The 144,179-nt window shown below is 45.0% G+C and overlaps 1 protein-coding gene across 2 annotated transcripts; it reads left to right on the forward strand.

The window, feature by feature from the left end:
* The first annotated feature begins 9,082 nt into the window (after positions 1 to 9,082).
* LOC147905319 (protease Do-like 10, mitochondrial) lies at positions 9,083 to 113,404 on the forward strand. Of its 2 annotated transcripts, none has more exons than XM_087400009.1 (8): positions 9,083 to 9,807; positions 9,923 to 10,168; positions 26,424 to 26,619; positions 26,748 to 27,007; positions 56,689 to 56,816; positions 110,347 to 110,550; positions 112,114 to 112,164; positions 112,511 to 113,404. In XM_087400009.1, exons 1-8 carry the CDS (start codon positions 9,201 to 9,203, stop codon positions 112,805 to 112,807), a joined length of 1,989 nt encoding a protein of 662 aa, XP_087256135.1. In that variant the 5' UTR covers positions 9,083 to 9,200; the 3' UTR covers positions 112,808 to 113,404. The 2 variants fall into 2 exon arrangements, with proteins under 2 accessions (XP_087256135.1, XP_087256209.1); XM_087400083.1 differs by having other exon boundaries at positions 110,347 to 110,452; positions 112,511 to 112,714.
* The last annotated feature ends 30,775 nt before the right edge of the window (positions 113,405 to 144,179 follow it).

Raw genomic sequence — 144,179 nt, forward strand, 5'->3', positions numbered from 1 at the left:
TCTAGAGCTCATTCACACGAACCTCTGCGGAAAGATGGAGACGGAAGCTTTGGGTGGTTCCTAGTACTTCATGACACTGATCGACGACTACAGTAGAAGGATATGGATATACTTCCTGAAGACTAAAGATGAGGCTTTTAGTAAGTTCAAGGAATGGCATGTAATGGTCGAGAAAGAAACGGGAAGAAGGTGAAGAAATTGAGATCAGATAGAGGTGGAGAGTTCACATCAACTGAATTCGAGAGTTATTGCAAAAGTCACGGGATCAAGAGGCAGAAACCCCCGCCACATACATCATAGCAAAATGTAGCAGAACGCAAGATGCGCGTCATTTGTGAAATGGGCAGGAGTATGTTGAAAGGGAAAGATTTGCCAAAGACTTTCTGGGCTGAAGCATGTAATACTGCAGTTTACATTTTGAATTGTAGCTACACGAAAGCTGTGAACGGGATGACTCCACTACAAGCCTTTTCTAGTGAGAAACCTTCAGCTGCACATTTCAAAATTTTTGGATGTGACTGTTTTGTGCATGTTCCTAATGCTAACAGGACCAAATGGGAACCAAAGAGCCGGAAGTGTATTTTCTTGGGCTACAGTGAAGAGGCGAAGGGTTACTGTCTCTATAACCCTGTTACCAAGAAGGTAATAGTAAGTCACGATGTGGTCTTCTCAGAACAGCCGCATCAATTGGAGGAGGATGCTTCCTTCCCAGACAACCAGGACCAAGATATCCACCCAGTAACACCACCAACAGTAGACCGAACTCCTCCAATGGTGCTTGGGAGGATTCAAGATAAAGAAGATGAAGAAGAGCCTATAGAACCACAATGGCAAAAGCCATTCCCGAAGTGGGTAAAGTAGCTTTTAGATGGTAGAGAACCTCCAACCATTGAGGAGGAACCATCCGAACACCACCAGTCCAAGAGATTAGAGGAGCAAAGAAGAGTGCAGGAACACTTGGTCAACTATGCTTTGATGATAGAAGTGATCCGTGCTGATGAACCCGTGTCTTGAATAGGCACAAGGTGATGATAGGTGGATGGAGGCTATGCAGTCGGAGTATGGCTCCATAATGAAGAACAACACTTGGGACCTTGTGGATCATCCACCAAAACACAAGGTAATCGGCACCAAGTGGGTGTACAAGACCAAGTACAAGTCAGACAGCACGTTGGATAAGTACAAGGCTCGGCTCATGGCAAAGGATTTGCACAGGTACATGGTTTTGATTATCAGGATACTTTTGCTCCCACAGCTCGACTAACCACAATTCACAGTGTTTTGGCTTTAGCTGCCTAGGGAAGTTGGCCCATGTTTTAGATGGATGTAAAATCCACCTTTCTAAATGGGGATCTCAAGGAGGAGGTATACGTGGAACAACCACCATTTTTTGTGATCCCCGGTTTAGAAGGTAAAGTCTGTAAACTAAAGAAGGCACTTTACGGGCTGAAACAGGCCCCACGAGCATGATACCAGCGAATTGATGCCTACTTTTTGCAAAACGGGTTCAGGAGGAGCCCATTAGATGCAAATTTGTATATCTTCAAAGAAGGAGGCAGGTGTATGATCGTGGTCCTTTATGTGAACGACCTTGTCATAATAAGGAACCATGAAGAGAAGATCTCGCAGACAAAGTATTTGCTAGGAAGAGAGTTTGAAATGATAGACCTCGGACTGATGCATTCCTGTTTGGGGATTGAAGTTTGGCAAGAGCCGAAAGAGATCTTCATTTCATAGCTAAAGTATGCTGGAGAGATATTGAAGGCATTTGGCATGGCTGAGTGCAAAACAGTTGGTACCCCTATGGAGGTTGACGTGAAGCTCTCAAACGTGGATTCATCACCACTGGTGTACTAAGCGAAGTACAAAAGGCTTGTGGGCAGCTTGATTTACTTGTGCAACACGCGGTCGGACATCAGCTTGGCGACTGGTGTACTAAGCAGGTTTTCCAATAAGCCCTGGGAGAACCATTGGAAGGCAGGGATGCGGGTGCTGAAATATATCAAAGGCACACTTGATTATGGCATCACCTATACCAAGGGCAACATCTTGATCGGATTTTGTGACTCAGATTGGGCAAGAGATGTGGACAGTAGGAGATCAGTGATAGGTTACTGTTTCTCACTTGGATTTGGAGATGTGTCATGGGTCAACAAGAAGCAACCCACACTTGCTCTTTCTTCTACCGAGGCTGAGTACAAATAAGCATGCTTTGCTTCTTGCAAGGCAGTGTGGTTGAGGAGGATCCGGGGGGACATGGGTGCAGTGCAGAACAAGCCTACGCAGTTATCATGTGACCATCAGAGTTGCATGGCGATTGCAAAGAACCCTGTGTTCCACGCTCGCACAAAACACATTGAGATTCAATATCACTTTGTACGCGAGCTCATCATGGATAGAGAGGTCGACTTGGTGTACTGTCCGACTATAGAGAATGCTGTGGACATCTTCACAAAGGCTCTTGGAAGAGACTTGCTGGAGAGGCATCTTGATCGACTTGGCATTGGACCGAAAAAGTAAGTTCACTTGTGGGTGGACATTGAGGGGTGGTGTTAGATATCAATGCTCCACTCTCATGTAACTATGCGGGAACCAGCTAACTCTACTTGTAAGCCCCCCATATGAGGAGAAGGCATTTGAGTAGCTCGGTTATCCGGTAGGTCCTGGTTTGGACACCAGATGGGGGCCATGTGTGGCTTGATGGCTGGACGGAGTTGGCACACTGCCAACTAGGCTACATGCAAGTGCGGGAAGGCATCCCATGACTGACTGCATTGATGGTAGACGGAGCATTTCTCAAGGCGGCCCACTCTCAGGTTGCGGGGCCCGTTTGGAGTCCCAAATGATCCCAGATGGCTGTGGGCTGAACGGTGTCCATAGGTCAGTTGCTCTATTTTGCGCACCGGTTCTATCGTGTGGTCGATGACCTATTTTCAGACCGACCCCAGTCGACCATTTTGGGCGGACTGGGTCGGTTACCCAATTGAGCCCAACCGACTACGACTGGTGGCTATATAAGAGCAAGCCCATGAAGCCCATTTCATCACTCGCTACAGCAACCCTAATTCCTTAGCATCCAGCCCCCTTTCCTCTACTATTTCTGGCATGCCATCGAAGCTTCTCTCACATGAGCGCACAGTTGGGAGGCAGCACCATCTATTGTATCAGTTCTACAGTAATCAAATTTTTGATTCTCCATACTATCTGTTTTCTCTCTTGCGTACGTGATCCTGTTATCTGTTAAGCACAGACGTTGTATTGTTTTCTTACAAAGGACGCTGGTGCACTGGCCTGACATCATCTAGCATGGGTATCATGTGTTGCACGAGAAGCGGGGGCACACCCTTCATGTCTGTGTACTTCCAGGCCATGTAGTCCTTGTACTCTTAAGCACCACAAGGCACCCATGTAATCGTGGGATACTTTGCCATAATCATCTCACCCGCAATCTTATATTTGAATGGGATGCGTCAATTTTACGAGCAAAAACCTATGAGCAAGTTTATCCGAGCGTGTTTTTCAAGAGATTTTTAAAAATGTTTTTCTTTAGGAAACATGGTTTTTACACTTTTATTTTCACTAGAACTAGATCCCTTTATCATAAAAATATACAGACTAGTCACTCATTCATTTTTACACAACATAATTTTCTTATTTAGAGACATCCCTTTGTACCCCTGTTATTATCTTAAAAAAGTGTTGATTCCTTTAAGAAACATTCCTCATAATCACTCTCAATGTAATAATACTATGCATATATAATTACTTATTAACACATTTATATCATATGGCAATATCTTTTTAGTGTTTTTATAGCATATTTATGGACATGTTTCTAAAGAAGTTTAAATTACTATAAATAAGTATTATCTTGGGCTTATATATCACTCTCATAAAATACATGTAATATTTAATACTATATATGAAAGATTTTCCAAAATATAACTCCATAGATGTGCTCAAATGGGGTGTTCCGATCAATTTGAGTGGTTGAATGACTATATTTGGACATTGGATATGAAAGTTATGTCACTTTTAAAAGTGCTGTCCAAGGTAGTTTCGCCAGCGAAACTACCTTGGGAGACTTGCTTCAAAGGGGTTTCACTAGCGAAACTACTTGGATGGCTTGCTTCAATGAGTTTTCTTTGAAGAAACTCTTTCATGAAGATAGGTTGAGAGAGGGTTTTCAATGTCACCCCCTATTAAGTAAAAGTTGTAAGAAGGATCATAAGGGAATTTTCATAGAGAAGTCTACTCTACATGTGGGTTTCTTCAAAAGCCATCCCATTATGCTCTCACCATTCCTACAGATTCACCTAAAGATTTTTGTATAAAATAGGCATAGCTATAATACTTTGCATATTTCTAAGTGAAACTATGTTTTCTTCTGATCGATTTTTGCCATATTTATGCATAGTTGGAAGCTTTTTTTTTCCTTCGCTCGGACGCTCGGAAGATTTCGCTCAGAAAATGCTCGTCCCCTATTTGAATGCATTATCTATTACTAATGCAATAACATTCTCACTGCCACCAATTTTGCCAATTGCGCTTTCATATATGTTAAAAATGTATGATGCAATCTTTTCTTTTAGAGAGGTGTTGATGCTCTTCAATAACATTGTTCCCTTGTTGGGGGTGATGCTCATCACATTTATCAATAGTCTGGCCTGCTTACTATTCCATCCATCAAAAGCAAGAGTGCACTTATATGTAGGAATACAATCCAATATTTTTTTCTTTAGACAATTTGCAATAGTCTTTTTAACTCTATTAAGATGATCTATTCTCATGTTGTTATAATCTGGCATAATAAATCCTAGTCCAGCACATGACTTCAAGAAGGCATACAGGATGTCGTGTCTCTCATGACATTGACGGGTATGCCAGTTTGTACAAATGCTTCCGTCCATCTCAAGTGCTCTTCGTGCACTTATTGTCGATGAAAACCATCCTTAATAGATGATTGATCTTTGCTTTTTCTCTTTCTTACTTGACTAATATTTATTGCATCAAAACTCACCTGCAATTCATTTGTTTGTAAATCTACATTCCCATTACTTGCTAAGGTGTCTCTTATATTTGATGGCTCTTGCAGCTCCTACTTGACTGACATTTATTGCATCAAAACTCACATGTGATTCATTTGTTTGTAAAACTACATTCCCATTACTTGCTGAGGTGGTGCTGAGGTGTCTCTTATATTTGACGGCTCTTTTGGCTCTTCTCCTTCAATAGTCTCATTGACCTCAGTGCTAACATTAGCACTTCTAGCATTCCTTATTGGATTAACCAATCTTTTCACTTTTTCTAAATATGATTTGCATAAAGGAATAACATTAGATGGAGTGCATGTATAATCTTCAACATCATTGCCAATTCCTAAGAAATGTTTCTTGATGCGAGTAGTACCACCCGTGAACTTGTGTCCCCACAATATTTACACTATAAGAAAGAAATTGAGGCATGCACTTTCCGTACCTTCGTCACATATGACCAATTTTTCCGTGCACCATGCTATCGAAGTAGCATGCAAAAGCATAAACGAAAACAAAATATTACTTGCATATGCAAGAAAGGAACATGATACAATAAATATTTTGTTGAAAGCAATCAATATACATCCAAACACACATTGAATAATGCAAGATTATAGATATATCCATTCAATCACAAGTATAAAAATATTTATCTTTCATCCATTCATTCACATTCTCTTGAAATATTTTTAATCCATTCATTCACATCCTCTTGAAAGAATATAAAATATTGATTAAAAAGAAAGTGCAAGAATGAATAGATACGAATTGTATTTCATTTATTCACATTCTTCAAAAAAGAATGTAATGTATTCATTCGAAAGAATGTGTATGAATGAGTGAATGTAAATTACAAATCATTCATTCACATTCTATTGAACAAATATTCAATATTCATTCAAAAGAAAGTGTAAGAATGAGTGAATGTAAACGCAAATCGTTCATTCACATTCTCCTGAAAGAATATAAAGTATTCTTTCAAAAGAAAGTGTAAGAATGAGTGAATGTTAATTACAAATCATTCATTCACATTCTATTGAAAGAATATTCAATATTCATTCAAAAGAAACTGTAAGGATGAGTGAATGTAAATGCAAATCATTCATTCATATTCTCTGAAAGGATATAAAGTATGCTTTCAAAAGAAAGTGTAAAAATGAGTGAATGTAAATTGCAAATCATTCATTCACATTCATACAAGAGAATATTAAGTTACAAATCATTCATTCACATTCTATTGAAAGAATATTCAATATTAATTCAAAAGAAACTATAAGGATGAGTGAATGTAAATGCAAATCATTCATTCATATTCTTTGAAAGGATATAAAGTATGCTTTCAAAAGAAAGCGTAAGATTGAGTGAATGTAAATTATAAATCATTCATTCACATTCTACCAAAAGAGTATTAAATATTCATTCGTTTACATTATATTGAAAGAAGATTAAATATTCATTCAAAAGAAAGTTTAACATAAGTGAAAATAAATTGTAAATCATTCATCCATATTCTATTAAAATAATATTATATATTCTTTCAAAAGGAAGTGTAAGAATGTTGTAAATTTCAATTAATTTAAACAAACAAATAACGCATTTAATTCATATACGATAACTTATGAGTTTCATTTTAAAAGATGAAACTCTAAGCACTCTACCAAGTAAAAAAAACAAAGCAACGAACATTAAGATCAATAAGACGAAGAACTATTATAAACAAAGGGCAAATCACATTTTACATTTCAAATAAGTTCAACAAAAAAGTAAGAAGAGAACTTATGGAGTCTCATTTTGAACAAGATGATTTTATTCATGTGGCTTGCCTAGAGAGAGAGAGAGAGAGAAAGAGAGAGAGAGAGAGAGAGAGAGAGAGAGAGAGAGGGAGGAGAAGGAGAAGAAGAAGAAGAGAGAGAGAGAGAGAGGGGGGGGGGGGGAAGATGGGAAGAGAGAGAGAGAGAGAGAGAGAGGGAGGGGGGGAGAAAAAGATGGGAAGAGAAAGGGAGAGAAGAAGAAAGAGAGAGAAAGGGGGAGAAAAATATGGGATGCAAATAGCAATAACAAGGATGACCAATAGCATATTTCCATGCAACAAGCACCAAAAATTCAAATAATTTATCATCTCTAAAGAAAATCGATGCTTCACTAAAGCCTTTCCCCCCTAGGGCAGGCAAAAAATGAGACACTAAGTACTCCACCAAGTAAAAACAAAAATATTAAGGCCCATAAGACTCTAGAAACTGTAACAAACAAACCCACAATCACAATTCTCATAAGAGATCTAAGGATCTCAACAAAGAGACCCTTGAACTCACTCATACAAACACAAATCCATCTTAGTTCAGACCTTTCAAATTGCTTTTGCAACCTCAGAGGGCCTTCTTTCTTTTCTTTTCCTTCTTTGATCTCTTCTGCTGGGCTAGAGAACCAAGCATGAGATAAACATAAAATGGTGTACTACGAGCTTAAATAGAAGAACTGAAGAAGGTATTTGTACTAATACATGTTTTTTGTACGAATACTTTGTTTATACAAATACATTTGGATGACGTGTCCTTTTATGAAAAAACGTGACGTGTCAGTGTTTTTTAGCTCGAATTTTTTTCCTATTGAACCATTTGTTTGAATTTCTCATATTTTTTGAATCACGAATTCAAATTTTTATACTTGGAGAGAGAGAGAGAGAGAGAGAGAGAGAGAGATGGATCTGGCCAACCTTGCTGTCTTTTCTGATCCTTTGAGACCAAGCAATCTGTGTATCCCCACCACCACAAGGCATGCTCTATCTAAAACACACAAACACGCACACATGCGCACGTGCACGCACACATTTTTGAGACTTGTGGTTGGTTTCTCCAAAACTCATAGGGCAATTACAAATCGGCGTCTAGGTAAGCTAGGTAAGGGGCGTCCCCTTATGTGGTGTCCACATGGAGAGGCCAAATTCGCCATGCAAAAAAAGGGAAGCATTGTCTATGATAAGAGGATCTGAACTCATGCCATCGAATCCGCCAGCGTAAACCACATAGGTGTTTTCACATGCTTGCAATAAAAATCTGGTTTGCTTGGTGTGCACTTTTCGCTTGGTGTGTAACCTCCCTTATTGTACTACAACCTTAAACCCTTGACTCTACATGGATGATGCTGTGGTGGCTAGAAGAAACTTTTGTTTTTTGGTGGTTTTTTTGTTAGCACTGCCTTCTAGGCAACGCTCTAGTTACATTTTTGTTATAAAGTATCCCACACACTTTGTTGCCAAGTGGCCCCCTTCTTTTTTGGTTCTCTCTCTCTCTCACACACACTCACTCACACACACGTTCTTTTTTAATCAGCATTGCCTTCTAAGCAATACTATAGTTACACCTTTGTTAAAAAAAGTGTCCCCTTTAGTTTCTTGCCAAGTGGCCCCCTTCCATTTTGGTTTAGGGTCTTGACACACCAAGTTGCTATTTTTCCCTCCATGGCGAGTGGGGATCATTACACATTGCCATGAAGATGTGGCAAGGCATGGGAGGTTCAAGCCCCACCAGCCCCTAAGCAATAAATGCTTTCAATAATGTAAACCCCTGCCCATGCTCTTGGGCGGGGGGTCTTGGCTGCCCAACTTTGTCCACCCTCTTTTTTTAAAGGATCCAATAAGCTTTTTGAATGTGGCAGCACGCCCCTGCAACAAAGGCTTGGCAGGCGGGGACTTGGGCGGTCTATAAAGACCCTTAATCTCTGTCTCTCTCTCTCTCTCTCACACACACACACACAGAGAGTTTGCAAATCATTCGGACTTTCCTATGCACGGGCTTCTATCACAGGTGTTGCAAATTAATCATCCAATCATCTTGACAATTGTTTTCCTTTGACAGAACCAACTTGAAGGCATTGCTCACGAGTACTTGTATTCACTTGTTTTGTTACAAAAGAAACTCACACGCAGCAAGGCTTGATCGCAGGGCGGGCGGTGGTGCGAGTAGGGGGGCACCCTACCACAACAGAGAGGGAAAAGAGCTGGGAAGTCGTAACGTGTGAGTTGTACGGTTGAGGGTTCCTCGGTTTAATTTTGTGAAAAGTTTGAAAAAAATTTGGTGGGTTTTTGTTGGGTTTTGGAAGACGGTGTTCATATCACCGCAATTGCAAATCCTTCCATGCGAACTGTGAGGGAGCTCGTCTCCTACCATGCCTGCTTCTCGCCTCCTTTGTGCCCGTCCTAGCTTGCTTTCCATCCTCAAAAGACCCCTGCCGCAAATTCAAATCGCTACGATCAACTCCTCTTGCATCGAGCGCTCAGTATCCTCTCAGTCTCTTTTAGAATCGCCTCCGTTGGTCACATACCTTGACAACGGCACCCAGCGGCTCGTCCATGCCGATTTTGCCACGAGTAGCTTCGCCTCAGCACCCTTAGCTAATCAAAGAGTAGCCATTGCTCATTTGCCCAATGGTAATCCCATTGGATGCGGCAGGGAAACTGATGATCAGCTACATTCGAGCTTATTAGCGAGCAGACAAAAATTTGTGCCGCCTGCTGCCAAAAGAAGCTGTAGTCAACATCTCATATTTGGCAGAAGCCAGTTGAGCTACTCTCGTCTATTCTCCTCGTTAGTCCGCGGGGGTTCTTCCAAAGAAGTTAAGACAGCCCCCGCCCTTGTGAGCGATCCAGTAACAGATTCTTTTGCTGCTATTGAACTTGCTTTGGATTCCGTCGTGAAGGTGTTTACTGTGTCGACTAGTCCTAATTATTTTCTTCCTTGGCAAAACAAGCCTCAGCGAGAAATTACTGGGTCAGGTAATTTGCCGTCGATAGACTCGAAATTTGCTCTCTCTGGTGTACACTCAGCATTATGATCATCCAAGGGGCCGTCTTTCTCAATTCCTTTGTTTCCTGCTGATTATGTTTACAGGTTTTGTCATTCATGGACAGCGAATCATAACTAATGCTCATGTAGTAGCCGACCAGACGTTTGTCAAGGTGAGGAAGCATGGATCCCCAGAAAAGTTCAAGGCAAAAGTGGAAGCTGTTGGGCACGAATGTGATCTTGCCCTGCTAAGTGTGGAAGAAAATGAGTTTTGGGAAGGAATGCAACCTTTGGAGCTTGGTGGTATCCCGTACTTACAAGAGGCAGTTGCAGTAGTCGGTTATCCGCAAGGTATGCTCTTAATAAATAGATAGCTTGGAGTATCTTCAACTGAGAAAGGGAACCTGTTGGACGCATTTTTCTATTCCAGCAGTAGGTCTGCTTTACATTGGGGCTTGAGTATTACTTGACTGCTTTCACATTCTCTTGAGAGTTGTGTAAGCTCGTATCAGAGTAAGCTGCTACATTGCAGCCTTAGGATTTAGGTTATCTCAAAGATGTTTTATTTTAATGGGCACAATGACACATTAGAGTTCTTGGCCACAACAAGAATTCGCATTGGTTTTGTTGGTTTCCTCATCTGTAACCTTGGAGGTTAGATATGAAGTAGGCGATGTGGAGGGACAATGCTATTTAATTTGTATTTCAAAGGTTTTTTCCTAGGGCCATTGTAATGCTATCTAGCAATTTTATGGCATTTACATTCATTTATAGATATCAGCGAATTTGTTTTAGTCAGTGCTGACTCTAGGTTGAGGATAACCCAATAGGCTAGGTTTTAACAAGGGTTTGAAGCTTAGATAGCTACGTGATTGCTAGGGAATGACCTGCAATAGGACCTGTTGTCTTTGTATTTTTGGTGCTTGCTAACTATACGAAAGGATGCGGTAAGCAGCTGGTCGGCATCCTTTGGCCATTTGAATCACGTGATGTCACCTTTCATGCCGCATTAGGGGATAGGTGGTTGCGGTGGTCCTATAAGAAACCCCAACCTATTCACCATTACCTTGTTGGAAAACAGACCTACACTTGTGTACAGCGTATAGCACAGCTAATACAACATGTAGATCACCAATGTCCTTGCAATCACCAATTGAGAACACGAGACATCTTGCGCTGAAGATGGACCAAGATGCAATACCACTATCTCACTTCAAACGTTTGCACACACAGGAAGATAGACTACACTTGCAGATCTGGGAGAGAGAACACCCAGAAGTACAGCCCAAAAAATCTCATAAACAGATATTGAAACACTACAAAAGGAGCTGCAGAACCGTTCGGTCACCTGCATCAAACTCTGCTGAGGTAAGGCATCACCATGAGTTATGCTGCACTCCTTGCTGAGGATCTCCTCTAGACTGCTGTGTTCCTCATCAGGCTTCAGTAGCTACGCAAGGGAGCCCTGCTACTCACTTATGCACACACGGAACTCTTTGTTGTTCTTTCACCGTGATAACGATGTGCACATAGAAGAACTCCAGAGTCCAACCAGTCACTCCCTGAGAATTGATAGACGTCTCTCCAAGGGGGCCATACTATAGGTTGCAGACTCCCATGTTTGGCCGACGAGATTGCTGTTGCAGACCAGAGAAATTAATGTGTGCGCATGCGCTTTTGTTTGCTCAGTGGGGACGCCCACAGAGACTAGAATTAGTCTAGAGATTATTTTTGCATGCAAAAGCTAACAGTTAATGGGTGCCATGGTGGTGTGCTTCATTAAAATGTTACAGGTGCCAAGAGGAGTCAAAATGCCCTATTCTTATGGAGCTAAGGAAGAACCTTACCAAAGCAAAGTAACCATGGGAGTTCGAAGGCATAGAAAGACCCAACCCACTCCCTTGGGAGTCTTGGAAAACGAAGCGTTACGACAAGTCCATGCCCTCTATAGTAAAGCCGTGATACCAGGGGAAAAGGAAAACCAGGTGTGGGCCAAGATAAATGGGGCTTTGCTTAACTAGTGTGTGGGTGGTTTCGAGTGAGCGAAGTTGGAGAAGGAAGACTCCTTGTCCATAGATGGTGACCTCTTGGATGTGGTCCCCTCTAGCACTAAATGCGCATGTAACCAATCCCGGATTTGGCTCATGAAAGGGGTGAGCCTTACTATTCGGTCCACTACTGATTCGTCCGTGAGAGACTGAACTGCTTTCTTAACCTGTTGCTTATCTTGAGGAGAGAGTATAACCTTGACAGCTGGGGGGATTGAAGGTGTTGCCATTGAGCCTTCTGGCCAGACAAGTGTCACTGCCAAGCTTTCTTTCTCCAAGGTGTAAGCAATTAATGTGACGCTGCGTGAGAAGGAAGAGGAGGGGTGGAAAAAGGGAAAAAAGGGAAAGAAAATAAGAAAGGCCTTCAAGAACAAGGGTAGAAGGCTGCCCAAGCGCTTGACAATCTCAAAAGACCTTTGATTGGTTGGGAATTGAAGTTGGGATAAAGCTGAGCTGCAAAAGGCATTGATGACAAGCTCCTGGTAGTCCAAAATTGGCTCCAAGGACTCGACAAGCTGTCCTATGCACAGGACTTGGGAGGACACCTCCTCGAGGTGCTCCCACAGCCTAGAACTAGGCGAGCAAAGCCTTAGCCTTAGCATTAGGCTGAGTTGGCCCAGCTGCGGTGGCCATCAGCCAGCACCTTGGAGGGGAACAAAGCAGGTCGGAAGGGACTAATTGCCCCCTAGGTCCACCGAGCCCCACAGGGGGCTGCACAGATTCAAGAAAAGAGCCCCACGTTGCTCACGGGAAGTCTAGCTTTGAGACGAGGCCAACAGAGGCAAAAATGGGGGCCAGCTTGAAACAGTCGTGACATGGAAGGAGGGAAGAAAACGGGGGGAAGGAGGAAAGAAGAGACGGCGGGGGGGAGAAGAAAGTGTGCGAGGGGGGAAGGAGCAAAGTCGGAGAGGGAGAAGGACATGGAAGGGAGCAAGGCGGGGGAAAGCACGAGGAGGAGGCTATGGCGGGGATGGTAGTCGAGAGCAGGGAAGCAATATTTACCTGTGAGATGTACTTTAACTACCATATTTGTGTCTTTTCTCAGTGTGTTTTTGCAGGTTAGATGGGGATTTAGCCAGGAGACGGCACAGTTAGGGCCTGGTTTGAGGCCAATCAAAGGCTGGTTAGGGACCTTGACCGGGGTCAGGTCAACCAACCAGACTAGGTCAAGTTAACCCAACGAGACCAAGTTGGGTCATCCGCCTATACCTAGTTAGCTCAGTCTGCCAGGTCAGCCCTATGTATAGAGTCGTTTGGCCCTGGGTCTCTACAGTTCTTGGAGTTGTTTTGGCAGGTGTTTGGCGCAGTCTCCAGCCTATTCTTGGCGAGTTGTAGGCACAATTTCCTGCCTACTCGTGGGGGTTGTGAGGTGCAGTTCTACCTCATCATCCAGTCACCAGTGGCGCAGTTTTACCTTGGAGCTGCACCAACTATGTGGAGGTTTTCTTAGCTATTGAGCATAGTCGTGCTATTTCCTCTATAATTCCATCCCTTTGCATTCACATTTCTTTGCTGTCTCAGTTCACATATGTGCTCATGCATATTCTGCTGCACTTTGACATCATTCCGTGGATGGTCTATAGTGCTCATGTTCAAAATAGTTCCTCCCCCATGAAAACAATCCTATAAAAATGATTGCTAAATTTTCTATCCCAGTCACTAACAATACTGGTTGGTAGCCCATACAATCTATAAATATACTCCACGTTAGCATTGCTGATTTAAAGGTTTTTACCTCTTCATTGGTTGGAATAAATTGACTCATTTTTGGTCAATTGATCCACAATAACCCACACAGTCGTCCCCCTCTCTGTGTCTTGGGTAATCCAACAATGATATCCACGGAGATGCTTTCCCATTTGCTAGACATGATCTTTAAAGGATGTAGCAGGGTTAGAAATCACAACAGAGGGTATACACAACGGAGAACTAATAGAGCCTAGGTGCTCAACATACATGTGCAAGCAAGTACATAGACAATGCTCATGAGAGATGTAAGACTAGCAGTATATATGTGTGTGTGTACTTCGCTCGTCAAGGCTGTCCACTTAGTGCATTACTTTATGCCATTGCCACACATCCCATGCTGCAATATATGGATCATTTAGTGGCTACAGACATGCTTCATGGATTGGAGATTTTGGGGAGTGGTGCTATGATTGCTCAGGCCTATGCTGATGATTCCTTTTTTACTCCTCGGAATAGTGAGCAGGATCTTTCATCTTTGATGCAGGCTCTATCTCTTTATGGTTTGGCTGCTAATCTTCATGTTAATTTTCAGAAATCTAAGCTCTTGCCTCTGCACTCAAAAGAATGGCATTCTCTTTTATGGCCTAGTGAAATTGTCTAACCTACTCAGCTGGTTCGTCACCTTGGTTATCCTCTTGGTTGGATGATTACTCGTCGCCAACACAATCGGATTGGGTCCTTGAAAAGCTAAGGAAGGAGCTTGAATACTGGAAACTTGCTACTTGGCCATTGCATGTCAGACTCCGGATTGTTCAATCCATTTTAATGGCATACGTTCAGTTCTATTTGTCAGGCTCCGGATTGTTCAATCCATTTTAATGGCATACGTTGAGTTCTATTTGCCTTTGATCATGTTCAGCAAAGGGGATCTGACAGTTTTCATGTCTATGGTTATGGAAACATTCTGGTGCTCCAAACATGGCAAGAAAAGCTTGCGTTTGCTTTCGATGCAGCATCTTTGTTCACCTAAGATGCATGGAGGTCTGAATATTCTTAACCTTCATGTACATATTCTTGCTCACAAAGGCAACATGATGCTGCAATTTATGCAGGGTTCTCAGCCATGGGCTGCCATGATGCGTCATTTGCTTTAGAACTTATCACCCTTACCTTTGGATATTGGCAGCCCACTCCTTGGGACTTCATTTTGGGTTCTATTGATGGAAAAATCAAAGGCTGTCCACTAGTTTCCAATATGTTGATGGATTGGAAACATATTCTTTCGCACTTGGAATGGCATGGCAGGGATGCTTTACAGGGTTATTCTTTATGGGCTGAAAGCATCCATTGGTCCAAAGTCTTCTCCCCTCCGTGGGCTTTGTAGGAGCCTCGACGTTCTAATTTTTTGAGTCTCAAGGGGATCCACTCGGTTGCAGATGTGATCCACGATGATGGGACTCCTCTTTCTTTTCCTTTGGCTGCTGCAAAGTATAGCCTCGGCATGCATTGTCGTCTGGTATGGTGTCACCTTATCTACATGATTCAGAATTTTATTCGAGTTCTTACTTTGGAGATAGAGGACCGGCTGCAAGACTGGACTATTCATTTGCTAGGGTCGACATGCCGTCCTTTGCGGCTGTCTTGTATTAGAGTTTCTTTGCTTTACAAAGTTCTTTTGCCCTTACCTGTCGGTTTTGTAGTGGGCAAATAACCTTTGGCATATGAATTGTCCTGCAAAGTGGTGGCGACGCAGATTACGTGGGATTTGGATCAAAACTTCCTCTTCGACAACATATGTTTTTGTGGAGAGTTTTATTGGGAGTTTTTCCATCTGGGCAGGTTCTGGCATGCGGACATATTGCTCCGGCTTTTTATCGCAGATGCTTAGCTCTGCGGGAAACGGCATCAAATGGTTCAGCATCATGCATGGATAAATCGAAACCAGGATCAACAAGGTGTAGAGACTGGTTTGCAGTCCTCAACATCCAACAGCCTACTCATACAGAGTGGCATCAACTGGCTCAACAGCATCCTGCATGGAGAAACCGAAACTTGTTTGCAGTCCTCAAACTGAAATCTCTGTAACACATCTCCAATGAACTTGAATTGTGGATTGACTCATGATAATATCCCCCTTGACACGAGTAAACTGAATGCCGAGATAGTAGTGCAGCAGGCCCAAATCTGGCATAGAAAATGACTGCTGCAAATCAGCCTTAAAGGCTGTAATATGCTGTGTAGAGAGTCCAGTCAAGACATATCATCCATATATAGAATAAGAATCAGCAAGTCAGCGTTGCGCTTGCATACATAGAGAGTCTTCTGTGTAGGGCTGTTCTAAAGGCTGTTCTAAAGAGCAAGGCTGGTCAGATGTACGAATCTTGGCATACTATGCCTGGGGTGTCTACTTCAAACCAACAATGCTTTGTGCAATCGGCATACCTTATTTTCAAACCCCTCTAACTTCAAAACCAAGAGGTTGAGACACATAGAGCTCTGCTTACAAATCTCCATTCTTGAAAGCAGTTTTATGTCAAGATGGTGCACTTGCCAATGATGATGGGCTAAGCTGTTGGATGCTTGATATATTTGTGGTGCACAGGTCACATCTTCAGTATGTTGTTTTCCAATTGAGCAGATTTATGCATAGTCCCAGTGCACAAGTGCAGGCTGTGAAGCGTGTCTTCACTCAAAGTTTGGGCCTTTTTTATGGCCCCGCTTCTTCACTTATGCTGCATGCTTTCATAGATATTGACTGGGTTGGATGCTATGACATACTAGTGTCGCACACTGGCGAGTGCTTTATGCTAAGTTCATGCTTTTCTTGGTACAGCAAAATGCAGCCTATAGTTGTTACTTCTAGTTGTGAAGTTGAGTATAGGGCAGATTTTACAGCCATGGTGTAATGTATATGGCTACAGAAGCTACTTGTAGGTCTGGGTGTTGGCTTGACATCTCCCACCTTTATCTACTTGTGATAGTCAGAGTGCCTTAGCCATTGCCTAGAACCCAATGTTTCTTTTTTTTTTTTTTTTTCAAAGAAAGGAACCTTGTATTAATGCTTGAAAGATTTCATATGAGACAACAGCCCCGAAGGTGCTGAGTATGAAAAAAAACCGGAAAAGGCTTAAAGAAAAAACTGGTCTGTTCCAGAGAAGCTCAGCTCACTGCCTAGGGGATCTCTGAAACTGTAATGTATATGGCTACAGAAGCTACTTGTAGGTCTGGGTGTTGGCTTGACATCTCCCACCTTTATCTACTTGTGATAGTCAGAGTGCCTTAGCCATTGCCCAGAACCCAATGTTTCTTTTCAAAGAAAGGAACCTTGTATTAATGCTTGAAAGATTTCATATGAGACAACAGCCCCGAAGGTGCTGAGTATGAAAAAAAACCGGAAAAGGCTTAAAGAAAAAACTGGTCTGTTCCAGAGAAGCTCAGCTCACTGCCTAGGGGATCTCTGGAACTGGGGCTAACATCCAAGTGGGGGGACTATACAGCTAGCGAATCCCTCGCGGAGTGAAGATGTAGAAGACACTTGCAGGCCAAGCCTTGCAGAAACGAGCATGCCTCTCAATAGTCGCCCTGGAGCGTGGAGTCCCACGCTCCCAAGTGGACTCTAGAGTGTAAATGATATCTTGCCAGATGGCAACCAAGGTAGCCGAGGGTGGAACCGGGTGCTCTCCCATCACAAGGCTGTACCAAGCCACCCAAATGTTCCAAGCCGTGATGCTAGCTACCACCTCCCAAACACTGTCCTCCCTAATAGGAGGAGCAGCTAGGATGTCAGGGGGGACTGCCTCGTGGAGTGCAATCCTCTGAATGCTCTGACCTTGTATTCGGTAGGCTGGGGAGATCTCATCAATCTGAAACGCGTGTCCTCCCTCTGTCGACCAAGCCACCATCCCCCAGGTGTAGTCTCTGTGTATACTCTGCATGTGTGTCATGATCCTGAGGGCTCTCATCCAGATCCTCGTTGTGCTACGACAGCTCCATAGGCAGTGCGGGATAGTATCCAGGACACCATCTGAGTAGCAGTGGCACTGCCCCTCTACTCGCATCTGCTCCAATCACGGGCCGATGGGCAAGCCTCCGTGGGCTGCCAGCCAGAAGAAGTATGAAATCTTCCTCGGTCGTAAGTTGGACCGCAACCGCGTCCAAAACTTGGAGCGAACATCCTGGGGGCTTTGGGTCACCCAGTGTCTCTCCCTCAAGGGGGTCCACCTCAATGAGTCCATCTAAAGTCTCCTGCCAATCTGTGTGGTGTAGGAAAAGAAAGGCACCTCATCTATCGTCTTAGCTAGGCTGCCCTTGAGGGCCAGAACCACTCCCCCGGGTCCCATTGGACCTCTCTCAGGTGTCTACCCTCCCATAGCCAGAGGCGCCATCAAGAGGCGTCGTGCTATGAGATAATGGGATCAATGTGCCACTCCTTCCTCAAGCGTCCTACCACTCTGATCATCTGCTAGTGTATCCCATCAAGACTCCCATCCATCTCAGGGTCACTCCCAGTGAGGGGTTGAAGCAGGCCTATAGGTCCTACACAGAAGAAGCCGGGGTGCATGCTGCCGCGCTGCATCAAGTGAACACCAGTACGGGAAAACTGCCCCAACCATCTGCTGTCTCTCCAAATGTGAAGTCCTTCCCACCAAAACTCATGAATGGCTAAGTCGATCTCGCCCATCCGCTGCCTTGTCCCTCTCAAATGTGCTAGGGCGTCAAACCTCGGCTCTGCCTCCATAGGTAGTCTTCTCCTGTGACCAAAAGACCCTGCTAGACCATTGTCCCACTGTGCCCAGCCAATGTGAGTCCGCTGCCCAAGCATACGTCCCTCTTGATCTTTGACCTTTGGGTGCCACATAAGGGGCTAGTGCTCAAACTCCTCTCTGCATCTGGGCGGAGCACGGATGAGACTCCCTGCTAGTCTCTGTCAAACCCTGTGAAGACTCCTCATCAGGGGGAGCCCTTTCCCGTAAGGGGGGCCTCTGAGAAGATCCATCTATGTGAAGGCTGCCACTGTCCCCCAGTGCGTGGGGTGTTCCTCAGAAGCCCTCTCTGTAAGAAGAGCTTCCAATGTTAGAAAATACCCAACAGAGGGTACACGCAGCGGAAGACTTAGAGTAATGTCCAGGAGCTCACACAGTGTGCAGTGTAGGTGTGGAATCACAGACTTCTTTACTTATGTGCATACAATAGGTGTGCAAACTCATCAATAGACAATGAACCAACCAGATAGAGAAACCACCAAAATATATATTTCCGTCCACAACTATGGACACAATACAAGAGAGACAGATCCAGAGTCCCACCAATGATGTGGTCCTCTGATCTTACCACAAGGTCCTTCTCCTATCTGCTGGCTATCTCTAGACTCGAGCCCGCGTGCTCCACCTCGAGCTTCTGTAGACTTTCTGTCCAGTGTGTTCTTCTCCACCTTACTGCCTGTGAATCAGCCTAGGTGGGCAGCCCCTGCCAAGCTTTGTCTGCAGCACACAGGTCCCCTTGGTCCTCCTGAATGTAGGCTCCAAGATAACTGTTCCACTGCTCCAACCTGCTTGTGAATGGCTGCTCCAGAAGGTATAGTGATCTCAGCACCTTGCTGCCCTAGATGACAGCCAAGGTCCCAGCCCTTTCCTGACTAAGTCTGCAGCCCTTCAAGCACCTCTCTATCCTCCTGAATGTAGGTCCAGAGGGTGGCTGCCTGCTGCTCCTTTCTGCCCTGGATCTGCTGGAAGCTGGATGATGAAATGAGGCCTGAGCCTCTCCTTTTATAGGCCCTGAGGCCTGGCAAAAATACCGACTGGTCAGCCCTATTCTGGCCGACTCAGTCTGGCTGAAAACCGACCTGGTTGGCTGTCCCTACCAGCCCAACCAGGGCCCTATATAAGGGACTTCACTAGGCCCTTTGCAGCCTTTGTTCCAGGCAGGGTCCAGGCCCTATTCCAGGCCCTTCTGCAGGTTGCAATCCTGCCCACAAGGCACACCTCTGCTCCTGCTATGCTGCGCCATGTGCCAGCTCTGCTTGCAGGTCGTGTCCCTGCCTGTAGACACCTGCCATGTTAGACGCCTGTACCCCGGGATATCCCGCCATCTTGTGCTGCTCCAGATATGTCTCTTCCAGGCCAGATCTATGCCATGTATGCATCGCCATCTGCCATGGTCTCGACGCCATGTGTTGCAGCCACTTTGATGCGTCCAGGTACTTTCCTTTTTCTCTCTGATCTCTGCCCCCATGGCAGCCATCTTGCTGCCCATGTGGCCATCCCTCAGAACCCAGGTCCACCTCCCCCATGCTCTTCTCATATGGGGGCTTACAGATGGGGAGGTGACCTTTCCAACAGGCTCGGCACTTAGGGTGGCCCGCTGCAACTTCTATCGGAGCATCAGGTGCTGTGGTGGCTACGAACATGGTCGTGGAGCCCGTGTACGTTCCAACTCACTATGGTCCAGCTCATGAGGATGGGGGAGTCGGGAACAAGGCTCTCTTGGGTGCCTGTCCTAGAAAGATCGACTTGTGTGATTTTGTCGGGGGTTTGGAGGGCGAGCAGTCAGTGTCTATGCGGCGTCGTACTAGGGTGGATACCAGCTCAATACCGATCTTCTGTGCCCACTTCATCATGGAGGAGGCTTCCACCCCAAACAAATCCGCACACGTCTGGAGGGGCCAGAAGTGTGCTTGCTCCACCTTTGTCTCCATCGGCAATCTGATAACTCCCGTTGCTAAACCACACACTGGCTCCTCGCGCGTGAAGCTCAACTGAAAGTTCACCTTCGCGCCATGGGCGTACCAAAGATCTAGTCCCTATGGTCCCATCCACTCGTCCATCATGAGCATAAGCTGATTACCCAAAATAGCATCAAACACCTCCGGGGACCACTTCTCCAATCTTGTGGAGGCAAACGGAAATCTCCAAACGGGGTGTGTCTGAGATCCCACTGCACTGTTCAAACCCCCCTTGCGGGGCTAAAGGTGTTGGGGTAAAGGCCAATGGCTCAGGATATACCCCTTTGTACCATACATACATAATAAGAGCTTACCTTGATTTGGGTGAGTTAGCACCCACAATTTTTGGTGTTCTCCCTTTTCTTTGTTGCTCTCCGATAAGACCTCTCCATCAACTGGTATCAGAGCTTACGGTGTATGGAGATCTTGGAAATGGAGAAGAGAATGCACTAGGTGGTTTGTCTGCTGTAACTGTTGCTTGTCAGGGGGGGAAAGAAGAACCTTGATGGCTGTGGGAGTCGAGGGTGGTGCCATAGAGCCCCTCTGGTCAGACCAAAGGTTGCCACCAAGATTTTGTTTCACCGTAACAAAAACGAATGCTCCCGCTACAGCGAGGCAAATGAAAAAGGAAAAGAAAGAACGACGAGGTGAGGCAAGGCGGAAAGGTGGAGGAGAAAGAATGGGAGGGTGGTAGGGAATGTAGAGGGGAGGAGAGGAAGGAGGGAGAGGAGAAGGAGGAATGAAGAGGAGGAAGGAGGGCGGGAGAGGCGGGAGAAGAGGAGAAGAAGGAGGGGGGTGCAATGGCGGGAGGGGGGCAGAAGGATGAGAGGAAGTGCGGGGCGGCAAGGAGGGGAGTGGGAGGCAAAGAGGCAGAAGGAGGGGGTGGAGCGGGGGAGAAGGCAGGGCGGGGGGTAGAGCAAGGGGAGGCAGCGCGGGGGAGAAGGTAGGGCGGGAGAGACGGCAGGGCAGGGGAGCAGCAAGGGGAGGGGGTGCGGGGTGGAGAAGGTAGGGCGGGGGGCGGAGGTGGAGCGGGGAGGGCAGGGCAGAGCGGAGAGGGAGGAGGGGCGAGGCGGAGCGAGGGCGAGGGCAAGGCAGGGAGGAGGGGCGACGAGGAGGGGGCCGCAGCAGACAGGAGCCGCGGGCAGCCTACAATCCACCGGAACCCAATGTTTCATGCGCTTACTTTGCACATTGAGGTTCATTATCACTATGCTAGAGAGAGTATGAACAGGGGATATTCACTTGTCTTATGTTCCGACACAAGGCAATGTGGCAGATACCTGCACCAAAGGGTCTTCCACGACCCAAGCTTAAAGCTTTTTGACAAGCTTTACACTTGATTCCATTTGTTATGCGCTTTTGCCATCCTTTTGCTATATCCTCTTGGATGAACATGTGCAACCATGGGTTGATAGGTATTTTAGTCCCTAGTATGGCCTTTTTTTTTTTCCTAGAGAAATGAACCTTCTATTAATTCTTGAAAAATACCATACAAGTCAGCTTCCAACGAGGGCTAAAGATGGTAAAAGCAATGAAAGAAAGAGGATTGGTTGTCAACCAGACCAGGTTCCGGAAAGACAAGCTCACTGCTTAGGTGCTCTGCGGAATAGGTGCTAGTAGCCAGGGTGGCGGTCTATACATCCAACGGATACCACTCAAGAGAAGAGTATAAAAGATGCCTGCAAGCCAAGCCTTGTAGAAATGCTCCCGCCTTTCAACGGTCGCTTAAGAATCCCGGGTGCAGCATTTCCAGATGGTGCGCAGTGTGATGATGATGTCCTGCCAGATGGCGACTTGGGTAGTCGTCGGTGGTGAGACCTACTGGCCTCCCATCACGCGACTACACTGGGCGGCCCATAGGTTCCAAGTAGTGATGTTGGATACTGTTTCCCATACACTGTCTTCTGGCGACAACATCGGTCATGCATGGGTTGGGATGTGCACGGTCTCTGAGCAAAAACCTACAAGCAAAGCAATCTGAGCGATGATTTTTGACACCAACCATGCTAGTATATTTCTCAAAGGAATATACAATTCTTAATTCCTCAAACAACATCTATATATGAACAAATAGTGAACACTTAAGAAACTCTTATAAATCCCTCCCTACATACTCTCTTGTGAGGATTATTGTAATTCAATGGATTTAGAAGAGTTTCCCTTAGCTCTAGCAATCCCATATTTGAAGTATTGAGATGCTCTCATGTAACAATGTATATCATATTCCTTGAATGAGTAGGAAAGAGATATTGAAAACCCTCATACTTGAAGCCGGTATAATCAATCATAAATTCACCTCTACGATATTATCGAATATGGTAAGGCAAGGGAGGGATTCTCAAAATACGGATGATCCACAGTCAGCCGTCAGCCCCACATAAGATATTTATGGCCGTGTTTTGAGAATCCCCACTACAGTTTGAGACAACATTCTAGGTTATCACATACCTTTACCAAGGCAGGGATTATGGCTCTTATACCTCAGATGTAGGTTACCATGGATGATGACCTCACGCTCTTGCGACAAGAGCACAGAAGAGAGGGAATGTTTCGAGTGTTGGCTGCAAGGTAGGAGGGAAAATGGGTGGTATATCGAGATGGTAAAGTAACCATTCGGGAGAGGGCAGATAGAGGAGGAAGAGCTGCAGATAGTGCACGACAGTGTCGGCCTCTGAGACAGAGACACGGAACAGATTGAGCATTGCTGTTTGGAATTGTAATGGTACTCTCTAGTCTCTGATCGAGGCGGCTCTTCAGAAACGTACATAGACAGAGATATTATTTTCTATACTAAGACACATGAGAGCCCAGTAAGAGGATTGCTCACTGTGACAGGGTACACCTAAGAGTCAGCTTATAGAAAGGAGATGAGGAGAGATACAGGGACACGAGGCTTTGGGGGCGTAGCTGTCCTCTTCAGATCACATTTGAGACCACTCATATTTGTTATGCAGAAGGAGTAGCATGCACAACACATGTGGATTCGGATTCAGCCACCTGATGCACAACTGATTTTCATTGCGGTGTGCTACTTTCCCCCTGACACATCATCCTATGCACGTGAAGTCATTGCAGAGGGCCACATCCCATATGAGACGATTTATGATGGCATCATGGAGTTCGCCAAACAAGGAGAGGTCCTTCTCTGGAGTTTGCCAAACAGATGACACTTGGGGATATCCTCTCTCTGTTTAGAGTCGGGGCTTGACCGTCAGGGGTCATTGTAGCCCTTGTTAGGCGCAAAGCTGTGACCAGAAGACGACACATGACCACGCTCGTGAACAGCCGACAACACTCTATCGCCGACTTCATGCTTTCGTTGTCTCATCCAAATGGATGACCTGATGATGATGATGATGATGATGATGATGATGATGTGTAGTCGATCACTCTGACATGACTATGTAGTACTTAGCACTAGCTTTTTGCATTCTACATTGATGTGGATGCTCGTTTAGTAGCTCCACCCTCACAGTTTGTTTGTATTAGGATTCTCACAATCTCATAGACCCATCGGTCTTCCGAAGACTTTAATAAACTCTCTTTCTTTCTTTCTCTTGGGTGACTTCAACGTACGCATAGGGAATAGATAGGTGGGGTTGCTAGACTTTGAGACCTACCCTCTTAGAGTACCAGAGAGGGACCCAGTTGATCTCGGGATAGCGAGATCTTCAGATGATGCACATGTGACAGGATATGGGAGACACCTACTCGAGATGGGAGATATACACGACTTGATTATATATAATTGCCTCCACAAATGGCCGTTATTAAGAGGGCTTACTTGCTTTCCACATGGAGGGGGCAGTAGCATAGTGGACTACCTGTTGGGCTCCCCATTTGTGACACGGGTACATGATTTCATACTGGCGCCAACCACACATGTTTATCCTTCAGTATCTTGACTGCACTGCTAGATATAGGATGTGATCTCCTTGGCCCCATCCAGATCAGAGGACACTTTGACCATGCTCTTGATGCGGTATACATGAGCCACTTGTCCCAGGGGTTAGCGACCCCCTTTGGAGATGATGCAGACCTCACTTACGCCCCAGGTACACTTGTCTCACTAGTTCATGATGTGGCCATAAGATCATTCCCCACCACCCGCAATCTTCCACTAGGAAGGTGCCACAAAACCCATGGTATGATGATGAGTGCCGAGAGCTGAGATTCCACCTTGTACAGGAGTAGGCTTTGGGACCCTTGACGAGATGAGCATTTCCTCTCACACAGGATGACCGAGGTAATTCACTTTGTTCGGGGAGGCGATCCATTGCATGGGGGCTTATAACTGAGGGGAAACCACCGATTCGCATTAGAGATCCAAGCATATGGCACACCTACGTGACATCACTGTATGATGCTACCAAGTGAGACCCCACCTGATATGTCTTCCATCCCCAAGCCTACCACTTGCACTCTGTTCACCACCTACAATGTGCAGGCTGCACTACGTCGGCTTCACAACTGACGAGCTTAGGATCATGAGGGACTACGGACTAAGCACTTTGCCCATGGGATGGAGGTCATGCCTCCAGTCCTAGCGCAATTGTTCAACCAGCGTGTTTCACGGATTCCCCCTTGCTTGGAGCAGTGCCACCATTGTACTGATACACAAGTCAGGAGACCCCATGGATATTGGGAATTACCGCACACTCATGATTGGCCACACATTGGCCAAGATATAAGAGCAATGCTGGAGAGAGATATCAGAACTTCACAGACACACATGGGCAGTGAGCCTTAGAACAGGCTGGGTTCAGGAGATAACACCTTTCCTCTGGATCACATCTTCACTCTATGGGCCATCATTGAGGAGGCGAGGTTGAGGAAGCAGAAAGTATACACTTGTTTCACTGAGTTTCGGAAGGCCTTTGACACTGTCCCAAGGGCTCACATGTTTAGGAGGCTTCAAGAGATGCAGATCCCGGGAGTCATGATACGGGGGGTGATGAGCCTATATGAGACAGTCGGAGGTAGAGTGCACGCCACAAGAGGTCTATCAGATTGGGTTGAGAGTGCCATTGGAGTGAAGCAGGGATGCCCCCTCTCACGGACACTGTTTGGACTTTATATTGAATGAGATGACTACCTTCATTGATAGTCTAGGAGGTGAGGGATCATTGCTCGCTGACTTGATGGTACAGATACAGCTATATGCTGATGACATAGTCCTTATATTCTCCTCTGCGGGCGGGTCTCCAGAATGGCCTAGAGACCCTAGAGGTGTTTTGTAGGAAGAGGGACCCGGCAGTCAACCTTGGCAAGACCAAGGTTGTGATTTTCAACACCTCTCGGGTAGTGCGTCATCGACATAGTTTCACCTACCGAAGTGAGCCCGTATAGATTGTGCAGTCCTACACATACGTTAGAGCAGATTTCTCGTGTCCAGCCTCATAGTTCTACACATACGTTAGAGCACGACTCTCATGGTCGGCCAGTTTGAGGGCTCCAAGCCCTCCTATAAAAAGCCCCCCACTCTCCCCTCATTTCTCATCACCTGCACTGACAAGCCTTGCACCGGCAAGCACGCAGGGAGAGGAGTAGACTCAGGGTCTGGTCCAGCATCTCTTTGCTGGTTGTATGCTCATCTCTCGAGCTTTTGTCAGCCCACCGTTGTGGAAGAATATATCTGAGTTTTGCTATCCATCTCTGTCTATTTCTTTGAGTGTTGTTTGAGCTGCGATTGGGAGCGTGAGTAGTGAGTGATTCTATCCTCTACTTTCCAACATGGTATTAGCAAGGTTTCCAGCTCTAGAATGGAGTTCCTCAGCAAGAAGGCGACTCCAATCAACACTCAGGTTTACTGCGTGGTCAAGTTCTCTACTGCAAATTCATTTTTCAGTTTGCTGTTCGCTATTACAGCAAGGATGGAGGACAAGGATTCAACTGTTGTCTCTTCAGCCCTTTCTCTTCCTTTCTCCTCCTCTAGATTTCTCTCAGGCAGCTCACTAACAACAGGGAAACTGTCTAGATTGATGGACTGGCTGAGGATTTCCACGTGTTTTTGGGAGGGCGTTTTATTTATTATGATCTTTAAACAGTTGTCTCAGTTTTAACCATATCCCCAATTTGAATTTTAGTGGCCTGGGTAAGGTATTTAGGGGTGTCAATGATCTCATCTCTGATATTATCATGTGTACAGGTGGGGATAATATATCTGTCACTGGTGGGGTGGTTTCAAGGGTAGAACCCACACAATATGTACATGGGGCATCCCATCTTATGGCAATTCAGATAGATGCTGCTATAAATCCAGGGAATAGTGGAGGACCGGCTTTAATGGAGGACAAAGTTGTAGGTGTTGCATTTCAGAACCTTGCAAATGCAGAAAATATCGGGTGTGTGAAGCCAAACAATGATGTTATCTTTCAGAATCTTTGCTTTGAATTTTACGTTTTGTGCTGAAATATCACAAGGTGTTAATGCTATCCACTTGTGAGCCGTGGTCTGTCTTTACTTGAAACAGGTATATTATTCCAGCTCCCATAATTAGCCATTTCCTTGAAGATGTTGAAGAAAGAGGAAAGTATGTGGGTTTTTGCACTCTAGGGTTGACATGCCAAGCAACAGAGAATGCTCATTTAAGGGAACATCTTAATATGCCAGCTGGATTGACGGGGGTTCTAGTAAGCAAGATTCACCCTCTTACTGATACTCACCGTTGGATTAAGAAAGATGATATTATTTTGGCATTTGATGGTCATCCAATTGCAAATGATGGGACAGGTACATTACTGTACTTTCTATATTCATTTTTTGTTAAATGCATTGATTATCTTAACGTTCTTGGGAGTTGGACTCTGTTTCCTGTTTCAGTCCTAGGATTAATGATATTACTTTGAAAGGGAAGGAGATTACTGCTTGTTATTTGTAATGGGAGCACTTCACAATGTTGCCGTATCATTAAACGAACTAGCATTTTTCAAAGCTTTTATTGGAATTGCATTGGATCTACGCTGAAATTGAATCAGGCACTTATATGGTAGTGATAAAATTTGTCTTGCTCATGCATGCCGTATGGTATAGGGAACTGAGTACTGCAATAAGCTGTCCAACCATTTATTCTATAGGAGAAAGAAAGAAAGAAAGAAAGAAAGAAAGAGTTTATTAAAGTCTTCGGAAGACCGATGGGTCTATGAGACTGTGAAAATCCTGATACAACGAGCTGTGGTAGTGGAGCTACTAAACGAGCGTCCATACCAATGCAAAATGCAAAATGCCAAAATTGCAGAATGGCAGTACTAAGTCCTAAGTACAACATAGTGATGTCGGTGGTCGACTATATATCAATCTCAGCATCATCATCAATATCATCATCATCCCCAGCAACAGCAAGATATCAGGATGGATGAGGCAGTGGAGGCATGAAGTCGGCAATAGAGTGCTGTCGGCCACTCAGAGGTGCGGTCCTGGCACGTCTCTTGGTCGTAGCTCTACGTCTAACCAGGGCTACTGTGACCCCCGTCGGTCGGGCTCCAACTCTAAACAAGGAGGGGATGTCTCCAAGTGTGATCTGTGGGTCGACCCTCTGTCTGAGCTGTCGGGTCATGGGTTCCGGGTCACGGTCATGTCGAGGCCTCGTCTCGTTGGGATCCATGTGATCTAGCTGAAAGAACTCCGTGATAGAGCTCTGAGAGGGATCAGCCGAGGAAGAAGTCTGCTCCTGTCTCCGTGCTCGGAGTATCCTCTCGCGGTGTCTAAGTGCCTTATGAATGAAACCTGCCAAACACCGCTGGTCTGGGTAGGAGAGGAAATGGGCTAAAATCCCATAACTATCTCTGAAGAGGCAGTGGAAACGTCCTCGGATCTCACAGTACACAGGTCCACCTGAAGATGAAATGCTCCTCTGTCTCAACCTCCTGTATGTCAAATAGTGTGCATATGTGCCGCTTCCTGGATAGTCGCTCTGCTCTACCGCTCTCAATGCGAAGTCTGTGTGAAGAGACCTGGAACTGCCCAAGAGAGATCCTCATCGAGTGGGGTAGGTGAATCTGTGTGTATCCTGGTGGGTCAATGAAACCCTCCGCTGTGATATGTAAGAAGTGATCTCTGTAGAAGCTAAGCTCCACTGGGAGTTCACTCGGTTCCAACCAGGTCCGAAAAGTGTGTAGCTGTAGTAGATCCTCACGGATAACCTGGTTGACCTCGTGTGATAAGAGGGGAGAGAACGGAGCATCCATGCTATACTGGAAGGGAGGTAGTCTATCCATGTGGAGCCCCGTCGCTCAAACCATCTCTCTGTACGTGCATACCAGCACCTCTGATCTCCTCCTGCTGCAAGTGCCATAGAAGAGGATAAAGCTATCCATGGTAGCTTGCTACGCCCCGAGGTATAATCCCCATATTCCCTAACTCGGTACAGATATGTGATGACCTGAAATGCAGCATCTAGCTGTAAAGGGTGACCCAAACTCAGCTTGAATGATCTGGTGAGGAACGGATGACTTACCACGAATCATCCGTGATAGCATGAGAACCTGTAGCCGCTCCACACGAGCCCACTCTATATCGGACAAGTCTGGCCCCCAACAAGGACTGCCGTACATCCCCGTTGGGCGAGCCAAGGAGTCAAAAAGCAACCCCTTGGTGCGTGGATCCTGAAAGTGTGAGCGGAAGCACTGCCTCTCTAGCCTGGCCAATGATGCATACCCTCTGCTCAAGCGTGCCTGCATCGCGGGTCTCATAGTGAAGCTCGGTCCGGAGAAGATAACCCCAAGATAAGTGTATGATGAAACTATCTCAACAGATGACCCCGCAAATGTAAACTGCTCCTGACGCATGATGGCTCGAGATGTATTGAAGATCATGACCTTGGTTTTACCTAGGTTGACCTTCAAATCATGAGACTCACAAAAGGACTGTAGTGCGTCTAGGTGTCTCTGAAGCCCCTCTGCTGAGGAAGACAAGAGAGCCACGTCATCTACATAGAGCAAAATCTGGATCAACGTGCCTGCAAGAGAGCAACCTACACCCCCCTGTGTCTGCATCACTGTCTCAAGCTGGTCAATGTAGAGGCCAAACAAGGTAGGCGACAAAGGACACCCTTGTTTGACCCCGATGGTACTCATGATCTCGTCTGTCCACCCGGATCCTACCCGAACTCTGCCAGAAACTCTCTCGTAAAGTGCCATGACAGCCCAAATGATCTCCTGGTCATAACCCAAGTCCTATAGGCGCCGTATGAGGCGGGCTCTCGGGACTGTGTCAAATGCCTTGCGAAAATCCACAAAGCAACAATAAACCCTCTGCTTCCGTGATCTCGCCTCCTCGATGATACATCTGAGCGTCAGAATGTGGTCCATGGTTCCATGATCACGCCGGAATCCGGCCTGTCCTGCTGCTCTGAGTCCTCGACACTCTGCAAGTCTGCTAACCTCGGAGTTAAGTACTGATGCATAAATCTTAGACATGACATGTCCAATCATAATGGTCCTGTAGTTCTCCGGGCTCATGGGATCCCCTGCCTTGTGGATGGGTGAGATAGTGTTAATGGTCCAAGTGTGTGGAAATTCCAAACAAACCGCTTCATTAAAAAGCTTTGCTAAGATTGGGGCTAGGAGGTTAATCCCATATGCAATGAACTCAGTACATAGTCCCTCATGATCCTTCGCTCGGCCATTATGAAGTTTCATTACAGCATCCTTTACCCCTCCTCTAGTGAAGAGGGTGCAGGATGTGGGACGAGGCATGTGTGAGAGGCTAGGGACTGGCTGATTTGGAATGTCATAAAGTGTGCGTGCATAATCAAACCAGATCTGGGTGTCAGTGAGTGGCGGAGGGGACCGTCCTTCTAGAAATCTCCGCCAGAAGTCCTTAGAGTTGTTACTAAACAAAATGTTCAGTAGCTCCTCCTCGTTTCGACGAACGAAGTCTAGTTTCTTCCTTCGTACCAGTCTACGGTATTCACGTAGCGTATCTGGTGCGCTTGGAAGACTGTTTTTGGTTTCGAATCTGAGTTGATGGCGTAAGGCCTTACACTCATCATCATACCAACTATTACAGGGTACGTTTCTAGGGGGTGGTGGGCAGGTGGAGCGGATGGTGTGGGGAAAGGCGTGAATGGCAGCCTCGTGTAGTGAGCGGGTGACAAGGGCAGCATGATCCTCTAAAAGGGGTATGAAGTCAATATAAGCGAGAAGTATGTACAGACGGCCAGAGTAAGGTGAGTGATCCCGATCAAAGCGTATATCGTGGTAGGTGGAGTAAGCCCTGAGTGGGGTGGAAGGTGCTGTGCGAAGGGAGGTGGAGATGGGAAAGGAAAGGTATGTGTGATCAGCCCCTGGGGGGAGAGGTGCTACAGTGAAGTCAGTAATGCGAGATGTGAAGACAGGGGATCCCATGATGTAATCAACACTGGAGCCCCCCCATGTGGAAAGCATGTGAAACCACCTGAAGCGGGCCATCTGTCAAGACCATTATAGATAATGAGATCATGTATTCTGCCCAGGTCTAATAGGGCCTGCCCATAGGATGAAAGTGGACCTCGCCTGTCAGCCGAAACCCGTAGCATACCTGCCTCCTCAAGGTCAACATCTGCCAGTAGAGTGGAATCATCTCTGAAATCAAGAAGTGGTACCTGATGGGTCCTTGTCCTCGCGTTGAAGTCCCCCACTAGAAGGACTTCTCCGCGGCTAGAAAAGTCAACGATGGACTGATAAAGGGCAGCAAATGGGGATGTCTCATCATCACCTCGAATATCTCTGGCAAAGTGGGAGGTCTCCGGGGAGAAGTAGCAAACTGCGACAAAGAGATCGTGGCTATCCATGTGTCGTATCCGGATCCAAAGAAATCTGGAATGTGTATCTCTCTGCTCTATTGAAATGATCCCCCGAAGTGTGGATCTGAAAAGGACTGCAACTCCACCTGAACCTCGAACTCCTCCTGTACCCCTCGTCTCATCTCTGTAGGCAGACTCCCATGTATATCCGCTGACTATTGGGAGAGGGCGCTCTGGACTCTGATGTGTCTTCGTATAGAAGACTATGTCGTGGCTTGTATAGGATTCCGAGAAGTTCCCTGGTCTTGACCATAAGGTACCATTACAGTTCCAAATGGTGTAGGACAGGGTCTCGGATATCTGAGTCTCATAGGCCCCGCTTCCCTATGTAGTGGAGGGGACAGGTGTGCTACGGGGGCCTGTAAGAAGTCGTCCCTCTCGTACCACTGCCCACTTCCCCTTCTTTCGGGCCTGACCCCGCTGCTGCAGCAAAGAGCGCCTCTCCTCAACATGTAGAGGTGTGAGATCCTCATCCATAGAGATCGCTGGCTGATCTCGAATATAATAATATTGGAGAACTCATTATAATATTGGAGAACTGATTGGAGAACTCATTATAATATTGGAGAACTGCTTTGAATGTTTCCTCCAATAAAAATTCTAAAAAACTGTATGTTCACAACATAAAGATTGATCTTAATTGGAAAGTTCTGAAAATTATTGTTTCCTAGGGACTTTGTGCCTCAATTTTAGTTTCTGTGTAAAGTATTAGAATTACAAATCCAGATAGTACGGCTGCCCAGCATTGCATAGCATCAACGCTTGTTGGGCCATCTTCAACCACTTATTTGGATTTAGCATCCATAGATGTGGGGATCAGCTCACATACAGCCATACCAAATCTTTCTGAGTTTGCCATTTGCATACTCATATGGAGACTTGTATATTATGCCATTCATACAGTAATGCTATAGTGCCTCAAATTTTACATGACATTTCCCCTTGCAGAGATCGATGGTTTTGCCATTTTCAAACGAGTTCCTCTCGCTTCTGTTTTTTCGAAGGGGGGATAAGAATGTTTAATCAAACTTTGAGAGACAGACTCTGAGAAACAGAATACATCCCAGCTATCCATGAAATCACTATTTAGATTGTAGTCTTGAGGCTCCTTCCCTAGTGAACGTGTAGAAAATGCCTGGAGGCTAGAGTTTCGGAAGCATTCATCTTGCTTAAATGTCCTGGATCTTTTTTGACTTGGAGCACAAGGTGTAGACATTGTCCACCAAGGAGGTGTTGATGGATTGCTGTCCCCACATCAGTAGGCTGCAATAGGCAATCCAGATGTGCGGATATTCTTCATCTATGGCTTTCGGATTGGCCTAGAGGAAGCACCCACTTCCTAGAAGCCCCTAGTCCAATTTTGAGTGCACCCACTAGGCCCAAATGCTAGGGGTTGAGGGGTTTGAATGTTAGGCCCAAAAGAAACCAATGTTTCATTGGTTAGGAGGGTTAGGACTTTAATGTGAGGGGCAAAGCAATGTTTCATTGGTTTTGGTGGGCTAGAGCATTAATGAGGGGGCCACATGGCAGCCTCTCATGCATGCCCACCTACCCCTTCCTCTCCTTCCACGCTTGATTTGATGAAGGTACGGGATTTTGACGTTTCTTTTTGGCTTGCTCCTCTCTCACGCATCCCAAGGTCATTTTTCTCCATATTTCTCTCTAAGGTTGCTTCCCAAGGCTTCCGCACGGCTGTACGAAAGCAATAAATACCTGCTGTACATGCATAATTACCTGCTGTATGGACTGTTTCCAGCTGTACGGATCGTTGATTGCAAGTCTGCACACACCCCGAGGCAGCTGCCCGCATCTTGAGGTGGTATTTGCAGCTGTCTTGCTGATTGCACGCCTCCCAAGCTCGTTTTTGCTGGTGTTTGGTGATTGGCTGGAAGTCATTTCTACACCCTTGGGGGCCTGGACAGAAAAAGAAAGAAAGAAAGATATATTAACGTCTGCGGGAGGCCTTGCGGGCCTATGGGACAAAGTACGGAATCAAGTAGCTCATACAGACCACTGTGGGCCGGGGAAAAGGGCTCTGAAACCAGCCTCAATAAGGTAAAGGGTGGTAGGATCCACGTAAATACAGCATATACAGTAAATAGACAAATAAATTTGCACCACACCACAAATCACAGGGGAGCTGTAGCGCTCCTACTCAAAAACAAAGACACCGATTGGCCCCAAACACTGGCGCCCCTTGCAGTATTTATTTAACATTTATTTGAAGCCAAGAGGCTGATTACAAAGGTCTTTGGGAAGGTTCTCCACAGGCAAACCAACGCCCTGAGACTTCCCGTCTAGCCCACCCTGTAATTCCCTGCTCAACTTCAAACAGTGAACGGCATCCAATCCCTAGGCAATCCTGTATCCTCAGCCAACCAAAGCATGCAACAGAGACCCCAATAGCATCCACTGTTTGAACCACTCCTGCAATCGCACTTCCAAGTGCCCAACCAGCCAACATGGCTGAACAACTGCAAGACAAAGTCCTCAACAGTTGAACTCTGGTGCAATCAAACAACCAAACACTTCCCAGCGGGTTGCCACAGTCTATAGCCTCCCTGGCCATTGCCTAACAGCATAAATCAACCCTTCTTCGCGATGAAAGAAACCCAAACGCAATAACTAGTCGGCAACCAACCTGGGAACAGCAAAAGCAGGCAAAGACAAGCCCTCTTCTACCTAGAGTCCACAGAAGAAAGGTCACCCTGGCTAGAAAACCCAAGATCCTGCGGAGATAAGCTGATTCTGCCCTGGCACAGCCCCAACAACAGCCTAGAAGCCAACACCCACACCTCGAAAGTTGCCTAAGTCAGCTAGCACAGCCTGGAAGCCACCAGAATCTTCTGGGACAGCCTGGAAAATGAATCACAATTTTCCTACATAGCCTAGATAGCCCAGAAAAGAAATCACAAATTCCCTTGCATAGCCTGAACAGCCTGGAAACCCTTGAAAAGAAATCGCAATTCCTGTAGCAGCCCGGAAATACCTGGAAACAGTACCAGAACAGGACGCAGTTACCTGGCACAGCCCGAAAGACCTAGAAACTGGATCGCAATTTGCAGCAGACACCCCTGGCAGAAATCGCAATCTGGTAGAGGCCCTGGATCTATGCGTTTTCCTCTGGCAGGTCCTGGATGTGTTGGTACAGGCCTTGACTGGTGACGTTTTCCTCTGGTAGGCTCCTGAAGAGCATGGGAATCTGCGATTTTTGCTATAGCAGCTCCTGGCAGGCTTTGGCAGGTCACAACTGATGATTTGGCTCCTTCTGAAATTGATTTGACCAACTCAACTCAAAATAAGAGCACTGGGCCTCTTTTGTAGTCCTGTGCTAAAAATAGCAGTTTTTAATTGCACCACTCTTTTGGCCCCCCTGTTGCACACTTTGGCCCTAGGAATTAATTGCCTAGTAACTGGGCGCACATTTAGTATTTCCAAGGGCCCACCAGGAATTTTAATTCCCCAAGTTCCGCCCCATGGCCGGACCCTCGCGTCCCATACAGTCACGCGCAAATTACGGGAGTCGCAAATCAAAAGTCCCATAATTTCACATCCTCGTGATAGCTCTCACGTCGTGTACGGTCTCTGTGTCCCTCGTCTGGCAGTGCTGTGTCAGTTGCCTCCACTGATCCATATATCTCTCACGTCGACTAACTCCTACTTTGTCCCAGAGTGCCCTGGGGCCGAGTGAAATGCATAGAAATCTGTGACCTGTCTCTGCGCTCGGTCTACCTCAGTGCCCTGTGGTGCGGTGGTCCCATCCTCTTGCTCTTTGATATGTCGTAGTAGTATCTCCTTGTGTCGTCGCATCTCCATCAAGTAGAGCCCAATGCAGACCTGGTCCTGGAAGTGGATCAGTCGTGAGAGTGGGCCAAAGCCGTATCCCTCTTGAAAAAGGTAGTGGTAGCGCCCTCGGATCTCATAGTAGGCTAGGCAGACACACAGAAGGTGCTCCTCTGTCTCGAGAGGTAGTCGATAATGCGAGCGACAAAAACCGAGCGAGGTAAGAAAAGCGAGCAGCGAAAACCAAGAGAGTACACTTTACATAGTTAAAGTCATGATTCCAACATGCAATTGAAAACATGATGTTGCATGCCTATCCTATCCTATCCTATCAAGTAACACATTTAACATGGTCCATCTAAGAAATACATGGTCCATTAACAAATTAAACATTAATGTTTTGACTGGAAGGACATTAAGATAAGTAGTGATGTTGTATGTGAAGTCATGCAAAAAGGAAAAAATAATAAAATAAAGCAAGCATTTGCCTTCTTGCAAATGGGAAAATAATAGTCCCATCATCACCAGCCCCATGTGGCTATATTGTACCCCAAGTGTTCCTTTATGACTTTGTTCCATGGAGGGATCCCAACATTCCCCTCCATCTTAAAACTATTTAGGAAGACAAACAATCCACCCAAAAAATTTGCAAGAACGATCTTATTGGACCTCTATGAAACAAAGGCTTAAAGTTGAAATAGGCTATATCCATTTCGTTCCACCGAGCATCATTTTTACATTCATAGTGGCCATATGGGCGTCATTTTTACTTTCATAGTGGCCATATAGTATTTACAACTACAGCCATTCACCCTTCAAAATTTTTCTATCCAATTTATACAAGAGGAAAAAAGGATGCATTATAGAACATTATTTGGATGTTGACTTCTGTCCTTCAAGCATGGTGATGGAACTCCATGAAACAAATTGAAGACAAGAAAAAACCTAGAAAGATTGATCACGAACTATGCTATCCGCGAGAAATGATTATACCTTGGTCTTGGCCAATGCTTTCCTGACGTTCTTTATCAACACGAGCTGGAATCTCTACAACAACTGTGCAAGTAAATCGAATCAGTCAATCCGCAACCAAAAATACTCTCCATAACAATTGAACAAATTTATCAAAATGATTTAATAAACACCTTCTTCATCTTGGGGTGGAACATCCTTCGGTGGTGGCACAGAAGTTGTAGCCTTTTGACTCCCCTTGTCTGTCTTGCTTGTGGCCTTATCTTCACTTTTCTTGCTTGTAGAATATTGTGTGAAGAGATGTCTCTCTCTTGTTAAAACTTGACCATCGGTGAAGTCAATCCACCAAGGGCAGTGTGCAAGTTCCCATTGAGACAATGCATGCATGGTTCCTGGGTACATGCAACTTGTTGGGTTCCCAATCTCCAACCACCCTTTGCACTGTCTAGGCAAATCAGTCAATTTTCCTTCTTGCACCAAGTGGGAGAGATACCTTAAAGACATACAGTTTAATGTTGTGTCAAAGCTCTTAGAAAGATACTGCAAGGTAACCCTAAACCACCCTTTGCACTGCCTAGGGAGATCTTTCAATTTTCCTTCTTGCACCAAGTGGGAGAGATACCATAAAGATTGTATGACATACAATTCAAAGTGCTCACAAAGATAATGCAACATAACAAAATAATTCAAAACTACACCTAAAAACCACACACTGCGCTGCTTGATCAAGCTCTGTTGCCTTCCTCTGTGCTCCTCCATCTCCTCTTCTCCCACTCTTGAGCTCAGCCTTGCCATCCTTGGATCTCAAGGAAGCAAACATATGCTTTCGTCCCTCCAACTTAATGTCCTCTATATATCGTTGTAGTGTATAATCTTCCGGCAAATCAAGTGGCTGGGTCATTGCACAAAGTGCACATAAATCCTCCAAAATTGGATCTCCACTTTCTCAAGGAATGTCTCCTTTGTTAACCACCTACTTGGAAACAAATCAAACTAGCACATCAAAGAAAGAAATCCAACTAAGCACATACCATCTTGGGAAAATATAGGATAGGCATGAAACACTTACCCTCTATACTCATTATCTCCTTCAGGCATAAAATACATCTCCCTCATCCTCTTGTTGGCATCGAGAAGTGATAGCAACATGAGTCTCTTCTCATTTCTTAACTCCGCATTAGCAAGATACTTTAGCTTGGATAAGGTAACAATAGAATCATGACTTTCAAAGCGCAATGAAAAAACCTTTTTCTTCCACACATCACCAAGTTTAGGATCAAGGATGTTGAGCACCTAGGATGATTCAGCATAAGCAAAAAGATAAGATACTTTTAATGTAAGCAAAAAGATAAGATACTTCACATTAAAAGCCATCAATAGCATTCAAGAAAAAGATGGTCACATACCATTTCCATTTTATCCGAGTACTTTTTGTGAATTCTTGTACGCTCTTTGCGCTCAGCCTCTGCCCTCCTCTCTTCAGAATCTGTCTTTCCCACATGTTCTATTGCTTGCGTAAGGTCTCCAGCGTATTCAACCTACGAAATCAAGACCCTTGAGAAATAGTGAATGGATACAATTAAAAATGCTAATCTTGCTAAATGAAAAGAATGAATACAATGAGAAATGTGAATACAATAAAAATGAGCACACCTGAAACACCAAACGTGCAAGATATCCTCTTGTCAAAGGGTACCATTGTTTTTTCCCTTTTGAATCCCTTGTCCTTGCTTTTTCAATGACTACACATTGTTCACTAGTCAAAGTCCCAGACTCTCTAAATGAAAGTCACTGTCTGAAAGATGGTTTCAATCTGTAGTGGTATCATGGCGAACTCTGCATGTACTATCTTATGTGGGTCTGAGGGCTTGCTCTTGTAATGAAGGGGAAAAAGAGGCCAGGTTAGAGGCCCTTTATGTGGAATATGTGGAGGGACTATATAAGTCTCCATCCACCCCCTACTATGTACTTTTGGATGTGACATCTAATCCTATCTACTCTCCCTTTCTCCTTCCTGCCTACGCTCACTCACTCTCTCTCTCTCTTCCCTACTCCCTCTCCATCTCTCCCTCTCTTTCCTACCTCATTCTCTCTCTCTACCCTTTCCTCTCCTTCTTCCCCTTTCTCTCTCTCTCTCTTCAGCTCCTCTATCCCCCTTTCTCCAAATCTGTCCCTACCCCTTCACTACATTGGTATCAGAGCCCAAGCTCTTGGCACCTGACCCTCGCTGAGTCTTGCTATCAATCGTAGTTTGCCAACGCTTCAGGCTATAAAACATCTTCTTACAGATAAACTGCCACTCTTTTTTACTTGCAAGCTCCTTTTCAAATTCACCTTCAACTTCTCTCCACAATGGTGTCCATGTTTCTCTGACTTCATTTGTGACTTTTGTTTCCTCCCCATTTGAAGTGCAAAGAGAAACAATGAAAGCCTCTTTTTCAGGTAAGTAACCTTCATATTGAAAAGCACTTCTAAGTGTTGCCACATCAGACCTCAGACCACGTACACGAGCATATGGAATCATCCTACACAATGGTATTCGTAGACACTCATCAGAGCCAAGGAGTCTGCATCTGCCAATGACATCACCTCCTCTTGCCATCTCCACCTCCATTTCTACCATACCTTGAATTGCAACACTATCCACTTCAAGAACCTCTCTTTCGTTCCCTACATTGTCATGGACAGATCCCTCACTTAGGTGGCACTCTCTTTTCCTTCTTTGTGCCCTTGCAGTAGTGGCAAGAGGAGGCTTTTTGTTTTCACAAAGTTTCAAAACCCTCTTCTTGACCATGATTCCAAGACTGAAATCAACCAATAACAAAAAGCAATCCATGATGAAAAAACAATCAATCCGTTATTTTTCAAGCATTTGCTATATCAAGGCAGGCCAAAATTCACCTTTTTGCTCAAGCCCCAACAAATGGCTCCAAGAGTAAGCACGAGCACAACACTAATATGCCCTCCTAAATCTGCACGAGGAACAACCTTTTGCACAGCGTATTAATACGCTGAGCTAAAACCTGCAAATTGCCTTGTTTAATGACATCTGAAATCTTGCCTTCCTCAAGCGCAAATCTGGAATTTTCATAATGTTTGGAACTGCGCATTAATACGCTGTGTTCTGGCCAACAAATCATTGCCTAAAACACATCATTCTTGCCAACAAATCACCTCAATGGAGAATTGATAAAAGGCAAACTATAAAATCTTTGTAGCATGTTAAAATGGTAGAACATTTGGAAAAAAGCAAGATTAAAAGGTTTTCAACCATGTATTAATACGCGTGCTCTACCAATGAAAAAATGCGTTTAGAGCTTGCCTGAAAGGCCTTCATTCCAAACTTGTTACAATGGTACTTGATTTTATCTCCACGGCTCTAGTTGAGTTGGAGACAAAGATTTGATCAAAAAGCTTTGTGATCTGTGAGGAAGTGGCAATTCAAAGAGTGATTTAATTAAAGAGGAAGCGATAATTCAAACTAAGAGGAAGTGATAATTCAAGCATAAACTACTTCCTCACATGCAAGGAAGTCATTTCAGCTTGCTTTGATACGAGAGTTTGGCACCGCGTATTAATACGCGGTGCTCAAGCCATGAAAAGGCGAAGATATATGTCGGCTCCATGGATAAAGAGCTTGTAGAGAAGGCACTTTGGCACTTTGGCACTTTGTAGAGAAGAGCTTATATAATACACTTTGGCACCGCGTATTAATACGGGGTGCTCAAGCCATGAAAGTAAGCTGCCTTCCTTTGCATCCCGGTAAAGCTTGAGGGTCTGCACGCAATCTGCAAGGCAAAGACTTGAAGAAGCTTGTCTTCTATGAGTAGAAAGTACTCCACGACCCGCTCACTAACAAAGGACAGCTCAAAGCTTGGCCATCTCCAATGAGCTATGGAAAGAGAGAGAAAGCTCGACTAGAGATAGAGCTTGAGCTCGAAAGGAGGAGTAGAGTGAAGGGCAGAGGTATTCTAACGGCACAAGGAAGGAGTAGAGTGAATGAGGAGAAAGTAGGAAAGGCGCAAGGAGCGCAAAACCGAAACGGCGAAACAATATGAAGCTCAAAACATTATGAACACAAACATTATGAAGCTCAAAAGTCTTGAAGGTTTTGACCTTGCCAACCGGCGACACCAACATGACGGAGAAATCCTTTACCAAATGTAAATCCTTTACAAGAAGGTCGGAGAAATCCTTTACCAAATGTAAAACCGAATGCTAGAGCAGGCACGACACAATACCAGTAGCTTCACAAAGTAGAAGCCAAGCAGGAGCCACCGAACTGAGATCAAGTGCCCAAAAAATCAGGAGAACAAATGTAGAGACGGCGAACAATGAGCAAGAGAGTATAAAACGAGCAATAGAGTGAAGAGCTAAACAAAAGAGTCTAAGCAAGAAGGGAAGGCCATGAGGCGCTGACGATGAAGGGTCGAAGAAGATAAATATGCTTTTGCAATCAAGCTGGTCGTCGACCAAACAGGAAGAGCACTTGCTTATGAAGAGCAAGCAAAGTATGGGAGAATTGCTTAAGCTTGGAGCATGAAGGAACCAACGTGAAAGCGTCGTGACACCCATGAGTACCTGAGCTTCTTGAAGCAACAAGAGTTGGAACTGGGTGGAGGGAAAATATGTAAGGAGTTCTGGGAAGTGTGTGCCGTGAATTGCAAGCTACGAAAAAATGTAAGGAGGAAGAGCACGGCACGCTACGAAAAGTAGTGATTTGGAAGAGAGACGACAGAAATTAGGATGAGAAATTTGCAACAGAATTTAGGATAAGAAAACAACGTGAGTTTACTAGTCATGGACCTGCACCACAGATTTAACTTCGTCGGAACTCCTTGGCAGGAGGAAAAAGGAGGAGGGGGAAGGGGAGAAGAGCGACGATGCTTGAGAGCAAGCTTGAAGCAAAGCCTGAAGTGAAGATGGAACTGACAGTTTCATTGAACGTCAGTTTTCAGCATTGAACGTCAGTTTTCATTGAGTTAGGAGCGTCAGATTTTCATGAAAACTGACAGATGGAGCGTCAGTTTTCATGAAAACTGACAGACGGCAGCCGCTTTAGATTATCGGTAGCACTCGGTTAGTTCTTCCAGTTAGGCAGAACACTCGGTTAGGCATTATTATTAGCATGAAGTTAGAATTAGCTTGATGGAAAGCTAGATCATTATCATGATAGTTAGAAGGAGGTTAGAAGTTAGCGTGAAGTTAGAAGATCATAGTTTTGTTGATGGATAGTTACAAGATCATAAAAATGAAGTTAGAAGTTGGCATGATAATAGAAGTTAACATGAAGTTAGTCGTTCACACTCTCGAGCTTCAATATCGACATCATCAGTTGGTAGCTCATTGCATGAGTTGTAGGTTGCCTCCAAAGTGGCATGAAGAAAAGGAGTGGTGGGCAGAGATTCACACAATTAATACGTATCTGGCAATGTGCACCATCTACTGGTCCGTTTTTTTGGACTGTTCTCCTACTAATAAATATAGCGCATCATGTACAAGTTCACAGAATAAATTCATATCCACCTTTGCAATATAAAAATAATATCAATTTAAAATTCTAAATTCAAGATTAACACACGTATGCATCCTTGTCACCTTTCTCCACTTCTCGTCACCTTCTACTAGTAGCTTTGCAATTCTCAAAGCTCTCCATTTCTTGACACCTTCTATTGGTTTTGCAATTCTCCAAGGCCTCCCCTTCTCGTCACCTTCTACTGGCTTTGCACTTATGTTCTTCTATCTAAGACAATAGAATGGCACCTCAAACTATTCTACTGAAATATTTGCAATCTCAAACACTTGCTATTAGATATGATACTGAGTTTTGTGAGGTTGCATTAACAGACATTAAGGACCATTTTGCCATTGGAGATCGTACATCAACAGATTGGAAGTGAAGATGTTGCTATTTGTCAACCTTTGGTGGATTTGGAAGGGGGAGAGAAAGGGTTCAGATTGGATGGCCGAACCCATCAACATTTCATGGTGGTCGTAAGAAAAATAGTGTCAAATGCATCATCAACTTCTGTTGAAGAGGTGAGTGTACGTACAATGTTGCAAAGGCTTCCATTGTCTAGCTCTTTGCATGTCGCCTTTTCAAGTGCGCAATCGATGCATGTCGTGCAAGAACTTCCAGCGAGATATGATGGATATGTTTTGTTTGAGCTACCACCAATAAGTTCAGGCTCTTCTATGAAAGGAATGGATTAGAGGTGTGATGGGCATATTTGGATAGAGTATACGACAAGCACACAAGAGTTTTTTAGAGGTGTTGTAAGATTTAGCAGATGTGGAGGTTATTTGAGGTGTTATAATGTGGATTGTGCTTACAATGAGCGCACTGGTTTAGTAAATGAAACACAGTGGAAAGGCAAGCTAAAGAAGACACCCTCTGTAGGGCCACTCAACAAGGAGATAGGAACATTAGTTTACAAGCATTGTGGTGAGTCACCAGAGTGTGTAGAACCATGTGCTGCAATCATGTACTATTGTCTCCCGCATGACCGTGAAAGAGTTACCAGATGCGCAATTCATATGGGTATGCACAACCACCCTGTGGAACAAGGGATCTCAAGGCAGAAAAGACAACAGGTAGAGGACATGGTTTTGATGCGTGCTAAGGTGTCTCCAAATGCATCCTGTAAGAACATTGAGATGATAGTTACAAGAGACATATTGATGGATATATTGCTTGTTGATGAAGACACTAAGCATGAAGAATTAACTGAGACAAGGCTTAATGAAATGCTGGAAACAATAACCCCTTTGTGCCATTGGAGGCGCCTTCAAAGATCTATTGAGTGTGCAAGAAAGAATTCTTCCATTGGTGATGGAGGCTTGGATGCAAATTGCAATCCTTGCCTTGAAGAAGAGATGTACTTATCCTTTCCTGCAAAGTATATTGTTTCCTGGCCAACTACAAGATAAGAGTCAACCTCATATTTTTAAAATGTCCTCTATAGGCCCTGCCTCTGGAGTAGATCTTGTTAATAGAATGAGGCGTGGGGGAAATCTTGGTCAAATGTGGGTGCATTTTGATCACATACAACGTGTTAAAGGGTGGGCCACTATGGTTGCTCATGTATATGACCCCTATATACGTGAGCTATTGACCATTGCTACATGTGAGTTTAAAGTACAGAACACAGATGCACAGGTGCAATTTGGGCACATGTTAAATGAGCAAATGTTGCAAAATGGATTTGAGAAACCAGACTTTCGAGGGTTTATGGCAGATAGTGCTGGTTCAAATTGGTTGGCTGTAAGGACTGTGTACAATGGAGGGCCGAAAATAGAATGGAGGGAAAAGAGAGAACTTGTATTTTCCATTGGGAAATGAGTATGGTTGATCACACAAGACGCTGCATTACCTCCCAGTTTCAAGAGGAACACAAATCATTATGCCGAAGTTGGAGAAACGCAACCACAGATGCCGTAGCAGATGAATGGAAAAATAGGATTAGAAAGTTTTGGTCTCCTACCCATGTGAAGGAAGGTGAATTGACTGTCCTCCAAGTCTGGATGGCCTTTTGGGACATTCGTGTTAGTCAATGGGGAGGCATGTTCTTAATGCAACATGAAAATGTTGGCTTTGTACCTACAGTGAATCTATCTGAGAACAAGCACTCTAGCATTAGAGCGGGTCATGGGTTGCAAAAATATGTGTCTCTATACGAAGCTTCAGTTTCAGATCTTGCAATGAGTGCTTTACAAAGTGCCCATTATCATGCATACATGTTAGGAAAGCACTCTGGGACTGGACCAGATTTGGAGGTTTTGCGAAGACGAGTTTCTGAGGGTAATTTAAGTAGAGCACAACAAAATAAGCTTGTGGATTTGACAGAGGTTGTGCTAGAAGAGGCTGGATTGAACTCTCCAGAGTTGAAGAGACCCATGACTGAACCCTTGACAACAAGAAGAAAGAGGGATTCAGGATTACCTACTGAGGAGCATGAACTAGACAGTCATCGTCCCGAGTATATCACAGTGACAACAAATAGAGTGCTTGGTAAAAGAGGAAAGCCAAATATAGCAAGCCATTTAGGTCAACCAATTTGTAAAGAGACAGATGTGCATGTTACCAATTGGGCAATATGTAGAACTGATCCACACAGTGTTGTCACATGCTTTGGGTACATGAAAGATATGCGAAGGAGGTGTGGGGTGTTGATTACTGCACAGGGTAGAGGGGCTGATCATGGAGTGCCTGCACCATGCTTCAAAGGTAGAAGACAACATCCAAATGGAATCACAGAGCAATTTATCTGGTTTTGCAATACAACGGTGACCCATACTTGGAACGTGGATCGATCTTATCAAGGTGTGCCAGGGGATTCACCTGGTGTGTGGAAGGTTGCTGAGGGAACCTCTCTAAGTATTGAAGAGAGAGCTGAATTGATAAAAGCAGGCTTTGTCCTTGAGGATGTTGGGCAAGGTGATCCAGTACAACAAGGCAACACAGTAAGCCATGCACGTCCATGTCGTCATGATGGAAAGATTGTGAGATGGAGATCTAAATTGAGTAAGGAATTCAAAGAAAGGATTGCAAAGGCAATGATAGAAAGTGGCGAGGTTTTGAAAGAGGACATCATTGTTCCAAATGTGTCGCATGTGTTTCACGTGCGGACTCCAGGCTCACTGTGACAATTGCGGAGTTTCCACGTTGCACTTGTTTGGACTTCGCACAACGTGATGCAAAAAAGAATGCATACATGCCTTGCAAACACATATACTTCATATTCATTTCGGTGCTCGGCCTCGTTGCAGAAGTCCATCAATTCATGCATCAGGCTGCACTTACAAAGGTGGAGTTGTTTCATGCCTTAGCTGGTGGTAGAAACCTTGCACGCATGGAGTAGGTTCACAAGAAGGTGGCAAAATTCTAACATGTGCAGAGTGTATGGAGAATGGTAGCAATGTATGGGAGATGAAAAGAGATCCCTGTCTCAATTTTGGTAATGTTTTGCACATACAATAACAAGGATTTGTAAGTGCAAGGTCGATGGGCTGTGATTTTCATATACATGGAAATAATGAAGATCTTTTGGTTTGGACTAGCTTCAGTACCTTTGGTATTTCACTCTATTGTGCATGAACGTTTTTTCCATTAAAATGCTGGATGCATTATGAAATATGCTCCACTACATAAAGCAAGTACGTGAAAGTGGACTGATGGGATTTGATTGTTTGAGAACTAATTTGGCATCACTGCCTGTTGGCTTAATTCTTCGCATGGCTTCCTTGCTGTTACTAAATGCTTTCTCTAATGGCTTACCCCATTTCCATAAATTTAAGGTGCCATGATTAAGGAGACTGTGAAACTCTTCTATCCTCAGATTATTCATGAAAAATGTGCGTGGCTTTGAAGTACAATACAGTGTCATGCAAAAGCCAAAATAAAAGTTTATTTCTATGCTCATATGATGTTAGGATAGACGGATAAAAGGTTAGGAAAATAATCCAAAAATTGAAGCTTCTTATGCTCCTTTTATTTGTTGTAAATAAGAAATAGATACATATATAGATAGATTTTGATCATCCATGTGAGAGGTAATACATATATAGACAGATTTCGTTCATCCATGTGAGAGGTAATGGATCTTTAGAGGTGCCTATAATGAGAAATAGGATGCTTAGAGCCTACAGAAACGAATAGCAACTTTCCCTACACCACACTTCTGGCCCTTTCATGTTTTCAGTTGTATTTGATGTTGGTTACAATATTCTTTCCCCAATACAATAAATGAATGATTTGGATGGTTTGCTCGCTTTTTTATGCTCGGTGTAATAGCTCTACTCGGTTTTTCTTGCTCGCTTTTTGGTAACCCTCCTGTCTCGACCGTCCCCATCGTGCACAACTTGCAAGTCCGCTGCTCTCTGGGTATGTGTGTAGCTCTCCCTGTCTCGATCCTCAGCTGATGGGACGAGACCCGCATCTGTCCGATGGCAATCCTCAGTGCGTGTGAGACTCCTTTGTCCTTGAGATACTGAGGTCTGATGATGAGCCCGTCTTCTGATACTCTCAAAAAGTGGTCATAGTAGAGTTGGGTCTTGGTGGGGAACTCCTGGTCCCCCCCCCCCCCCCCCCCAAGTGCGAGATGTGTGGAGCTGGAGGAGATCTAATCGTATGATGCGGTTAATCTCATCTCGTGGGATCGACTCGGGCGGTGCATCCATGCTATACTGAAACAGGGGAAGTCGATCCATTTGAATCCCGCGACTGGCGAACCATGCGGTGATGCGTGCAAACCATGATGTACCTGCCCCCCTCTCAGATAGTCGTATGGAGGACTCTAGTGCCAGTCTCGAAGTCTCTCACGAGGTAGGTCCCAAACTCTGTGGAGGGAAGTCACTGTCTGAAAGATGGCATCAAGCTGGAGAGGGGTCATGGCAAACTCTACCTGTACTATCTGACGAGGGACCCAGGGCTTACTCTGAATCATTCTGGAGCCCATAATCACCTGTAGCCGCTCGAATCTCTTCCACTCTGCTGCTGAAATATCACACCCCCAAAACGGTGCTGCATACATGGCGGTCAGCCTCACTAGAGTGTCGAAAAGCCAACACTTCGTCGGTGGATCCTAGAAGTGCGCCTGGAAGCACTGTCGCTCTAGTCGGGCCAAGGCACCATGTCCTCGTGTGAGTTGTGCTCTGGCTGTGTGGGTCATCGTGAAAACTGTGAAAGATGCACCCAAGTATATGTAGGACTGCACAATCTCCATTGGCTGACTCTGGTATGTAAAGCTATGTCGCTGAAGCACTGTGTAGGAGGTGTTGAAGATCATGACCTTGGTCTTCCCAAGGTTAACCATCAAGTCTCTCTCTCTACAGAACACCTCTAGGGCATCTAGATGTCTCTGTAGTCCCTCTGCCGAAGATGACAGGAGGACTATGTCATCCGCATATAGTAGAATCTGTATCATCAAGTCCGCTAGTGGTGCTCCCTCGCCTCCTAGGCGGTCTATGAAAGATGTAATCTTATCAATGTATAGTTCGAAGAGAGTCGGTGAGAGAGGGCACCCCTGCTTTACTCCAATCGTGCTCTCAATCCAGTCTAATAGGCCTCCTTGGGCACGAACTCTCCCTCTAACGGACTCGTATAGGCTCACCACTCCCCAGATCAGAACTTCTGGAATTTGCATATTTTGTAGTCTCTTGATCATGTGGGATCGCGGGACAATGTCGAAGGCCTTTCGAAAGTCTACAAAACAAGCGTAGACTTTATGGCGTCTCGACCTCGCCTCCTCAATGATAGCCGTCAAGGTGAAGATGTGGTCTAGAGTGGAGTGCTGTCTCCGGAAGCCCGCCTGCCCTAGAGCACATTGCCCATGTGCCTCTGTATGACTGTTGATCTCCCTCTCCAGTGTCGATCCACCATAGATCTTGGCCAGCGCGTGTGGCCAATCATGAGAGTGCGATAGTTCCCAGTCTTGATCAAAGTGCTTAGTCCGTAGTCCCACATGGTCCTGTGCTCTCCGGTTATGAAGCCGGCTGAGTGCAGCCCGCACATTCTGTGCAGTGAACAAGTGGCAAGTGGTAGGCCAGGGCATAGTCGACATATCAGGTGTGGTGCCTGCATCAAGACATCATAAAGAGAGCATGCATAAGTGTGCCAAACACTTGGGTCTGTGATGGGTATATGTGGCTTCCCCTCCGATAGAAGCCCCCATCCAATGGTGGGATCCCCTCCTCCAAATGAACTGATCACCTCGTCCATTCTATGGATGAGGAAGGCCTGCCGCTTACGACGTGTCAGTTGTCGTGAAATCCGTTGTGCCTCGGGTGATGCCAAGTGACCAAGGGCTAGCTTGTGTGTGAGGTGAGCTCTCATCTCTCTGCACTCATCATCATACCAGTGATTCTGTGGCATCTGCCTTAGTGAGGCACGTGCAGATTGAGTCGTGGGGAAAAACTTGATGGTTGCGTCCATGACGAGCGTGGAAAGGGTCTCTGAGGCGTGGGCGAGGTCTACAACATCTCCAAGTAGTAGGGCTGGAAGTCCCTTCGCTAAGTTGCTCACATAGATGGGGTCCAGGGCGCGATCAAAGTGAACCTGTACACGAGTGGGCGTGGGGGGGACCCTCTCTGTGGCTGGCATAGTGGCAGAGATACAAAAGGCTAGGTACGAGTGATCAGCCCCGAGTGGGGGAGGGGGCACAATGAAGTCGTATATCCGTGAGGTGAAGGTCAAGGGACCCAAGAGGTAGTCCACTGTGATTGTCCGTGTGCCATGCGGGAAATAAGTGAGACCACCGGTGGCCATCTCGGTAGACCATTATAAATGATCAAATAATGAACAGCCCCTAGCTCAAGTAGATGTCGTCTAGACTCTTTTACCTGTGGTGCATCTGCAGAATGTCTCACCATCCCGAGCTCAGCTGCATCTAGTTCTACTATGAGGGAATCTGATGCAAAGTCCATTAGGCCCACCTGCCTATTACCTGTGCGTGCATTGAAGTCACCAAGAAGAAGGATGTCCCCTTGCTTGGAGAATTCGGTGATATCATCCTGAGTTGACTCATATGGACCGTGCCCTTTTGTGGTGACCTCACGTGCATAGGATGAGGTATCTAGAGGGAAATAGCACACTGCTATAAGAATCGGTCGTGTGCCTAGTAGCTGGACTCGTATCCACATGTGTCGCGCATGCTCCTCTCTCCGTGCCACTGATATGAGAGGTCTCATGTGTGATCTACTAAAGAGGATAGCCACTCCCCCTGAACCTTGCACACTAGTGTCTCTCCTCATCTCGTTCCTATGAGATGACTCCCATGTATATCCTGTCACGGTGGGCAATCCTCTCTCGGGGATCTCATGTGTCTCAGTGTAGAGGACCATATCTCTGTCAGTGTATGTCTCTGAGAAACCAACTGGATCAGACTAGAGTGTGCCATTGCAATTCCACACTGCAATTCTCAGTCCACTTTGTGTCCCTCTGGTCCGGCACCGTCACAATTCACCCTCCTCTTTCTCTTGCTTTCCTTCCTTCTCTCCCCGGTCCTGATCTCCTCTCTCTCGGATGATCACTCTACCATCTCTGTATGCAGCCCATTTCCTTGCTTCTCTTGCTGCCATGACGTGTACCATACCTTCCCTCTAGTGTTCCTGCTGTAGGAGGGTGAGGTCATCATCCAGGTAGATCCGTCAAGGTCACCCTTGTACTCATGAGGGTCTTCCTATCCATGGCTGTTCGTAGCTTCATCACAAGTGGCCTTGTGGGTGCATCGGGCTTACCAACTCTCCAAGCTGTCTCACATGTCAGGTTCACACCCATTTTGGTGAACAATGCATTTGCATTTGCCATAGGGGTGTCTCCTTCTATGAGGCCTCGGACTAAGACATTTAGGGCTTTACTGTTTCTCCTTTTATCCTCCTCTAGAGCATCTGAAATGAACTCTTTCTTGGGGACAGCAGTGCCTTTCTTGACCACGTCGCTCCATTCTAGAATTGCAGCCTTGCCTTTTATGAGTGAATTCAGCATGTTTACCCTTCATAGTGTCTTGCACGGATGCCAAGTCTTTTCTGAGTTTTCATTCTCAGATTTCAGCTCATTTATGATCCTGCATCCTTCTTCTGATGTCCCCTTTGCCCCTTTGATCTGCCTCATTTGTTCCTTGATGATATTCAGCTCCTCGTGTAGGGATGGTGGAAGCTCCCCTTCATCTCCGTGTGTGTTTGCTTTCAATTTTGCATTCTCATCTTGAAGACTAATCACCTGAGCTTCCAAACTCTCTATCTTGGATGTAAGAAAACTGTTTTTCACGTCCATTTCCCGCATCATATCCATCTGCATTTTCCCAATTTCTTTTGCCCATTTTGCATGCATTTCTTCTTGCCCCTCTTCCATGGGCAGTGGGTATGGATATTCTGACTTATTTTTGGATTGCATTGCTTTTGTTCTACTTTGGGGCTCTCTCTAGGCCATACAGGTTGTAAACAGACACCCAGCCACACAGAGGGTGTACCTAGAAAGGTGTTAGAGGACAATGTATTGCATTTCACGCCTTGAGGCTGTTCGAGCACTTCTTGGGATTTGCATTGACGCCTTGTCATAGTCAGGTGTCACAGTTGTTGAGAAATGCCTTAGTTTTGACCCTTGGCACTTGGGTATTACTAGTGCACTGGAATTGAATGCAGGCACAAATCTCTCCAAGTGTGTGCGCCTTATCATAAAAAAGTGCATGGAGCCGGCATAGCCGAGGCTCGAGCAAGAGATACAATAGACCCATCAGCATGTCGATAAGATTGGCACTTGTTTGATGCAGGGCCACGGTTGAGGGACCACAGAGGGCCATGCATACTGATTGTCGCCAGCACTTGCATGGGTTTTATGCCGCCACATCCCTATACATCATCGGAGCCTCTCGTGGACTTGGTCCCTCCGCCAGCATATAGAGGACCACCATAATGATGCCACACTACAACTTCCGTCCTCCCCATGGGCTCATACACTTTGTACTAGTGTTTTTATGTTTATGTTGTATTTGCCTTGGGTATAGATGCCCACTTAGAGGCTCCACCCATTCAGCTAATTGTATCAGGTTTTTCTGTCTCATAGACCCTTTGGTCTTTCGAATACCTTAATAATCTCTCTCTCTCTCTCTCTCTCTCTCTCTCTCTCTCTCTCTCTCTCTCTCTCGCTTTCAGTCTCCTTTTGGGAGGAGGGGCGAGAGGCTACTGACCCATTTATAATATTTGATGTGGGTTCTTTATACGATTGGTGACCGTTAGCTCGTTCATGCTCATGTTGTGAACCATGCATGTAACGTTGAATTTGAAGTAGTTCAAGGTAAGGGTTGGATTGGGACCTTGCATGTTGATAGAGCACCTCTGTATTGAAGTGAAATAAAAATACTTTGAGCTATGAGGAAACTTGTGCATAGGGGTTATTGTACAAAGAGGTGGGTTGGAAGATATGGTGTTCCCAAATGGCTCATTACTTGAAGGACACAATCAACCCTCTTTTTACAAGAGGGATGATTATTTGAAATGTAACACTTCCGAGACACATTCTCTCTTCTTGGCACTCATTATACAATAGTTCCATGTCCATGCTCTTGTGTCCCTTGTTGAGTGTGCCTTCTAATTTGCACAACCTTCCTATTGTTCATGGGAGTGTGACCTACAAAATTTTTGTCCACCAAGGTCTTAATGACTTGTTGTGTCAGTATACACCAAAATGTCATGACATAGTTTTTGGCCGTCTTATTCACACAGCGTTGTAAATCCAATCAACTTGGTGACCAAAGGGTAGTGTCAAAAGAATAAGTCAAAATGGTGCCCAAATGGCTCCGTAGTTTGTTTTCGATTGCAGAAGTGCCCTTGCCATGTCGAATATTTTTCAATAGATGCAAAACCTTCTCTCTCCCATGCTGCTCGTCATACGTGCAGGAATAGTTTGCGGTAGAAGCAAAACCTCCTCTCCCCATTTTTGTTGGTTGTATGCAGAACCAAAATCAGAAGGAATTTCTATATATGTTTATCTGTCTACTTGTTTGGTGAATAATGATAAAAATGTTGGAAATGGAACCGAGAGAATGGAGCTGAAACTAGCTGGAATGAAATTGCAGCAACATAGAGACAAAACCCTAGAATGAACCCTGATTGGGGTGTGGTGACAATTCACCCACAAACTCAACCTCTAACTAAGGTTAGGGCCCCTAGCCCCTTATTACATAGCATTGGCCACTGCCTTAAAAATTTAAATATTTCAACACCACCCTACAGTGACAATGCCACAATGTACAAGGTAAACATCAATTCCAAATGGATATGAGTTTAAAGCTTTGCGAGAAGCCTCAATCTTTGGACGGGGTAATGCTTTGGTAAGGAGATTGGCCACATTCTGTTGTGTAGTGCAGAAGACCAAGCTGATGTCCCGTGCATGTAGTCGCTCCCTGACATAATGATAATGAATTTCAATGTGTTTCGTATGAGCATGAGACATAGGATTATGCGCCACTACAATGTGACTTCGATTGTCACTCAGAATTGGAGTAGGCTCCTCCAGTGACAGTCGATGGCGGTCGCGAAGATTGCCCTGTACTCAGCCTCACATGAAGAGGTAGCCATTGTAGACTGTTCCTTGCTTAAGAAATGCACGAGTGTCCAAAAAGGCACAGGTACCACAAGTGGACTCCTGAGTATGAAAATCACCTGCCCAATCTGAAAGTCACCCCCTGGGAAAGAGCAAACCAAGAGTTTGGGTGCCTTGCAAATAATGGAACACACGCATCACAGCTTGCCAATGTGAAGTCTTTGGGCTGCTCATAAACCTGCTCAACTGGGACATTGCATACTGAACATCAAGACGCGTGTTGCATAAGTAAATAAGGCATCCCATAGCTTGGCTATAAACAGAGGTATCAAAAGGTTCACTGGCATCGTGAACGGACAGCTTAAGCACCAGCTCCATAGGAGTAGAGATGGGCTTGCAATTCTGAAATCTGGACCGTTCTAGGAGCTTACCAATATACTTGGACTGCAACAGCCCAATACCACTATTATTCCATATAAATTGGATGCCCAAATAGTAGTGAAGCAACCACAAATCTGACATCTCAAACATCTACTATAATTCAGCAAAAAATGTGCAGTTTTTGCAGCATTAGTACCAGTGAGCATCATTTCATCGGCATAGAAAACCAATCCCCCCCTCCTTCTGGACATAGAGGGTGCTCTCATGTAGACTACTAGCTGGTAAAAAAGGCATCTAGCTTTGAATACCAAGCTTGAGCAGCTTGCTTCAAACCATACAACGCCTTTCTCAGCTTGCATACTTTGGCTTCCTTGCCAGGTTCCACAAATCCAATGGGCTGAGAAACATAAACTTGTTAGAATTATTATCATATTCTAGGCAGTGGCCAATGTAATGTAATAAGTGGGTTAGGGGCACTTTTCCCTCATTGAGGTTTTCCCCCCTAACCACAGTCTAATCCCTAACTACGGTTAGTGGATAAGATAGGGTTTTGTCACTTAGACAAAACCCCTCACTTCTCTTTTGTACTCACTTCATTTCAGTCCACTATTCAGCAGACTTACGTTCAGCTCACTCTCTTGCTCTCATTTTGTTCACATTTGCTATCAAAGCAGGTTCACCCTGCCCGACCTCTTGCTCCCAGCCCGCAAGCTCTCTGCGCGAGATTTGCCGCCATCCATACAACAGTACGGATTCTGTACCCGCACGTTTGACGTCGCTGTTCGTATAGCTCCCGCGGAGCTCAGCGTCCGTACAAGCCATACCGTCGTATAGCTCTGGTTTCGTACAGCTAATCCATCAGCGTCGCCATCCGTACCTGCTTTTGTACCTGTGTTCTGTACATCTGCAGTTAGAGCGCCGTACAGGTCGTCCATACTGCATTCTGTACCTGTCCCTTCAGTACAACTGTGCCATTATGTTCGTACAGGTCGCCGTACAGTTCCCGCATTCCGTACAAGCTGTGCCAGGCCTTTCGTACAGTTGACTGTACTTTCGCCATACAGCTCACGCCAGCCGTCCGTACAGCCATACAGTCCGTACTGTACGGACTGTCGCAGGTTTCTTGAGCAGGGTTCTTCTTGCAGGGTCCATTTGCAGGCGCATTCTTTGCTTTAAGCCATTGTTTGGCTCAGATTCAAGCAAATTCGGGGGTAGATTTGTGCACATTTGCAGGTGTTGAGCACATTTGGGGCTTTGACAGACAAATTACAAATTTGGGGCTTTCAATCAATTTGCCCTCTTTCGCTTGCAATTTCACCCCAAAATTTGGGGCTTTTGGTTTTGAACTGTAATTTCAGGCATTTTTGGAGGTTTCCGTCAATTTGCCCTTCTTTTGGATGCAATTTCCTTGAAGAAATTGAGGCTTTTGGCATTTGGATGCAATTTGGCAGTTGAAGGGCCATTTGGGAGGTTTGCAAGCAGTTCTGGACTCAGTGTGAGTCAATTTGCAGACTTTTGCCATTTTTTTGCAGATTTTTGGGCATTTGCAGAGCAATTTGGTGCATTACAAGCCTTTGATAGGCTGTGACAATATTTGTCACTGTGGGCAGATTTTGGTTGTGCATTTTGCATCCCAGGAAGGGTTTTACTTGGTCAGTTTGCTGTGTTTTTGAGTTTATATGGCAATGCCTTCTCCATTCGTGGACTTCCTCTCTCTCACCATGGTGGCTCTCCTCTGCTAGGTGCAGTTCTCTCTTTGCTGTCCACATGGCAGCCTGCTTGCTGCCCATGTGGCATCCCCAAAACTCAATTTCTATTGTCCTATTGTCAACCACCTGATGCACTCCTCATTTGGGGGCTCACAGATGAGGAGGTGACCAACCCTAATCCAAAAAGGTCCCCATTTAAGAATGCAGTTTGAATGTCCAGCTGATGGTTCTTCCATCCATGAATTGTGGCCGCATCTAACGGTGGTCATACAAGAAGTGGGGGCAAATCGATGCCTTTTTATTGTGCATAGCACTTTGCCACAAGATGAGCTTTGTACCTGTCTATGGAACCATCTGATTTTCTTTTAGCTTGTACACCAAGCTCGTGCCAATTGCCTTCTTGCCAACGGGCAAGTCCACCCACTTCCAAGTGTGGTTTTTCTTGGTGGAGTCCGCTTGCATCTAATGCACATTGTCTCACGCATCATCAAAACTGCTAGGCTCCTCTGCCTCAGTGTCTCTAGTGCCACTTTGTGTACGGCTAGGAACTAGTGCAGAAAGCTTGTTGTCCTCAAGAGTGCGGAGCAGCCAACGAGGTACTGATCTTGCTTCCTGCACTGCTGTACTTTCATGTGCAACGGCATCGTTTGTTTCTTCCTGAGAAACAGGCTCAGCCATAGGCTCAACAGAGACATCACCCGTTGGAATATCTTGCTGCAAATTCTGAGTTTTCATTGCCATATCAGGTGCATCATAAAAGGAAATGGGCAGCAGCCCGTTAGAGGGTTCAGAAGGACCTGATCTCTGTCAAAACCAGCAAAGGGCAGATCTGCATTTTGAGCAAATATACCATCTTGACTAGTGAAAACCTTCTTGGTCACAGGATTATAAAGTCTATACCCCTTGCTTTAACTGCTGTAGCCAATAAAGATACACTTTTCTACCTCGTCATCAAGTTTGCCATGCAATTCGAGGCACATGTACATTTGCTACACAACCAAATGTATGGAAATAGCCCACATTGGGCTCACAACCAAACCATGCTTGATAAGGTGTCATGACCTTAAGAGCTTTCGTGGGGCATCTGTCCAGAATATGATTCGAGCACAAAACAGCAAAATAGTCCTGAAAAACACCTCAAAATGTGTGCCCAGCCCTCCAAACAGCTGTTGCGATTGAAAATCAATGGAAAAACCCACAAAAAAACAGGTCGCCCTGCTTCCAAACAGCTCCAAAGGTGCACAAAATAGATTGCCTTGTTGAAAATGAGCTCCAGGAGAGAGCGAACCAGTTTGGGAGCCGAAAACCAGTTGAAAACAACAAAAGACAGGTTGACCAGCCTTGAAACAGCCCGAAATCAGCAAGAAATATGGTGCAATTTCTAAAGGAGGAGTTGCCCACTTCTAGAAGTGCTCCTTGTGCGGGTTGAGATTAAAAACGACCTGGTGTGTAGCGAGAGATAGACTATCCTACTCTCTCTCCTGCTCAATACTAACTACAACTGCAAGATGATGCACTCAATACACAAAGTGAGCTTGTCGATGTGAGTGAGAGAATTAGAGGGAGAGAATGTAGTGGACCTCCGAAGAGGAAATAGATACAACTAAATAATGAATGTCCAAAGGGCTGAATACAACTGTATGAAGGGGCTGAAACCCTCACTGCAAAACTGGAAGAAAAATTTATAGGAAATTATAGGATAACCCTCTGTCTCAGGAAAGAATCTCAAGCTCTGATACCAATGTAGCGGAAGATAGACTATCCTCACTCTCTCTCCTGCTCAATACTAACTGCAACTCCAAGATGATGCACTCAATATACAAATTGAGCTTGTGGATGTGAGTGAGAGAATCAGAGGGAGAGAATGTAGTGGACCTCTGAAGAGGAAATATATACAACTGAATAATGAATGCCTAAAGGGCTGAATACAACTGTATGAAGGGGCTGAAACCCTCACTGCAAAACTGGAAGAAAATATTTATAGGAAATTATAGGATAACCCTTTGTCTTAGGAAAGTATCTGAAGCTCTGATACCAATGTAGCGGGAGATAGACTATCCTCACTCTCTCTCTGATACCAATGTACCAATGTAGCGGGAGATAGACTATCCTCACTCTATCTCCTGCTCAATTCTAACTGCAACTGCAAGAGGATGCACTCAATACACAAAGTGAGCTATGGATGTGAGTGAGAATCAGAGGGAGAGAATGTAGTGGACCTCCGAGGAAATAGATACAACTGAATAGTGTTTGCCTTGGACTGGCACGACAAGCAATTGTCACATACATTGTTATGGTGGTGTTGGCTATCAAAACAAGTGCATTTTGAAATAATCCGAATGGAAACAAATGGTATAGTACTAATGTCGTCTTGTTTTTTGTTTGCTGGCAGTCCCCCACCTTGGCCAATATAGGTGTATAGGTTGGTTTGCATTTGCACATTTACTAGTAGTTTTCAATGTATTTCAACAGAGCATTGGACATCATTGTTGTAAGAAAGTGCTAGTGACTCTGTTAAGAGCCAGAGCTATGACGCGTTGAAAAGTAAGACCACATAAATTGGCACGTCATGATACCATCATCCAATGTTGGACACTCATTCACTTTACACATATCTTGTTTTCTACTGTTATTTTATTGAAAATTTTGATGTGGTTACTATTTGTATGAGTAGATAGTGCAGCTTGAGAGCTCTACTGTGTGTGCTTGTCAAAGGTGCTAATGCGAGTAATTTGGATCTTTGCAGTGCATTTTCGTAATAGGGAGCGCATAATATTTGATCATTTGGTGTCTATGAAGAAAGCTGGAGAAACGGGGTTGTTGAGAGTGCTGAGGGATGGCAAGGAACTGGAGTTCACGATTAAGCTTGGACCTGTGTGTAACACTTGGACCTTACTATCAGTGATTTTGATTGTTTCAGAATTAGTATTTAATTTGTCAAAGTATGTTCAAATAGGTATATTATCACCATCTTTATTTCATGCTTGATAATATAGATGCTTCCTATAACCTCTTCTTGAATACAAGGCAATGCCAATTTATAGTCTTTGTGTGGAGATAAACTTAAAAAGGAAAGAGTTGTTGGTTTTACGAGTCTAGAACTGTACGAAGAATGTTGGTTTGGATTTAAAATCTAGCTATGAGTATAAACATTGTCAAATTGAAGGAATCCACATGAGCTGTAATTAAAAACTAAGGAGACTGCAAGTCGTAAATGTGGCCTATCAAATGTTATTCCATCTAGAGGTTGTTTCTCCGTGTGGTATCTCATACGTTATAAATGAAATATCTTCGACTATGTGATTTGGCATGTTACTTCTTAGTTAATATAAGGTATATGTACTAGAATCAAATGGAGCTGTTCATCCTAGGGGTTGTAGTTGCAAACAAATGCGTTTGCATGATGTAACAAACGTTTGCTAAGAATGCATTTGCAAATCTGCTATTTTCTTGGGCGTGCTTCACCTACAAACAATGGAGGGGACGAGAATGATTAAGGCCATGTGGCAATGATACTTGAGCATGACTGATGACCTGCAACTGCAAGCTTCAGCCCTTACATGTTGTTTGAAAGTAGTTGTTTTTTAAAAATGAGGATGTTTGAATTTTCGTAGCCTAGAGTTGAAATCCTAGATGCATCTATTTAAAATTGCAGGTTTGTACCCACATTTGTTTCAAAGTGGACCAGCAAGCAAACGTTTGCTGACGTTTGCTTAGCAACTATGCTAGAAGCATGTCAATTTTAGAATGTATCTAGGGGAAATGTAGCTGGAGATAATAGAAGACTTAAGTTCTTTTTGATTGGTACCTTGTAGGAGCTTTGTGTAAACTCACTATGCCTGTCCTAACTACTGAGTGTGGAATGCTGATTGGAGAGAGAGAGAGAGAGAGAGAGAGAGAGAGAGAGAGAAATATTAACGTCCGCGGAAGACCTCACGGGTCTATGGGACAAAATACACAAACAAAAAAACTACAGCATCAGTTAGATACTGAGAGTTTGTGGGGGAGTACAACAACTCAGCCCTAGATTATTATAATAGCATAACATAACCACATTCAGGTACTATGTAAGAGTGATATGAATAACATCAGTTTAAGACTGAGAGTCTTTGGGTTTAGTTTTGAGAGAGAGAAAAAGAAAGAAAGATATATTAACGTCCACGGGAGACCTCGCGGGCCTATGGGACAAAGCGCACAGAAAAGCGAACTCATACAAGCCTCAGTGGGCTGAAGCAAAGGGTACGCTAGGACCCTTGCTGAGTACTAATCTATGCTAACAAAATCATAATCATAAACATAATCATAATCATAATCATATCATATCAATCAATCTATCCATCCAGGCGATGGGTCGAAACCGAAGCCTGGTATAGTGATGGCTCTCTGGTGGGCTGCGAAAATATCTCGTATCTGCGTTTGTCGAGCTGTCTTGAGCTGTGGCAGGGGGCACGGTCTCCTCGCTCTCTGGACTCTCTGGGCTATGTCTAGAGTGATCCCTTGTCTCTGTCGATCTCCTTTGAGGAAAGCTGTGATAGGTCGGACCTCAATAGAGTGTACTTTGGGGGCTCTTTGTCGCACATGTGGCCTTTGCGTCCGTCTCTCGGCGGTACTGTGCCGGCTGCTCATCCAGACTGCTCTCATATCGGCTAGCTCCTCTTCTTCCACTCCACTGTGTTCAGGGGCTGACTCAAATGTATAGAAGTATGCGACGTGTCGCTGTGCCCAATCACCCTCTTTGTCCTGTAGTGGTCTAACCAACCCCTGCTGCTCTCTGATCTGTCGTAGAAGCACCTCCCCGTGTCGCCGCATCTCCATCAGATAGAGTCTGATACAGACGTGGTCATCGTGACAAAGGACTGAAGCCATTCCCCTCTAGGTGGTAGCGTCCTCGAATCTCATAGTAGGCTAGGCAAGCACAAAGGAAATGCTCCTCTGTCTCAATCGCCCCCAGCGTACATAGCGTGCAGATCCGTTGCTCTCTAGGTATACCCGTTGCTCTCCCTGCCTCAATCCTCAACTGATGGGACAAAGTCCGCAGTAGGCCTCGCGAGCCTATGGGACAAAGTGCAGAACACACCAAAAGGGAAAAGCACTCATACAAGCCACAAAGGGTTGGAGAAAAGGGTGTGCTAAGACCCTTATTGATACTATGCTGCAATGAAAATAAAAAACTCAATAACTCAAGCAAAATCAAGTACAAAATATATCTTGTGCCATCTGAAGGAGGCTGAGATTGGAGCTGGAACTCAAAATCCGAAACCTGGCACCGTGGTGGCTCGTCTATGAGCGGTGTAGATGTCTCGGATCTGCATCTGGTTGTCTCATGCTTTTGTGGCGGAGGGGGACATGGTCTCCTTGATCTCTGAACTCGTTGAGCTATGTTCAGAGTGACCCCTCCTCTCAGGCGGTCTCCTATGAGGAAAGCTGTAATAGGCCTGACCTCAATCGAGGGTGCTCTGTTCGCTCTGCATGTCACGGGTGGTCTCTGCATGTCACGGGTGGTCTCTGCACCCCTCTCTCCGCTAGCTGCTCCTCCTCCATCCCATTGTGTCTTGGAGCTGACTCAAAAACATAGAAATTTGTGACTTGTTGTTGTGTCTGGTCAGCCTCAGCCTCTGTTTCCTGTAGTCTTATCACCTCCTGGTGCTCTCTGATATGTTGTAGCAGGGTCTCCTTGTGTCAGTGCATCTCAAGCAGATAGAGCCCAATGTAGAGCTGGTCATGGAAGTGGATCAATCGTGATAGTGGGCTGAAGCTACTCCCATCCTGGTAGAGACAGTGGTATCGCCCTCGGTTCTCGTAGTAGGCTGGGCAAGCGCGGAGAAAGTGATCCTTTGTCTCGATCACTCCCAGTGTGCATAGCATGTAGATCCGCTGCTCTTTGAGTTTACGTGTTGCTCTCCCTGTCTCAATCCTCAGCTGAAGGGACGAAACCCGCATTTGCCCAATAGTGATCCTCAGTGCATTTGAGACTCCTTTGTCCTCGAGATACTAGGGTCTGATGATGAATCGCTCAAGAAGTGATCGCGGTAAAATTGAGACTTGGTGGGAAGCTCCTAGTCTCCCCCAAATTCCCAGATGTGTGGAGCTGGAGGAGATCTAACCGTATGTGTTACGCTCTAGCTGAGGTGGCATGACCTCGGAAGAATCAGTCGACATTTCCCTTAAGGATCTACGTTTGTAATATATTTGTTTGCGCTTCATGTAATTGATCGGGAGGGAATTAATGTCAAGGTCCTAGGTGAGGGCTGATAGCACCAGACTAAGGCTAAGGACCTAATGCAAGAAATGTGCCTAGGGGCAAAGGATTTCAAAGTATCCCAAGAGAGGGGAAAAAAAAGATGGCATGTGGCATCTAGATCCATCTAGGGAGATGGGGCTTGTTGGAGTTAGTGAGAGAATGAGAAGGGACCTTCACGTATGTTTCAGATTTTGATTTTCTCTGTGTGTACTCTCACGCTCCAGCAAGGTTGGCTGGGTGGAAAGATATGGTGCTAGCTCCCGTGATTATCAGTAGTTAGTTGAGAAGGGCGTAACATTTGGTATCAGAGCACATGGTGTGGCGATTCGGGGGATCACGCTTGTGAAGGGGCGCAGTCTGTCGTCAGTGAAATGTAGCTTTTGTTGATCGTGAGCGTGGTTTGTGAAGAAACTGCGAACAGAACATTGTTTTGCTGAATTGAAGAGGAGTTCGAATCAGATACGATAGCGAGCAGGTCGTGGAAGCGAGAGCTAGTCTGTCGTCACGAGATGGTGCATCAGTGAAACTTGGAATTCTCTGCGCTGGTTACGTGTAAGGGGTGAATTTTTGCAGTGTGATGCAGTTGAGGTAACAGATCATTGACACCAAGCAAATAATTCGAAGGGCGTAACTGTATAGCGATTCGAATGTACTTGCATGCAGTTGAGGAGATCACCATCAGAGTTGCGCAATAAAATTTTATGGTGTTGCTGCCCATGATCTACGACCATCTACTGGTTCAACAGTAGCAGGAAGATCGTATACACAGGGGATCGTGACGAATTAGTAGATATTGCGAGTGTTGATATCCGGCGTCGTGATCTGGCACAGTATCAAATCGGGTGGCAGGAGCGAACAAACCAGGGGGCTCTCGACATCATTTGCTCCTGTTTTTGTCATTTTGTTTTTTTTCCTGAACTTAGCTTGTGTGGAATATTCAGCTTGCATGAAGGGATAGCCAGCCCGTATGTAGGCTTGTGGTTCAAAGCAGGGTCAGATTATGCTTGTGTATATGCCTCTGCTTTTGAGTCAGAATTGATTGCAGGAACTTCCCTAGCATAGGGAAAAGTCGGATTTTGGATTATGCCTGGTGAGTGTAGTTGTCGGGATTGCAGGTATTCCCTAGTATAGGGAATTGTGTCAGAATTTTGTCAGTTTGTAATGACAGTTTCTAGCGGTGTTTATTTATTTAAAAAAAAAAAGAAGAAAAGAAGCAAAACACCCATTGACCTGAATGGAAGCAGAAGAAGGAGCTTCCAGGATGGACCCTATAGGGTCAGGAGTCCGGCCGACCCAGCAGGTGTCGCGCGCAGCAGTTCACACCTTATCTGGCAGGATTGCATTACTTGAGGATGCCTTGCAGCAGATATTAGCGCAACAGTTACAGGCAAATGCAGGATAGTTTGAACTTAGAAGAGTGATACACAGTATGTCTGCCAGACCTTCTCGAGATGAGTGTCCATACGGTCGGGCCTAGAAGGGCTAAAGTACCTAATATTGCCAATTATAGGCCGGAAAAGTATTTTGGTCAGATGAATGACCGTAGTTTTGATGTCATTGAGACCTGGTTACACAAATGGGACGAGGCATTCGCCATTTGTGAAATCAGAAATGATATCAAGAAAATCCGCGAGGCCACCCACATGTTTAGTGAGGCAGCGGATTGGTGGTGGATTAAACAACAGAAAGATGGTATTGCATCCACTACCTGGGAGGGGTTTAAAAGGGAATTTAGGAAACACTTCTTACCTCCTGACGAAGCATCCCGAGCTTGGGATCAGTATAGAAACCTTCGTCAGAGAAATTTGTCAGTGGCAGAATACACTGATAAGTTTCGAGAGAGCGTAATGAAGGTTGATGAGCCCCTACCTCAATCAATCCAAGTGAAAGATTTCATATTTGGATTGAATGATCGGATTAAAATGGAAGTTGGGGCTAAGTATGCGAACACGTTGGATGATGCAATAGCCATAACCCTGAACTATGAAGATGCCAAGGGCAGCAGGCCAAGTGGGTTTGCGCAGGTCGGAACCCAGTATGGGTACCAGAAGAAATCTGGGTTTAAGAAGAAGTGGATTAGTAAAGGGAGTGGTTCTCAGCCGAGTGGTCAAGCCAAGTAGGCGAATCCAGTTGAAACTCCTAAATCAAGTACCACCATTGGAGTGAAGAAGGAAAAAAACACCAATGGCAGCCCGGGCTTGGTCAAAGTCTCCCTTAAACCCAGAGCAAAGAGAAAAAGCGAGGAGAGAAGGCTTGTGTTTTGGTTGCCTTCAGCCTCATCAGTGGAAAGATTGTCCACGAAATAAGGATCGTCGGATGGTTGAGATGGTAATCTCAGAATGCGACGTGGAAATGGAGGGAAGTCCCAGAGCGGAACAGATGCAGATTCAACTAGCGGGATCTTCTCAGAGATCAGTACCTTGTTTATTATGTGTGTCTGTTGCTAAGCTAGTAACGAGTAAACCTGATAACATCCTATCTAAGCCCGCAGCAACGGGGTATACAGCCTTTAATGATACGGAGTTAATTAAGATGAAAGGGCAAGTGGCCAATCATGATGTCATTGTGTTGTTTGACTCGGCGTCAACTCACAATGTAATTAACTCCAAGCTCGTGAAGAGGCTGAAGTTAAAGACTAGCCCATCTGACTATGCATATACAGTCAGGATGGCAGATGGAAGTTCAACTGAAGTATGGGACCAAAGGGTTACCCAGTTGGAGATTCGTATTCAAGACTATGCTGAGAAGCTTGATTTTGAAATGACTAAGCTTGCTCATGCAGATATAGCCCTGGGTAAGGCGTGGCATTCTAGGAAGAATCCAGCCATTGATTGGAAAAAGCACGTATATCAATTCGAGATGAATGATGTGTTGTATGTCTTACGAGGTGAGAAAGATGTACCTCAAGGACCGTTGGTTTCCGTGATGGAAATCCGAAAAGCTCAAGAAGAGTTTTTATTCCTTTGTATAGCATCGGTAGAGCCGGTTGATGATTCTTCAGCTAGCACTGATGTTACGCAAAGTGGTGAAATGGCCAAGCTGGCTGATTTTACAGCAGAGGAGTTCTCTGACTGTTTTAGGGATGAGCTACCTTATGGGTTACCTCCAGAGCGGAATGTTCAGCATAAGATCGAACTAATCCCGGGGGCAGAACTTGTAAATAGACCTCCCTATAGATTAAGCTTTACAGAAGAAGCTGAGGTGCGAAGACAACTGGAAGAATACCTCAAGGTGGGGCATATTCAACCGAGTTTTTCACCTTTTGCTTCCCCAGTGATATTAAAGAGGAAGAGAGATGATACTTTTCGCCTCTGTATAGATTACAGAGCATTAAATAATATCACTGTTAAGCACAGGTATCCGATGGCTCGGATCGATGATTTGCTTGATACTTTTCGCCTCTATATAGATTACAGAGCATTAAATAATATCACTGTTAAGCACATGTATCCGATGGCTCGGATCGATGATTTGCTAGATGCATTGCATGGGGCCGTAATTTTCAGCAAGATAGATCTTAAGTGTGGCTACCATCAGATCCGTATTAGAGGCGAGGATGTGCATAAAACCGCTTTTAGAAGCAGGTTTGGTCATTATGAGTTTTTGGTAATGCTCTTTGGACTTATCAATGCTCCAGCTACATTTGTCATGCTTATGAACGATTTACTACGTCCGTATATCGGAAAGTTTGTAGTACATTTTATTGACGATATTCTGGTATTCAGTAAAAGTATTAATGAGCATCGCGAACACTTAAGAATAGTGTTCAGTACTTTGAGGAAAGCCAGTCTTTATGTAAATAAAAAGAAAACTATATTGTGTATGGTTAGACTTGAATATTTAGGATTCATAATTACTCTAGAGGGGTAGAAATGGATCCAAAGAAAGTGGTTGCGATATTGACTTGGCCAATCCCTCAGAGTCTGACCGCTTTGCGATCATTCTTGGGATTTGTTCAATTTTATCGAAGGCATATCAAAGGATATTCCGAAATAGTATCGCCATTGATTGATCTGACCTCAGATAAAGTACCTTTTATATGGGGACAGAATCAACAAGAAAGTTTTAACACCATAAAACAAGCTGTGGTCACAGGACCGGTGTTAAAAATAGTTGATCCCCAGAAACCGTTGTTCCTGGAAACCGATGCAAGTGGCATTGCGGTAGGAGCAGTTCTCCTTCAAGAGGGAAGGCTAGTAGCTTTTGAAAGCAAGAAGCTTTCTCCCTCTCAAAGGAATTGGCCAACTCATGAATTAGAGTTGTATGCTGTTGTCCATGCCTTGAAAACATGGCGACATTATTTGTATGGATCAGAGTTTTATGTGGATGTTGATCATGATACTCTGAAACATTTTTGTAAACAACCTGACTTGAGAGGCTGCCAAGCTAGGTGGGCAGAGCTCATGCAGGAGTTTAATTTAACGATTCGGTACCGAAGAGGGAAAGATAATAAAGTTGCTGATGCGTTGTCACGCATTATGCATAACATGAGTTTCACGGTATTAGAGAGTGCTCTAATGACCGAGATTAGAGAAACTCAAAAGGTGGACGAGTTTGTCCAGAGCCTTTGGCCTAAGGCTCATGTGTTAAAACCCGGGGAAAACGAAAAGGATGACCTGGCATCCAGAAAAGGCCAAACTTATGCAAGATATACCATAAGGGATGGTATGCTGAAAAGAAATGGCAAGGTAGTAGTACCTAATCAGAATGATCTCAAGCAGAGAGTCATTCGACAGTGCCATGATAGCCCATGTGCGGGACATCCAGGAGTCGAGAAGACATATGATCTCGTGAAGCGAGATTTCTTTTGGCCAAAGATGAAAAAGCATATTCATGAATATGTGACACGTTGTTTTTCGTGTCAGGTAAGTAAGGCCGAGCGGGTGAAGCCACCTGGACTTTTACAACCCTTGGAGATACCACTAAGTAAGTGGGAGAGCATTTCCATGGACTTTATTGTAGGTCTGCCTACGACACAAGGTGGATATGATTCTATCCTTGTGGTGGTTGATCGTCTTACCAAGATGGCTCACTTCATTCCAACTAGGGAGTCAGTTAGTGCCCCGCAAGTGGCGGATTTATTTATTAGACATATATTTCGTCTGCATGGATTACCCAGATCCATAGTGTAAGACAGAGATGTCAAATTTACCGGTCATTTTTGGACTGCGGTATTTGAGACACTAAGGACTGAGTTGGAAATGAGTAGTGGGGATCATCCAGAAACGGATAGTCAGATAGAAAGAATCAACCAAATTTTAGAGGATATGCTTAGAGCATATGTGTCATTGAGACAACATACATGGGACAAGTGGTTGCCATTGTTGGAGTTTGCGTACAATGATAGAAAACATTTCTCTACAAGGTTCAGTCCGTTTGAACTGAACTATGGTTATAGACCAGCGAATCCAACTATAGTTGGAGTACCTCAGAAAGTGCCTAGTGCCGCGAACTTTGTGGTTCAGATGCGAGAGATGCTAGCACTTGCGAGAGCTAATATCTGCCAGGCTATGGATAGAGCCAAGGCGTATGCGGATGAAAACCGGTCTATAAGAGAATTTAAGGAAGGAGAAAAAGTTTTTCTCAGAGTTCCTTCGCACACGAAGTCGTTAACTTCAGGAGAGTGTGCTAAGTTATCACCTCGATATTGTGGGCCGTGGTTAATTCTAAAGAGAATAGGCAAGGTAGCCTATAAATTAGAATTGCCACAAGGTTGCATGGTGCACCCAGTGTTTCATGTTTCTCGTTTAAAGACATTTTTGCATACTGGTGACTCACTAATCGAAGGTGTGGTTTTGTTTCAGGAGATAGAGGATAACGCAAGACGCAAACCAACAAGAATCCTGGACCGAGGAACAATGCAAGTGCGAAATCGGAAGATACCCACGGTGTTGGTTCCATGGCATGGTCAGCCTCTATCAGAAGCCACCTGGGAATCCGTATACCAATTGCGGAGAGTGTTCCTAGACTTTATCATTGAGGACGGTGATGTCTGAAGAGGGAAGGAATGTTACGCTCTAGCTGAGGTGGCATGACCTCGGAAGAATCAGTGGACATTTCCCTTAAGGATCTACGTTTGTAATATATTTGTTTGCGCTTCATGTAAATGATCGGGAGGGAATTAATGTCAAGGTCCTAGGCGAGGGCTGATAGCACCAGACTAGGTGGATTTAAGGCTAAGGGCCTAATGCAAGAAATGTGCCTAGGGGCAAAGGATTTCAAAGTATCCCAAGAGAGGGGAAAAAAAAGATGCATTAGGAAAGGCCCTATAATGATGGCATGTGGCATCTAGATCCATCTAGGGAGATGGGGCTTGTTGGAGTTAGTGAGAGAATGAGAAGGGACCTTCATGTATGTTTCAGATTTTGATTTTCTCTGTGTGTACTCTCACGCTCCAGCAAGGTTGGCTGGGTGGAAAGATATGGTGCTAGCTCTCGTGATTATTAGTAGTTAGTTGAGAAGGGCGTAATAGTATGATACGGTTAATCTCATCACGCGGGATCAACTCAGGGGGTGCATCCATACTGGTTTGAAAGGGAGGAGCTTGTCCATCTGAATTCCGTGTCTAGCAAACCTTGTGGATATACGTGCATACCATGTGTCCGTCCCGCTCTCAGCTAATCTTTTGGATGACTCCACAGCCAGCCTCGGAAGTCTCCAGTGGGGTAGTCCCAAACTCTATGAATGAATGTCACCGTCTAGAAGATGGCATCAATCTGTTGTGTCATGGTGGCGAAATCTGCCTGTACTATCTCATGAGGGACCGAGGGCTTGCTCCAAATAATCCTAGATCCCATGGTCACCTGTAGCCACTAAAATCTCCTCCACTCTGCTATTGGCATATCACAATCCGTGCTGCATACATGGCAGTTGGTCGCGCTAGTGTATCGAAGAGCCAACACTTTGTTGGTGGATCTTGGAAGTGCGCCTGGAAGCATTGTCTCTCCAATTGTGCTAAAGCACCCCCGTGTGAGTCATACATGGGATGCATGTGTGTCATAGCCAAATATTTTTGTCTATTCATTATCAAATATCCAGAATCAGCAGGGTAGGCTGCTGCTGCTCCCCAACTCCCTTGCTGCCCCCTCTCAGCCTCTTCCGGCCTCCCTCCCTGCCCCTCTCTCCTCCCTTCCTTCAGTCCCCCCCTTGCCTCACCTCCCCCTGCTCTCACAGCCCCTTCCCCCGTCCTCTACGCCCACCCCCTTCCCTCGCTCCTCAGCTCCCTCTTCCCTGCCCTCTCCTCTCGTGTCTCAGTCCCCTCTCCCCCGCCCTCTATCCCTGCCTCTCAGCCCTCTCTCCCCCCGCCCCTACAGCCCCTTCTCCCCCATCCTCTATCCCCGCCTCTCAGCCCCCTCTCCCCCGCCCCCTCAACCCCTACCCCCGCTCCCTCAGCCCGTCCCCCGCCCCCCTTCGCTCCTCTCCCACTCCTTTTGCCCCTCTGCCTCTCCACTCTCCTCCTCCTTCAGCCCTTCTCCATTCATCCCTCCCCCCCCTTTCCTCTTCAGGCTTTACGTCCCCCCCTCCTAGCCTCTTCTAGCCTCTCCCTCAACCCTCACCCTCACCCTGTTCTAGCTTCTCTCTCAAACTCTCCTCTGCCTTCACCCTCTTCCTAAGCAGCTTTTTAGTCGGATGGAGCTCAACAGTGTTCTCGAGTCGGCCTTTTCACCCCGATTGACGATGGGCCCTGTCTTTAGCCAATCCTCGCCCACTTCCACCGGCCGCAAAAACCATCACATTCTCAAAAGACAAGTTACAGCAGCTCAAAAAAGATACAGAGCAGGAGGCCCCACCCTTATAGATAATAGGCTAGGGATTGGATGCTCGCCGCTCTACCTGGAGACCTCGCAGGGCACCTCAAAGATGTTCGTCTTCTTGGTCGAGGTTTGTTTCAGGTTGTTTTTGATTCCCGGGATGCAGCACGTATAGTGCTCCAGGCCAGTCCTTTGGCACTGAGCTCCAGGAGGATTTTCTTGACACCCTTTTCGCTGGGTTTTGACCCTATGGAGGAGGATGGCTGGGCGTTTTCACTTTTTCTCAGATTCCCCGGCCTCCCTCAGGTGTACCATTGACTCTTATTGTCCATTGGAGCCGCTTTCAGGATGGTCATCGAGAACCCCCCACTCCTTGGGATGCCTTCTTCGGCAACAGTGGCAGTCAGGACGGATGGGGTACCACGTGTCAGGGTCGTTGTCTCTGACCCTAACATTACGGATGCCCACATCATGCTCCAGTGTCTAGATGGCTCATTCTTCAAGTAGAGAGTCGAGATCGTTGGGAGACAGGATCAGTGTAGGATCTGTAGGACCCTTGAGCATTTTGCTAGAGATTGCCTAAGGAAGAGAAAAAGGAAACAGCCTAAAAGGTCCACGTGTGTAGCGCCTCATAGGACCACCTCGGCTCGACCTACTTCACAACCTACTGCATGTCCTGCCATTTCTCGCGCTGTTGGACCTTCCACCTCTTGCCCAAGACCATCAGCTTTTCATCTTGGATCTTCTTGTACAGCGCGAGCAGGACAATCAGCACGTCCTGTTCCTGCCATGCCAGTTAGAGTTGCTGAGCTAGTTCCTCCTCAGGAGGCTTCTCACGGCACCAGGGACCCTCTCGTACAGGCAGGAGATATTCCTGTCCTAGTTCCTTGTGCGGATGATGTTGCACTTGTGCACTCAGATGCTCTTGTGAAGGAGATTCCATTTTTGGAGCAACTCATTGTCGAAAACCGGGCCGTAATCCGTTCTAGTGACATTTCTTTGACCGAGGCCCCGTCAGGAGCCCCCTTTGTCTACTTCACCTTCTCTACCTCTTGATAGAGGCAAGGGGGTTATAGCTTCTACTCCATCATCTGTAGGGATCCTCCTGTTGAGATTTCAGGCTCAACATCATGTGATCATGTGTGCATAGCACCATCATGTGATCATATGTGCATAGCACTAACCTTATAGAGTGCTATAAAGGAAAGGGTTAGATTTCCTAACCCTAACCCTAAATGGGTTTGTATATATTCTATTTTTTCAACTAAATCTAGTGTAGTCATTTGTGGTGTGCTCTCTAGCTGTGCTCTCTCTCCTCATCTCCCCTCTTCTCCTCTCCCCTCTTCATATTTTGTCATGGTATCAGAGCTCCCTTGCCTTCCATTGAGGCATTGCGATCCTTGAGAGTGTGAGAGAGATTGAGTGATCGAGAGATTCAGAGATTGAGTGTTCTTTCACTTCCGTTGAGTGATAGAATTTTCGTCCATTTGAAAAGTTTCCGTCCATTGTCATCGCTTTGATGAGAGAAACTAGAGTATTCCATTCATTGTGAGAGATTCTCGTAAGAGTCCACTTCCGGTGAGAGACCTTCCATTCATTTTGGATGAAGAGATATCCGTTCATCCATTGGTTCATTTTCTGTTAGTGAGAGAGTTTTCTGAGATCTTTTGTGACTTAGATCTGTTGTTTTGAGCGAGATATTGAGAGAGACCCTTCACAAAGTTGACTTGCCTAAAGCTCAAGAGGCAGCCACCCTCGACTCTCGAACCAGCAGCTCCAAGTCGGCTGACAGCACTGTATGAAGGCAGAAAATTGAGCTCCAAAGAGCTCTTAGCTCTATTGCCAGCGGCCATCAACAAGCTCATACGAGCTTTCCTCAACTGGCAGTGCTCCATAACAGCAGCACAAGCGAGCTCCCAGCCTCCACCTTCCAAAGGTGCAGCAATGACTCTACAACGCGGATCAGCCAGCTTCTATCTCCAGCGAATTCGCCGCTTCTCCAACTAAACCATAGCCGCTACACACAGCCACGCAAAGCGCATCAACCACTTGCTGCAAGCGACGCATCAACAGCAGCAACAGAGCTCTGGCTTCCACGACTCCTCCCCAGCTAAGTCCTTCAGCAACAGCTCCCGTCAACGCTCCTCGTTGCTAGCATACAAAGCAAACAATTGCTCACTGACCTTAAATCCAGCTCTAGCCTAACGACCTGCATGCATACGGCCCGTCTTCTCCAACGCCTATGCTCTACCAACGCCTCCTTCTCGGGTAGCTCCAAGCAAGCGCCATCTAACGCAACGCAACACCTTGTCATCCAACACCAGCGCGCGGCCAATGGACTCCCTTGGTGGGAGGCTCTCCTACACATCTGCAACCAAGAGCTTCTACAATAGCTTCTCCATTCTTTGGCATTAGAACTTGTCCGAGAACTCCTCTGGCAAGTAGATTACGAGTTGCTCCTTGCTCTGTTTGAATTCATTAGCAGCAGAAGCGATCTCCTCAGTGGCCTTCTTCTTCCAAGGCCAACCTCTGCGCTCCGTGTTGCCTCGCGGTTCTGAATGTCTGTCTAATGCATTGTGCACATAAATCGAATGACTTGAATAACACGCTGAAAGAAAATCTGTTGGAAATTTAACAACAGAAATGCTCTCGCTCTCCAACGACCTCCACGGCTAAAACAAGACGCCCAAAGGCAACGTCTAGCCGCCCAAACGACGGGCAGCCTCCATCGCTTTGCTGCCATAGCCTAGTAGAACCTTCTGTCATAGCTGGTGGACCTCCATTAGTGCAAAACGATGCTCAAGCTCCCGGCTCACATGCGCTTCAACTCACGGAAGATGACGGAAATATTTTTGTCGACGGAATTTCACTGATTCTATCGGTACCTTAGCACCATAGATTTTGTGACACGTGGCGGGTACCTTGGTCACCTTATCCTCAGGGTCACCACAACCACACTTGGCCACCAGCGTGCCACGTAACCTTGCCAGCTCATCAGCCACGTCACCAGTGCCACATTATCAGTGCCACGCCACGCGGCACACTGGACCTCTGTAGGCACACACATAGCTCCACAGTCACTGCATGTGACCACTCCTGCCACCTCAGCACAGGGCTCCACTGGCACACCTCTTGCTAGGCATAGTGCCACAACATCACTGCATGTGACCCACAATGACACATCATCATTGAGCACCATTTGCACTCCTTTTGTCCCTCCACCTAGATCAAGTCGTATCTCTTGATCCAGGAAGAATTTGAGGGCGCTCCAAAAAGGAAAGTTGCTTGTTTTTTCGTGCTCTACGCGCTCGTCACATCACGTGTACATTTGGGCGCAAGTTACACTCACATTTGAGCCTTGCCGACAAAACCACTTCCTTCACGCACATTCGCCTCTACATCGACGCATCTGACCCAGTACTTCAAAAGAACAAAAGAAAAGGAATTGTTTGTTATTCTTTCATCGATCGACGGTGGGTATAGATCTAGATCAGAGTAGACTAGATCGCCATAGAGGGGACGCTTTGAATCTCCCCAAGTTGCTAATCTAAGCCATGCTCGAAATTCCCGACTAGTACCTACTCGGAGTCAGTCCATACGCTCACATACGGTTTCACATCACTACATTACCTGAAACCTTATGTTCATTACTTCAGTGAGCAGACTTCAGAGAGTATAGAGGCATTACAGATTGTTTCAGTGGGCAGATAGCACTTGATTTCACACAGACATGCCACCATTGTAAAGCCTATTTGGCTATCTCACGGCATTGTGCACATCATTTCAGCCTTGTAAAGCTCTTGGCTATTCCAGGCATCATTTGCCACAAGCCTTGTAATACAGATCAGATTTTATATATTGCAGTTCTATCTTCACCGACAGTTCAGAGATTTCACTTGGCACAGGCAGTGTATTTGTAGTTGATTCATAGAGAGATTTTCACGACACTTTTGAGTACATTTCTTGCATCATGTCTACGACTGGCAACCTCAATCTGGAGGCATCTACTAAGTTAGACAACTCCAATTACGGTACATGGAAATACCGAATGGAGACCATTCTTGTACTTCAGGACAAATTGATGGGTCTACACCTAGACCATTGGACGATCCAGCCACCAGTAGCTCTACTCCACCTGTTGTCACAGCAGCAGGAATCTACAATGGCATCTACAGCTACACAAACAGTTTCTGCCCTTGTAGCAGATCTTGCCATTGCCCGAGCTCAGGCAGAATGGGATAAGAAAGACAAGTACGCCTATCATCTGATCAAGCAGAATGTGCAAGATGTCATGCTAGGACAGCTCAACATAGTGAAGACATCGAAAGAAGCATGGGATATGTTTGCAACTCTCTACGAGTCCAAGAACACATCTAGGATTCTCACACTGAGAAACCAAACCAACCAGAGTTTCCACAACAGCAGTGAAACCGGTCATGCTTATGTACTCCACATAAAAGGCTACAACAATCAACTTGCAGCAGCAGAAGAGACTATGAACCCCGCAGAAATGGTTCAAGTCATTTTGAATGGACTAGGAGAGGGATACGAGAATCTAGTTCAGAGTATTGCCGTCCAACAGCAAATTTCGACACTAGAAGAACTTTAGTCAGTCCTACTTGGTGAAGAACTCAGAACTTAGGCAATTCAAGCACGAAAAGGTCATTCTAATGATCAGGCATTCATAGCTTCAGACAGGGTTTGTATATATTCTATTTTTTCAACTAAATCTAGTGTACAGTTAGTCATTTGTGGTGTGCTCTCTAGCTGTGCCCTCTTTCCTCATCTCCACTCTTCTCCTCTTCCCTCTTCATATTTTGTCACCTGTGCACACCTGCGCAAGTTGCCTCATTCAGGAATTCTTTTGCAGTTTTGGCAGAGATGGTAGAGTTTGAGCTAGAGGTGTTTGTACCCTCTAGTCAGGGTTTGTTCCAAGTCGGGTAAGCTTCTCTCAAGGCATACTTTTTGGTCACCTGCCTTGGGTTCTAGGGGAGGTACTTGTATTACTGTTTCTTCTTCGATGCTTCCCTTGGTTATTGGACATGGGATCATAGCTCTCTCTAGAGCTCAGTGGATAATTCTTTTGATTGGTGGGCGTAAGGTTGTTTTCTTAAACCTCTATGCTCGTAATTCAAGAGGGGACCGTGTCCTTTTATGGAAGGAGCTGCTTTCTTGGTCATGCATTGCAGAGTCTTGGATCATTGGGGGTGATTTCAACATGTTTGAAATGCCCATAGATAAAAGAGGTGGTAGGGAAGGTGGTTTACATTCCCTAGAGAGAGTGGCTTGGGATGCCTTTCTTTTTCAGTACAGTGGCAGAGATGCTTGGCATGATGATGCTTTCCACACTCAGTCGCATTCACTCTTATTTTCTTAGTTGAACAAGAGGTTGCAGATGCCTATCCATGAACAGATTGACAGATTTTATGTGGATGATTGGGCTCTGGACAGAGGTGGGACATGATGCATTACACCTGGGGTGTCCACTTTAGATCACTTTCCAGTTGTTTTGTTTGTTTTAGATCCTCATGTGAGGAGTCGCTCTATCAGTAATAGGATTCCAGATGCATTCTACGTAGAGGAGGGCCTCACAGAGGCAGTGTTGCAGACTTGGGTATCTCACATGCACGATGGGCTGCTTTTCTCTTCAGATATAGCAGCAGCCCTCTCAGATATTAGTGACTTTTCACTCAGTTGCTCAATTCAGGAGAGGTGAGATCCTTAGGCGAGAGATAGGTATCCGTCAGCAGTTGTCTGCTCTTCAGAGGGAAGAGTAGAAGAGGCCTACAGATGCTTGGGTTCAGGAGCACCTTGCTGCACTAAGGGCTCAGCGGCAGTCATTGTTAGATTAGAGAGCAGAGTATGCCTTTCATGCTAGGGAGTCATTTTGGACTCAGACGGGAGGTAGGGTCAACAAGCAATTCTTCTCTACTCTTGGCCCCAGACATAGTAGGAAGAGACCGTTTCATAGCTTGTTGACTCAGACGGAGTTTTACAGACACATCCAGATACCGTTTTGCAAGGGGTTTCCATTTTCCGAGCAAAAATCCCCGAGCGACGAGCGGACAAAAGGTGGCAGGGGTCAAAATATATAGGCTCAAGTCATTTTTGGGAAGCAAAAAATTCCAAATTATTTCAAGGAATATGTAAGTAAATATGAAACATTGATAAATAGATATAGATATAAATATACCTTTATATAATATACATATATAATGTCCAAGTGGTGAATTATTTTATGACTTTCAAAAATCCTTTCTTTTCCTTTCACCATTGCTTGGATCATGAAATTTTGAGCAAATATCCTCTTTACGGTTCCTCGGGATGACCTAAGAAAAATAAATAGTACCTTTTTAATAGACCCTCTAAGTGTATTTTGCCAGAGGAATATGGTTTGAAGAGCTTGCCCCAAACCTATTCCGCCGGCGAAATATCCTTGGAGAGCCTACGCAGAAGGGGTCATAACTTTTGCTCCTTAGCTTAGATTGAGGAGCTGTAAAAAGGAAAAATGTTCAAAATTTAATGATCTATGCAATGGTAGGCTTAAAATTATACTTTTTATAGTTATAAAAGAGAAAAATTAAAAATTTCAAGATGTATATGAGAGTTACAACTTCTCCCTAATTCATATTATGGTAGGAAGGAGTTCAGTAGAGACCACATTTCCTTAAAAGTACTTAGGTTTAGAGAATTGGGAATATTTTTAAAATCCCTACCTTGCCTTCCCATATTTGATAATGTATTAGAGATTAATTTATGATCGATTATAATGGCTTCAAGTATGAGGTTTCTAATATCTTTTTCCTACTCATCCAAGGAATATGGTATACATTGTTATATGAGAGCTTCAAATATGGGATTGCTTTAGATTAGGGAAAGTCTTTTAAATTGATTGAATTACCATAATACTCAAAAGATAGTATGGTAGGGAGGCATTTATAGGAGTTTCTAAAGTGTTCACTATTTGCTCATATATAGATGATGTTCTCTAAAATGAGGGTTATAATGAAAAATAAGTAAGTATATGGTTCCATAAATGAGAAATTAAGAAAGAATTGTATATTCCTTTGAGAAATATACAAGCATGGTTGGTGTCAAAAACTATCGCTCGGACTTTTCTGCTGGTAGGTTTTTGCTCGGAAATTGTGCACATCCCGTTTTGCAAGTAGCCACATATTTCTATGTCTCCCTTCTTACAACAGATCATGACACTCAGGCTAGAGATGATGCTCAAGTTGTTATTTGGCAGCACTTACCTATGTTGGTGACTGGAGATATGATAGTTTGACTTGATGCACCATTCACCAACATAGAGTTCAGTTTTTGCTCTCTTTGCCCGTCAGAAGGGCAAGTGCCCTGGTTCAAATGAGCTTACACCCTCTTTCTTTATTTCATTTTGGTATCAGATTGGGGATCACATTACCTCAGCCTTGCAAGGCGTTTGGGACTCGGGTGAGATGCCAAACTCACTTATTGAGGGCCTCATTCATCTTATCCCAAAAGGGGTTGCAGGAATTCAGTGTCTCAGTGGAGACCGATCGCTTTGTTGGGCACTTTGTACAAAATCCTAGCAAAAGAAATCAGCCCACGTCTGCAGCCCTTTCTTGCCCTTTCTTCCAGATCTTATACATGATACAGAGACGGGATTTGTGCATGGCAGGAGCATCTTTGATAATATTTTCTTATTTTGGGAGGCTTCTGAATGGGCCATGCATAATGGCCATAGGCTTGCCATTCTACTTCTGGACTTTGAGAAAGCTTATGACAAAGTAGATTTGGGTTTTCTAGAGGGCACCCTTGCCAGGTTCTCATTGGTGGAGTCAGGGGAGATAGATTTCAGATTACCAGATTGGTCCATCAGGGATGCCCTTTAGCCCCCTTTCTCTTTTTATTTGTGGCTGAAGCTATGAGCTATTACCTTAGAGCTCAAGCTGATATTATGGGGCTGAGTCTTCCGGTTAGACAGGAGGATGAGCTTTTGGATAGTGAGTTGGCAAGTGATACAATTGTTTTTTTGGATGCCACACCGCAGACACTCACCTCGTTTAGGACAGCCTTGGATTTGTTTTGGACTGCAGTAGGGGCCCATATTAGTTGGAACAAATCCAATGGCTTCTGGATTAGTGACGAGGACACTCCAGATTGGGGGATTGACATAGGATTCACTTGGATTCAGAGGGGTGTTTCCATGAGGTACTTAGGATGCCAGATTGGGGTGGGCATTTCTCCAGCAGAGCAGTTTGCTCCAGTGTTGGAGAGCATCATGAAGAAACTCATTTTTTGGAGTTCTGTCAGACTTGACCTTGCATCCAGAGTAGTGGTCATGAACCGGGTATTATTGGCTATTTCCTGGTTCGTTTACTCTTGTTGGTGCAGATCTAGAGGTTGCATATATCTCAACTCATGAGACATGTCAGGAACGTTCTTGGAGTGGGATAGATGGCACCTCAGATGTTGTAGCCAGGGTGGCTTGGGGAGGCCCGCATTCTCCCCACAGGGGAAGGAGGTCTGAATATTATCGATCCGAATTTGTAGTGTATGGCCTTGCTCTGCAAATTTGTAGTGAGAGTATTGATGCCTGGACAAGAGACTTGGAAGGATTTTTTCCTGCGCAGCATTCAATCATGTACACCTTCTCACGGGGGAGATTGGAGGGACAGCTCGAGATCGATTTTTGTAGTAGATCCTTACGGATAACCTGGTTGACCTCATGTGATAGGAGGGGAGAGAACGGAGCATCCATGTTGTATAGGAATGGAGGTAGTCTGTCCATGTGGAGCCCTAGCTCCTCAAACCATCTCTCTGTGCGTGCATACCAGCACCTGTGGTCTCCCCATGCTGCAAGTGCCATAGAAGAGGACAATGCTAGCCATGGTATCCTGCTACGCCCAGAGGTGTAATCCCCATACTCCCTGACTCGGTACAGATACGTGATGACCTGAAATGCAGCATCTAGTTGTAATGGGGGTGATCCAAACTCCGCTCGAATGATCTGGTGAGGAACGGATGGCTTACCACGAATCATACGTGATAACATGAGAACTTGTAGCCGCTCCACCCTGACCCACTCTGTATCCGACAAGTCTGGCCCCCAGCATGGAGTGCCATACATCCCTGCTGGGCGGACCAAGGAGTCAAAAAGCAACCCTTTGGTCTGTGGATCTTGAAAGTGAGAGCGGAAGCACTACCTCTATTGTCTAGCCAATGAAGCATATCCTCTGCTCAGACGTGCATGCATCGCGGAGAGAAAGAAAGAAAGTTTATTATTGTCTTCGGAAGACTGATGGGTCTATGAGACTGTGAAAAACCTGATACAATGAGCTGTGGTAGTGGAGCTACTAAACGAGCATCCACACCAATGCCGAATGCAAAAAAATGCAAAAGGTAGTACTAAGTCCTAAGTACAACATAGTCATATCCCGACTATATATATCAATCTCAGCATCATCGTCGGCATCATCATAACCATCATCATCATCATTGCCAGCAGTAGGACATTAGGATGTATGGGGTTGTGGAAGTGGAGGCATGAGGTCAGCAATAGAATGCTGTCGCCCCCTCAAGGGTGCAGTCTTGGTACGTCTCTTGGTCATAGCTCTGCGTCTAACCAAGGCCACTGTGACCCCCCGTCGGTCGGGCTTCGACCCTAAACAAGAGGGGATGTCCCCAAGTATGATCTGTGAGTCAACCCTTTGTCTGAGCTGTTGAGTCACAGGCTCCGGGTCATAGTCAAGTTGAGGTCTCACCTCGTGGAGGTCTATGTGATCTGGTTGAAAGAACTCCGTGATAGAGCTCTGAGAGGTATCAGTCGAGGGAGAAGTTTGCTCATGTCTCCATGCTCGGAGTATCCTATCGCAGTGTCTGAGCACCTCATGAATGAAATCAGCCAAACATCGCTAGTCTGGGTAGGAGAGGAAACGAGCCAACATCCCATAACTATCTGTGAAGAGGCAGTAGAAACGCCCTCGGATCTCATAGTAAACAGGGCACCTGAAGATGAAATGCTCCTCTGTCTCAACCTCCTGCATGTCACACAGTGTGCATATGCGCCTCTCTGTGGGTAACAGCTCTGCCGCTGCCGCTCTCTAAACGAAGTCTGTGTGAAGAGACTTGGAACTGCCCAAGGGAGATCCTGAGAGAGAGAGAGAGAGAGAGAGAGAGAGAGAGAGAGAGAGAGAGAGAGAGAGAGAGAGAAAGTGTATTATTGTCCACTAAAGGCCAAAATGGGCCCATGGGACATCAAGAACTCTGCATACAAGATAGCACAAAATCAACGTGCCACAAAGAAGAGGCATCGTCGAATATCATCTAAGTGCTACGCAATACAATGCAAGTGAAAGTACATAATGTCAAATCTGAGCCTAAATACAAAGTAAACTAGATGCAAGGAAACCGCCCCTGGGTGCAAAATGGGGGGATGAGTACAATATGCCAATGCAAAGATACAAGTCCAGGTGTCACGGAGTCTGAGAACCAAAATAATACTGGAAATCTTGTCCATCGACTCTACCTCCTGCTATGAGAGTACAAATCTGAGCAAAGGTGAGGTGAGCGGCTGGTGGGGCGAGATCTCCATGAGTAAGTCTCCTCCGAAAAGCTGCCATCATCCTGGATCGTCTGGAGATGAAGCGGCGAGTACGTCCCCTATGTAACAAGATCCTGCGGCGTCTACAAACCATCTCATATGTACATCCACAGGGTGGAGGCATGTGTCCTGTGTGGGCTCTGACCTCCTCGTGCTCCTCTTGGTCTCTGTCCTCTGGTATAGCGTGTGCCTGAGCTCTATCAGGCTGGGCTCTATCACGCTTCGTCGGTCTGTGCTGATGGTCTCTGAGGTAGTCTCGTCGAAGCATAGTGGCCTCCCTGACATAAAGAGCTAGGCAATGCTGATCCTCGTAGTCCATCACTCGTGAGAGAGGTCCAAAGCCATCCGTGAAGAGACAGTGGAATCTACCTCTGAGCTCATAATATAGCGGGCATCTGCAAATGAAGTGCTCCTCTGACTCCACCTCTCCCATGGTGCAACAAGGGCAGATCCTGGTCTCTCGCCCTGGTTGCCGTCCATTCTCCATGCGTCGCATCCTACCAGCCTCTATCTCGAGCTGATGCGAAGAGACTCTAAGCTGGCCAAGGGCAATCCTCAATGAGTGGGACATGTGGATACCTGTATAGCTTGGTGGAATGACAAATCTATCCTCTGAGATCCGAAGGAAGTGGTCACGATATGTGGCCATCTTCGTCGGAAGCTGCGTGGGATAAATCCAAGTGCGATACGTATGAAGCTGCAGCAAGTCTGCTCTCGTGACCTGGCTAAGCGCGTGGCGAGTCAACTCGAGATGAGGGGCATCTATGCTGTATCGGAAGGGAGGCAGTCTATCCATGTCTAGTCCAAGAGATGTGAGCCACCTAGTGAGTCTGAAGTACCAGCAGTATCGGGCCCCAGATCGTGCCAACTCCATAGAAGATGCAAGTGCTAACCATGGCAACCGAGCTCTGCCTGCTGTTGAGTCTCCAAACTCCCTAACCCTGTGCAAATACATGACCGACTGAAACGCTGCATCCAATGCAAGGGGAGTAGCTCCAAACTCTGCTAGCATGATCTCGTGCGGAACTGTAGCCTTGGCCCTAATGAGCCGAGAGAACATGATGATCTGTAACCTCTCTACTCGTCTCCAATCTGCAGCGCCGAGGTCTCCTGCCAAGAAAGAGCTGCATACATCGCAGCTGGTCTCACCAATGTATCAAAAAGCAAGGATTTCGTATCGGGATGCTGAAAGTGGGACTGAAAACACTGACGCTCAAGATGAGCCAACGAAGCATACCCTTTACTAATCCTATCTCGTGCTGCATATGTCATGGTGAAAACCGGTCCCCTGAAAACTGCCCCCAAATAAGTGTACTCTCTAACAAGCTCAATGGGCTGTTCGTCATAAGTGAAGCAAAACTCATCCGTGCTGTAAATACGATCAGAGGTGTTGAAAACCATAACCTTGGTCTTGCCAAGGTTTACGGTCAACCCCCTGTCTTGGCAAAACCTGTGGAGTGCCTCAATATGTGCCTGGAGGCCCTGAGCAGTAGAGGAAATGAGAACCACATCGTCCGCATACAGGAGGATAGGAATGGAGGATCTTGACAGAGTAGAGCCCACACCGCCTGTCATCTGTACAAACATCTCTAGCTCATCAATATATAATCCAAAGAGAGTAGGAGAGAGCGGGCAACCCTGCTTCACCCCAATCGTGCTGCATACCTCCTCTGAGAGCCCCTCACGTGTCCGAACCCGACCAGTGACCCTCTCATACAAAGCCATGATAGCCCACTGTATCTCTCCACTGAAGCCCATCTGGCGAATCCTCTGAAACAATCTGAATCGCGGAACTGTATCAAATGCCTTCCTGAAGTCCACGAAGCAACAACTCGACACTGTGGTGGCTCATTTATGAGCGGTGAAAATGTCTCGAATTTGAGTTTGTCTGGTTGTCTCTCGTGTTGTGGTGTTTGAAAGGGGGGGGGGGCGTGGTCTCCGAGCTATGCTAAGAGTGGCCCCTCGTCGCAGGCGGTCTCCTTTGAGGAAAGCAATGATAGGGCGAACCTCAATCGAGTGTGCTTTGGGTGCTCTCTGTGTCGTGGATGGCCTCTGCAATCCTCTCTCAGTAATCCAGACTGCCCGCATAGCAGCTAGCTCCTCCTCCACCCCACTGTGTCCTGGAGCTGACTCGGATGCATAAAAATTTTGTGACGTGCCACTGTGTGTGGTCAGCCTTTGAATCCTGTGGTGGGATCGCCTCTTGCTACTCTCTAATCTGTCGTAGCAGGGTCTCCCTATGTCAGCGCATCTCAAGCAGATAGAGCCCAATGCAGACCTGGTCATGGAAGTGGATCAAGCGTGGTAGTGGGTCAAAGCCACTCCCATCCTGATAGAGACAGTGGTATCGTCTCCGGATCTTGTAGTAGGCTGGGCAGGTGCAAAGAAAGTGTTCCTATGTCTCAACCACTCTCAGTGTGCATAGCTGCAAGTTTGCTGCTCTCTAGGTATACGTGCTGCTCTCCCTGTCTCAATCCTCAGCTCATAGGGTGAAACCCGCATCTGCCCAATGGCGGTCCTCAATGCATGTGAGACTATTCTGTCCTCGAGATATAGGGGTCTGACGATGAATTCCTCCTCTAAGACATTTAGGAAATGGTCACGTTAGAACTGGGGGTGCATCCAAACTATACTGAAAGGGGGGGAGCCTGTCCATCTGAACCCCGTGTCTGGCAAACCATGTGGATATACGTGCAAACCATGTGTCCGCCCCACCCTCAGCTAGTCGCCTGGATGACTCTAGAGCTAGCCTCAGTAGTCTCCAATGAGGTAAGTCCTAGACTCTATGGATGAAAGTCACTGTCTGAAAGATGGCATCAATCTGTAGTGATGTCATGGCGAACTCTGCCTGTACTATCTCATGCGAGATTGAGGGCTTGCTCCAAATCATCTTAGATCCCATGGTCACATGTAGCCGCTAAAATCTCTTCCACACTTAAAAGGGTGCTGCATACATGGCAGTCAGTCGCACTAGCATATCGAAAAGCCAGGACTTCATCGGTGGATCTTGAAAGTGTGCCTGGAAACACTGTCTTTGCAATCGAGCCAGAGCACCCCGTCCCCGCGTGAGTCGTGCCTGGGCTGCATGTGTCATAGTGAAAAGGGGTCCTGTGAAGACTGCTCCCAAATACGTGTAGGACCGCACTATCTCCACTGGCTCGGCTTGATAAGTGAAACTGAGTTGTTAGATTATTGCATGTGAGGTGTTGAAGACCATAACCTTGGGATTCCCAATGTTGACTGTTAGGTCTATCTCTCTACAGAACACCTCTAGGGCCTCCAAGTGTCTCTGTAGCCCCTTCGCTGAGGATGAGATAAGGACTATGTCATTAGCGTATAGCAAAATCTGTATCATGAGAACGGCCAGTAGTGATCCTTTGCCTCCTAGGCGGTGTATGAAAGAGGTGATCTCATCAATGTACAACCCGAAGAGAGTCAGTGAGAGGGGGAAACCCTGCTTCACTCCGATCGTACTCTTGACCCAATCCGATAGGTCACCTGGGGCACAAACTCTGCCTCTAACTGTCTCATATAGGCTCATCACCCCTCGTCTCTGGAATCTGCAGCTCCTGTAACCTCCTGATCATGTGGGATTGTGGGACAGTGTCAAAAGCCTTCCGAAAGTCTACAAAGCATGTGTAGACTTTCCGGTGTCTAGACCTCGCCTCCTCAATGATAGCCCTCAGAGTGAAGATGTGATCTAGGGTAGAGTGTTGTCTCCGAAATCCTGCCTGTCCTAGTGCCCGCTGCCCCCGAGCCTCCGTATGACTGCTGAGTTCCCTCTCTAGAACTGATTCATAAATCTTGGCCAGATTGTGGCCAATCATAAGGGTCCGATAGTTCCCCATCTCCATAGGGTCCCCAGAGAGAGAGGCCTCACGAGCCTATGGACAAAGTTAATACAAGCCTCTATGGGCTGAAGCAAAGGGCGGGCTAGGGCCCTTGCTGAGTGCTATGCTAAGCTAAAGAGCTCAAGAGCACAAACTGAAAACTGAAAACTGAAACTCAAAAGCCGGGATCCGGTGCCGTGGTGGCTCTCCGATGGGCTGCAAAGATGTCCTTGATGTGCTCTGTCGAGCTATCTCTTGCTAGGCCAAGAGTGACGCCTCTTCTCTGGTGCTTTGAAACTGGCCTTCGGAATCTCCAAAGGGCAGTGAACAGATAATAACCAGCAAATACTTAATTTCCAGCCATTTAGAACTTTCCATAGCAAAGAGCTAGATTGCCCTCGTCCTGCACATGACACCAGATTGACCCTAAACTTAGTGCCCCTTTCGGTATTTCTTTATCTTTTATTCAGAAGGCATCCAAATACAAGAAAAGCACTGTCGTGCGTCAGCCCTAAACAGCCAACTGAATAATTCGTTCACTGGCACTTCCGTCCTACTATGCAATCACAGAAAGGCATCCTAGTCTAGTGCGATATCCCATGGCAGTCCTCCTTCCAATTTTGACTGAGGGTTCTAATCTGGCACCTCTGATACCCGTCAAGGGAGTCTTGGCAGGAGAGAAACCAGCCAAGTCTGTCCTGGCAGCTCTGATATCCATCAAGGGAGTTGGCTGTTCTTGGCAAATAGAAAGGCTAGCTGCAATAAAGCAATAGGATCTGAAGGTTTAGAGGCAGTAGGAAAAGTTTCGGGGAGCAATCGATTGATTTGAAGGCTCAGGAAACCTTGGAACAGCAGCAAGCAACTAAGCGAATGTCCTTGGAGCAGTTCTCTGCACTCTGGCAAGTGAAAGACAACAAAAGCAAACGTGGAAGCTTTTTGGAGAGAATTTGTCAAGTTAGGGACCCCTGGATGGCTTCTGGCAAGTGCGAATCTGATGGCCCCGAAGCAGCCCAAAAGGATGCAAATCTGAAAGGCGACTGGCTTGGAGGCCTCCTGGCAAATTGCGAATTAGAACAAAAGCCCTAGTAGGGCTCCTGTAAACTGTGAATCAGCAAATCAGCCTTGGGAGCATGCAAAACAGTGAAACGGCAGCCTGGAGCCTGGAACAGCCGTGGAAAAGTGCGTAATCATGAAGCGCTTGTCTTGGAAGGCTCCTTGGAAAAGTGTGAATCAGTAGACAGCTTCTAGGAAGGTCCTGGTGGATTGCAATTTGATAAAACAGCTCTTGGGAAAGGCGCTTTTGCACCTGGCAGGGCTCTTGGCTGGTGGCAAATCGATGAACAGGGCTCTTGGAAGGTGTGTGGACAGCAGAAAAACGAGATTCTGATCTGAGATGGAGCTGAACAAGCCTTGCCTTAGCCCCCAATCCACTTGAGCCAAGAATAGCTACCTTTGCTTGCCTTGCAAGTCACTGGATTTTTACCCCTGTATGGCCTGGTAGAGCTCGAGATAATAAGCCATTCTAGTATATAAATAGAAGCTTACAGTGACTAGTACACTGATCCAGAAGTCGTGCGGTAGATATACCATCAGCAAGCGGTACCTCGGGTGAGATCAACAGTGTCATCAAGTGACCACTAGATATCAGGAGCGGTCTGAACCAAGGGAGTGGAGGTGCTACCCCCCTCTTGAGCATCAGGCAATGCTCCAGACACACGCTCTACTGAGCATGAATGAGCCCCAACGGCTCGAGCTGAAATGCCTCTAGGTAGAGCTGCAAGAACAGCTGAAATGCCTCTAGGTAGTACTTCATGAATGTTTTGAAGCTGTGGCCAATTCTTGATTGCTTCAACCTTTGCTGGATCCATCCGAACTCCGTCCTTGGATATGATATGCCCAAGAAAGTAAATTTTTAGCATGAAGAATTCACTTTTCTTTGCATTAATGACCAGCTTATGTTTTCTATACTCTTCAAACATGATTGCCAGTTTCGATGCTCTGTGTCACTTTTGGAGAAAACAATGATGTCATCAAAGAATGTGCCCACAAAGGACTTGTGTTCTCTAAAAATCTTGTCCATCATATGATTGAACATAGGAGGAGCATGGGTCAACCCGGATGGCATGACAAGATACTCATAAAGCCCAAAAGTGGTCCTAAAAGCGCTTTTGTGTACATCTTTTGGTAATATGCGGATCTGGTGATACCCGCTCTTTAAATCAATGCGGCTGAAAATGGAAGACCCCTCAAGTGTGTCCCAATCGAGCTGTGGGAAATCTGTTCTTCACTGTGATTTTGTTAAGTGCACAGTAGTCGATGCACATTCGCCAAGATCCATCCTTCTTCTGCACCAAAAGAACAGGTGAAGAGTGCGGGGAGGTTTACCTGGTTCAGCGTTTCTTCCCGTTGAGCCACGTTGACCTTGCATGGTGGTACATTCGGTGGGCTACTACCTGGCATAATATCTATAGCATGGTCTTTAGGTCTCTCAGGCGGGAGTTCCCCTAAAGACTCAGAAAAACAACATTGAAACTGAAACAAGAAATCTGTCAGCTCTCTATCCAAACCAGAAAGAGGCGGCTGATCATCTCTCTCCTTTCTTTGGCAAAAATCAAATTTTTAGAAATATGTTTTTTCATTACCGAAGTAATTGCATAAGTAGATACAACCGGAATGGACTCTTCTTTGAGTTTTACATCAAGCACATGAGTCTTTCCCCTGTGAGTCAAGGTAACTATTTTATTGTAGGTATCAACAATAGCCCGAAGACGATAACACCATGTAATGCCGAAAAGCATGTCACAACCATTCAGAGGCATAATATAAAATTCTTCGGTGTCAGCATAACTGGTTATGAAGGAGGAGCTTCCCAATGATCGGAGTGATGAATGTACTCAGCCCTGAGGAGCCATGTTTGCTTGCGCAAGTGAACCCATTTCTTTTGGGCGAATACCAAGCTTATCTGCTAACTCAGGAGAAATGAAATTTGCCTTAGCACCTAGGTCAAAGAAAAATAGAGCGGCCCGGTCACGAACTTTGCCCCAAGCTCTACAAAGCTTCGTGCCATCTTGGTTCTTATCAGTAATCATACATGCACAAGGCCAACATATGGCTTTTGCTTCTTGCTCTTTTGATCAGCTTTGGGTTCCACCTTCTGTTCATCTTTATCCTCCAAAGGCTGCTTTCTTTTCTTCTTGTGCGGGCATTTATGCACCTGATGGCCCTCTTCCTGCAGTAGAAACATCTATTCTTCTCTCTAACGACTTGTTGCTCTTCTTTTGTCAATCTCGTAGGCCGTGACTTGAGAAGACGCCGCCGTCCCGCAACAAAAGTAGCTTTCAAAGGCCTACCAAATTTCTCCTTCTTTTTAAACTCTCCTTTCTTGCTGCCCTTAAAGCCACTGGTCGTGCCCTGTAGAGAAGCATAAGCCGTATTGTCAGTTGATAGGAGACATGGACATGTTAGACACCTTGGACTTCGTGCAAAAGTCTCGAATTTTCTTCGGTAATGCACGTCAATATTTCTCTACCTGCTTAGACCATGGAACATGCCGATAGGAACTAATTGGCAACATGGCTTCTCAAAATTTCTTGTTATATTCTTCCAGATTGCGGCAACTGTCTGCATCCAATTCATGCCAAGCAGTCATGATGTCAAACTTCAAATGTAGTGGTCAACCATGCAGCTGAAAAGACTTGCTTAAAATCCACCCAAGTGGTGGTGGGTGCTCTGCCTTGCAAGAGAAGATTTGTCCACCATTGTACAGCATTTCCCTTCAAGAAAGTGACAACTTTTCTAATTTTTGATGACTCCGTGAAATTCCCACCTGAGTAGGGTGCATCAAACTGCTGAATAAAAGTAAGAGCTTTCAACCTATCTTGACTCCCATCAAAAGTGTCAAATTTGACAGCTGAACCACCCTCTTTATAGTCCTTTTGCTTCTCGTGGGTGTGAGATTATCATAGGCAGGTGGCTGTAAATAATGGAGGCTGCATAATATCACCAAGTTGAGTGACATTTTGCCCATTACTCACAGCAGGATTGACCATACTTGGTCCCGTTGCATTCATTCCAGGCATTCCCAAAAAATTTACCATCATACTAGGCATAGTAGTTTGCATCCCAATGTTACCATACATCATGTTAGGCATCATAGCAGGCATACCTCCAAACATCTGTCCGTGATAGCCTTGCATGCGATGCTGAAATACAATAGGGAAATTTCTAGGCATCCCCATGCCTTGCTTAGGCTGTCCAACCATCGCCTGGAGTCCTAAACTGAAAAGTGGAAAGCTTTGGGGGTTTCCACCCATACCAGATGCAAGAGGCATTACTCGAGGTTGTTGTGTCGTCTTCTTCTTCTTAGGTTTCGAAGGGGCATTCAAAAACTCTGTAAGCGTGGATCGTGCATCAACTGTGCAAAAGTCTGAGCGGTTCCCTGGTGTTTTGATTGAATGGGCTGTTCCTCATCTTCCTCCCACCATGCAGTATAATCCAAGCACCCCAATTTCTCTTCACATCAGTGCTATGTGCCATGGCTGATTTTTTTTCTCTAGGCTGCAAATTTATTACGGCAACTAGTATTTGCTGTCCCGACCCAAACAAAACCACGGGCTCACCCTCTTGAAGAAGGTGGTGATATCCCGGCAATGGAACCACTGAAACCGGCCTTTGGTTTCTCCAAAGGGCAGTGAATAGATAATAACCAGCAAATACTTAATTTCCAGTCGTTTAGAACTTCCCACAGCAAACCAAAACAACTTAGAATACAACACCCAAGAGCTAGATTGCCCTCGTCTTGCACAGGTTTCCAGATTGGCCCTAAACTTAGTGCCCCTTTTGGTATTTCTTTATCTTTTATTCAGAAGGCATCCAAATACAAGAAAAGCACTGTCGTGCGTCAGCCCAAAAACAGCCAACTGACTAATTTGTTCACAGGCACTTCCGTCCTACTATGCAATCATAGAAAGGCATCCCAGTCTAGTGCGATATCCCATGGCAGCCCTTCTTCCGATTTTGATTGAGGGTTCTAACCTGGCAGCTTTGATACCCGTCAGGGGAGTCGTGGCAGGAGAGAATCCAGCCAAGTCTGTCCTAGCCGCTTTGATACCCGTCAAGGGAGTCATGGCAGGATAGAGGCCAGCAAAACAACCAACCCTGGCTGTTCTTGGCAAACAGAAAGGCTAGTTGCAATAAAGCAATAGGATCTGAGCAGTAGGAAAACTTCCGGGGAGCAATCAACTGATCTGAAGGCTCAGGAACCCCTAGAACAGCAGCAAGCATGTAAGTGAATCTCCCTGGAGCAGTTCTTTGGCACTCTGGTAGGTGAAAGACAACAAAAGCAACTGTGGAAACTTGCTGGAGAAAATTCATCAAGTCAGGGAGCCTTGGATGGCTTCTGACAAGTGCAAATCTGGTGGGCGTCCTGCTGGAAGACCCCAGAGCAGCCCAGAAGGATGCAAATGTGAAAGCTGACTGGCCTGGAGAGAAACCAGCCAAGTCTGTCTTGGCAGCTTTGATACCCGTCAAGGGAGTCATGGCAGGACAGAGGCCAGCAAAACAACCAACCTTGGCTTTTCTTGGCAAATAGAAAGGCAAGCTGCAATAAAGCAATATGATCTGAAGGTTCAGAGGCAGTAGGAAAACTTCTGGGGAGCAACATCTTAAGGCTCAGGAAACCCTGGAACAGCAGCAAGCATGTAAGCAAATCTCCTTGGAGCAGTTCTCTGCACTCTGGTAGGTGAAAGACAACAAAAGAAAACGTGGAAGCTGCTGGAGAAAATTCGTCAAGTCAAGAAGCCCTGGATGGCTTCTGGCAAGTGCAAATCTGATGGGCATTGTGCTGGAAGATCCACCCGGGCCTAATACAAGAAGTGCTCGTCTGTCTTGACTTCCCCCATCGTGCATAACCTACAAATCAGTTGCTCTCTAGATATGCGTGCAGCTCTCCCTACCTCAATCCTCAATTGATTGACCCGCATCTGCCCAATGGCAATCCTCAATGCATGTGAGACTCCTCTGTCCTCCAGGTATTGGGTTCTGATCATGAGTTTATCCTCCGATACTCTCAAGAGTTGTCGTGATAGAACTAGATCTTGGTAGGGGAAGAAGTGGTCCCCCTTCCCAAGTTTGAGATGTATGGAGTTGGAGGAGAGTTAACAGTTTGATACGGTTAATCTCATCTCATGAGATCAACTCTACGGTGCATCCATGCTGTACTGAAAGGGGGGAAGCTAGTCCATTTGAATACCTTGGCTGGCAAACCATGTGGATACGTGTGCAGGCCATGCTGTACCGACCCCCTTCTCAGCTAACTTTTTGGATGACTCTAGTGCTAGCCTTAGCAGTCTCTAGTGGGGTAATGCCTAAACTTTGTGGAGGAAATGTCACTATCTTAAAATGGCATCAATCTGGAGTGGCGTCATGGCGACTTTTCTTGTACTATCTAATGGGGGATTGAGGGCTTACTCTGTATCATCCTAGCTTGTAGCTGCTCAAATCTCCTCCATTTCATCGCCGAGAGATCACTCTCTTCAAAAGGTGCTACATACACGGCAGTCGGTCTCACTAGCGTGTCAAAAAAAGCCAGCCCTTCGTCGACGGAGCTTGAAAGTGCACCTGAAAGCATTGCCTCTCTAGTTGGGCCAAAGCTTTTGTCCTCGTGTGAGTTGTGTCTTAGGTACCATTGAGACGGGGGTGTTCGAGGCACGAACGAGATCTACATCATCTCACAAGTAAAGCCGGAAGCTCACAAGTGGCTCACATAGACTGGATCAAGAGCACAATCAAAATGAATTTGGACACGGTGGGGTGTAGGAGGGGCTCTCCGTGTGGTTGGCGTAGTAGCTGAGATGCTAAAGGATAGGTATGAGTGTTTAGTGCTGAGTGGGGAGGAGGCACAATAAAATCATGTATCCATGATACAAAGGCTAGGGGATAGTCCAGTGCTTGTTCCCTTGCCATGTGGGAAACGAGTGGGTCCGCTAGATGATGGCCATTTTTGGAGGCCATTTTATATAATCAGAGCATGGACAGCTCCCAACTCAAGTAGATGTTGCCCATATCCTGTCACATGTGGTGCATCTACTAAGCGCCTCACTATCCCAACCTCTACGGATCTAGCTCCGGTATTATGAGGGGATCATATGCAAAATCTACTAGGCCTCCTGTGCGTGCATTGAAGTCACCAAGGAGGAGGATGTCTCCTTGTCTGGAGAACTCCAGATGTTATCATATATCGTCTCATATGGGCTGCGTCCCTCTAGAGTGACCTTGTGTGCATAGGATGTTGTATTTGGGTGGACGCAATGAAGATCGGCTGTGCATCCATTTGCTGGAGTCGTATGCACATATGTCATACATGCTCCTATCTCCTTATCACAATAGTGATATGAAAAGGACAGCTATGCCCCCAGAGCCCCGTATCCCACTATCCCTCATCTCCCTCCTATGGGCTGACTCCCAAGCGCCTCCTATCACTATGGTGTTTGAGGGGAGGGGTTCCTATCCTTCCGGAGGTGTTACCGGAGGCCAAAGGCCACTGGTGTGAGAAGCATGAGTTGTGCAATGCTCTAATGCAATGGATCGTGCAGAGCGCACCGTGCAGTAGTGTGCGAGTGTCGTATGCTATACTGCAGTGAACGACGACGTAAGAGTGCACTATGCTAAGTGACAATCACCGGTGAACTCCACAACATAAGCAAAATAAGAAAATCCTACACTGGTGAACAATCCCATATCCGGAAGAGACAAGAGAGATGAGAAAGTGACCGAATTGGCCAATGTACATATCACTGGACGTATCCCCAGGTCACAAGTCGCAAGTCACAAGAATACACAAGTCGCAAATCACCAGAATACACAGGTCTATCCCCATAGTAGACAAAGGGTACACACAAATCTCTCACATTCGCTCCTTGGCGAGCTCGTAGCTCTAGCCTCTATCTCTCCTCACTCTCCTCCCTTTCGCTCCCGTGCCGAATGCCGAATGCTGAATGCCGCCCCTTTCTCTCTCCCTTCTCCTTCATCTTCATCCCCCGCCTTGGAGGGTCCCTTCTTCGCTGAGAATTCCCCCTCTTTCTTCCCATTGGTCATCCTCTTATCTCCTTAGCTGTTGAGGATAGCCGTTGCGCCGCTGGCTCTCTTGATGGCTTCAGCGACTTCCTGACTCCCTGACTTGCCAGCCTGATGGTATAAATTCTCCATGTGCAGGTGAGCTGGTTCACCGCACCTCTTGATGGCTTCGGCGACTTTCTGACTCCCTGACTCGCCAGCCCGATGGTGTAAATTCTCCATGTGCAGGTGAGTTGGTTCACCGCACCACTGCACCACTGTATCACTGAACCACTGTGTAATATAAATACTCCTGACTGCTCCATGTGCTAAGCTCACTCTCCGTGTGCGCAGCTCTTGATGACCTGTGGTTGACATGTGTCGACCTGTGGTTGACCTGTGTCGACCTGTGGTTGACAGCCTCGGACAGTACTTCTGGATGAACCCGTGTGATCGCGTGGCTAACTTGTGTTGACACATGGTCAACATGTGGTCAACAGATGTCGTCATGTGGTCAACGCCTGTCGACAGGTGGTCGTGTGATAAGGTAACAGTTTCCCCCGCCACTATCATTCACCGTCCCGGTGAATAGAAAGGTTGGACGAATCCGTCAAAGAAAAATAAAGATGAACTTTCAAACCATGGATATGGTGATGGAGTGGGAAAAGGAAAGAGTACAGACCATGTGGTTGGCCGTGGGAGTAATCCAAGATTTGTATTAAGTGGAGATGTGAAAAATAAACTGCTGTATTACAAGGGACAGCATGGAAAATTGCAGAAAAAACTGAGTACAACTTGAGGTAAAACACTGATATTTACAGTGAGGGCCAAACAGCTTGGCAAAATCTAACAGTGCAAAAAAAAACCCAAACACCAACAGCCATGTATCAACTCTTCTATGAGATTACAGAGGGTGGTAAAGCTGCAGCCTGTTCCTCTGCCTTCTCCTCGTCCGCCTTCGTATTTGCCTCTGTGGCTTTTTGCGCATCCCTTTGCTCTGGCTCAGTCATAGGTATCTGTGGATGGGGTGCTTCCTCCTCACACTCAAGCGTGTCCATCACATTTCTCAGATTGTCATACTTGTCTTTATATCGGTGGTATCGCCGGTAGTAATGATCCTTTTGCTCTTGCAAGGTGGACTGGGAAGTCTGGAGGGTGGCCAACTGCATCCGAAGAGCTGTGAATTCTTCCTCCATGGATGCACGCTTCGTTTCCAATTCAGCCACTCTGGATTCTGATTTTTCTTTGGCAATCTCAGAGGAAGACAAAGACTCTTTTAACTTGATAATCTCCTGGTGAAATCTGGTCACCTCCGTGACATGCTGGCTGTGCAAAGTTGCCAGAGCTGCAGCATGTTGGCTGCGTAAAGATGTCATTGCTGCTTCCCATTCCTGCCTGTGATTATGGAGGCGATCCTCAAGGGCAGCCTTCTGAATATTCCAAGCGATGTCACGCTCATGTATTGCTGAGTCCTTCTCTTTCTGCCACCTTTCCTCCTGTTGTCGAAGTGTCACGCTAGTGGCGCGCTGCTGGGCTGCCTGAGCTCTCTCGAATTCTAACTTTAAATGTTGCTGTTGAGAGAGGAGCTTATGAGCATAACCTGTGGAATTGAAGACCGCTGTCCCAAGCTGCGTGAAGGTGTCATCCATGATACGCTGAGCAAGATGCAGGGACCTTTTCATCCACGCATACCTGTCGCTGTAATTCATCCTGTCCGCCAAATTAATGACGTCCCCCAATTCCTCAAACATGTCAGGAAGAGCTCCCTCTTCCTCGGTTGACAGGTTTCCTGTAGGTGCCAATTTGTCCAAGTGCACAAAACATGTCGGGGACCTGGAGATCTTTTTGTTCTGTGCGAGGCAGTCCTGCAAGGGAATGGTGAAGATTTGAGTGAGATCCTCCTCTTCCCCACATACTGGTGAGCGTTTTTTGTGAAGGACAGATAGTAGTTGGCTGTAATCTTCATTCTGTTTTTCCACCAGGGAAATATTTGAAAGAGGTGGGCCCGATGAAGCAGCTATGTAAGCTGTGAACATATCATTCTCATGAAGGGGTGGGCAATCCACAGATTTGGGCAGAATCCCTCCCTCAAATACCTCCTCTGAGGCTGAAGTGGCCGATGGAGCATCTCCGCGAGAGGGGCTCCCACTCCCGTCTCTAGTCCTGTCTCTGCCTGGGGAGGCTGAAATGTGAAGTACACCCTGGGATGACATCTCCTGAGAAAGCCCATGGGAGTAGGAGTCGGGTCCCAGGCTAAGGTTCAGGTCCAATACCTGGTCCAAAACATGGTCAGAGGTCGCCTGAACTGTGGTGATGACTGCATCGGTGAAAGTGGTAGGGGGTGAAGACGAAACAGCTGCAGTCCTGCGGAACAATACACCTGTCGAGGAAGTCCCGGGTACAACAGTCGTCGTCACGGGTACAACAGGAGGTGTACCTGGTGCAATTCCTGGAGAAGCCCGGACAAGTGTGACTGATGGAGAGGCAAGTCCTGGCACGGGCACGACTGATGGAGATACAAGACATGTCACCGGTGGCAACCCTGTGGCACCGGTAACAGAATATACTGAAGAAGCTCCGGTGCAGACTTCATGAGGTGGCGCTCGCCGAGGTGTCCTCCTGAGCGAAAGAGGCAGTCCCGGGAGAAGGAACACTAGAAGTGACAGTAAACGATGTGGAAAAGGGGGTGATAGAAGGGGAGAGAGATGATGAAGGGAGGCGACCTGTGACAATGGAAGGAGGGTTGGCCTTCCACTGATGAAGTAAGAAGGTGAGGTGGGGCCCACAAGTACAGGTATATGTGCCCCGACGCTTGCGAATGTGTTACGAAAGGCAGAGTAGAAGAGTGAGGCAAAATCATAGGGAGTGACCGAGAGAATGGAGTCTAAGGCAGAATGGATCGCCTTGGTGATGAAGAAGTGACCTGGGGCAGAGTAGAAGTGTGTGAACAAATACCTCGCTAGAAGCGCCTCTCGGCTGTTACCCTCGAGAACTTTCTTGCACTCATGTCCTCTGCGATGAGTTTTACAGGTAGACAAGAAGGACAGGAATGTGGGTGAGCCGGTGTGAGGTGGCAAAAAGGGAAGTGTGGGAAGACGGAGATATGTGGATACGAGACTAGGAGTGAACATGTGACGGAAATTCAAGAATCCGAATGTGTCTGTTGCAAAGTCATAAGACTGAATGAACGCAGTACACATTCGGACATCCACCGGGGGAAGTGTGACATCATCAAACTCCACGAGAGACATGCGGGCTATCTCATCAGGTGACAAGATGCTAGACAGCTTGAGTGTGGGATCAAGGAAAGGTTTGAAAACCACCCGAATGATCGAGGAGGATGAAGCTGGGGGTGGAAGATCACAAGCCGTACTTTGTGGGGCCAAATCACCGTCACCGTTACTGTGACCACTGTGCCCACTGGATGCCTTGGATGGTGTTTTGATTGTACCTGTGGGGGGCAGATAGTCAGAGCCTCCATGATCTGAATCAGAGGAACTCGAAAAGGGGGATAGCTCCTCATCCGATATGATAGTGATCCTGTCGGAGGGAGGTGAATCTGCAACTGCTCGAGGTCGTTTCGAAGTGCTTTGTGGTGTAGACCCGGCACCCAGGTCATCAGTGGTGCGCTTGCCAAGTGATGCCATGGAAGATGGGCCCGATCCTGTCGTGTGGCCTGCTCGAGCCCGATGGAAGTCAACGAATAAAGTATCGGGGGGTAATCTGGGTTTGAACTTGTGGCGAGAGGCACGGATAGGCATGAACGATGGCGTCCTACGAAGAGGAAATGAGTACAGAGGGGGTGTCGATGTCGAGGTCTGGAGAGGCAAGGAAGAAGGAGGAGGTGTAAAAGAGTACGGAGGGGGTGTCGATGTCGAGGTCTGGAGAGGCAAGGAGGAAGGAGGAGGTGTTGAGGTCGAGGTTAAGCCCGGAATGCTACGAGAGAATACTTTAGCAGATCCACCAGTGCAGGCCTAGGCTTCGATGGAGAGGAAAAGAGTGAGGAAGGGGTGTCGGTGGAGAGGGAGAGTAAAAGGACGGATGTAGACTAGGGGGGAGGAGGGGGGCTGGAGCTAGGAGGGGAGAAGGGGAGATGCAGAGGGTGTAGGGAGGAGAAGGGGGGAGAGCTGCGCAGGAGAGGGGGACGTAGGCTGTGCGCAGGAGAAGGGGGGAAGGGCAGGTAGAGGGAGAGGAGGGAGGTGCTGCGCAGGAAGGAGGGGGAGAAGCAGGGTGGTGAGGATAGAAAGAGAGGGGGGCTATTGCGCAGGGGGGGAGGGGGCAGGTAGAGGGAGAGGAGGGAGGTGATGCGCAGGAAGGAGGGGGAGAAGCAGGGTGAGGAGAGGAAAAGAGGGGGGGCTGTTTCGCAGGAGGGGAGAGGAGGGGTGGTGAGGAGAGGAAGAGAGGGGGAGCTGTTTCGCAGGAGGGGAGAGCAGGGGTGGTGAGGGGAGGAAGAGAGGGGGGGGGCTGTTTCGCAGGAGGGGAGAGGAGGGGTGGTGAGGAGAGGAAGAGAGGGGGAGCTGTTTTGCAGGAGGGGAGAGGAGGGGTGGTGAGGAGAGGAAGAGAGAGGGGGGGGGGCTGTTGCGCAGGAGGGGAGGGGAGGGGTGGTGAGGAGAGGAAGAGAGGGGGGCTGTGTCGCAGGAGGGGAGAGAAGCGGTGGTGAGGAGAGGAAGAGAGGGGGAGCTGGAGCTGTTGCGCAGGAGGGGAGGGGGCAGGTAGAGGGAGAGGAGGGGGGTGCTGCGCAGGGAGGAGGGGGAGAAGCAGGGTGGTGAGGAGAGGAAGAGAGGGGGGCTGGAGCTGTTGCGCAGGAGGGGAGGGGGCAGGTAGAGGGAGAGGAGGGAGGAGAGGGAGCTGCGTGGAGAGGGAGCGAGCTGGTTGCCAAGGAGAGGAGAGTTGGGAGGAGGATAGTTGGCCACCCAACTAGGGCGCTTGTGAATGTGGTATATAAAGGGTGGAGAAACCAATGGAGGGGAGAGAAAGCCAGAAAGCAAATCCGCCAAACTTAACCTTATCCACCAAAAATAGTATATCCACTAAATTTAGCATATTCGTCAAATTTAGCTTATTGCCAAATTTAGCATATCTGCCACATTTAGCTAAGTGCCAAAAATAGGTTGGACGTGCATCAGGATGATGGAAGATGGAAGAAAAAGAGATGAGTGTGACAAAGGTGGAAAGAGAAGACATTTGTAAGAGGGAGGTAGGGGTTTGGTCATAGGGTGGAAAGAGAAGGTGTTTGTAAGAGGGAGATGGAGAGTTGGTCACAGGGTGGAAAGAGAAGGTGTTTGTAAGAGAGAGGTAGGACTTGGACAGAGGGTGGAAAGAGAAGAGTTTTGTAAGAGAGGTAGAATTTGGACAGAGGGTGGAAAGAGAAGGGTTTTGTAAGAGAGAGGTAGGGGTTTGACATAGGGTAGAAAGAGAAGGTTTTTGTAAGAGAGAGGTAGGAGTTGGACATAGGGTGGAAAGAGAAGGTTTCTGTAAGAGAGAGGTAGGAGCTGGACATAGGGTGGAAAGAGAAGGTTTTTGTAAGAGAGAGGTAGGAGCTGGACATAAGGTGGAAAGAGAAGGTTTTTGTAAGAGAGAGGTAGGAGTTGGACATAGGGTGGAAAGAGAAGGTTTCTGTAAGAGAGAGATAGGAGTTGGACATAGGGTGGAAAGAGAAGGTTTCTGTAAGAGAGAGGTAGGAGTTGGACAGAGGGTGGAAAGAGAAGGTTTTTGTAAGAGAGAGGTAGAAGTTGGACAGAGGGTGGAAAGAGAAGGGTTTTGTAAGAGAGAGGTAGGAGTTGGAGAGAAGGTAGAAAGAGAAGGAGTTTGTAAAACAGGATGAAAAGGGGAGGCCGTAGTTAGAGAGAGAAAGTAACACAGAGTGAAAAAGGGAGGCCACATTTTAAGGGTGGTCATTTAGAGAGAGATAGTGGTACGGGATGAAGAAAGGTGGTCACACTTAGAGAGAGAAAGTGGCTCGGGGTAAAAAATGGAGGGCTCACTTAGAGAGAGAAAGTGACTCGGGGTGAAAAATAGAGGGCTCACTTAGAGAGAGAAAGTGGCTCGGGGTGAAAAATGGAGGGCTCACTTAGAGAGAGAAAGTGGCTCGGGGTGAAAAATGGAGGGCTCACTTAGAGAGAGAAAGTGGCTCGGGGTGAAAAATGGAGAGCTCACTTAGAGAGAGAAAGTGACACTCGGGTGGAAAGAGAAGGACCCATTTAGAGAGAAAAATTTGGCGCCAAGGGGAGAGAGGAGCCATGTAGAGAGAGAAAGTGACACTAGGGGCAGAGAAGAGGACCCTTGTAGAAAGAGAAAGTGGCCCTCACTCAGAGGGAGAAGATGTCACCAGGAAGGAGAAGGACTAGGAGGGTGTTTCATTGATCATGGTACCTCTTGATGCGTGACCCATTCACCGGTGCAGGTAGGAGTCTGCCTTCCAAAGTGGCCAAGTAGACTCCACCACTTGGGATAAGCTTGGCAATGAAAAATGGACCTGTCCAACCACTCACAAACTTAGGTTTGTGTTTGAGAAACTTACTGGAATACAAGAGTACTAAATCTCCGACTTTGAAATTTCTTTTTTTGAGGTTCCGGTCATGCCAAGCTTTTTGTCGCTTCTGCCAAACTTCTTGAGCGAAAACTGCTTCACGTCGATGCTCTGCCAGTGCTTCCAAATCCCACAAGCATTCCATTGTGCAGGCTTCGAAGTTGTCATTTTTGGCTGGAAGAATCATGTGAGTGTCAAGATGAAACTCATAAGGCATAACGGCCTCCAGTCCATAGACCAGCTCGAAGGGTGAATACCCAGTACTCGCCTTGTAAGCCGTTCGATAGGCGAATAAAGCAGCTGGAAGTACGTCGTCCCAATCGGCTAGAGAGTTTAGGCAAAGTCGATGCACGATCCCGCACATTGTGCGATTTGAGCTCTCAGCTAGACCATTGGCACGTGGGTAATAAGGAGATGAAAATTTGTGAACTATTTGAAGCAGGTGAACTAGTGCAGCAATGGTGTCATTTAGGAAGTGAGACCCTCTATCACTTATCAACTCAACAGGACAACCAAATCGAGAGATGATCTGGTCATATAGAAATGTGGCTACTACCTGGGCTGTACAGTTCTTGACTGCCTTGGCTTCGACCCATTTGGTTCCATAGTCGGTGGCAAGCAGAGCATACTTGTTCCCTCGGCGTGTGGCAGGAGAGATGGGTCCAATGAAATCCAATCCCCAGCGATAGAAGGGAGGCACCGGAGTGAATGGTTTGAGAGGGAGGTACTCACGCCTCGTAGGCTTGGGGCCCGCTCGTTGACATGAATCACATATGGTCACATGAACATGGCAGTCGCGGAAGAGCTTGGGCCACCAGAACCCTGCTCGCATGATCTTACGAGCAGTAGCATCTGAGGCCATATGCCCTCCACCTATGCCAGCATGTGCCTCTTTAAGAATGGATTGTGTCTCGTGTGGAAGCACACACCGTCTCAAGATCTGATCCTTCCCAAGCTTGTACAATTGACCTGCAATCAACTTAAAAGGAGCAGCTTGAAGGATCCGTTTGCGTTTCTCTGTTGGAGTTAATCCTGGAGGAAAGCCACCTGTAGACAAGAGGTGTACTATGTTGGCATACCATGGTGGGAAGCAGTCCACCGCAAATAGGCATTCATCAGGTAGTGCTGTTATCCCGAACAAGCCTGCATCGGGTAAGTCATCGGTGATACCACTGGCTAGTTCCCCGGAATGTAACCTGGACAAGTGGTCTGCAGGTTGATGCAGTCTCCCAGCCCTCACCACAATGTCGAATTCAAATTCTTGAAAGAGAAGAATCCATCTGCTTATCCGGCCACCAAGAGTAGGCTTATTCAATAAATACTTAAGAGCTTGATGATCAGTGATGATCACAAACTTGTTGCCCAAGAGGTAGTGACGATACTTGGTCATGGCATAAACCATGCCGAGGCCCTCCCTTTCTGTGGTACTGTAATTGCGTTCTGCTCCATTGAGTTGTCGACTCGCGAAGTAGATGGGCAAATCAATCTTAGTATCCTGGTTAGGTTGAGCCAATATAGCACCTACTGCCCACCCACTAGCATCCACATGGACATGAAAAATTACGTCCCAATCGGGCTGCCGGAGGATGGGGGCCTTCACGAGGCGATGCTTGAGATCATCAAAGGCTAGTTGTTGTGGGGTGGCCCAGACAAACGATCGGTCTTGATGTAGGAGTTCTGTCAGTGCAATAGCAATGTCGGCATAGAAACGTATGAACCTTCGGTAATATCCTACATGCCCTAAGAAGGACTTCACCTCTTTGGGTGTACGAGGGATGGGCAATGAGATGATCACCTCTACCTTTGCGGGATCCGTGGTCATGCCCTCAGCAGAAACAATATGACCAAGGAGAACACCTCGGAGTGCGAGAAAGAAACATTTGTCAGGGTTCAAACACAGGCGCACTTCCCTGCACTTATCAAAGACCCATCTCAACTTATGTAGATGATCATTTTGTATGGCCGGATCAAGATGGGAGGCCGATTTACCATTAAAAACAGAGAAGTCATCTAGAAATACCTCAAGAAACTTGCCGATATTCTCTTGAAAGAGTTTGGTTACAAGTCGTTGAAAGGTTGCCGGAGCATTACATAATCCAAAGGGCATCATTCGGTAGGCGTATGTTCCCCATTGAGTGACAAAGGTAGTCTTGGGCTGATCCTGTTCTTTCCCTCGAACTTGGTTGTACCCGCTATATCCATCCATGAATGAGTATAAAGCATGTCCTGCCACTGTCTCCAACACTCTATCTGTGAAGGGAAGGGGGAACCTATCACGTCGTGTTGCAGCATTCAAACTCCGATAGTCAACACATATTCTAAGTTTGCCGGTCTCTCTTTTGGGTACAATGACAATTCCACTGACCCAATCGGAGTAATCCACTGGGTAGATTAATCCTGCTTGCTCCATTTTCTGTATATCTGTTTGGACTGCCTTGCCGTAGTTGGGATTCATGCGGTATGGACCTTTAATCACAGGGTCTGCATCGGGATATAAGTCGATGCTATGCTCCATGAAATCAGCGGGCACCCCCTTCAGATCCTTGTAGGACCAAGCAAAGACATCCACAAATTCTTTAAAAAGGTCGGTGACTGCAGCTAGAAGATAGTCATGTTCCCAGACCCAAGTGGCTAACTTCAAATGCCTGGGTTGGTCCTCACTTCCAATGTTGAGATACCGCCAGTTCCGTGCCTCATCAACAGGGGCAATGCATTGGGATGTTGAGGTACTTGGTTCACCCATTCCTAGTCCTGTATGTGCTGGAGTATCTTCAAGGGGAAAGTCCCCCTCCACTTCTCTCAACCAAGATGAGGGGTAAGTAACTGGGGAGTTCTCAGGCATTGACTGAGATGTAGAATCAGTAGATGTTGCAGATGTTGTGTGCCTTCAATGCCTCGGTGACTGTTTCAGCATGCCCCGGTAAGGTAAGCCTTCCACCTCATAAGTGGTTTCCGGAAGGTCTTGAATTGAGGGGTGGTCGGCTTCTGATAAGAAAAGGTCAAGCAAAGTGAGATCGACCATGTCCTCATCTCTGTATCCGGTATGCACCCTGGGTCCGCCCAAGACCTCAAGCTGTTGGTGGTGATTCTCCTCAAGTTCAGCAATGTCTATGTCACTTTCTTCTAAATCACTATCATCATCAGTCTCGTCTTCATTAGTGTTCCTGTTTTCTCTATCACCATCATTGCACTTAGCAGTACCATGGTTGTACACCGTAGTACCATGGTTGTGCACCGTAATACCATGATTGTACTCTGAAGTACCATTGGTGGGTTGTGCCCTACTAGCCTCGTCCCTAGTAGATCCTTCATTGTATCCTATAGTATTGTCAGCATCATTTTGACCAATGTCCTCCATGTCGGCCACTGGACGATCCTCAATGTTTACTGCAGTACCATCATTGTCCTCAGTACGATCTGTGGTGTCCACTGTAGTACCCCTAGTGACCATTCTCTTATACATGTGTGGACTATTGCAAAGTCCAAAGGGCATCCTTTCGTAAACTAGTTCAGCCAGACCCTGTCGTTCTGGGTGGATTTCTGACACTGCAAGTAGGTGTTCTTCTTGATCTTCTTGTTGGCATAGTTCCACCATGTTGACCGCTAATGAGCCCAGGGCTCCCATCCAATCCAAAATGACAGCCTCCTCGTCTTCTTGATCAGCCCGATCCAACAAGTAGGTCAAACTTTCAAATCCTTCTAGGGTTGTCTCCTCATTGATACCTTGGCCACCACCCGTGGGCCAGTCCCCACAGGCCCAATGCTCCTCTTCGACTCCGGCTTGTTCTTCAAAATCCTCCTCTCCTAGTTCTATTGGTATGTGCCTTGCCTGCCCTCTGACCATATCTATTTCGAGGGATGTCGATCCCAGGGGCAATCGAACTTCATCAGTTGACCAATCTTGAATGGCTTTTGAAGACCGCAACCATGGCCGACCAAGAAGTAGAGGGTAAGTTTGTTCATTTTCGGTCATATCAAGGACAACAAAATTGGAGAGAAAAGTTACTCCGCCAATCTTCATGTGAACACCTTTGACTGCACCCATTGGTTTTACTCTGCGTTGATCAGCCATGCGTACCTGAAAGTGAACATCACTTGTCAACTTCAACCCTAGTTTTTGGAGTGTACCTTTTGGCATAATGTTCACAGCCGCCCCACCATCGAGGAAGACGTCCTTCAGCTCCACGCCATGGATCTCCACGGTGAGCTTGGGACTTTGTTCACAAGTGAGGGCAGCGTAGGCAGAGAAGTGGTCCGGTGTAGACCCATGCTGAGCCGGTAATGTCTCTGGTGGTGGCCCACTCGGAGTAGATCCCTTGTGTCGACCTCCTGGGAGGCGATTCAGAAACCTAATAGTCTGATGCTTGATTTGGGGGGACAATAGGCAAAGTTGTCGTAGAGTGAGGTTGGGTTTGAAACTCATAAGATCTTCAAACAAGGAGTAGTGGTGGACACTAGCATTAGCCTTTTGCAACTTCATCCTCCTAGCCTCTGGCCGAGGGTCGAAGCTTACACGAGGATGTGGATGTAGGTCTGAACTGTGAGTCATTGTCTCCAGTGGTTTCTCTTCCATTACTCCTTTCCCTTTTTCCTGGGCAGAACTAGATCTTGTCCCCATAGCCTCTTCTCTGTTGAGTGTTGTTGAGGACAAAGTGGGAGGACCTACTCGTGCCTCCTTATCCCGGTACTGTCCGAGGGTTGTCACTTCTGTTGCAAACCTCACAGTTCTGGACTTGCGGGATGGAAGCTGACGTGTGCTACCTTCATCTTCAGAACTTGTTTGAAGATCTCTCGTGACACCCTTTACTACCTCCTGATACCTCAAAGGCATAGAGTGATCCCCCGAGGATGAGGCACTCCCAGAGTTAGTGGTTGACCTTAATGGTTGTGGGCCCTTCGAGTTTGTTTCTGAATCACTATCAGAAGCCAGCATGGGTGGTCTATTCCTGGGCGTACTGTGTACCTTGGAGGAGGAGAATGACCTCGGTGGGGGAACACTTGTCGAACTCATTGGTGCTGAGGTCTCCGGTGCTGACTCTGAGTCACCCTTACATTTGTCACCTTTTGTATGTGACCGTGTCACAGCGCCCAACACTGCGCCAATCAAATGGGGATTGTTGCCCTCCCCCGCCACTACTACATCAACCATATTCACTTGGGATGCGGGTTCCACTCTTCTATTGGGACAATCTCTGGTGTAGTGGTCATTTGTGTTGCACTGTGTACAAGAGGGTCCCCCGAACGGCTGTGTACAATCATCTTGGTAGTGGCCGTACTCGCCACATCTGTAACACATGATGGGTCTTTTAAAGTTTGTACCCCTGCCTGCACCTCCGCGTCCACCTCTGAAACCACCCCTTCGACCGCGTTGATAAGAGGGTCCATAGCCACCTCCTGACATAGGTGGTTGGTACGGGGCATAGTATGGTTGAGGATAGAAATAAGGGGAACCAATTGAATTGGGGGCAGGAGCTTGGAGCAAAGGGGGAGTCGGAAGCAATGGAGGTGGCATGACAGGAGGAGGAGGTGGCTCAGATGCTCGTGCAAGAGGGGGAGCAGGAGATACTTCTGCTGGTCCAGAAGTTATGGGTACCGTTCTGTTGACTGCAGCAATCAGAGGTTCCCCCGAGGTATACTCTGGAAGAAGCTTCCTTAATCCTTTAAGGTACCTACACTCAGAGGCATCATGTCCATGGATCTCACAAAATGTACAAAATGAGGTAGAAGTAGGTACCTTTCGCTTGGAGGGGGACTCCCAGTAACCATGGTTAGAACCCTTGCATTCGGTGCACCAAAGGCCACTTCGAATTTGGGCCTCAAAGGACGATTGGCCATCCACCTTTATTCTATCTTTCAGGCCTTCTTTGATTTCTTCTAACTCCTTCTTGAGTTGCTGCCATGCGGATGATCCCTCCTCTCTTGGGAGTTGGGTGGTCGTATTCGTTGATGAGGCAAAGCTTAACTGTGACCGTTCCATCTTGACAGCTTCTTTTAGGAAGTCTTGAAGTGAGGCATGTTCAGGGAGTTTATCCACCAACCTTATAGCAATGGAAGGGGGTAATGCTTTCAAAAACCATCCCTTCATAACAGCATCATTAGGTGGCACAGACATCTTTGCCGCCAAGACCCTCATCCTTGTGTACATCTCAGAGATGCTTTCTCCAGGCTTCATGGTGTCAGTGGACAACTCTTGGACAATCATGTGTTCGAATTTTTCCAACTTGAAAGTGCGTAAGAATTCCTCCCTTAGGTCTGTCCACGTCTGGAAGTGGTCCGGAGGAAACTGACTGTACCATACATCCGCTGCATCCTCCAATGACGAAGGAAAGATGTGAAGGAACGCATGCTCATTCTCCACACCTTTAGCTTTACATGCTGTGAGGAACTTCCTAACATGAGCTTCCGCATCCTCATGGAGGTGGCCTTTGAACTTTTGAGTCTTCACGTGGACCTTGTTGAGTAGCTCAAGAAGTCTAGCTCTGTCTGGGGGACTGAGAACGGCCATCCCCACCCGAGAGGTTGGAGAAGATGCAAGAGTTGGAGGGAGTCCTGATGGGGCTGTAATGAGTGTTGGTGTTCCCAAGGAGGAGACCACCCCGACAACTCCTCCTGTGGAGGACCACAATGGGGAAGTCACTACTGATGTAGTCATAGAGGGAGTGTACCCAGATGGTAGCGCGTAAGTGGGGGGTCTCGGTGTTGCAGAGGGAAAGGGTGAGAACATGGAAGATGTGGGGGTGAAAGAGGATGGGGGAGCATTTGGGAAAGAAAGGGACGGAGCTGAAGTCATGGATGAGTAGGCAGAAGGGAAGGAAGGAGGTGGTGGAAAAGGCAACACCGGTGTGGATGGAAAGGGAGATGAAACCATCGTGGCAGGTAAAGGCATGGCCGGAGCAAAAGTACCCCCCAATGGAATAGATGTAGAAGAAGGATTAGCTAGGAGCCCGAAGCTATGCATAACAGATGAGGTCGCAGCTTGTCCACAAGAGGTTGAGGCAGGAGCAGATGGAGTCACCACTCCGGTAGAAGAGGTGGTTGATGAAGACATCGTTGCAGGAAGAGAAGAGGGGCTTCCTTGACCTTGATGAGTCCCTGAGGAGCCCTCGTCCTTAGTACCCTCTTCTTTCACCTGTTCTCCGCTTTTTTTGCACTTCTTCTTCTCCGGAGTCCGGATCTGACCACCAGGGTCCCTGTTGGTCCAAGTCAATGAGAGTGTCGATGAAGTTACTTGCTCTGGCTACTGCTCCAGTGGGCTCACTTTGTGCTCGAGTTGAGGGCTTCGCAAACTTACGTCGCACGTAATGCTTCTTGTACCTAGTTTGGTCTGCCGGAAGTCTTTTCTCCACTCTCCTCAAGTACCTCCTAGTTCTCTCACTAGCTCCTTCAAAGGTTTCAGAACTACTCGGCATAAGACCTCTCTCTAGGACCCTAGAACACCACTTCTCTCGTGCTACTCAATACCAGCAGTGTCCCACCGTGATCGCCATAAACTGTTTGAGGGGAGGGGTTCCTATCCTTCCGGAGGTGTTACCGGAGGCCAAAGGCCACTGGTGTGAGAAGCATGAGTTGTGCAATGCTCTAATGCAATGGATCGTGCAGAGCGCACCGTGCAGTAGTGTGCGAGTGTCGTATGCTATACTGCAGTGAACGACGACGTAAGAGTGCACTATGCTAAGTGACAATCACCGGTGAACTCCACAACATAAGCAAAATAAGAAAATCCTACACTGGTGAACAATCCCCATATCCGGAAGAGACAAGAGAGATGAGAAAGTGACCGAATTGGCCAATGTACATATCACTGGACGTATCCCCAGGTCACAAGTCGCAAGTCACAAGAATACACAAGTCGCAAATCACCAGAATACACAGGTCTATCCCCATAGTAGACAAAGGGTACACACAAATCTCTCACATTCGCTCCTTGGCGAGCTCGTAGCTCTAGCCTCTATCTCTCCTCACTCTCCTCCCTTTCGCTCCCGTGCCGAATGCCGAATGCTGAATGCCGCCCCTTTCTCTCTCCCTTCTCCTTCATCTTCATCCCCCGCCTTGGAGGGTCCCTTCTTCGCTGAGAATTCCCCCTCTTTCTTCCCATTGGTCATCCTCTTATCTCCTTAGCTGTTGAGGATAGCCGTTGCGCCGCTGGCTCTCTTGATGGCTTCAGCGACTTCCTGACTCCCTGACTTGCCAGCCTGATGGTATAAATTCTCCATGTGCAGGTGAGCTGGTTCACCGCACCTCTTGATGGCTTCGGCGACTTTCTGACTCCCTGACTCGCCAGCCCGATGGTGTAAATTCTCCATGTGCAGGTGAGTTGGTTCACCGCACCACTGCACCACTATATCACTGAACCACTGTGTAATATAAATACTCCTGACTGCTCCATGTGCTAAGCTCACTCTCCGTGTGCGCAGCTCTTGATGACCTGTGGTTGACATGTGTCGACCTGTGGTTGACCTGTGTCGACCTGTGGTTGACCTGTGTCGACCTGTGGTTGACAGCCTCGGACAGTACTCCTGGATGAACCCGTGTGATCGCGTGGCTAACTTGTGTTGACACATGGTCAACATGTGGTCAACAGATGTCGTCATGTGGTCAACGCCTGTCGACAGGTGGTCGTGTGATAAGGTAACATATGGGCAGCCCTCTCTCTAGGGCATATTTTGTAGATCCTTTCTTCTCTCAAGATCAGGCCTCTCTCCACCTCTAGATCATGTGAACAGGTTTTGATTTTGCAGATTAGATGTCTTTTAGATGTTGATATGTATTTCCCGAGGTATTTGTGCATCCCATAGTTGTCCATTGAATTAATTTCCTGTTTATAGAACTGCATTTTTATCCCTGAGTTTTGCCATAGTTTTTGTAGCATTGTCTATGTTAGTATCTCCTTGATTTCACATGCAGCTGTTATACCCCATGATTCCATCCACTTTATCCCCTCTCTGTGCCATCCTGTGATTTTCATAGCGTCCATCACCTTTGTGTGGTATCCCATTGGCGTCCATCTTCTCAATGCCATAAATTGGCACATTGCCTCTCCTTCTAGAGGTATCATACTTGCTTCAGCTAGTAGGATGGGGTAGGGTGTTTGTGCTTTAACCCCTAACTCCCCAATTAGGGATAGAGAAAGAAAGAAAGAAAGAAAGAAAGTTTATTAAAGTCTTCGAAAGACCGATGTTTTCTATGAGATTGTGAGAACTTGATACAATAAGCTGAAAGGGTGGGAGCTACTAAAGCATCATCACCCATGCTAAATGCTGAGTGCTACATAGTCATAACATCATCATCATCATCATCATCATCATCATATCAAGTCAGATCAATGCAAGTTTGGTTAGATACAAGAGATCTATGAGTGGAAGACCCCCCAAAGAGGAGCTCATGATGGGCCCGGTGATGGGCGAGGTTGTAGTGGTATGAGATTAGATATAGAACGTTGGCGGCTATCTGTGATGTGTCTGTCGTGGCCTCCTAGTGGTGGATTTGTGTGAGAAGGGTCATAGTGACTCTTGTTGGTCGTGCTTTGGCCTTGAACGTGGATGGGATGTCCCCAAGCATGATCTGTGCGTCCACCCTCTGTCGAGTGTGTCATTACTGGCTCTAGATCTCTACCACGTCGACCTCTCGTGGTCTATGTAGTCTGGAAGAACTCTGCAATGATACTTTTTGATGAACTCCCTATGTGTTTTGTCCTTGTCTCTATGATCTCAGTATGTAGCCTAAGTGCTTTCAAAGCTGGGTACTATTGGTGGCGGCATGAGATTCCAGAATGATGGAATGGACAAGGTGGAGTGCATGAAGATGGGATGCGAGCATATGAGTGGTCAGTGCCCTTTCAATTCTTCATAAGGCCATAGAGATTAGATACTAGAGTTTCTTTGATTATTGTAATCCCTTTCTATCCCTAGTCAATGACCCATAACTTCTCAGTACCTTTTTCCTCGCTATCTCACTCAATATGACTTTGATTTTAGAGCTGTTCGGACCAATGTTCTTCCCCTGACTAATCCCATTGATTTGCATACTAATTCGCGAAATACTAGGTACTCATGTCGTGACATCCCCTCTTGCTTAAATTTTAGCTGTCCTCAAGCTAATAACTAAACAGGGTTGAATTCCTATCTTAGGTAGTGTTTGCGAACTACATGCAGATATATTCAATGGAGGCATCCGTATAACCCATCTCTCTTTCTTTGCTATCTTACCACTCATCCTCAAGCTTCTAATCCCTTAGGTTCATTTTATTTTATTCCTTCCTTTTAATAAAATAATAATCAAAAGGACGGGTAGTAATACTTCTCTTCTTAGCGTCTTGTCATTGTCCCTCTTATCTCTGTTCTGCAAGATAAAGTAAACAAATGGTCTAGTCCCAAGTGATCGGCTTGGAACTACTCTTCTACAATAAACTGGTCTAGTCCCAAGTGACCGGCTTGGAAGTGCTCTTCTATAATTAACTAATGGTCTAGTCCCAAGTGATCGGCTTGGAACTACTCTTCTGTAATAAAAATGGTCTAGTCCCAAGTGATCGGCTTGGAACTACTAGGAATGCCTTGAGTAATACATTGCCTTAGGTTTCAGCTTACCAACCTGAAACAGATTAACAATTGGGTGGTAAGTCCAATCATCAATCCCTTACAATGGATTTTCCAATTGTACTCTCAAAGATACAATTGGTAACCTTCTTCCATAGATTGACGGGTATAACCTTCTTCCATAAATTGACAGGTATAACACTGTTTGTTGGTACCATGGCCTCTAAATAATGGTGGGAAAGGCTTTTATAGCCTTGAAGGCTTTTGTAACTGCCATCTCACAGATTGGTCCGTAACTGCCATTCACAGACCTGTCTGTAACTTGCCATTTTTACAGACTGTTCTGTGAGTTTACAGACTGGATCTGAGCCTATAAAAGGCTGCTGCAAATCCCTATTGCTGTCTGGGGATGACCTATTCTGGGTCCTATAAATGGCCTAGACTGGCTGCTGCTGGCGTTTCATATGTATTGCTGCCGATGTCTGCTGCAGACACATTCTCAGAGGCTGATAGATGCCTGCAACATTTCCTAGGTATGTGCTCTATCTGCCAGGGTAGGTGTTTATTGTTCAGACTTTAATGTTCACTTTTAAATTTTTATACCAGTATTGGCACGCAGTGGGAGATTTTGCATCTTCCTTGGCTAATCTTGAGCGCTGGATGTTTTCATGTAGGGTGAGCTCGAAGTGGGTAGATGAGGTTGCGAGTGGGAGACCTTGGGATTGGCATTGTGAAGGTGTATAGCTCAGCTTGTAGACAGCAGAGGGGACCCTTTTGGTGTTAGCTCACGTTTGATTGCTTGATGTATTCTTGATTGTTGGAGGTGGCTTTGACAACCCAAAGATTTGGAGAGGAGTATGTGGTTGTGACGTTCTCAGAGTTTCCCATATAGAGAGAGGTTCTTGGTGGTAGTTTATTTTCTTCATTAGAGGTGGGGGTCCTTGTGGGAGTTAAGAGTTGATCTGAGTATATGCAGCCTTAGCTATTCCTTTGGACAATGCAGACATGATTGCCTTCTAGAGAAGCTGGACAATTTTTATACATGGGATGGGCCATGGAGACAGGAAGTACCATAGGTTTCCTAGTAGGCGTGTCAAATTTGGACCATGTGCTTCCATAGTACTGTGCTTGGAACAGCCAGGGTGAACGTCTGAACTACCTCTACGAGGATGAGGATGTTCAAGAAAGAATCACACGGATATGGACCTCGGAGGGCACGTCCCCTTAGGATGGCTGAGCGCAATGGATGGCCGATTGGACTAAGAGGATTGTTTTCTGGTAAAAAGTGACTTCTATAGTGGAAACCACAGCAAAGCAAAATCCTATTGGCTTTGTCCCAAGGTGCACATCATAAGGGTAACTGCATTAGCAGCACCCTTGGAAGTACGACCTTGAATCAAACAAGATGATAGTTAGGAGGCTGCAGCAAAAATCTATTTTTAGTTTTGTTTTAAAAAAATGATCCACATATACAAAGGTTGTCCTTTTTGTATGATTGTAGCATTAGCAAGAAGGAGCTCGTGTTTGCAGGAATGAGCTCCAGGAAATCAATTTTCAGCCCAAAAGTCTGCAAAAACCAGGTCTTTGTACCCTGTACAGACCCAAGTGTATATGTGAAGGCATTGGAAAGAATTTGCAGGCCGCAACAAAGTCTGAAGTTACATGTATATGGATACAAGTCATAACATTATTGTACAGAATGAGGGGGCAGAAGTTGATGGTACCATGTATAGGCAGCTTGTTGGATGCTTGATCTAACTTGCCATGACACATTCAAAGGAAGGAGTGAGCTAACAGATGGTACATCCTAAGAATACGTTGGAAACCTGCTATGAGGATGTTACTGAGATATGTGAGGATTCACTTGATTGTGCCTACTTTATGCTAGAGCACCGAAGGTTAGACTCATAGGCTCTCGTGATAATTGGGTAGGAGATAGGTAGGCACACAAATCTATTATAAGAGCAGCAAACGACAGACCTTAGAGGATCAGCAGGGACGGGCCTAGAGTTCCTCGGTATAGCTCAGGTGGAGCATGCAGATTGGGACTCCTTCTTGTTTGCTGTGGGAGGTTGGGACAGCTGGAGGGAGCCTTCCTTTTGCAGATGGACAGGGAGTCTGGACTTCTCTTGGGGTTACAATTGACAGAGGTCGAGTATATGACACATATCTTGATTGTGTGAGGATTTATCACTTTCACTGCATGGGCTCATCAAAGAGAGTGCATTCTCACAAAGGCACTCTTACATGAAAGCGTCAAGTTTGGAGCTAAATCCTTTGTAAAGATCTTTGTAGCATTTTGCACTTTTGTGACCATTATAAAGATAGTTACTTTCCACATGCCATACAAGGATAGAGCTATTTAATACAATGGGCAAGATAGGGAAATAACAAAAGGTTTTTTGATACGATTTCCAGAGTGTGCATATATTCTTCAGGTACACCGATTGTCATGAGGAGGATCCCCAACCTGCTTGGGACAGACGTTAAGGGCTCTATGTCATAACTGAGTAGAATGGTTTCTAAATTGGTTGGGAGTTGAAGGAGGTGCCCACTCTTGATGGTTCCTAATAAGTTTGTGAAATAGATGTAGGCATATGTGTCCTCATGAAAGGGAAAAAAATCTCACAGATATTGCATATTGGCAATACAACATTTGTAAATATGTTTCTCTCATTGCCGTAATGACATTTTCTAATTCTTGATCGGTAGTTTAAGTGAAATTTGCAATAAGCTTACTTCATTTTATTGTATTCCTTTGCTTGATCTTGTTTGTTTCGATGTTGTTCACGTTTTATTTTTGATTTTATAGAATGATATTTTTCATGACAACTGTATAATATGTTTCACAAAATGTATGCTGTCTTTTTGTGTTGGTGCTCAGATTCGTCCTTTGGTACCTATTCACCAATTTGATCAGCTTCCAAGCTTCTTTATTTTCGCGGGGTTGGTTTTCACGCCATTGACTCAGCCTTACCTCCATGAATATGGTGAGGATTGGTACAATACGTCACCTCGTCGGTTGTGTGATCAAGCACTACATGCAATGCCAACAAAGTTTGGGGAACAAATTGTCGTTCTATCACAGGTGGGGTGGAATATTTCCTTTTGCTTTGTACGAAAGAATGACTTCTATGTCTTTGCTGATTATGTAAGGGTGCTTGTGCATATGTGTGTGTGTGATTCACAAAAGAGTAGATGAATTTGTCTCTTTCGGAAATGCCATTTTCATTGACATGCAGATTTATGTAAATTGTGGACGTGGTAGGTAGTTTAGTCCAAGGCAAATTGTGTGGGTTCGATCACATGATGGACCTTCTTTTATGTAGAGGTAGAGGACATAGGGTCTTTGAAATAGGCAGGCTTTTTGAAACTTATCATCTCCTTTTTCTAAAAATAGCTTGGGGAATATAAACAACCAACACAAGGAGGTGCCTCAATATGGAGAGGGAGGCTGTGTAGCATCCCTTTTGGAATTATCTATTCACAGTGTTCGTTTGTTGTTGGGGACTGGTGGTGTCTTGGGTCTGGAAGGTAGCAAAATTCTGTTGGAGGAGCTGTTTGCTAACGGGGACATATCTACCTTCGAAGAAGAGGCTGTGATCACTCACGCCATAGGTAGCGAGTAAAGCTTCAGTGACAAACATTCTAAGCGTCTTCCCACGTCAATTCTGCAAAGGGTCGAAGCTGGTCGTGTTTGGTCGTAAATCGTGTCGCCGGAGTCATCTCAATCGGGTGCCTCCGAGGGACGATGCATGATCTATTGCATTGAGTTTGAATGAGAGGCTGTTTAGGGCTACAGGGAGGAGACACCCGGTGGAGTCAACGAAGGTGAAGACAGATGTTTGAAAAATGAGATAAGGTCTGGGGGCCCGTAAGGAGGCTGAAAGAAGACTGAAACGTAAGAGGCGATGCCAATTGAACTCCCTTAATATTATGCATGAACAAATGGATTGTTTGAGCTGGGCCGCCATCATAATGGCTGGTGCATGTGATGCCTCGAAAGAGCTAGTATGAGTATGAGTTACTCTGTTATTGTTTTTTGTCTCATAGGCTCGTGGCCTCCCGAAGGCGGTAATACATCTCTCTCTCTCTCTTCTCTCTCTCTTGCTGACCTTGTTTGGCCTCTACATTGTTGAGTTATCCATGTTTATTGATACTCTTGAAAGAGAGGGGTCACCCTTGGCTAGACAATGCTGCTGATCTTACTTTATGTAGAAAATGATGTGGAATTTCCCCGCACAAAGGGCCCTGGCATGCATCTCTTTCATGAGCAAGCTTCCATGGCGAGCTTTGCGAAGTCTTGTTGTTTTCGCCATGCAAAAGTTCAGTTGGAATTCAGGTGAACTTGAGCAGGGGTTGACAGCACGTGAGCTCCCCTTGTCACTATCAGACATACCATCACTATCACTAGGTTTAGCTACCACTCCCACACAGTCCATCTCCATCTCTTGGAGTTTTGAGTGAAGAAGTCCTTCCATTACAACATTATTACTGTCACAACTAATGATTCACATATATTGTTTGTTAGTGGTTGCGGTGCTTCATTCTCACCTTGAAGATGATTAACTTTGAAAACAAAATCTGCCAGTATGGTTTCAAGGGAAGTTCTCAAATTAACTCTTGGTACTTCTGTGGATTTGCTTTGCAGATTTTGGTAGATGATATCAACACTGGCTTTGAACGACTTGCTGAGCTTCAGGTGTGGGGCTACTGAGTTAATGTCATAAATTTGCTTTATCGTATTGTGATGCTTCATGGTCTGTCTCATTCCTTTTTGCTTTTTATTATGAATCAAAAAAGCATTTTCCTTTTCATTTCTCTTTTGTTGTCGTTTTTGCGATGTTCAAATTGTAGTTTGTGATGAGAAAATTAAAAAACAACAGAGTGCAAGATATCTAGAATTGTCTAAAGTTTTCAGGAGACGTACTCGTCTCCTTCTCCACCCTGTACTCTATCGTAAAAGGAACAGAAAGATAGAAGAGCAGATGGAGAAGGAAATCACTTTTTTGTTCCTCATCATTTTAGTGGTGCCTCTCTCACTGCAGGTAAAGAAGGTGAATGGGGTGAGCATCCTTAACCTGCGGCACCTAAGGCAGCTGGTGGATGATTGTAAAGAGACAAGTATCCGTTTTGATTTGGAAGATGGCAGAGTTGTAGTTCTCAATTTTCAAGTTGCCAAAGAAGTTTCCTCTCGAATATTGGAGCGCCATCGCATTCCTACTGCTATGTCAAAAGATATTATGGAAATGCCTGATGAAGTGCATCTAGAAGAATGGGAAAAAGCGGATAATACATGTGAAGAGGGGGTTGCAGAATCAGTCTGTTTGCAAGGAGCACGGTGAATGAGTGAGAGAGCATGACGTATTAGCCTTCGGTATTTGATGAAAGTTCATATCCAACAAGCATTGTGTGCTGCTGCTCCTACTTCTCGAATTTATGCTTGTTTCATGAAAGAGGCTTTATCGACTGAGCTTACTGTCCTGATAAGAGAAGCAGAATACAAAACCCAAAGTTGGGTATGTGAGACGTGAGGCCTATCCAGTCCTTACACTGGTGATAACATACGAAACTGTATCTTGGGTTTTGTTTAGTAAAACTGAGTATGGAAGTCATGCAAAGGAAGGCAACATGGACTCAAAAATCAGCAAATTTTCTTAGTGGCTCAGGATTTCCTTTGAGAAGACTCGAGGCTATCAAAGGGAGAGCCCAAATCTTCAATTAGCATCAGCTTACATTTAGTACAATAATTTTGATCACATGGGGGTTTTCTATCCGTATATTGAAAATAGATGAAATTGAGCTCTCCAAAGAGCACTATTTATCATACGTATTGTATCAAAATTCAAATTGATTGGGAACTCGAACGGCCTTCTGAAATTACCTTCTGTTTGTTTAACTCCCTCGTTCTCGTCAGGTTCTCCACTCTGTCACTGTAATGTTTACTTTGTGAGCTCTTTGCATAATGTCCATCTACTTTGTTGATATTGCCTCAATATACTTTTTTGTTTCTATGTTTTGGTATGTTGATCAATGTTGTGCGGCTTCAACAATTGCGGTCGTCATGGAGAAGAAATTCCTTGATAAAGATACTGGTAATGCTTGATTCAAGGGTGCTATGGTCTTGATGCTTTTAATCCGATTCAGGAGTAGTTCAACTAAGAGCTCGTCTTACGTCAGATGTACGTAAACCCGCAACAGATTGTATCCTCCCCTGTCCCCCTTTCGCCTCTTGAAAAGCTGGAAAATATCAGAGTTATGATGATTTGTTTTGGGATGTAGAAAGAAGTACATGTTGGAGATAAGTGCACACTAAGTGTACTATTTCCTAGTCTAAGTCTAAGTCTAGTCTTTATGTCTTGAGTGTGTGCCATGTGGCACTTCTACAATTATCCCATAAACACTCTTGCATTATGTCTTGTACTTTGGCCCATATATTCAATGGGTCACATCATTCTAATCTATCTGTCTAGCTTGTGTCTTGTCTACACTCTTCTCAAGGTATTTCTTATCTTTCAGTCTTGTCATCTCATTTCCATTTCCAGTTTCTAGTTCTAGTTCTTTTTCCATATTCCAACATGGTATCAGAGCTAGGTTGATCCCTCTTCTCCCTCTTCTCTCCCCTCAAGTCTGTCTTCTCTCAGAACTCTCCCCCGCTGCAGTCTGCCTTTTTCTCAGATCTGTGTGTTCCTGCTCCAGATCTGCGCCAGATCTGCGCTCCAGATCTGCGCATCATTTCTGCCAGATCTGAGCGCCAGATCTGCGCAGAACCTGCTGTCATCGACAGATCTGCGCACCGCCCCTCTTCTCCACGCTGCTGACCCTGCTGCCGCTGTAGATCTGCTCGCCATCCCTCTTCCAGATCTGCGCACCATTGCGCTGCAGATCTGCGCACCATTGCGCTGTAGATCTGCGCTCTGCTCTCCGTACGACCGCCGTACGCCGTCTTCGTCAGCGTCCGTACAGTCCGTACAGTCCGTACGACTGTACGGAATCTGTACCTGCACCCGTTGTCCCAGTTCAGGTGGCCTCTACTGCTGCAGATCTGTCTGCCATTTCTGCCCTGACTTTTTGAAGCTGCTGCCCGTACCTTTTCCGTTCGAAATAAAGGAGGAGCTGAAGTTTTTTTATCTCTGCCCAACCTGCATTCAGTTCTGCATTCAGTTCTTGCTAAGGTACTGTACATTGTCTCTTTCAGTTTGCTGAGCAGTCTTTGTTAATCCTCATATCTGCAAACTGCTGGTTCCTCCTGCTTCGATGGGCTGTCATATGCTATGGCCCTGACAAAGTGGTGAGAGAACTGGCTTCTAGGATCTCTTCTTCTCATTTATTTCTACAATATTGTAAGGGAATAGACACTGCCCTTGCATCCTAGCAAGAGGTAAGACCTTCCCACATGGCATCCTCCTCTCATTCTCTCATGTCTATCGACAAATTCAATGGGTCCAATTTTCATACTTGGCAGATCAAACTCAAGTGCCATCTTATGAAAGAAGGCCTTTGGGACATTGTTCACCGTGATGCCCCCGAAGGTCCATCTGAGCAAATTGTTACTGCCAAGAACGACAAAGCCTATGCTATCATATTGCTTGGCCTTGGAGATGATTACATTCATCACATCTCCGACATACAGTCTGCTCCTCAAGCATGGATCACTCTGGATACTCTTTTTGGAGCCCGATCTAAAAACTCTAAAATTGCACTTATGATCTCACTCTTTGATCTACATATGCAGGAAGGAGCTACTATAGCCTCTCATGTTAATTATCTTCGCAGTCTTATGGTTCAGCTTGCGTCAGTCAAGTCTCCCATCTCCGAAGATATTGCTATTGCCGTGCTTCTCAAAAGCTTACCTGACTCCTATGCTACTCTTGTCACTACCTTCAAGTATCATAATAATCCTTCTCTTGAGGGTATCATCAATGCTCTCCAAGAGGAAGAAAGAACTCAACAACGCAAGGTAACTGACACTGCCTTTTTAGCAAAGAAAGGCAGTTCTAAGGTAAGAAAGCCTTGCACCCATTGTGGGAAGACTAATCATCCGGAGAAGGACTGTTTCAAGGCTCATCCATGCACCATTTGTGGCCGTGATAATCACCGGGAGAGGGACTGCTACTCCAAAACCTCTACATCAGCTCCTGGATCTACCTCAGCCCATGTTGCTGCAACATCTCCATCAGCTGATCCTGCTGTTCCTTCCTTACATGATGAAAAATGGGCTTTCTGATTACTTCTATGTTTTGTCTACCACCTTGACCACCGATGATGTAGGTCAAGGGGTTCTAGTGTCTTGGTCTTTCTATTTGTCTACAGTCAGTCTTCTGTCTATCTAGTCTTGTCTGTCTGTCTATTTGTCTATCAATCTGACTATGTTTTAGATCCATCTTGTCCCTACCCTTGTGGACCCATATGAGGATATCACTTGAGGAGGGGTGTCTCAGGATCTTTTGTCTGTCATGTCTTCTATCTTGTCTCTCAGTCTATCAGTCTTTATGTCTGTCCTCTAGTCTTGTCTTTCTTACTCCTAGTGTCCACTTAAGGAGGGTGTTGGAGATAAGTGCACACTAAGTGTACTATTTCCTAGTCTAAGTCTAAGTCTAGTCTTTATGTCTTGAGTGTGTGCCATGTGGCACTTCTACAATTATCCCATAAACACTCTTGCATTATGTCTTGTACTTTGGCCCATATATTCAATGGGTCACATCATTCTAATCTATCTGTCTAGCTTGTGTCTTGTCTACACTCTTCTCAAGGTATTTCTTATCTTTCAGTCTTGTCATCTCATTTCCATTTCCAGTTTCTAGTTCTAGTTCTTTTTCCATATTCCAACAGTACAAAGCTCTACAAAGACTTGAATGCTAGTCAAACAAATGGTTTAAAATGTAGAAAATCATGTCATGTCAGCCTTGATTCTAGGTAGTGTTGCTTTTGCTTTGTACTTGCTCTTGCTGGACCTTGAAGGTAACCATCTGTCTCATTAGCCACTTTGGTCCTTTGGAGATGTGAGTCTCTCTCTCTCTCTCTCTCTCTCCTTCCCCCCCCATCAATCCCGTCATCAATCCCTCCATCAATCCTGTCGTAGATCTCAATAGATCTCTGTCATCTTCAATCCCGTCATTGTCGTAAATCTCCAGTAGATGTCGAAGATCTGTCGCCCGTCGCAGATCCCATCGCCTGTCGTAGATCTAGGTCGTTGCCTCAACAGTTCATCAATCACCTCATAAAGTCGTTGTCCTACAGCTTTGCTCCACCTCAGCCCTAACAATCGACTCAGCCCGCCACAGTCAGCCCCAGGTTGATGAGCTGAGCCCCTGGCTCAGCTTGGGGCGTTGGACTTAGCAAAGGGGCTTTTAGATCAAGACCAAACTCTTTGCTTCTACCACGGAACAAGAAGCCTTCATATTTTGCTGTTGTAGCAACACCTAGCCGATTCGCATTGACGCACAAATGAAGGATTGACGCAGACCCAAATGGGCAGATTTATTATCTATAGCAAGAAGGAAGGGAGCTCAGACTTTTGGTCGTAGCCCTCCAGAGGAAAGTGAAGGAGATGGAAAACAATGGCAAGAGGGAAATCATGCAGGAGGTCATGCAGATACACAGTGAAGCAGAACCTGCACCACAATTGGTGACTAAAGTCCAGCACATGGTTACCAATCAAGTCAAGTCAATACAACAAGAAATCACGGTAGCAATGGACAATAAAATCAACAAAAGCGAAGTATATGAAGAGGTACAAGAACAGAGAGGGTAATACCCGGTGTCTACGCATTGGAGGACTACTTGAGAGTTAGCATGAAGGGAATGTGGAAGAAAAGATTGATGATATTATAGTAGCAACCCCTCAGATCGAATGGGACTCAAAGGACATAGTTGGTGATCTCCAAGTTGGGACACAAGCCAAGGTGGTTCTCAATGATAGGAAAGCAAGAAGTAAGACTCTCAAGCAAACCACCAAGTTGAGAGGCACAAAAATATGGATCTTAGAGGACTCACTCCTACTCAGCTTAAGATGAAAGCTATAGGATTGACTGAAGTGAAGGAAGCCCACAAGGAAGGAAAAGGGGTTGTTTATAGAGACGGAAAGGCACTTATCAAAGACTTCAAATCCAAACTCAAAGACTCTCCGTCTTAAACTGATGTAATGCAGGTTGATTATCTTTTGAAGTAGACCATAGTTGACCTATACAAACGATGTGAGTGGTATACACACTCCCAAGAGACTCTCAATCTATAACTGATGTTTGGTATTTATCCTTTTGGTGTATATTTTGTCCCATAGGCCCGTGAGGCCTCTCGAGGATGTTAATCTCTCTCTCTCTCTCTCTCTCTTACACACACACACACACATTTATTTTTTTTTGGAGAAGAAATCTTTTATTGTTGTAAAATAATTACATTCATAGTTACTTCGAAAATGGAGTAACTATTACTCAACTAAAGATCTCAGTATAAGCTATATGCACATCCTGATCAATCAAACGAGTCTGAACACAATCATAGAATGATTGCTGCAGAGATCGTTTGAAAAAAATAAAGGATGAAAAAAGTGGATCACCAAAGACTATGATTTCTGTCCATCCATAAAGTCCATAGTGCCCAGTAGCGTAACCATACAAACAATAAATCAAAACCCTGTCTCGCTGGATGAAAACCAAACAACCAGAAAAGCTTGCCAAAAGTAACAGTAGGAAATCTCGCTCGAAGCCTGTGTCGGATGAGAGCGACGAAGTCACAAGTATGTGGACAGAACCAAAAGATGTGATGCACAGATTCAGTAGGGTGTAAGCATCTATGACAAACAGTCGAGCAATATGTCTGTGTGCGAGTAACTGGCCAGATGGAAAAATGCCAAGCAGGACTCGCCAAAGGAAGAGCTGTTGTCAAAGAGGGACTTTGTAATGCCAAAGGAGATGCAACTGTTTTCTCCACCACTTTAGTGGGCGATCCATATGCCAAACAATATTTGCTCTGGCAGAAATCCAAGGTGGAAGTAATAACACTTTATACAGTGATGACATTGTGATATGTGAGAGCTTCAAGGGACGGGCTGAAGAGGAGGAAGAGTGTAAAATCCAATCCTCAAGCCTATTCTAAAGTTCCAAGCGAGGTACCAGCAAAAACGATTGAAGCATTGTTGAAATCCTATGCCATAAAGGACGATAATGAGCTCCCAAATCGTACTTGCTGGCAGTCATAGAAAAAGATAAAAGTGTGCCATCATCCTGAAGTACATCCGCCACAGATGAAATGCCTTTAAAGGAGAGAAAATAAGAACGTCTGGGTTCTTGAATGGCCAAAGAAGGGTGGAATACTTTAGACCAATAAATATTCTCAGCCCTCAAAGAGTTTCCCGACAAAGAATCTCGGCCATGCCATTCCAAGTGGGATAAGATATGTTTCCAATCGAGAAGCAGGCCAGAAACAAAAGGGCAGCCTCTGATCTTGCCTTGGATAGAGCCAAATAGGAAATGCCACTGAGTAGGCTGCCAATGCCCAAAGGCAGAGGTATAAATATGTAATAAGAGAGAACGGATCATGAAAGTCCAAGGCTGATCTCCTTGCATAAACTGCAACAACATTTTTCCCCTGTGAGCAAGTAAATGCATTTGAATATTGAGAATGTTCAGAGCCCCGTGCATCTTTGGAGAACAGAGACGATGCATAGAGAGTAATCTGAGACTTTTCTTGCCATTTTTTGCACACCAAAAAATTTCCATGATAGCTGACATAAAGGAATTCAGCTCTGCCTTAGTGAACATAATGAGAGGCAGATAAAATTGTATGTATGCTATCAAAATAAATTGTGCGATTCGCAAATGAACATGTAGTGGCCAAGTTGCAAGCTTCCAATATTCAAGTTTTGCCCTCAACTTTGTTAACACCCAATCAGTTTGTTGGGAACGGGTGAGTTCCCAACCTAGAGGATAGCCAAGATGTCGAATAAATTGAGAAACGGGGACAATTTCCCCAGGCCACAGAAGTCTGTGCCATTCCTGTTCATGCAACGACAACAATTTTGATTTCTAAAAATTTACCGGAAGACCAGCAGCCAATCCATATGTAGAAAGAGCCTTCATAATCATGGACAGATCACTTCGAGTATTTTTTAGGGTAAAGAATGAATCATCAGCATATGCTTGAGTGATCATGCTACGACTACCAGCAATCTCTAAACCGTGCAACTGGTCAGTGTCCAAAAGGTGGTCCAGATATTGAAGTATTGGATGAGTGGCTATGGCAAAAAGTAAAGCACTTAGGGGACATCCTTGCCTAACAGAACAACCAAGAGTCCAGGATGTAGAAATATCCCCTGAAAGTATGCAGGGAGCTTTACTATCTTGATATAGCCAAGTGATAACTTGCTGCATTTTTGTGCCAAATCCCAATGTCTGCATAGTCGATGAAATAAAATCCCACTTAACAGTATCAAAGGCTTTGGCAATATCAACTTGCAATAATAAAATATCCTGCTGCGTGTATTTGGCATATTCAATTCAAACAAAGGCATTAGCAATGTTATCTGTGATATGCCTACGCGGGACAAAGCCATATTGGGCAGGATGCAACCCATCATGTAAAAACCCTTTTAGCCGATCGACAATCATTTTTGTAGTGACTTTGTAAATGACTGGCATAAGGGTGATAGGTCTCCAGTCTGCCAAAGATTTGTTTTTTTGGAAGGAGTTTAACAAGACCTCTCTTCCATGTGTCTGGCATTTTCTGATTTTGCCATGCAGCATTCACCATATGTAGCAATGTATGCTTCAAAAGAGGCCAATATTCTAGAAAAAACTCGACTGTAAGACCATCCCATCCTGGAGATTTCCATCTGCCGCAAGATTTGATTGCATTTGACAGTTCCCTCTCAGTAAAAGGTTCCTCCAATTCCAAAGCTTGAGTAGTGGAAATAATAGGAGAAACATGCTGCAACAGTAAATTTCGTGCAACCAAAACCTGCTGTGAGGGAGGAATTGCAGAACCAAATTGCTGAGAGAAATGATGCACACAAACCGAAGCAAGCTATGACCGTGAGGTGGTCCATGATCCATTAGGCATAAGCACCCTGCAAATTTCTGTTTTTAATCTCCTCTGATGCAAGCTTTTGAAAAATTCTTTGGAAGAGCAGCCTTTATCTATAAAGGTTCTTTGTCTAGTTCTAGTCTCCCATTTAGCCAGTTTTCTGTGATCATTTAGTTTAAGACAATGTCTGGCCTGGCATAGTGTTGTTTGCTCATGTAGGGACAATGAACGAAGATGGCTAAGTTCAGTGAGATCCTGACAAGTGAGTTTGGCCTGAGCAATAGTTTCCCTCAGAGTCTTCATGTAAGACTTGCCATAACCTCTAATCACAACTTGCATTTTGGAAACAAAAGAATCCCAGGCATCATCAATATGAATATGGCAGCAAGAAGACAGAGAATGAGATGCTTCAGTAACCATGGCCTTGAAAGCAACATGTTGCAAGTAGCTATTGTTCACGATCAGATGTCGCCTTTGTGGCAATCTATCATCTGGCATATCATGAAAGGATAACCGCAACCATAGAGGTGCATGATCTGAATGCACAAAGGCATAGTCAATCCACATTTTGCATGTAATATCCCCGTTTTGTTGCGGAGCTACACTATACCATCGATTCAGACGTGCCTGATAAGAAGAAAGAGCATTATGTTGGAAGGTGTATCCAAGTGCCAAAGGCTGCAATTCCTTCCAAAGGTCAACCAAATCCAGATACATCAGTAATTTAGGCCATGCATGCCTTTCAGGGGTTAACATATGAGTATGTCTGGAGGTATTGTCACCCTATTGAGGAGCATTATTGAAATCTCCACATATAAAGGCATGATATCTCCATGGATATTGTTGCATGGCATCCCAAATCGCAGTTCTTTCTCTAGAGGATTGAGGTGCATAAACAGAGGCAAATTCAAACACCTCTCCTCGAATAATGCATTGAAGAACAAGCCATCTACCTTTGTTGTCATTTAGAGCAATAACTGGTTGAAACTCATGTTTGATCAAAAGGACCACCCCTGAGAAAGAGTGCTCCCTAGCATAGAAAATGTCATAGCCACAGTAGTGTCCTGTCTTTCCTGCATAGACATGTTGGTTGTGTTCTTGTAATGCCACTATGTCAGGCTGAAATCTATTGATGTACAGCCACATTGTTTTCCATTTCCTACTGTCACACATCCCCTGGACATTGAGTGTAAAACATTTGATATGAGCAGTCATATTTACATATATTTATAGCAATATAACAACTATGTACAAGAGCAAATTTCATGAAGTCAGCCCTGCATTTCTATCTCAGGGTCAATGCCTCTCCCCTGAGAAGAAATATCCACCTGAGGAGTAGATAGCAAAGCAGCAACCTCTTCTTCAGGGAAGAGTGTTCTGCTAGATGTCACTGCAGCCCATGTGATCCCAATTCCTATATTGACCTCTGGGGTGTTTCCACTAGAAGATGCACCATTCCAAGTGCAAGGGGGTGGAAGTCTTCGAACAATAAAGCATACTACTATTAGGGTGTGACCTGGTGGGTCAAAGAGAACATATTTTCTAAGGACCTTGGCTAGAAACTCAAACTAAAGTATCTTTAGCCATCACCATTTCGAGTACATAGGGCCAATGATAGACCAATAATTCCTAAGTGCATGCTCCAAGGTGTGTGCTTAGGTAGTGGCAACATATATTTCAAGGTTAACCTTATAGTGCTTGCCATTACAGGAAGAAAAGAACCTTTCTTACTTGGAAGACCTTGGTTGAAGAAGGGACAAGATAATACATAATTGGAAAATTGGGTGATGACAATACGAATTAAGGGAAGTTCTCGATGAAGACCCAAGAATGATCGACCTTGAGACAACCAATGTCCAGAGACCATGAATGGGGATTAACGTATCTTTTGTTTTCCAACCACCTTCACCAAGGACCAAGGAGCGAAACGTAGTCCACAAGAGGACCCAAACATTTGGATGTATTTTCTTGAAGACACCATGACAAAACTATTGAATTTGGGTACTAGGAGGACTATCATACAAACAATATTGGTCAATATTTCCAATACTGGGTACTCAATGACAGTTTGAATATTACCAAGATATATTTGCACTAGTGAGGTGATATACCTGTCTTGAAGTCCTGGGCGGTTCATCTTCTAGTACATTATATGTGGCTTTGGTTTCTTCACCACATTTTAAAGGGACTAGTCTTGAATGAATGCAAGGGTAATTATCCCCTGATATATACAACCCTTTGCTAGTGTGCATCATAAGGGATGTCACCCTTGAAGATCAAGGTAAATTTCAAGATGCCAAGGGATTAGAGTATGGAGATCCACCTTCAAAGTTTTTGTTGAGTTACTTAGGTGAAATGGTACAACATAGAGAACCACATGAATTACTTCCTACACAATCTACACCACTTTGAATAAGATGGACCAGGAATGATTTACCGAGTAGCCAATCGGGATCAAATGAAGAAGATATTATTGAGAAGATATAGAAAGGAGATCAACAAATGTTAGAGATGGTAAAGGTGTGGGAGAGTGGAGTTGTGGAAGAGAGGAGAGGGGCCACGACAAGTCAAAGATCTCTATACAAATGTACACTTCTATGTCCCAAAAAGATGAATTGTGTGGTTATGTACATAACTCTACTAGGAAGGCCCTATTAAGCAATCTATTTCTCATAGTGTACTTTACCTCCTCAACACCCCCTATTTTTTTGCAATTTCTAGATGAGGGTGGAGTATATGAGATAATTATCATGAGAGAAAAAATTGCAGACTCTAATGTTGCGATGAGCATGGCAATTGAGGTTAAGTGAAATTGGAAAAAAGAATAGAGAGCAACTTATCATCCATTAACACCCCCCCCCCCCCCATGTGTGGTATGTTGACTCAGGTGCATCAAACCACATCACAAGTCATGCAGAGTGGATGCCGGATGCAAGGAAAATGGAAAGACCAGGATTTGTGGAGACTGGTGATGATATTGCACATCCTATTGTGCAGATTGGTAAAATTCCTTTGTCTATGCAGGATGGGAAAAAAAGAAATATATGTTTAATGTATTTCATGTCCCGAATATCACCAAGAATCTGGTTTCTGTTGGTTAAATGGTTGAGCAGGGCTTGCCAATCAGATTTAATCCTCATGGATGCTTTGTTGAGGATATGAAAAATAAAGGTCGCTTGATAGCAAAAGGGAAGAAGAAGGGTAGGATGTTTACGTTGGATGCAGACATGTCTGAATTGAGTGCAACATTGTTTGCACATGGGACCAGTGTAGTTGCAGATATTGATATCTGGCATAAACGCATTGGTCATGTTAATGTACAACAACTTAAATTAATGCAGGCCCAAAATATTATTGTAGGATTGCCTAAGTTCAAGGTTGCAGAAATGCATAAGGTATGTGAAGCCTGTCAATTTGGAAAACAGGCAAGGAAACCATTTCCTATACATGTTCAAGAGAGTAAGACGCCATTGGAATTAATCCACTCTGATGTGTGGACTACTAAAGCTGCATCTATTGGAGGCTGTGATTATTTTGTCACTTTTATTGATGACTACAGCAGAAAAGTTTGGGTGTATTTTATGAACAAGAAAAGTGAAGTGTTTGGGCATTTCAAAGCTTTTAAAGCTATGGTTGAAAAAGAAACATGCTTGCAAATAAAATGCCTAAGGTCAGATGGAGGGGGAGAGTACCTCTCAAATGAGTTTGCAAGGTTCCTGCAGGAGCATGGCATAAAGCAGTAATATTCATGCAGTCATACCCCACAGCAAAATGGACTTGCAGAAAGAAAAAATAGGCATATTGGAGAGGTATCTCGTGCCATGCTCTAAAAAATACCTACCAGATTATTATTGGGCTAAAGCAGTTGCTATAGCAGTCTACATAATGAATAGGACTCCCACTACAGCAATACATGGCATGACGCCCGAGGAGAGGTATACTGGTAGGAAACCAGATATTTCTCATTTGAAAGTTTTTGGTTGCATTGCCTATGTTCATGCGCCAGATGAGTTGAGATCCAAGTTGGATCCAAAAGCTGAGAAGTGCATCTTTATTGGTTATTCTCTGCAAGGGTATAGATGCTATAACCCTTCTACTCGTAAGTTCACAATGAGCAAAGATGTTGTTTCTGATGAGATGAGCAGCTGGTATAAACCAGTAAATGTGATTGATGATGTAGATGCACAAAATGGTAATGCTGCACAAAATTCACAGCAGCAATGACAAAATATTAATGGACCTGTAGTGTCCTCTAGCAGTGGTTCACATACTTCACCATGCACAGGCAGATTGAGATCAGGCTCTAGACCATTCAAGGTCACAGAAACTAAATCATCATCTTCCATTGGCGACCCAATGGAAGCAAGTGCATCTGCAATCTTCTTCACCTTCATGTGGTAGTCATTGATGCTCATATTTTCTCTCTGCGCATTATGCAACTCCATCTTGAGCTGCATTTTCCTGGCTTGCATATTTGTGCTATACATTTTTGTCAAAGTATCCCATGCCTCCTTTAGTGTGCTTGCATCCTGAATATGCACAATCATAGAATCTCAAATACTGATAGACAGCTAGTACATAACTTTCTTGGCTCTCTCATGCTAGCCTTTAAATGCTAGCATTAGGAATAACTGGTTCTTGTTTAGCTCCAGTAATGAACTCCCAATAGCCTTTTCCCTTAAGGAAATTTGTCATTCTAAACTTCCATGCTGGGAAGTTATTCTTGTCAAGCTTTTCAGTGACTATCTATGAAAGAGCATCAGATGCCATTATAGAACACTGCAAAAATATTCTGTCACTACAAAAAACACAACTTTTGCCTCACAAGGGCAAATCTACAAAACTGACGAAAGTGGTTTGACCACACAGTCACTTCCTAGTGACGATTTTGCATCAACAGGCAATAAGAATTATTCTATCACTCCCAATATCTCTGCGCATAGGAATACGATGCAATTTTTGCGGCAACTTTTCACCGACCCACAGAACAGTGGTCGCATAACAAAAACAGGGCACCTTTCTGAGTACCTGTGAAAAACTTCCGCCACCAAAATGGCCCCCGAAATGGCCTAGAATCAAAAAAATAATACTGCCCTCTCCCGTAGCATATACTGCCCTCTCGTCGCACCATGAAGGGCATCCCAATCAGTGCACTCTTATAGACAGTGCACTCTTGCACTTTTCGGCTGTGCTACCTGCAGAGATTTGCTCCCAAACTCCAAAAAGGAAAGCAACACTGATCCTCTTACCAAGACACCGCGAACTTGGTTTGCTTTCTTGAGCTCCTTACTATGAACCGATCTCTCATACCATGTGAAGAGAGTGGGAGAGAAGTAAGGAGTCTCACTTGCAACTTTCTCACATGCACAAAGGGGGAATACACACAAAGGTGGAGGCTGAAAATAGTTTTCCTCTTCTTAGTTGTGAAAGCCCAAAAGAACTCTCTCTCTTAGTATAAAAGGAATAGATGAACCCTATATGTGGGTCTCAAACCAAACTCAGCTAACCTAGGTGGCATACTAACTGAGCCACTAACTAGAGTACATAAAGATAGCTGTCATCCGACTATTATTCATGGGCGGTGTACCAACCGCATCTGCAGCTAACAAGTCGGTGACATAAATGCACAACAGTCACCCTGGCATATCACCAGTGGAGCTCGATATCTCAACATGTGTAGCACCCCTAACTACCTATCGAGGTAAACATATAGAAAAGCATCTAAGATCTGATATCAAATGGAGACAAACAATTTGGAATGGAAATACATAGTGTAGATACAAAACATAGAGACTACAACAAGAACTCCCATCTATTGCAAAATCCATTATGAATGTATGAATGAACACAAGAGTCCGCAGACTACTGTATGGACCCTTCAAGAGTCACTAGCAATTGACTACCAGAAAAGTAGTTGCCATGCCTGCATTTCTTGGTATTCTTGGCTAACCCTGTGAGTGTTAATGCCTTAACAAGTTTCTCAACCATCATGCTAACACATAGTTGTTCCCATACAGTACATAGTAGTTATAGCAGTGTTTATCATATCTAAGCATTTCTATGTATTCCACATAGCAGTTATAGTATTGCTATCTATGAAACAGAGGTATAAAACCAGTATAATGATGGCTATATAGTAGTTAGCATAGGTAGCACTTAGCTTGGCCCTTCAATAGTATTAAATAACATTGCTAATCTATCAATTTGATCTACAAGACAAACAATTACCACAGTTTTTGATTTTCATTATATGACTGCTTGCTTGACACTTGCCAAATGTTGAAGGGAGACAATGCTCACTTGTGGATTTTGATGCTATAGGTGGAGCTGTATTTGAGGTTCAAGTCAATGTTTTTGGATGCACAAACTGGTGAACGTTCTTTCAAACACTTGACACCATTCTTTGTCAGGAAACTAAAAGATAAATTATGTGTTGTTCCATCTATCACGTGGACATGATGTTCTATAAAGATGCAATAAATCGTATTCACTCTAAAAGTTTTGGATTTCATGGGAAGTCTTGTACATATAACTATCCTATTTGTTTTACTCAAGATCAATCAAGTGGATGTGGGCCCATAAGCACACATACAGTGGTGTGACAATCATGTTGGAGTCTATTCTATGACCCAAATTAGTCCATGGGGTTTTCCATAATTTGAAGTGCTTGAAAGGGGATTGCATGATGTGTGGAACAAAAAAAATGACTATCTATCCTCGTGAGCAGTCTTCCACAGAACATCTAGTTAAAATTAACTTTAAAAAAAATGTAGATGCAGATTTGAATGACCAGGGAAAGAAGAAAACCAGGAAGGTATTGACATACAAGGAGGTTGAGGGAAGGTATTGACATACATGGAGGTTGAAGTGTCTACTGCTGAAGATGTGAAACACAAGCGAGAGAACTAATAAAGTGGAGAGAGAGAGAGAGAGAGAGAGAGAGAGAGAGAGAGAGAGAGAGAGAGAGAGAGAGAGAGAGACATGCACACAATATAGCTACCTGTATACCATGTTGTATTGAACATAAGTATGAATATATAGTTAAAATTAACTTTTAAAAAAATGTAGATGCAGATTTGAATGACCAGGGAAAGAAGAAAACCAGGAAGGTATTGACATACAAGTAGGTTGAAGGAAGGTATTGACATACATGGAGGTTGAAGTGTCTACTGCTGAAGATGTGAAACACAAGCGAGAGAACTAATAAAGTGGAGAGAGAGAAGAGAGAGAGAGAGAGAGAGAGAGAGAGAGAGAGAGAGAGAGAGAGAGAGAGAGAGACGTGCACACAATATAGCTACCTGTATACCATGTTGTATTGAACATAAGTATGAATATATACATGAGTACCCCTTAGGGTTAGGGTTTTCCCTTCATGCCCTATCTAGATAGTGCAATTTACACTATCCTCAACACCCTCTTAAATTGAACAAGGTAGTAGAGGGCACATGTACAAGATCTTTTTGTGTTTCATTTGGTGCATATGATAGCATCCCAAACTAAAAAATAAAACTGGAAAGAATCAAAGTAGTATGTGCATGTGTGAGCACATTGACTACGTAGAGGAATCATATACAATCAGTTCAACTTATGATCCTATAAATAGATGTACATTGCCCCCTCTTAAGTTGTGGGTCATCCTTTTCCTTTGGGAATAAAACCAAGAAAACAGGATAAAGGGAAGAGAAAGGAAATATACAAAAAGTAAATTCCACCTTGATCAAAGACTGGTTGATCAAAAGATGACTACGTACATGATTGTATGTATGGCTGTGTGCTGAACATGTCATAAGTTGCCATGGACTGTGCAGCTTCTCTATAGAAGATGCATTCGGATCTGAGGCTATTCAATGTAGCTATGGAAGCATTCAGTAGGTTGAAAAGAACTAACAGTAATGGTGGAGGTATGTTGCAGTAAAGTAATCTCTATCTTATGATGTGGCATCAAAGAAGACTGCATAGTTGGTGTGGATAGAGTGATCCAGGGGCTCCATCAAAGCTAAGGCCGAAGGTGCAGGTATGATACTCTGCTCTACTGAAGAAGAGGCCCGTAAAACTAACAAGGCATGGTGGCCTATCAAACCTAATGTGTGCATGGCTAAGCATCCATCGGCATAGGATGTAGCATCTATCAAAGACTCATCAAGTAGGAGCTGACAATATAAAGGCCTAGAAGCTTGAAACACAACTAAAATATCATAAGATATCCCAGAAGCATATGAGGTGCCGAATGTTGATGTCGGGATAGATATGTAGTCCTAATTCCACCCACTAATCTAATGCAATGATGCATAAATATCCTCATCTTGAGGAATGATCTACTGATTGACGGAGGTGGCGATCACTGGGATGCAAGGGTGGTACAATGTGGCATAGCTGAGCTGATGTTGGAATGTCTTATAGATTGATATTCTAATCCGTACTACTTGTGGAACTACTTGTGGAATTTGTGTCCAAGGATGTAGTATGCTCCATGTCAAAGTGAAGGCATTAGTGATGGAAGCTCAAATGGAATCACTTGAGGAGTTGAATGCACTATGGCATATATCTGCACATGCTACTGGAGATGTGAGTGCCTCGTATTGTGATGACTTACATATTGAATAATTGCATTATCAATGAACTGCTGCTACTTATCAGCATTTGGTAAGATAGTAAATGGAGTCAGATCCATGCATGAAAGTGATTGTTGTACATCACTAGAATCACACTGTGTTGATGTACATGGGATTGCCTTGTGCTAAGGGCATACCGTCAAATGTGCCTCAGGCTGAGGGATTACCAAGAAATGTGCATGATAAAAAACTATGGTTTGATCCATGCTAATGTGTGGAACATCTGTGTCCAATCTCTCAAGCCCAACGAGGCTTGAGTCTACATCATAGACTGGTACGTATCCTATGGCAATGAATGGTTGAAGTAGATTCTCTTTTCGTTCATGTATCTCATCTAGAGTCATGACTGGTGTATCATCAAATGCGTGAAGTGAAGAACTCCATGCTAGAGGTAGTCTAATGCTATGTGCAAGAGGCTTAACCATGTACTGACAAGAGGGTCTACCCATGAGAACACTGTAAAAGCTGCCACTAGGGCTTACACTTGAGCTACCACTGGGGGCTTACGCTAATCTGTAAGTCTGAACCCAATCATGTGATGGAAGGATTGTTTTGTGCCAAGGATCAGACTTGTAGTAAGGTGATGACAATTGTGTGTTGCGAGTAGCCAAGAGGTTGTACAAGGTTGATGTGTATCTTTAGGAACCAATGCCAAAAAGTGGTCAACAATGTGTGACTTTACATGGGTGGCATGTGTCTGTGCAAATGTGCACAAATTTGAATCCAAGGAGGATCACTCTGCCAAGTGCCAAACTAACATGCTGAACGTTTGAATGTCGAGAGTATTAATGAACTGGTGTCATATGTGTGAATGTGTACACTAATGATAGATGCGATGGGATTGATGCCAATGGGAGCTAATTGGTGGAGTTTAATCTCCTCTATGGTAGTTCTAGTCTATAGATAGACTACACACGTCAAAGCACAAAATGTAAGAAATGAATTTATATGGATTCATTTTATGTATTGGGTGGCTGTAATGGTTCACAAAGTGGTTTCAATGATGAGGATTCAATGATGCTGACCTATTTCAAATTAAAAAAGAAAAGTTACGGCTCCCGGGAGGATGGCCAAACTTCGAGCACAAGAGAGTGGTAAAAAATGATGATGTGGATGGAAGGTGATGTGGTAGTGTGGGTCACATGCTATGTGCAAAGGTGTGCCTATGTGCCATTAAGTGCTGAGGTGGTGCATGGTGACATGGCACTATGTGTTCACATGCAACAACAAAAAGGTGCCTATGGAGAGGCAAGTGTGCCTCAATAGGGCTGTGCCACATGGCATGCTAGGGTGGTGAATGCTAACATGGCATTGCCTTTGTGGATGCTGTGTGCACAGATGATGTGGTAGTGCCATGTGTCTTGCTAACGTTACAATAAGATAAGGTGCCACATGTCCCTTTGTAGTGGTGCCACGTGTCCCTTACAAGTGGTGCCACATGTGCACTAAGCTAACCAACCCTATCCATTGGTTGACTTGGGTTAGTCTTAGTTAGTTTGAGCCAACCTCTTATCTTCAGGGACTACCACGTGTTAATCAATGAGGTGACTAATCCATGTGCCACTCTATTGGCCAGTCTAGTGTGGATAGAATTCTTTGGAATCTACTAGATTTTGACAAAATATTCAGAGAATCGTTGGAATATATCGAGGTGCTAATGGAATCTATGAAAGATTCCATTGATGAAGGTTCTCTTGTTACTATTCTCTGTGCATGCTGTGCATGTTTGTGTCGCCAGTGTGGAGTTTGCGAGGGTGACTGTTGGGCTTGTTGTTGAGTTTGTAGGACGCTGGAGCTCATCATTTGGGACAGCATTGTAGAGGTCATTGTGGAGCTAAAAGAGCATTTATTGGGATGGTGCTTGGTCATTTAGCCATACAGATGATGTAGTGTTTGTAGACTATTTTCCACAGAGGCGATGCGGTGTTGGAAGTTTGGTTCTGTTGGCTCGTAGGTCACTTGTGTTGGATGCTAGAGCTCGACGGCTATGCTTGACGTAAGAGCCATGAAGTCATTACTAGGAAGCATGAAGAGGAAGATGATCTCTACAAGAAGAGAAAAAGAAGTGAAGAAGGTGCCTTAGATGGAGGGCTTATGCCTTGACTAAACCAAGGGCTTACACACTCTCTCGGAAAACTCTCTCACGAAGATCTCACACTCGGAGGAGTGTGCCTTGCAGAAAGAGGGCTTGGTGCCTTGGCAAGATGCAAGGGCTTGGAAGCACCTGGTGCTCTGATACCATGATCAAGTGGGGGGAGATAGAGAGATAGATAGATAGAGAGAGAGAGAGAGAGAGAGAGAGAGAGAGAGAGAGAGAGAGAGAGAGGGAGAGGAGTGCACATGATATAGCTACCTATACACTATGTTGTATTGAACATAAATAAAAATATATATACATGAGTACCCCTTAGGGTTAGAGTTAGGATTTTTCCCTAATGCCCTGTCTAGATAGTGAAATTTACACTATCCTCAACAAGAACTAGGAGGAAAAGTAGGACCGCAAGCAACAAAGTTCGTTTAGGCAATAAAGATGCCATTGGTTACCTATTGCCATGGATGGAACCAAACTTGAAAATGGGTGAAGTGCCAGCAGGAGAACTAGGAGGAAAAGTAGGAGAATCCTATACTCATAAATTACAAGAAGGGTCAATGCATGATTAGGTGTATCCACTCATGAAACTATTTTAGGCGTAGTTTTGGGGCCATAACACCAAGCACTGTTGGGTGATATTTTGAGTTTTGGGTGGGCTCATGCTCTTATTGGAAATTTTCCCGATGTAATGATTGCCTTACAAGCATAGTCTCTGTGCTGCATCTTTGTACATTAGACTGTCCATAGTCTATCCTATCATCTACCTGCAACTCGTTGCTAGCTGTCATACCCACAGCTCGCTAGCTATCATCTACCTATAGCTTGCAACTTGTCATCTATCTATAGCTTACCACATGTAATCTATGTGTAGCTCATCCATGCTGATCTAGATTTGAAACTCTTACATTGGCTTGGTGTGAACACCATGCTAGTTCTTGGAGGTTGCTGTAGCTACTCCTAATTAAACCAAAGAAAATGTAATTGCATTAATTGGTTGGGTCATGTGAGATCTGCTTTGGAGTCCTACAATTGTTCATATATTTTAAAGAGTTTTAAACAAGTGGTTAAAAGTTAATCCTAAATGAAGGGAAAGGTATTTCCTTGTGCAACCACTACGTTTGTTATATTTTAGTGAGGGTTGTAGCTAATCCTAAACCAAGGAAGATGTATTTCCTTGCAGCAGTCGTGCTGGTTAAACATTTTCCTTCATTTAAAAGTGAATCCTAAATGAAGGAAAATGTGTTTTCTTGCACAACCACCATGATGGTTCTATTTTAGTGGGGCTTCTTACACTGGTTCTTGGAACTATTTCCGTGTTACTTGTAGTTAATTCTAAAACCAAGGAAAATGTATTTTCTTGTGCAACACTAATTCTATTTTAGTGTGGGCTGCAGTTTATCCTAAAACAACGAAAATGTATGTCATTGCAACTACCGCACTGGTTCTTGGAAATATTTTAGTGCTACTTGTAGTTAATCCTAAAACCAAGAAAAATGTGTTTTCGTGTGCACCAATTAACAATTAGAAACACCGTTACCAGCAATGACTATGATAATTGTATTGATTATATTAAAGTTAAAACTTAAAAGAGATTACACTTGGTGAGTATAACAACTTGGCCATTGCTGAGAGAAAAAGTTGAACAAAGATATTACATCCAAAGACAATTTATAACAACTCAACAATTATTGAGAGATTCATCGAGAAAAAAACGAACAAAGGAGATTACATTTACATCCAAAGATGGTTTATAAAAACTTACAACTCAGTAATTGCTTAGAGCCTCATGGAAAAAAAATTAAACAAAGATATTACATTAATAAAAAATCAACAATTGCTGAGAGCCATAGAGTCCAAAAGATTGCATCATTGAGCAAAAATAGAACAAAGAGATTACATGTACATCCAAAGATAGTTCATACAAACTAACAAGTCAACAATTGTTGAGACCCTGAACAAATGCGATTACACTTAGCAATTGCTGAGAGCCTTAGAGCCCAAAAGATTACATTCAATGAGGATAACCACTTAGCCATTGCTGAGTAGTTATGAGCCTCATTGAGCAAACGTTCCAAAGAGGATATTTGTGCAAATCAGTATTACTAATTGCTGATAGACTGCTATATATTTATGCATTCACATAAGCCAGCCCCAGCTTACTGCATCCAAATTTTTGGGGAGCCGATAGAGGAGAGAATGGAGAGATGCACAAATTCAAGACTCAGAATTCAACCCCCCAAATTCATTAGAAAATTGTGCTATGAAAATCCTTAGCCCTTCATCAACGTTTGCAAGGAATCCATAGAGCATAGCCATAAAGAAGTTAGTTGTGTGCATGCCATCCAAGGTGGTGATATGGAGATGTGGGGGAGATTACAAATACATTCTACAAGAGCAGGCATTTCACATCCTGGCAAGTGCAACACAATGACCTTGTATGAGAGAGAAGACAAGATTGGGATCACATTGTATCAAGTAGGGTTATTAAAGTTGGATGCATTTCCTATAGTTCTTGGCATGGTGAAAAGACAGATCCAATATTTGGACATTTGCCTTAGAAAGTGGCTTCTGTGCAATAATTTTGGCTTTTGTCCTATAATTGATACATTTTATTATGTACAATTACTACATTTCATTTTGTACCTTTCTTGGTACAACTTATTTTGTTTTAAGGCACACTTGGTTTAGTTGGCATAAAGGACCAACCTGTTTTCAAGGAAATGTTCTTTTTTATATAATGGATAATAAAACATTATGATAATATGTAGATGACAAAATATGAAGAGGGGAGAGGAGAAGAGTGGAGATGAGGAGAGAAGGCACAACTAGAGAGCACACCATAAAGAACTAACTGTACACTAGATTTAGTTAAAAATGTAGAATATATACAAAACCATTTAGGGTTAGGGTTAGGGCATCTAACCCTTTCCTTTATAGCACTCTATTGGGTTAGTGCTATGCACATATGATCACATGATGTTAAGCGTGATCTCTCAACACCTTCCCTCAAGATCAACATCATGAAGTAGGAAAAAATATGAAGAGAGGAGAGGAGAAGAGTGGAGATGAGGAGAGAGGGCACAGCTAGAGAGCGCACCACAAATGACTAACTATACACTAGATTTAGTTGAAAATGTAGAATATATACAAATCCATTTAGGGTTAGGGTTAGGGCATCAATCCTTTCCTTTATAGCACTCTATTGGGTTAGTGCTATGCACATATGATCACATGATGTTGAGCGTGGTCTCTCAACTCCTTCCCTCAAGATCAACGTCATGACGTAGGCCTTCCCTCAAGATGATGATTCTGGGGAATCAAAGAAGGAATGAACAATACATTCCATCACACCCCTTTAATGGGAATGTCCTTCCTCTTAGTCAAACCAAGAGCTTGTCGGTGTTTCTCAAAAAGCTCTTTACCGAGTGGTTTGGTAAAGATATCTACAACATTCTCTTTGCTATCACAATGCTGTAGTGTGATGTCACCAAGTAACACTCTTTCTCTGATGAAGTGCTCTTTGACATCAATGTGCTTTGTCCTGGAGTGATATACTTGATTCTTGGCCAAGTATATTGCTGTTGGATTTGATTCATCAAAGTAATCTATTTCTGACAATAGTCTTCTGAGCCATATAGCCTGACATGCACCTGCTAGTGAGTGCTCCATATGTTGCTTTAGTCGAAGACAAAGAAATAGTTGGCTGTTTGTTTGACAACCATGATATAGCACTTTGACCAAGGAAAAATGCATATCCTTGTGTGGATCTCTTGGTCTCATGATCTCCGGCATAGTCACTGTCACAGTATTCATCCAACCATGGATGACTTCCTCTGTATTCTATGCCAAACTGTCTAGTACCTCTGATGTATCTCAAGACTCTTTTGGCTGCATTCCAATGAGTCTGTTTTGGATTTGCCATGAACTATGCAAGTGAGCTTCCTGCATAACAAATATCTGGTAGTGTGATAGTCAGATATATAAGAGATCCAATGAGCTGCCCGTAGTAGCTATCATTGACCGTAGGCTTTTTTGAATCTTTTGCAAGTTTCAAACTCTATTGGGAGTGGTTGCAATCTTGCAATTTGCCATATGAAACTTCTTCAGGAGACTGTGCACATATTTGAGCTGAGCTAGTACACATTCCATCTGCTAAGTGTCACTAGTGATATCAAGAACTGTATGGAATCCATTTTTGCTACTAGAGCATAAGTCTCATCATAATCTTGACCATATTGCTGTGCAAATCCTTTTCCAACTAGCCTGGCTTTGTATCTTTGAATACTTCCATCTAGATTGTACTTCACTTTCTATACCCATTTGTTTGCTATGGCCTTCTTTCCTGGTGGAAGGTTGCATAATTCCCAAGTATTATTCTTGTACAAAGCATCCATTTTTTCATTCATAGCAGTTTTCCATTCTGGCTTGTCTACTACATCTTTGAAGTACATTGGCTCTTCTGTAGCCATGGTGGTAGTCATAAGAGCATAGTTGGTGGTTTCAACCTGAATTGCTTTGCCTTTATGAGCATATGTCAATTTGGCTAGTGGTTTGCTTTCCCTAGTAAACCATTTGAGCTGCTATGGCTCTGCTTGGGACGTTTCTGGCAATTCTTGCTCTTCTTCATCAACCATTTCTGTAGATGACCGTGAAATCGGTGCATCTATCTCCTGTGTGTTTGAGGTTTTCCATTCTGATTCCTCATCAAAGATTACATCTTTGGAGATAATGACCTTACGGTTGATGGGATCATACAACTTGTATGCTCTACTTTCTTCATTGTAGCCAACCATGATGCATTTGCGTGACTTCACATCCAAATTCCTACGTGATGACCATCACGTATGTGGGCATATGCTATGCAACCAAATATGCGGAGATGCCCAATGTGTGGCTTGTGTCCTATGAATGCTTCATAAGGTGTCATACCCTGAAGTGGTTGGGTAGGAAGCCGATTAAGCAATAGTTTATAGTGGCTATTTCTTCTGCCCAATACTGATTCAAAAGATGCTTCTCACTAAGCATTGCTCTAGCACTGTCTGCTAAAGTACCATTATTCCTTTCTGCTCTTGCATTCTGCTGAGGAGTATCTGCACAAGTGAATTGTCTTCGAATGCCATGATTTTTGCAAAAGTTCATGAATGCTGAAGACATGTATTCACCTTCTCTATCTGATCTCATGACTTTGATCTTTTTGCCTATTTGGTTGTCTACCATGGCTTTGAATTCTTGAAATCTAGAAAATAGTTTAGATTTCTCTTTCAAAAAATAGACCCAACAATATTTGCTGTAGTCATCGATGAAAGTCAAGTAGTAAAGTGAACCATTGATGCTGCGGGTTCGGGCATAACCCCATACATTTGTATATATCAAATCAAGAATACCTCATGCTTGAGAGGTGCTTCTACCAAAGTTGGTTTGCTTTTGTTTGCCGAAGCAACATGCTTCACAATCTTTTCCAAGAAACTGTAGCTTTGGAATTCTGATTGCCATATTCTGATTCCTGAGATCCAGCAAGCTCTTGAAATTGACATGACCATATCTCTTGTGCCATTTTGCAGATAGTGGCATCTGTTGTGGTTGAGCTGACATGGCATGCTTATTTGGTACTGTAGCTAGCATTCTGTACAAGCATCCTTCCTTGACACCTTTTCCTACTAGAGCTGAAATCTTCTAGATTTTCTCTGATAGTGCATTGATCTTTGTTGAAGATGACTCGGTGGTTGTGTTCCATCATTTGACCTACTAAGAGGAGGTTATTGCTGAGCTTCAGAACGTAGAGTACATCTTTCACCAATCCTTTCGTACCAATGAAATTGTTCATAGGGATAATGCCGGTCCCTTGAACTAGATTCGGTGTATTATCTACTGCTGTGTAGATGACATTCTTTTGACCTTCTAATGGTTTCATCTTTGTGAACCATTCTTGATGATTTGTCATGTGAGATGATGCACCACTATCGATGTATGAAGGATCTTGATCTACTTGGTCGACTTGATACAGCTGAAATCCTCTTTTGGATTGCAATTAGTGTCTAGGTACACGTCTAGGTACACTGTATCAATCTTTTGCATTTCCTCGTTTGCAAGAAACATATTCCCATGTTCATTTGCAAAATGATTGTAACTAGAATTTCCACCACGGTGATTTCCTCCTCTGTGGAAATTCCCTCGATTGCTACTGGATTGATGGCCTTGGTCGTACTACTTCTTGCGGCAATCTCTTTCATAGTGTCCAAACTTATGACATTAGTTGCATTGGATGTTTGGCACGTTGGTGGATGCATCCCCTTGTCCTTGGAATCTTGCTCGATTGGAATGATTTCCTCTTTGCTGATTCTGATGTTGCTGAGGATGATGCTGATTTTGTTGATGATGACCACTTCGCTGGAATGATCTACCTCTACCTCTGCCTCTGCCTCTGCTTCTGTCTGAAGCTATGAATGCCAGATCATTAGAATGACCTTTGCGTGCATGAATGGCTTGCATCCTCAATTCTTCACCAAGTAAGACTGACTGAAGCTCTTCTAGTGTTGGTATTTTCCATTGAATGGCAATACTCTAGACTAGATTCTCGTATCCCTCTCCTAGTCCATTCAGGATGACTTGAACCATTTCTGTTGGGTTCAAAGTCTCTCCTGCTGCTACGAGTTGATTGTTGTAGTGTTTGATCCTGAGTATTTAAGCATGATCGGTTTTGTTGTTGTTGCAAAAACTTTGGTGGATTTGGTTTCTCAATGTGAGAACTCGTAGAGAGCTGCGAACATATCCCATGCTTCTTTCGATGTCTTGACGGTGTTGAGTTGTCCTAGCATGACATTTTGCACATTCTGCTTGATCAGATGATATGCATACTTATCTTTCTGATCCCATTCTGCCTGTGCTTGGGCAATGGCAGAATCTGCTACAGGTGCAGAAACTATTTGTGTAGCTGGAGATTCCGCTGTAGATCTTGCTGCTGGTGTCGCGACAACAGGTGGCGTAGAGCTACCACTAGCTGTGGATCGTGCAATGGTCTAGGTGTAGATCCATCAACATACTCCCATTTGTCTTGAAGTACAAGAATGGTCTCCATTCAGTATTTTCATGTGCCATAATTGGAGTTGCCTAGCTTAGCATATGCCTTTGGATTGAGGTTGCTAGTTGTAGACATGGTGCAAGAAATGTACTCAAAGTGTCGTGAAAATCATTGTTTGAATCAACTGCAAAACACTAACTATGGCAAGTGAAATCTAAACTGTCGATGAAGGTAGACTGCAACATATAATCCGATCTAAATTACAAGGCTTGTGGCAAATGATGTCGGGAATAGCCAAGAGGCTTTACAAGGCTAAAATGTTGTGCACAATGCCGTCAGCACAGTCCCCTATGGAGAGGTAGCTGTTCCTGACAGGGGGCTGTGCTGATTGGACAGCTAAGGTGGCACAGGATGACCTAACCCAGTGTCATGATGACCCAACCATGGTCAGGCTGACTAACCTAGGGTATGGTTCACTAACCTAGGGTCAGGTTGACCAGGGTCAATTGATGACCTGTTAGATGATGTGGCAGAGGATTGTGCTTGTTGATGTGGTAAGACATGGCTGAAATGTTGTGCACAATGCCGTCAGCACAGTCCCCTGTGGAGAGGTAATTGTTCTTGATAGGGGACTGTGCTGACTGGATAGCTAAGGTGGCACAAGATGACCTAACCCAGTGTCATGCTGACCCAACCAGGCTGACTAACCTAGGGTATGGTTCACTAGCCTAGGGTTGGGTTGACCAGGGTCAGTTGATGATCTGTCAGATGATGTGGCAGAGGACTGTGCTTGTTGATGTGGTAAGACACGTGGCACTACTGACGTGGTAGTGCCAAATGATGTGGCAGGTGACTAGGACTACTGATGTGGCCCTTTGATGACATGGCCACCTTGCTGATGTGGTTGAGATGACCTAGCTGCTGACATGTCAAATTGGGTTACCACATGGCAGTCAGTTGTGATGTGGCATGTGGATAAGGTGTGCCACCTAAGCAGTGATGTGGTAGATAAGAGGGCCACGTGCCACGTGTCACTATGTGAACCAAACCTTAGAAGGAGGGGGTGAATGGTGTGGCAGAGTTATTTGCCACGTGTTGTTCTTTTGGAGGGCAGAATCTTCTGAAATTTTGATGGAATCTTTCAGATTCCGTCATCTTCCCTATGTTGAGACGTTGTCTTTGCTTTGCAGTCGTGCGTAGGGAGCTCCACGGGTGGAGACATGGGCCGTGAGCTCTACTGTTGGAGATGGAGGCTTTACAGGTCGTTGCTACAAGGGCTTGGCTGTGAGCCGTTTGGAGAGACGCCGTTGTAGCAGAGCCTTCAATGGAGCATTGGAGAGCTGCCTGGTTGCTAGCTCTGTAGTTGAGAGCTTGGAAGGCCTTGGAGAAGCGTCGACTGGGGCTGGAGCCCTAGTTGCTACAGGTAGCCGGTAGTAGTGTAGTTGACAGAAGGTCATTGAGCGTTGAAGGTTTGCTAGCTATTGATAGTCGAGTAGTTGGAGGCATCACTGAAGGAGTCCTTGCTACAGTCGTAGCATCTGCTGAAGTGTGTCCTACAAAAGGTTGAAGCATGTTGCGCCTTGGAGCTAAGGTGCTAGCTAGGGAGCCGATTGAAGGAGCCATCGGTGGGTTGGCCTTAGAGGCATTGCATGTTGGAGTAGTTGAGTCGTTGTAGAGAGGCGACTGTTGAAAGAAGGCACTGTAGACTATAGATGGCATGGAGGAAGGTCGTGTAGATGCTACCATTGATTCGTTGCTCCTTGAAGGAGTTGCCAGTCGGGGTTGCTGGTTGCTCGTTATGGTGGAGGCTACAGGCTATTAGAGCAGTCGGGTGGCTGGGTTAGTGGAGCTCCAGCCTTTGCTAGGTGTTGGTGGAGCCGTCGGTGCAGTTGGAGAGTCATAAGGATGCAGGATTTGGAGTAGTTGCTTAGGCTATGGCGCTGAGCTTTGGGCTCCCTCTCCCTCTCGAAAGCATTTTCTCTCAAGAAGTGAATCGAAGATCTCTCACCAGAAGGATAGAATGGAAGAATCACTTATAAAATGAAACCTCTCTCAAAGAACTGAATGAATAGATCGAAATGGATGGAAATCTCTTCCTCCTCTCAGCAGAAATCTCTCTTTCTCTCTCAGAATGAACAAGAGATCTCAAGGAAATCTTTCTCTCTCTCACTCAATGGACGGGAATTCCTCACATGAATATAATTTTTTCAAGAATGAATGAACCAAAATCTTTCATCAATGGAATGAAAGAATGGAAGCACTCAATCTCTCAATCTAGATTTTCACTAATGATTGAGTTCTACAAGCATATACAATACACTTAGAGAATACTAAAATGCCAAGGAGCCTTTGAGAAGGAGGCTATGAACACATTGTTTTTTTAAAGCTTTTATGAACATATATGAAATAAGAATAGAATGCATTGTAATATAGCTTCTTCTAAATGGATTGAAGTAGTATTTCATAAAAGCATGTGTGTACCTAGTGGGTTGGAGTTTAATAGCAATTATAAGTAGTAATTCCCTAAACCAATGTGTGTAGTTATTAGCTATACCTATATAATGGTTGAGGTTTAAAGAAAAGAATCAAAGTTTTACTATAAGAACACTGAAAAGCTACACATTGCACCTTTGTGGTTTAAAGACTGTAAAATTCCTTGAGAAAATAGTTGTCACAAGATATAGGCACAACTTGAATGATAATGTTGTGTTGCAAGCATGCCAATGGGCCATATGAACCTTTGTTTCAAGTACATGCTTTACACACTACAAGGATTGGCCCCATTTTTTATGCTTATATCGATGCAAATTACATTGGAATATTTTTTTTAAAACTGCAAAGCATCGATATTACCATCCATATTACTGTCGATGATAAGAAAACGTCGATATTAGCCTCCATATTATCATCAATATTAACATCGATAAAGCATATTTTGATGCTAATATGGATGGTAATATCGACTCTGAGAACAATTTATTGACGCTATCACAGAAACCCGAAGCTATTTTGACGTAAATATCCATGCTTTTTTTTTAGGGGCAAAATTTTTAAAGGGCAAATTAGGGCTTTTTTAGCCCTAATCTACCCTTCTATAAAAGGTTTGTATACAATGTACTGGCCAGTTTGAGTGTAAAAGTTTCTATATTCTTTTCAATTTGAGTACAAAATCTCATGTTTTCTGTGAGTACAATTATTATATTCTCTTGCACTTTCTATATCCAACTACTCTACCCTACTGATATGTACATCATATTTACTCTAGCCTAGTCACTGCTACTGTCCTCATCATTGCTCATATCCTCCTCATTGCTCTGGCCACCCTCCTCATCTCTCTTACCCTCCTCCTCGTCATCGTCCCCTCCGCCTCTTGCCTCTCCAGCTTCGGCATCCTCTTGGCGAGCTTGTTGCAAGTACTCATCTCCATCATCTTATTCAAGAACCATGTGTCAAAGGTTAGCATATATGTAATAGTTGTTCAAATTGAGCATCTAAAGAGAAATGGGTGTAGTAACTTCTTACATTCAAAAAGGGGACAAATTCCCTGCTTGCTTCACAATAGTCGAATAAGGCTTTTGTATCATAGTCATATGCATATGAGTACTCCTTTATGCACTGTCTACCCATTTTCATTTCCTAACATTAGAAGCATCTATGTTAATTTCATGATTTAGCCCAAGCATTCCCAAAATACATGCAGAAAGAAGTGAAAGAATAGGTACTTACAAAAAAATGATTCTTCCCACCCGAGCCCAGATGCGATTGGCCCACTTTACTCTTCCTTGCAGCAGCAATAGCTGCCTACCTCTGCTAGTCATACTTCTTTGGAGTCTTGAGTTATTTCTTTATAATCTTCCAATTGTCATTATGGACCCACGAAGGCTTTGAATCCTTTGCCTTTGCTTTTTTGCGGATTTGGTCTTTCTGTGATTTCAAAGCAGTAGCCATCTTGTTCAACATCCACCTAGAGTCAAACTCTAGGTTCTCACTTGGGACTCGGAACTCCTTCCTTAGTGTCTTCAAGATGTAATCTTTTTTTTTTTGGGTGCTGGTGTCAAAAATCCATGACCACCTTCTTGAATTCACTTGAACAGAGGCCATGCATGTGGTTAATTAGACACTTACCTCTCTTATCCACTATTTCATACTCCTTATTAACTGAATAGGGGAGGGTGGTGGATGTTTGGGAGCCTGCTTGAGAACACTCAGTGACACTCGTTGTACTTGAGCCTGAGCACCAGCATCAATTCCTCTCATTCTCTCTCTCTCTCTCTCTCTCTCCTGAGTACCTCCCTGAGTGGTGCCCTAGGAGATCTCAATAGAATTTGGTGGACCCGACTTTCACTGCCTCTCCTCTTTGAACTCCCAAAGGATTCAGTTTCTATCCTTCGGATCAATACGCATGAGTAGTTTGCATGCTTTCTATGTGCTACTACCAGTGGTAGTATCATCGGTCCCTATCTTTCGACTACCCCATCCACTTATCATCCTTCACGGAGGTAGAAGAGATTTTAAGCATGGAAAAGAAAGGAAAGAGAGGGAGGAGATGGAAAGAGGAAGAGAGAGAAGGGAAAGAGGAATAGAGAGGGAAAGAGGGAAGGAAAAGAGAGATGCAAGGAGAGTAAGGAAAGAGTAGGGAAGGAGGGAAAAAGTAGGGAAGGAGTAGGGAAGGAGGGAAAAAGTAGGGAAGAGTAGGGAAAGAGTAGGGAAGGAGTAGGGAAGGAGGGAATAGAGAGATGCAAGAAGAGTAGGGAAACAATAGGGAATGAGGAAAAAAGTAGGGAAAAAGGTGGGAAAGGGAGAGAAGGGGAGGTTTATGCATATGCTTTAGAGGTGAATGTTTATAATGAGAAGAAGAATTGCATGCATATGCTTTAGAGGTTTGTCAAGATTCGCCCCACACTTCAAAAAATTGCATGCAAGTCTCCTTCTCATTGTAAACATCCACCTCTAGACACATGAAATGGAAAGGGGTAGAGGAAGGGGAAAGGGAAAAGGGGAAGGGGAAGGCAAAAGGGGAAAGGGGAAAGGGAAAGGGGAGAGAGGCACTTACTCAAAAGTTAGGTGGGGCTCTTTTTGTGAACCGCATAGAAAAGCAAGCCTGCACAAATCACTGAACAAAAGAACCCATGAGAAGAGGAAAGGGGAGAGACATAGAGGAAAGAGAGGAAAGGGGAGAGACAAGGAAAGGGGAGATGTAGAGAAAGAGAGGAAAGGGAAGAGCTTGGAAGGGGAAGAGAGGAAGGGGAAAGAGGGAGGAAAGGGGAGAGAGGAACAAGGGAGAGAAGGGGAGAGGGAGGGAATTGCGTTTTCTATCCCATGACCCTCATTTCCCCATGCCCTCCTCCTCCTCTTATTTTCCTCTTGCATGTAAAAAACAAGGAAAAAACCTAGAGAAAATAAGATTTGAAAGGAGGAGATAAAACAAGTACAATCATTCTTGGAACTAGAAATGCAGGTTCTTTTAAGGCTCTCCTGCCTTTGTCCTTCTGCTCGCAATGTCTTTGACATAAGAAATGGAAGGGAGATGGTTGCAAAGTCTAAAGGGGAGAGAGTGTGAGGAAAGATTGGTCTTTGAGGGAGAAAAGGGACGTGAAATAGGGAGATTAGGTGTTTTTTGTCCTGACAATGTCGATATTAGCATCAATTGAAAGCATCAAAAATACAAATATCTACCATAACCTTAATTTTGTTTTAAAAAAAGCTTTGTGTTTGATTCAGTTTTCCAGTTGGCTGTCTATTAGTATTTCATATTCTACGATTGTGCATATTCAGGATGCAAGCATGCCGAAGGAGGCATGGGATACTTTGACAAAAATGTATAGCACAAATATGCAAGCAAGGGAAATGCAGCTCAAGCAGGAGTTGCATAATGTACAAAGAGAAAATTGAGCATCAATGACTACCACATGAAGCTGAAAAAGATTGCAGATGCACTTGCTTCTATTGGGTTGCCAGTGGAAGATGATGAT

This window comes from Dipteris shenzhenensis, chromosome 1 (genome assembly GCF_047967505.1).
Source record: "Dipteris shenzhenensis isolate YYH24624 ecotype China chromosome 1, Dip_SZ_1.0, whole genome shotgun sequence".
Taxonomy (NCBI): Eukaryota; Viridiplantae; Streptophyta; class Polypodiopsida; order Gleicheniales; family Dipteridaceae; genus Dipteris; species Dipteris shenzhenensis.

Coding starts and splice junctions, on each gene's coding strand:
- LOC147905319 (XM_087400009.1), top strand. CDS start 9,201: ATGCCTGCTTCTCGCCTCCTTTGTGCCCGTCCTAGCTTGCTTTCCATC. Junction 27,008..56,688: donor AATTGCAAATGATGGGACAG/GTACATTACTGT, acceptor GGATCTTTGCAG/TGCATTTTCGTAATAGGGAG. Junction 112,165..112,510: donor AACGACTTGCTGAGCTTCAG/GTGTGGGGCTAC, acceptor CTCTCACTGCAG/GTAAAGAAGGTGAATGGGGT.